This window comes from Anabrus simplex, chromosome X (assembly GCF_040414725.1).
Source record: "Anabrus simplex isolate iqAnaSimp1 chromosome X, ASM4041472v1, whole genome shotgun sequence".
NCBI lineage: Eukaryota > Metazoa > Arthropoda > Insecta > Orthoptera > Tettigoniidae > Anabrus > Anabrus simplex.
Genome location: NC_090279.1, coordinates 26,941,449 through 27,085,627, shown reverse-complemented (window position 1 = coordinate 27,085,627; position 144,179 = coordinate 26,941,449). Strand labels below are relative to the sequence as shown.

General features: G+C 40.9%; 1 protein-coding gene and 1 pseudogene across 1 annotated transcript; both read right to left on the bottom strand.

Moving 5' to 3' along the window:
• Nucleotides 1-41,011: 41,011 nt before the first annotated feature.
• On the bottom strand, nucleotides 41,012-117,843 carry LOC137503081 (uncharacterized). Its single transcript, XM_068230524.1, has 2 exons — nucleotides 117,753-117,843; nucleotides 41,012-41,380 (listed from the first exon to the last, which is right to left on the bottom strand). The coding sequence occupies exons 1-2, from the start codon at nucleotides 117,796-117,798 to the stop codon at nucleotides 41,121-41,123; spliced, it is 306 nt and encodes a 101-aa protein (XP_068086625.1). The 5' UTR covers nucleotides 117,799-117,843; the 3' UTR covers nucleotides 41,012-41,120.
• A 4,278-nt stretch (nucleotides 117,844-122,121) lies between these two features.
• On the bottom strand, nucleotides 122,122-123,189 carry LOC137503242 (zinc finger protein 33B-like; annotated as a pseudogene).
• Nucleotides 123,190-144,179: the final 20,990 nt, after the last annotated feature.

Sequence of the window (144,179 nt, the reverse complement as noted above, 5' to 3'; positions counted from 1 at the left end):
CTCTAGATATACTAAACCAATACGCAGCTGTCTATTCATTTCCTAACATTTTACATTCACCTGGTGCGTACTGAAAATTGGATCTTGACAGACCCTCCGTGCTCTGTAACCACACTGGATTTCATGCAACTTCCTCTCTGATCGCACCCTCTCTTCCGAGATGCCGGTGAATACTTTGCTTGGTATAGTAATCATACAGGGAACGGATTTATATGTACTAATATTTATTGAAATATGTACATATATATTTAGTTATTTTTATTCAAATATGGAATTATATATGGACTTAAAATTGCACATATAACATTCATTTCTATTTTTATCAAAGTTCAAAGAAGCTAAACAAAGTAGATCTACATGCAACATAATGTTGCACTTCACATTTTAATATATTTGAAGAACACACAATATTTTATTCTCTGTTACCAAAAGAATGGATTACAAAATGTTCTTTTAAGTGCTGCAAAGTGAATCTCCATCTATTATCTGTAAGGACAGTTTTATATTGACTGAAACTGCGTTCAACATCGGAAGACGTAATGGGGGCATAATTCAACTTCACAATATCTGCTGGCGTTTAATCCAGTGTTAATTTTACAGTTAAATCTCCACACAGCATTGCAGCAACCTTTGTCCGGGGTTATTTGAAAGCACAGTTTGCTTCATTTGCAGGATTTAGTTGTTCCACAGTTTTATTCACAATTTCACAACTTTCAGAAAGTGGGTGGTGCGAGTTTTGGAGCCTTTTCAGTGTTAATTTGATGCATAAAAAATTATGCTGAATGTAACATAAGTCATTTTTCACATATATGTCGCAAACAACTGTTTTCGCGTCTTCAATTGAGGCTGCATCTTCAGAGTCCATGGTATGCAGAACGTTCTTAATACAGCCTATATATATTCAACATAATATTCAATCGCTTGCAGCCACGTACCCCACCTAGTTAGAATCGGCTTAGGCGGCACTGGAATCTCTGGGTACATTTCTTTCAAAAGATGAACTCTTCTGTGGGCTTTGAGAAAAACTGTTTTTACTGAGGAAATCAATAAATTTACCTTGGGGTAACTGCCTTTTACCACTTCAGCCACACGATGAAAGGCATGTGCTACACATGTTAAATGAGTCATCCTTGGATATACAGCACATAATGCTTCTCCGGCGTTCATCATATAAGGTGCAGAATCGCTAATAAAAAGTAACACTTTATTATACTTAACGCCCTGTGGCCAGAGGTTACTCATAGCCTCACTGAACAGTTTTGCTATAGTTTTGTTATCGCACTTTTCTAGAACATCACAGTGTAAGAGAATCCGTTTACAATAATCTTCGCTTAAAGAGCCAATGATTACGTTGCCAATTAGCCTGCCTTCTTTGTCTGTTGTCTCATCCACGGAAACCGAAATTGGACCGTCTTTAATCTCTTGCCTTATCTTCCAAACAGTTTCATCGTATATGGCTGAACAGTACGTTTTTCTGAACGTTGATTCATCTGGGATGTATCGTTTGGTATATTTCTTGAGGAATTCCCTGAAGCGCTGATTATAAGAGAGGTATGTCAGCAGAGATGAGAGCACGGCAGAGATCGGTGTTGAACTCGAACGTTACACTGGAAGTTGGTTGTGTCAGAAACAACTGTCTCTGCTTGGAATCTCCTTGTTTGTTAGCCTGGTGTTTACTGGTTGAAACGTGCTGTTGCACTAGGAACATTTGAGTAGATGTCACTGCACAATGACACAAATTACAAAATAATATCTTACTGTCAGTTGATAAACCATCTTCTTTAAATTCTGATACGTAACTTTTTAATTTTAAACTGGTTGACTGAGTTACTTTAGGCATACTGTAACAATGTTAATGTCTTCAATGAATATCAATATACAACTGCACACACTGAACGTACTAGAACACTATGAGCCGTCTCACTGCTAATTCAAACTGTGAATGACTGGTAGTGAACTAGATGGAGTTATGAAGCAATCAAAGGGAATGCCCGAATTACGAACTAATCCGGAAACAACTAGCACATCGTCGATGAATGAGATTTCCCTAGTTACGATTATTTTTTGCTAGGTGCTTTACGTCGCACCGACACAGATATGTCTTATGGCGACGATGGGATAGGAAAGGCCTAGGAGTTGGAAGGAAGCGGCCGTGGCCTTAATTAAGGTACAGCCCCAGCATTTGCCTGGTGTGAAAATGGGAAACCACGGAAAACCATTTTCAGGGCTGCCGATAGTGGGATTCGAACCTACTATCTCCCGGGTGCAAGTTCACAGCCGCGCGCCTCTACGCGCACGGCCAACTCGCCCGGTCCTAGTTACGAAATGATGGCACAGACACAGTCGATGTTATGTAATGCAGCTTATCAGTGCTGTAAGTGTGATCCAGACCTCTCTCTTTCTTCGCACCGCTTATCAGCTTATTTTATCAGCCCAGACCTGGGCAGGCGTGATAATGACCTGCACACCACTTAAAATATTAATTTTTCGAATATTGATTTTTAATTTATTTCTTCATTATTGAGATGACTGTTAATTTAATATGATTTAATACTTTTTAACCGAAATATGGACTATATTGATTTTAATGACGAAGAATATAGAACATATGTACTAAACTCAAAAATATGGAAAAATATGGAAAATAAATACTCCATTTTTCAACTCCACGCGTCATGATTCGTAAAGATATCTGCCTAAAGAGATATGCAATTACATATAAATCCGTTCCCTACGTAATCAATGAGATACCTCGATAGTTGTTGGAATCCTTCCTGTTCCATTGCTTATAGATAGGTGCAATTACTGCCTTTGTCCAATCTTAAGGTACCTTACCAACACTCCATTCTAATTCTACTACTCTACAAAGCCATATCATTCCTGCCTTCCCAGTATACTTCACCATTTTGGGTCTAATTTCATTTATTCCTGCAGCTTTATGACAACGGAGTTTATTTACCATCCTTTCCACTTCATCAAGCGTAATTTCACCAACAAAACTTTCTTCCTGCCCATTAGCTAGGTTGTTCGCGACGCCACCAGGAAGATTTCCTTTTACATTGAGAAGATGTTCAAAATATTCCCCCCAACTCTCCAGTAATTCCCTGGGATCTATTATGAGTTCACCTGAATTACCCAAAACACTGCTCATTTCCTTTTTCCTTTACTTCCTAAGATTCTTTATTACTGTCCGGAAAGGTTTCGCTGCTGCTTGACATAGTCTTTCCCGGTTATTACCAAAATCTTCCCACGACTTCTTTTCGGATTCAACAACTACTTGTTTCGCTCTGTTTCATTCATTTACGTACAATTCCTTGTCTGCATCAGCCCTTGTATGGAGCCATTTCTGATAAGCCTTCTTTTTACGTTTACAAGCTACCGTCACTTCATCAATCCACCAAGGTGTTCGCTTTTCCCCGCCTTTACACATACGCGTTCCTAGGCATTCCCTTACTGTTCCTGCTACAGCATGCCTGTATGCCACCTATTCTCTTTCTATATCCTGAACCTGCTTACTGTCCACTGTTCGAAGCTTCTTACTAATCATATCCATGTACTTCTGTCTAATCTCCTCGTCCTGGAGATTTTCTACTCTTGTTCGTTTGCAGATTGATTTCATTTTCTGTATTCTAGGCTTAGAGATACTTAGTTCACTACAGATCGGATAGTGGTCTGTATCACCGAGAAATCCCCGTAAAACTCACACTTTCCTACCAGACTTCCAGAATTTAAAATCAGTTAAGATATAGTATATTTTATGGATCTGTTACCCTTAGCTCCCCACCTGAATAGCCTTATGCTTGAAGAATATATTCGTAACAGCTAAACAGAAACTAGCATAGAAGTTCAACAAACGTTTCCCGTTCCCATTAGCTTCCATGTATTCCCCACATTTACCAATTACCCTTTCGAATACTTCAGTTCTGTTTCCAACTCTCGCATTGATATCGCCCATCCTTCATCGGCTAACGTATGCGGCTGTTGGCCGCAAAATGTGAAACCAACTCGCCGTTTCGTCTCGGCGCATCACAGTGTAATCGAAGGAGCCAGTATTCCTAAGTTACACCCTTCCCCATTAGGCGGCACGGCTTCCAAGGAGGCGCCCTGTGTGTCTTCTAAGTTCATAGGTGACAGATCGGCGGCTGTCTGCTCAGCTCTTGGTCACAATGTAAGTGTATGTTATTATTATTTTGTTTTGTGGATTGCTTTGTAAATAGGTGTTTTCAACGACATTAACCATAAAATTATTACTGTCTAATACAAATAAGTACATATTATAAAACTTTTGTCATAATATAAAATATACGCATCCTTACTTAGAAACTTGACCAGCTACTACTGCTTCTGTAGCTAACCGCTCGCTGAGCATCTTCTGAAGAATAGCATTACATTCCTTGGGATTCTGCGTGAAGTCTTTGCAGTGTGATTTTCGAAAGTTCCAGAAATTACTTAGTGCCTTTACTTTCGTTTGTACGAGCGTCAATCAATCAATCAATCAATCAATCAATCAATCAATCAATCAATCAATCAATCAATCAATCAATCAATCAATCAATCAATCAATCAATCAATCATTCATTAAACCAATCAGTCAATCAATCAATACTGATCTGCATTTACAACAGTCGGCCACGTGGCAAATTCTCTATCTGTTTTTCTCCTAGCTTTTTCTCAAATGATTATTAAGAAATTGGAAATTTATTGAACGTTTTCCTTAGTAAGTTATTCCAATCCCTAACTCCACATCCTATGAACGATCATTTGCCCCAATTTTTCCTCTTGAATTCCAGCCTTATCTTCGTATTTTAATCTTTCCTACTTTTAAAGAAACCACTCAAACTTATTCGTATACTGATGTCATTCCACGCTATCTCTCCACTGACAGCTCGGAACATACCACTTAGTCGAGCAGCTCGTCTCCTTTATTCCAATTCTGCCCAGCCCAAACTTTGCAACATTTTTGTAACGCTATTCTTTTGTCACATATCACCCAGAACAAATCAAGCTGCTTTCTTTTCGATTTTCTCAGTTTCTTTCTCTCATCAAGAAAGATTATTCGTCATATTTTCAGTTTACAGGCTGGTTATGTCTTCAAGCTTATCCAGGAAACATAGAGGAGAACTAATGTGCTAAGCTATGTGAACGGAAATTAGGTCAGCTTTCAAGCTCATTTCTGAATTGAGAATAATAATGTTAATATTTCTACTAACTAAATCTATGGTTTTTATAAAGGACGAGGAGCCAGAATTTCGTCCCACAAGAATTCTTTTACGTACCGGTATGTCTGCAGACATGAGACTGGCGTATTTGAACACCGTCAAATACTGCCGGGCTCGAACCCGCCAACCCGAGCTAGTCATACGTTCCCTTCTTCATCAGCTTAAATTAAATGTAAATATTTCCTGCCTTTATTTTGATTTAGGCATTAGTATAACCCTATTGTCAACGGAAGGGGGGGGAGCGAGAGAGATCTAGATTGTATATTTTATTGCAATTTCCATACGTTCAAGGACTTACCACGTAGGACCTATACATCCTTCCTTTGGCTTGGATGTTGTTTTATTCTTCGTCTGTCTTCAATAAGCAGTAGGGGAAAGGAGGGTCATTTTAAACATGTTTTGAACTTACAATTTGGTGTATCTCAAGCTTACCACATTAGGGAAGCCCAGGAATTCTCCAGGGGCACTAATGAGTTAAACAAAATTACCAGTTTTTTTTAATATATTGGCCTAAGTCACACTGATAGAGGACAGGTTGTAAGGCAAGAATGGGATAGGAAAGAGGGCTAATACTAAAATGAAAGCAAGCGGTCTTTGCCTTAATAAGGGTACAGCCACAGAATTAGCCTAAAGTGAAAACGAGGGAACCAAGAAAAAAACAATTATAACTTCAGATCTACCGACTGAGGGGTTGGAATCCACCACCTCCTGAAAGCAAGTCACAGCAGTGTAATCGAACTGCACAGCCAATTCACTCAGTTTCTTGTGACGCGCAATACCACATGGGCTTTCTCTCTCCCAAATTACACAGTTTCGATTTATACCAGTTATAACCGTATATGGATCTTCAGATCTTTAATGATACAAATAAGTAAGAACGTTATGTACTGCAATAAAAGGCATTTCCCTAGCCTGTAGTCTAACTGGTGCGGGTATAATTAACCGAGTGATGATGATGGTGGTGCTTTTTTGCCTGAAGAGGCCTAACATCTAGATCATCAGTCCCTAATAGTATGAAATGAGACGAAATAGAATGACGATTTAAAATTCAAAATCGTCCACAGAGCAGAATAAAAACCTGACGATGAAGAATAAATGGGTGGATATGAATTTAAAATAATCGGTGGATCCGACCCAGAAACTATCATATACGATAGTATTACTGACCAAGGGACTACTTCCAAAGCATAATCCTGAATCGAGGATGCTTGTTTTGTAAAGGGGTCCAAAATGCTGGTCAATGGCCCGTCATAATGACACGTATCCCTCGTAAAGTAAAATTATAGTATTTGTCATGTTGCTGTACTAATAAAAAATAGTGTAGACTCATGGTGTTCCACACATTATGGTATGACTTAAAAGTATTTTACTTCGCACATGTAACGGAGACCAATGGTGTTTCTCACATTATGACGCTACTTATAGGCAACGCAAACCCATAGTGTCCTCACCTAGGTGTACTAATCACGGGTTCCAGTATTCCCTTGGTCTTCTTCATATAGTGGGTACTAATTACAGGCAACGCAGACCCATGGTGTCGCTGATATAGTGGTACTAATCGCAGACAACGCCCAGACCCGTGGTGTTTCGCACAATGGTACCAATCACGGGTACTGGAAAACCCATACAGACTCACCTTATGTTGCTACTAATCACAAACCTACTGCGTACCTAACATAGTGGTACCACTCTCAAGTAAAGGTGACCCATGGAATTCCCCGCATGATGCTACTAATCACAATTATTTTCATGGCTCTAACACTATCATCCCTGTGTCGCCCCTTATAGTCGCCTCCTATAACAGACAGAGTACATCGTGGGTGTATTCTTCATCTTCGTCCTTCACCCACACGGGGTGTATAACAAATCTATTTGGGAAGAAATACTTTTATACTGTGTCTACATCATAAAGAAGTCATGTTGCCATAGCGATAACAATATGCAATAAAATAAATGAATCCAAAGAGATAAGCATAATTTACTTTATTAAATATTAGTTTTTTTACATTTTAAGAGATACCGTATGTAATATTAATAATAATAATAATAATAATAATAATAATAATAATAATAATAATAATAATAATAATAATAATAATAACAAAAGTATGCAATACAAAATAAATGAACGGTAATTTACAACATCAAGAGCCATTCCATGGACACTGAATTACCTACAGAGCAGGGAGTGTGAATAAACAAACATAATAAACATGAGTATTTGTATTTAAAAAGGAAAGAACAAAATCATCTCCGTACAAGCAATGGGGGCCATTGGAATGGTGAAAGTTAAAGGATTCCACTATTCATAACTTTGGCACTTGGTGGGGTAGAGTGTTAGCTCTACATTCAGCATTAACATTGGAACTTGCTCACTGACTTGAAGCTCGCTGACCGCAAGTTCTTCACGCCAAGTGACATTGATTTGTTAATGGGTACAGAACATTTCTTTTCATTATTGAAACTTGGTCCCAGAACTCGATCACCAGATTATCCTATTCCTCAAGACACTGAACTAGGATGGATTATTGCGGGACACTACCATCAGGGGAAGAGAATAATGTCTTACATTAATCACATGTTTCTCGAAGTGAGAGGACAGGTTAGACACGCAGCTACAGCAGTCCTGGGAAATAGAAGAGATTACGTCCCCAGTCATGACAAGACAAGAGAGAGCAACAGAAAGACACTTTACAGTACCACTAGGGAAGCTACAGTTATATTTATAGTTTAGTTACCCCTCAAGCACAAACCTGAGATTCTGGGAAACTCCTTCAGTCATGCCATGTCAAGACTAGCACAACTAGAACTGCATTTCAGTAGGCAGCCTTCACTTAAGCACGAGTTCTGTAACCTTCTTCACTAGTATGAGGCCATGTGGTATATGGCTAAGGTCAGGGAATGAAGGTGGAAACTATTATCTACCCCATCATCCAGTTTTTAAGCTCAGTAGCTCAACTACAAAAACGAGGGTTGTATTCGATTTACCTGCTAAAACTTCTAACAATATTTCATTTAATGATATATTAATGGCTGGAACGACAATACAAGATGATCATTACTCCATTATTCTAAGATTTAGAATTCATATATTTGCCTTCACTGCAGATATTGCTGAAATGCATCGGCAAGTCATGGTTCATGCAGATGATAGGAACGCTCAGCTTATTATCCGGAGTGAATCTCCTAGGGACCCAGCCTGTCATTATGGACTGACAACTGTAGCATATGGTACAGCAGCAGCAGCCTTCCTAGCTACCAGATCACAGAAGCAACTTGCTGAAGATGAAGAATCAAGGTTTCCCCAGAGACGCACAAGTTGTTCACGCAGATTTTTATGCTGATGACCGAGTAAGCGGCTGTGAAAATATAGAGGATGCTCTTCAGTTGCAGTCTCAAACTATTAATTTACTAGAGAGTGGAGGATTTCACCACTAGAAATGGTGTGCAAACCACCCAGCATTACTGGAAGCATTTAGGACAGTCGCCCAGGCGGCAGATGTTACCCAGTAAACAGAATAGAAATCTAAATGAAACCTCGCTGTAATAATACACATGAGCAAGTATATTGCATACGCATATGCCGTAAGGCAATAAGAATACACAAAGGTAGGTCTGCAAACCGCATTAAAATTCGAGACAAGACATGTTTAGGTTAGGTTTGGTTAGGATAGGTTCATAACGAAGTATTTTTCCATTTCAACTTATTCTCATTGTCAGAAACTTATCACAGGAATAAAGTTAAAATTAACACTTGCCCTAATTAATTGTGAAACTCTTGCCATAAAGTCCATATCACTTAGAGTGACAACTCATCGCCTTCCTCTTTCAATACCCCGTAGCAATAACTGAAGTGACTTTTGTGAACGAGGTAACGTTGCTTTCATTTCGTAGGAGTCCTTGATGGCATTTCGTGCTCCTTAGACATCCTAACTGATTTCTGTACGTAAGTATTGGATGAAATAAAACCAAATTAATAAACCAAAATTAATAAAATGCTGCGTTCGTCATTTGTCATAAACTACGTTATCAAATGCCACCTGGTATTAGCCAAACAGATTTACAATGACACCCGCAAACGTAAGACTAGTGACTGCAGTGGCAATACGTGATTCAGGCAATTCACGAGATAAATCCTGACTGTATAGTGCCGGACGTCGTATCGGAAAGTAGGGTCCCTAAACTGTATGGTTAGCGACACTGAATAGAAACCCAACAGTTAGAAAAGTAACTATAAATCACTATCTTTACATTACAGGGGAGAAAGAGTAAGGCTGCACCCTTAGTGCACGGGCTTACGTGCTCAGGAGTACAACCATGGTCATTTGAGTGTTGCAGCCAATGGCCAGAGATGGAAGTGAAGAAGTGAATGATAACAGGGAAACGATCCAGATTCTCTGCCTGTGTAAGTTGAAAGCTCAAGGGGAGAAGATGTTAATGTTTTCCATCAGGTTTCTCGCAAGAAGAATGCTGTTCGCAGGTTGAAAACAGCGGAAAGGGAAAATCTTATACCACTTTAGAGCCAGAGTAATGGAACCACTTAGCGACTATCGATCAAAGTGTAAAGAGAGACTTCGTAAAGACGTACGAGAAACATTATTGAAAGATTATTGGTCTCTTGGCAGCAGAGGTAAGAGAACACCACATGTTGATACTGATAAGGAGACATTTAGAATTGTGTCATGTGTTCCATATCTTGAGGCAGATGTAGTATGAGTAAAAGTGCTCAGGGGAGAACACCACATGTTGATACAGAACAGGAGATCCTGATCAGGGGACATTTAGAATTGTGTCATATGTTTCATATATTAAGACAGATGTAGTATGAGTAAAAGTGCGCAGGGGAGAACACCACATGTTGATACTGAACAGGTGATCCTGACGAGGAGACATTTAGAATTGTGTCAGGTGTTTCATATCTTAAGACAGATGTAGTATGAGTAAAAGTGCGCAGAGGAGAACACCACATATTGATACAGAACAGGTGATCCTGATGAGGGGATATTTGGAATTGTGTCATATGTTTCATATCTTAAGACAGATGGGGTATGAGTAAAAGTGTGCGGAGGATGTTTTATAAACACATCGGCAGTAATGAACAAAGTTGCTTCCACATCTGGCATAACGCAAGAAGAAAAGGGAGGAAAATCCACAGTTCTAGGCCTCTGGCAAGCAACTCATTGCTGAAAATATCCTAGGGATATGAGCTAGGACTGTTAAGTAAATAAAATATAATGAACTATGAGAATATATTCTATATTGATTCCTAAAAACTGCAACCATTTGTTTAATCATCGTTACCCGGTCGATTAGTTTAGCAGTTTGCCTTTGTCTACCACTACGAGCGCTAGTGTGAGCCAATGCATTGTGTCACTTAAGCACCACTACGAGCGCTAATGTGAGTCTATGCAAAGTTTCACTTAAGCCTTCGTCCATATGGCCGCACATGGATCCCGATCTCCCGCGACACGCGACACCCGACACCCCTACGGTATACTCTACCGCGGGGTTCGGTATCGCTGGACCCGCCAGTCGATGGGACATAGCCTGGCCCCATCCGTCATGCAACGCTGGGCTGTTGCAGTCCCTTGAGTTCGGTGTTCAGATGAGCCCGTATCTCGACGACTGGCTCATCCATAGCCCCGATCTCATGGACGCTCTCATGCGCGAGATCGATGTCTATCTTACCCAGATTCTGGGCATCACCCTCAACTATTCCAAGTCGGTGCTGCACCCGACTCCCATACTGACTATCTTGGTGTCACCATCGACATCCCCAGCCAAGAGGTGAGCATGCATCATGTCACCCAGCAGCGCGCCCTCTCCCTTGTGGGCGAGCTGCACGACCTGTCCCCACATCAACTCCAACAGGCTGCCGGCTACTTTTCTTGGCTCTGCTGGGTCATGGGGTGGCCGGTATTCCCTGCTAAACACATCCTTTCAGGCGAGATCTTCTGGGTTCGAGGACTCTTCACCCCTCAGTTCCTGTCGACGCCCCGCCAGATGTCCGGTGGCTGTCTACAGCGACGCCACCCCCACAAAGCGTTGCAGCAGTCTGCCCTGCAGTGAACCAGGCCTGAGCACAGGCATTCCACCAGCCTCATCGGATCAATATGGCCGCGGTCGTGGCAGTGCATCACTTCGTACAGGACTTTGCCCACTTGTTCTTGTGTATACGGACAGTTTCGTGGCCCGATACACTTAGCAGTCGGGCCGCGGACCTGCCCTCCATTCTAATGTATTTCTTCTTGATTTGTATGTACAAGTTTTCAATAAAGCAGCACAGAGAGGCGTTTGCCTCTCGTGGAGGCCCATCGCGTCGGCCGATAATCTTGCTGACGCTCCCTCCCGGGAAGTGCTGTCCTCAGTACACGTGAGCCTCAATTCTATATAAGGAGACTATCCCCGGGAGGGACGTCAGTCGGCTGTCGGTTCGGGGCGATGGGGCGTCACCTTCCCACCACCGGGCAGCATTCGGCGCAGCCGCGCGCGTCCGGGCGACGGAGGCGAGAGGCTCCGCTGGAGACCTACAATCGGGCGTCCGACCAGAGGGTATTCCCCAAACTCGCTTAGTCGGCACGTCGATTGTGGCGTCAAGCTGGAACCTTCAAGTGCTTTATTAACATGAAAGAATACAGGAGGGCGGTCCGAAGACCTAGTACAAACAAATTATGCATGAGAATACCATTAACAAAAGAATAAGATCAAGGCTGCATAGGCTGTAATGAACAAAACAATACACAGAATCACTCCACAAGTCCATGACACAACTGCTGATGGCTGATGTACGGCGTGGTGGGCGGACGGCACTTCCCAGACGTCGTCACTAGGTTGTCCCTCCGGATGGCGCCCCACGGGCCCCGCGAGCCCCGCGAGCGCCGCGACTGACCGCGGGTAGCCTGGTGGGGTTCTGAAACTGGAAACCGGGCGGCAAGTTGACCAGGTCATCAGCGGTGGCGTTGTCCACCTGGACAGCCATGCTCCACCCCTTGGTTAGTGCGTAGTACAGGATCGATGCCCCGGTATAGAAAAACCTGCGTTGGGCGTGATCCATTTTTCAAAAAATCACAGATCCCTGAGAGTGCTGAACCAAGGAACGCATTACAGAAAGAATATTTCAGCTAGGATTTGAATAAGATAGAAAACGAGTAATGACCAAGCGATTTTAGGCTCGAAGTGATTTTCGAAATTTGCTTTTTTAGTTTGATAGAGCTCTCCAGTGCTCACAACATAACACGTTAGCCCCTCAACTCTCGGCACAATTGAGGAAATTCCCCACTTTTATGGTTTTCGCAGTATGGGGACCCTACATTGTCAGCTGAGAAATGTTTTCTATATTAAAGTCACCTGGTGATGCGATGTGTGGCTGAGGTTCGTTCGTGTCGGTCGCACTCTATATTCTAGAGAATACCTTTCAAACATGTCACAAGTGTGGAACTCTACAAATGAAATTGAAGCTAGCCAAGGATTAAGAAGAACAAGAGATCAAAAATGAAATTTCTCTTCATCAGGTGAATCCTTCAGTTCGACTGAAATCAGAACGCACACTGAATGATGACACAAACCTGTTTGTATCGAATAAACTACAGCCGAATATTTTTTCATCACTGCACTTCCGATTTCCAAGCAAAAGTGCAAGGATCTGTTAGTCCTTTACCGCTGATTGACACAGTCTTCGAAGTTGAAGTCCACTGCGGAAGCTGAAAATACACTTCCTGATATAGGGCCTAGATGAATTCACTGAATGTAAGTGTGCCCTATCAGAAGATGTAATTGTGCAAAATACACTTGCATTCTTATGAAAAGTACGACATACTTGGTGTTGTCAAAACAGTTGTCAAGTGTGATACTTAATTTTCTTATAATACTTCAATTATTTTACGTTATTCTCCATTCGTTCTCTCAGTATACGGTATACTAAGTCTACCATGACACTGTCAACAACTGTCCAATTACTGAGCAGGAAGCTCTGCATGAAGAAGAATTCTGATCCTCTTAAAGAGAAGCTACTTGCAGTTATTGTTTCCTATTCTTAACCTACGGTTAGTGACTACAATATGTTCATCACAATGGTTACAAGGTCAGTTCTCGATGGGAGAACATGAACCGTATTGAAAAATATAATGTCCTATAAGACGGAATGAATATGTTTGCTGATTTTTTTGTTAAAACTATAATATGTCCGTTGTTTAGGATCAGTTCATAATTGTCTGATTTCTAAATGTTATAGGTTGATTGAAAAGCGACATTGTAACGGAAACTCAAATTAAAATCAAAACTAAAGGACAGGGATGAAAATTTCGTTTATATTTTCTAAGAAAATTCAGTTCACTTGGAAAACTATACGCATCCAGAAAACAAAATTTGATTTTTCTTACCTTCAGGGATGGGATCTCAAATCCGTATTATAGGAATAAAGGGCCTTTTATTAGTTATATGCAAATTCGAAAATTTCGTTTGTTAATTCCATTTTGTATCTCTCCTGTTAAATTCAATATTTTGGACGTGTCCCCTTTTCCAGATGACCGACTCAGTCAGTGCCAATCGCTCAGCTTGACTTACGTCAGGAGAAAGTTTCTGTTCACCACAGGAACTGACTCCAGAGATGAGAGAACTCAGTTCTTTCTGATAACTACTAGCAGTAGAAATTTGCTACGCACCACAGAAACAGACTCCAGAGGTGAGAGAACTCAGTTCTTTCTGATAACTACTAGCAGTAGAAATTTGCTGCGCACCACAGGTACTGACTCCAGAGGTGAGAGAACTCAGTTCTTTCTGATAACTACTAGCAGTAGAAATTTGCTGCGCACCACAGAAACAGACTCCAGAGGTGAGAGAACTCAGTTCTTTCTGATAACTACTAGCCGTAGAACGAGGAACTCTCAGTAACGTTATCAAGTCTAGCCGTTACTAGGAACGCACAACTTACCGGAAGTTCCATGGAAAGGTAAACATCGTCGCGCTAAGAAATGAACAATGCCAATTACAACGCCTCAGTTCTCTTTGAATGAGAATCCAATTGCTTTTAGATGTTTCCTGTTCGTTGAGATACGAGAATAAATGTCCTCCATCACCAGTGAGAGAAATTTGGCTACAGGTGAACAAACCGCAGGGTGCATTCCCTAGTACAGCTACGAGGAAGAACGAAATCACTTTGGGCCCACGAATTAACCTGCTTCTCATTTCTGGAGCAGGCTGAGTGAACCTCTGGGTCATGTGCTGCTCCAGAAAATGAAATCTATTTTCTCGCGTTTCTCGAACTCACACCCTTCCAGGAGAATCAAGGACGTGTTGGCAACCTCGGCTATGCAGCCCTTGTTAAATAGAGGTCTTACTGTAAGGGTGAGTCTCAATTCTGTGAAGACAGGTGACTGGTGTAAATTCAGGATATTTCTCCCTCTCTCGGTCGACCAATGAGTTAGGTACATCTAAGTGTTAGGCGATTTAATACGCGAGCCTAACGTGCAACACAGGTGTTCATAGACAATAAAACTGCATTTTATTCGTCGTAATTTGACATTGAAAGAATGTTTAACTTTACCCTGCGCGTTTAGCAGTTACAAGAGCAAACAGGTGTTTTAGAAAATAACCTCAGAGTGGTCATAAGAAAGGTGATGGTAATAAACAGTTGTACACCGCGGGTGTGATTGTACTTCTTAAAGTAGCTCACATTACGTTATCTGTAATGAGAAAATGTGTAGATCTGTTTTTATCGTGAGAGGAATGAGAACTACCAAGTATATCCAGATATATTCATGTAACAAACGTTGCAGAAACTGCAACTCAGGTACATTTTACCGCACGAGCTACTTATCTCTTGAAAGTAGCAGTCATACATCACAATGAAAACAATAACAAGATATTCATAGCACAGCGGACATTGAGCAGGTACGGCAATTGCTTGTTTTAACCACTTAGAATATAATTTGTGTTTGAGTCATCAGTCCATAGACTGGTTTGATGCAGCTCTCCATGTCACCCTATCCTGTGCTAACCTTTTCATTTCTACGTAACTATTGCATCCTACATCTGCTCTAATCTGTTTGTCATATTCATACCTTGGTCTACCCCTACCGTTCTTACCACCACACTTCCTTCAAAAACAAACTGAACAAGTCCTGGGTGTCTTAAGATGTGTCCTATCATTCTATCTCTTCTTCTCGTCAAATTTAGCCAAATCGATCTCCTCTCACCAATTCGATTCAGTATCTCTTCATTCGTGATTCGATCTATCCATCTCACCTTCAGCATTCTTCTGTAACACCACATTTCAAAAGCTTCTATTCTCTTTCTTTCTGAGCTAGTTATCGTCCATGTTTCACTTCCATACAATGCCAAGCTCCACACGAAAGTTTTCAAAAACATATTTCTAATTCCGATATCAATGTTTGAAGTAAGCAAATTTCTTTTCTTAAGAAAGCTCTTCCTTGCTTGTGCTAGTCTGCATTTTATGTCCTCCTTACTTCTGCCATCGTTAGTTATTTTACTACCCAAGTAACAATATTCATCTACTTCCTTTAAGACTTTGTTTCCTAATCTAATATTTCCTGCATCACCTGCCTTCGTTCGACTGCACTCCATTACTTTTGTTTTGGACTTATATATTTTCATCTTGTACTCCTTACCAAAGACTTCATCCATACCATTCAGCAACTTCTCGAGATCTTCTGCAGTCTCGGATAAAATAACAATATCATCGGCAAATCTCAAGGTTCTGATTTCCTCTCCTTGGACTGTGATTCCCTTTCCAAATTTCTCTTTGATTGCCTTTACTGCCTGTTCTATGTAAACATTGAAAAGGAGAGGGGACAAACTGCAGCCTTGCCTCACTCCTTTCTGGATTGCTGCTTCCTTTTCAAAGCCCTCGATTCTTATCACTGCAGACTGATTTTTATACAGGTTGTAGATAATTCTTCGTTCTCGGTATCTGATCCCTATCATCTTCAGAATCATAAATAGCTTGTTCCAATCAACATTATCGAATGCCTTTTCTATATCTACGAATGCCATGTACGTGGGCTTGTCCTTCTTGATTCGATCCTCTAAGATCAGACGTAAAGTCAGGATTGCTTCACGTGTTCCTACATTTCTTCTGAAGCCAAATTGATCTCCTCCCATCTCAGCCTCAACTTGTTTTTCCACTCTTCTGTAAATAATACGTGATAAAATTTTGCAGGCATGAGATACTAAACTAACGGTGCGGTAGTTTTCACACCTGTCAGCACCGGCTTTCCTGGGAATAGGTATAACAACATTCTGCCGAAAATCGGATGGGACTTCTCCTGTCTCATGCATCCTGCACACTAAATGAAATAACCTTACCATGCTGGTTTCTCCTAACGCAGTCAGTAATTCAGAGGGAATATCATCAATTCCAAGTGCCTTGTTCCTATTTAGGTCACTAACAACTCTGTCAAACTCTGACCTCAAAATTGGGGCTCCCATTTCATCAGCATCAACCGCCTCTTCATGTTCCAGAACCAAATTATCTACATCTTTACTTTCATACAACTGTTGGATATGCTCCTGCCATCTTTCTGCTTTGTCTTCTTTCCCTAGAAGTGGCTTTACATCTGAGCTCTTAATATTCATGCACCTAGATTTCCTTTCTCCAAAGGTTTCCTTGATTTTCCTGTATGCAGCATCTACCTTTCCCTGGACCATACAGCCTTCGACATTCTTGCACTTCTCCTTCAGCCATTCTTCCTTAGCTACCTTGCCCTTTCTATCCACTTGATTCCTTAATCGCCTGTATTCTTTTCTGCCCTCTTCATTTCTAGCATTCTTGTATTTTCGTCGTTCATCAATCAGGTATAGTATCTCCTGAGTTATCCACTGATTCTTGGTTTATCTTTTCTTCCTTCCTAACATTTCTTCAGCAGCCCTACTGACTTCATTTTTCATGACTCTCCACTCTTCCTCTATTGTGTTTCCTTCAGCCTTTTCACTTAGTCCTTGTGCAACATGTTCCTTGAAACAATCCCTCACACTTTTTTCTTTCAACTTGTCTAGATCCCATCTTTTTGCATTCTTTCCTTTCTTCAATTTCTTCAACTTCAGATGGCATTTCATGACCAACAAGTTGTGGCCAGAGTCCACGTCTGCTCCTGGGAAAATTTTGCAATCCAACACCTGGTTTCTGAATCTCTGCCTAATCATAATGAAGTCTATTTGATACCTTCCAGTGTCTCCAGGTCTCGTCCACGTATACAGCCGTCGTTTGTGGTGTTTGAACCTAGTATTGGCAAGGACTAAATTAGGATCAGTGCAGAATTCAACCAGCCGACTTCCTCTTTCGTACCTTTGTCCCAATCCAAATTCTCCTACTGTACTACCTTCTCTTCCTTGGCCTACCACTGCATTCCAGTCTCCCATCACAATTAGATTCTCGTCACCTTTTACATATTGTATTAAATCTTCTATCTCCTCATATATTTCGATTTCTTCATCATCCACTGAACTAGTAGGCATATAGACCTGAACTATTGTGGTGGGCATTGGTTTGGTGTCTATCTTGACGACAATAATTATTTCACTATGCTGGTCGTAGTAGCTTACCCGCTGCCCTATTTTCTTATTCAATATTAAACCAACTCCTGCATTTCCCCTGTTTGATTTTGTGTTGATAACTCGGTAGTCGCCTGACCAAAAATTCTGTTCTTCCTGCCAACGTACTTCACTTATACCAACTACATCTAACTTTAGCCTATCCATCTCCCTTTTCAGATTCTCTAACCTACCACTACGATTCAAACTTATAACAGTCCACGCTCTGACTCGCAAAATGTCAGTATCCATCTTCCTGTTGATCGCCCCCTCTCGTGTAATCCCCACCCGGAGATCCGAATCGGGGACTAGTTTACCTCCGGAATATTTTACCCGGGAGGAAGCCATCATCAGTACATCATTCATACAGAGAGAGCTGCATGTCCTCGGGAGGTAGTTACGGCTGTAGTTTCCCGTTGCTTTCAGCCGTGTAGCAGTATCAACACAGCTAAGCCATGTTGAGTATTATTACAAGGCCGTATCAGTCAATCATCTAGACTGCCGCCCTTCCAACTACCGAAAGGCTGCTACCCCCCTTTCGTTGAACCATTCATTAGTCTGGTCTCTCAACAGATTCCCATCCGATATGGTTGCACCTGCGGCTCGGCTATCTGCATCTCTGGGACACGCTAGCCTCCCCACCGCGGCAAGGTCACATGGTTCCCGTAATGGTGCACATTGTTTATTTTCGTGTTATATTAGTTATATTACTCGATTCCAAGCACTTCTGATACGAATAATAGAAACACTCACTCGGATCATGAACTTAATAGTGGGCACTAGGAAAGTTTTGCAATACGCAGAACCAGTTGGCTGGACACCGCATTTATGGTGAGGGATGAAAAGAGGTGTGAGAACGGGTCTAGAAGACAGCAAGGCGCGACCTTCACACCATTCGTTACCAAGCAGTGGGATTGATAGCATGTTAAGATGTCAGTGTGGTCTAAGAGTGAATATCGCGCAAATATCCGCTACAATTTTCCTCGTGTATTAACTGTTGACCAGTGCCTAGAGCAAATGACTCCGGTGCTGGGGAAAGACTGTCCACATCGGACAACAATTTTCCGCTGGTATAAGGAGTTCCAGAGGGGAAATTTGGGGGTTCAAGACGATCCTCATTCTGGGCGACCCTTTGAATCAGTGACTGAGGGAAACATTGAAGCTCTGATGAAAATGTTGCAGCAAGGGGGGCGGATGACATATCGGCAGGTAGAAGAGATCTTCCACATCCCTGCAGCAGCTATTCATTCAATTCTACACGACCATCTCCATGTTAGAAAGGTTTGTTCCCTTAGGATTCCCCATACACTTTCAGAGCAAAGGGCACATCGAGTGAAATGGTACCGAAAAATGCTAAACAGTTTGAAAATGAGACTTCGCGTACCGGTAACGCCAATAGCATCGTTACAGGTGACGAAACTTGACTCTATTATTACGATGTCCCAACAAAATCCCAGAACAAGGTGTGCCTGTTTGAAGATGAGGGTACTCCTGTGACTGAGCGAAAGTCAAGGTCAGTGAAGAAAAGGATGATTGCAGTATTCTTCACTAAAGGGGCCATCCTGACTCGGGTTGTGCTAGAAACACAAAGGGCAGTTACTGCGAAGTGGTACAGTGAGACTCTTCTGCCTCAGGTCACCCAGGCACTGAAGCAGCTCCGTCCAAGGTCACGGCTGAACACTTGGCTCTTGCATCACGACAATGCTCCAGCACATACAATTTTCCGCTGGTACAAGGAGTTCCAGAGGGGAAATTTTGGGGTTGAAGACGATCCTCATTCTGGACGACCGTCTGAATCGGTGACTGGGGAAAACATTGAAGCTGTGGGGAAAATGTTGCAGCAAGAGGGACATCGTGCTAATGCAACAATGGATTTTCTTGCCAGATCAGGGTTGACTGTGCTTGATCGCCCTCCATACAGTCCTGATCTTGCCCTTGTGACTTCGCACTCTTCCCAGAAGTGAAGATGAAGCTGAAAAGGCGGCGTTTTGCATCCGACGAGGAGCTTCTGGCAGCATGGGATCAAGAGTGTGAAAATGTAATCGAAGAAAAGTGGCAGAGTTGGTTCAGTGACTGGTTTCGACGTATGTAGAAGTAAATTGAGTGGGGTGGAAATTATTTTGAAAAAGTCTAAAGCGTTCACTCACATTGCAAAACTTTCCTAGTGCCCCTTGTATTGGGCATTTGGAAAGAGATCCTCTAGCGAACACCAATCCATGAGCAAGGGAGATGGAGGGAAGATATTTCGTTGATCAGTCACAGGCAGTGTGTGGGCTGAGAGCACAAGCTTGTCAGTATCAGTCAAGTAATTGAACGATAGGAAGAGATAGTTATGCTCATGGCAGAGCACCAGGAGATCTTGAACAGATTGTTACAGAACTGATGACAACCTTCCTCTCTTAACACCATTCAGAGGACAATGAAGCTATCGATAAAAGGAAGGGAAGACACAAACCTAATAGCGTCATAGTCGGAAATGATTAGGAGTTGACTAAGGAAGATCGGACAGTGAATACGAAAGTTAGGAGGCTCACAAAAATAACTAGATAGTGTGTTAGACTCAGCTACGAGTTTCGTGGTCACCAAGCGTAGAGTCAAGGAGAGGTTACCTCTTCTTTCTCCTACTTAGGATTATGTGATTCAGAGACGGACGATCTTTTCTACAGCTGTCCCTTATCAGTTCAACAAGTCGCATCACTAATCAGATAAATTGGTGGTTACATAGAGTTAGGCACCCCTGTAAGTTCTTTCTTACGACCGCGCTCAGGGTGATTCTGTTCAGTCTGGTTGTTTGTATACTACATTTAAAATGATGAGCTTCGTATTGTAGCCAGAGAAAGGGTGTTGGGTCAGAGTGGCGACCGTGGGATCACGAGCTGGGTAAGACAATGTTTCCCCTCTCCCTGTCCGATATCTCTTGGTAAAGTCCGGGTCTCTTCTGACGCACAGTGAATCCCTCACTTTCTGTGGACATGTCTTCATTGCATTCTATTTTCTCTTTTGTTTTACCTGCGCGCTGTACCGTCCTGGTCACAATCCATACTTTGTAAGGAGCACGAACACTCGCTTCCAAAATTGGCAAGTTATTGTATTACATGTAAAAATTACTTTATTTGAAATTAAAATTGTAATCGTTACATCGTAGTAATCGAGATACATCGCAACAAGAGCTTGGTAACTTTGGAGCCCCAACACTCGAAATGCGTGGCGCCATTCGTTCATTTACTCGCAGCTTGTTGAGATTTAGGTAATCGTGTACTACATTGTTCAGACGGTGGTGGTGATTATTGTTTTAAGAGGAAGTACAACTGGACAACCATCCTCTATTAACACTAAGCAGAGGGAAAATGGAGGAGATATGACATTTAAAGGTATCGGCAAAAGAAAGAGTGGACTCCATAGGACTCGAGCACCTCAATAAACCGTGGAAGCGACTCACACAAGACTCAGCTAGCGGAACCGTGGAGGAGCCTTACACAAGAGCCAGCTAGCGGAACAGTGGAGGGGCTCACACAAGACTGAGGTAGCGGAACCGTGGAGGAGCCTCATACAAGAGCCAGCTAACTGAATCGTGGCGCAGCCTCACACAAGACTCAGCAAGCGGAACAGTGGAAGAGCCTCACACAAGACTGAGATAGCGGGACAGTGGAGGAGCCTCACACAAGAGCCAGCTAGCGGAACAGTGGAGGAGCCTCACACAAGATCCAGCTAGCTGAACCGTGGAGGAGCCACAAGAGCCAGCTAGCGGAATCGTGGAGAAGCCTCACACAGGACTCAGCTAGCAGAACAGTGGAGGAGCCTCACACAAGAGCCAGCTAGCGGAATCTGGGAGGTACCTCACACAAGACTCAACTAGCGGAACCTGTGAGGAGCCTCACACAGGAATGAGCTAGCGGAACAGTGGAGGAGCCTCACGCAAGACTCAGCTAGCGGAACCTGTGAGGAGCTTCACACAAGAGCCAGCTAGCGGAATCTGGGAGGTGCCTCACACAAGACTCAGCTAGCGGAACAGTGGAGGAGCCTCACACAAGACTCAACTAGCGGAACCTGTGAGGAGCCTCACACAAGAGCCAGCTAGCGGAATCTGGGAGGTGCCTCACACAAGACTCAACTAGCGGAACCTGCGAGGTACCTCACACAAGACTCAACTAGCGGAACCTGTGAGGAGCCTCACACAGGAATGAGCTAGCGGAACAGTGGAGGAGCCTCACGCAAGAGCCAGCTAGCGGAATCGTGGAGGAGCCTCACACAAGAGCCAGCTAGCAGAACAGTGGAGGAGCCTCACACAAGACTCAACTAGCGGAACCTGCGAGGTACCTCACACAAGACTCAACTAGCGGAACCTGTGAGGAGCCTCACACAGGAATGAGCTAGCGGAACAGTGGAGGAGCCTCACGCAAGACTCAGCTAGCGGAACCTGTGAGGAGCTTCACACAAGAGCCAGCTAGCGGAATCTGGGAGGTGCCTCACACAAGACTCAGCTAGCGGAACAGTGGAGGAGCCTCACACAAGACTCAACTAGCGGAACCTGTGAGGAGCCTCACACAAGAGCCAGCTAGCGGAATCTGGGAGGTGCCTCACACAAGACTCAACTAGCGGAACCTGCGAGGTACCTCACACAAGACTCAACTAGCGGAACCTGTGAGGAGCCTCACACAGGAATGAGCTAGCGGAACAGTGGAGGAGCCTCACGCAAGAGCCAGCTAGCGGAATCGTGGAGGAGCCTCACACAAGAGCCAGCTAGCGGAATCGTGGAGGAGCCTCACGCAAGAGCCAGCTAGCGGAATCGTGGAGGAGCCTCACGCAAGAGCCAGCTAGCGGAATCGTGGAGAAGCCTCACACAAGACTCAACTAGCGGAACCGTGGAGGAGCCTCACACAAGAGCCAGCTAGCGGAACTTGGGAGGTACCTCACACAAGACTCAACTAGCGGAACCGTGGAGGAGCCTCACGCAAGAGCCAGCTAGCGGAATCGTGGAGGAGCCTCACACAAGACTCAGCTAGCGGAACAGTGGAGGAGCCTCACACAAGAGCCAGCTAGCGGAACCGTGGAGGAGCCTCACACAAGAGCCAGTTAGCGGAACCTGGGAGGAGCCTCACACAAGGCTGAGCTAGCGGAACCGTGGAGGAGCCTCACACAAGAGCCAGCTAGTGGAACCTGGGAGGTACCTCACACAAGACTCAACTAGCGGAACAGTGCATGAGCATCACACAAGAGCCAGCTAGCGGAACCTGGGAGGAGCCTCACACAAGACTGAGCTAGCGGAATCGTGGAGGAAGCTCACACAAGACTGAGCTAGCGGAATCGTGGAGGAACCTCACACAAGACTCATATAGCGGAACAGTGGAAGAGCCTCACACAAGACTGAGCTAGCGGAACCGCGGAGGATCCTCACACAAGACTGAGCTAGCGGAAACGTGGAGGATATTCGCACAAGACCGAGCTAGCGGATTCGTGGAAGAGCCTCACACAAGACTGAGATAGCAGAACCGTGGAGGTGTCTCACACCGTTAACGAGGTAACGTTTTTAGCCTTCCCCATTTATGTTTTGGACTGGCTATCGCTGTAGAAATTAGTGTCACAACATGCTCATCTTTCAAACTGGTTTTCTACGACTACTTCTAAGTTACTGGGGGCCGTATTCCTAACTTATTATTTCTACTTGCCTAAAACACTCTGTTCTATTTTAATTCAAGAACTGTCTGTTTGTGTTTCGCGTTATTCTGTGCCAGGTATAGACCATTGATGGGCTAATTAATATAAAAATAAGATCAAATAAGTATAAAGTGTACACTATGGAACAGTTAAATGAACAAAAGTGATATGCGGGAGAAATGGTCACAACATTTTGTAAATTTCTATTGTAGTATAATTTTAGAGTTATCCTTGTAGTATTGAACCCTTGAACTTACCATTCCATCGTTGGTCGGCCACGGCTGCTACAGTAGAACAATCTAGAACTCTTAAATCATGGGTCGTTGCGGGAATAAATTCGGTCACGATCTTAACCAAACGATGGGGCTCAGAAGAGAGCCTAACTACTTGAAATGAGGAGCAAAATGTGCTTACTAACTTTTATCAAATCGAAATAGCACGATAACATTATTAATTTAATATACATTCTTGAAATAAAGAAATTGAATTATTTATTATCAAAGGTTTCAACCACAGTCACATTGCATGGCGTTGATTTGTTTCTTACAATATCGAAGAGTTGCTTCGGAGAAGTTAGTACATTAGTGGACAGCGAAACTGAAAAACTGAAAAAGGGAAGACCTGGAAACCGGGCACCTATTATTCCAAACGAGAACTGAGAGTTAATCCACACGATCCGTGGAAAATCTGACTTTCAACAAGTAGAACGCCTGATTTTCTCTCAATTAAGGTTATCCACCAGTCGAATACCCTTTACGGATACGGAACACCCGCCGAATGGACCCTTAATCGAACCAAACTGACTATCAGTTTCTTTGGATAGGTTGCGAAATATTATGGGAAAGCATGGTGTTCACTTCGAGTTAACAGCATCATTCACAATTGAAATAAAATTCCACCTTGTATTTGTCATTCATGACACCCTTAAGTGATAAGGTAATCCCGATGCTAAATGTGCATCACCCAAAACAGCTGTTCGGAAGGAACCAACAACAACATGATCCGTGAGGATCTTACGTTATGTCGTTCTAAAGGAACAAAACTGCGAAATGCAGGAAACACTTATTCATCATGCATTTAGAAGAAATGCCAAACACTGAAGTTAATTAAAAAGTGGAAAGTCACTTGAAAGGTATTATTATCGAACCCATTTTCAGGTTAGAAATGGTTTGTTACGCTTAATAAAATTACCAGTCCACATTGAAAAATATTACAACTTTAAGGAATTCTTTCCCTTGAAAAACAATGACTACCATTACAGATCTATCTATTTATTGTCTGTCCCAACACACTACTTATAAAGTGATTACTTAATTAAATTCAACTACGAATAAAATGAAAGTACGACACAGATTGAAAATAAAATATTGTTACTGGCTGACGAATCGAAACCGCAACTCAAGTCTCACACTAATACACTGAGTGTCAATATGCACACTATCAAAACGAAACGGACGTCAAAACGAGAAAACAATTAAGTCCGTAAAATAAAATAGCATATCGAAGTCATTAAAGCTCAACACGCACGGAGAATTACAGTAAAAATATTTTATCTCCATCAGGTCGATATCCAACATTTGGGCAACCCTCAATCGCCGATAGGGGCCCCGTTATCTTAAGGAACACCAACAGCTGTTGGAGCTACGCACTAGTTGGCCTCATCATAACCGATCTGACCCTCTTCATAATTTATATTTTACTGTAGGTGCTACCTTCGTCCTGGCCACTTCGCAAAAACAAAAGAAACATCTAATCTGAGACTTGAGTGTGTACATCTGACATCCCAGACCTATCGTTGGGCTCACTTAAAATCTGTACACCCTAACACTAATCTCTCTGTACATGATACCTTCCAAATTCTATCGTCGGGCGTGAACTAGGACGTCTCATCATCAGTAACTCCAAGGATAACATGTGACGTCCTAAATCTATCGTCGGGCGTCAAAAATGGGTCGCACTACGCATCCCTTAACATATTAGGCGAACTAGCAATTTCAAACAAACTCTGACATTTCAATACTACACCTGGTCAGACTAATAACACACAACGGAACAACGTCTCTCACTATTAAATGAATGCAAGTCGAAAAATACAGTAAGTCTCTACCTCGTTACAATACGTGGACTCGAAAATAAATATACGTGACGAACAATTCTCCACCTCAAACACAATCTCAGCCTGTGCACTGAAGTTTTAGGGAAGCAAATGATAATTCCCAACACACGTCTACCATAGTGGATGCCTTCAAAATAATAATCATCACTACCGCATTAGAAACTCTCAAATCGCCTATCGTCAATTCCAAATATTTATATCAATGCCATATCCAGTAAACGAAATTCAATATAACACCAACCATGTGTCCTAAAAGCTCTTTTATCCTTGAGGTCACATTATCTTAATATTCATACGGGCTTTACGTATCAAATCACTGAACGTTTACTACCAAGATTTTTAAGCTTTTACTAGAGTCGTTTTCAGTTGGGATCTTACTAGAAATCTACGGTGCTTCACACAGTAGTCGTCTCGAATTTCGGATTGGTAGCGGAAAACACTACAGCCTGTCTCAATACAGCCTGTTTCCTAAATACTTCTTCGGCAAAATATAACCTGTCTCACACTCATTCTCCTCGCCTTATTCCAGCGGTATCACTTAAAATCCAGGCTTCATTTCATCTTCAATATTCCTATCCCTCTCAGCTCCACATACATATAAATTCTTCGCTCTCAATCCCTTTTTCTCATATTTCCAAGACCCTTTTTCATCATTCAATCCTCCGGTGAAAACAACAACCACTATAAAACACATCTCTGACTTTACTGTTATTACGACTTTCGGACCTCGAGAATCCAAGAACACACCGCGATTTTTCGTATCATTGATATACACGATGTCCCAAAATTTTACTTCCCATGAATAAATGTAAATCTATCGAATTTCACTGGAATTTCCTAAATGCCTGCGATCCTTGTAAAAATATACTGGTTAAATGCACTTTTAACATAGAAAAATTTCTTTATCCCGCGGTAGACATTATTATTATTATTATTATTATTATTATTATTATTATTATTATTATTATTATTATTATTATTATTATTATTATTATTATTATTATTATTATTATTATTATTATTATTATTATTATTATTATTATTATTATTATTATATTAAACATTTCCGAATTCAACTGATATTTGAAATTAAGATATTCGCCACGACTAATTTACACTTATAACTTCCCAAAATTCCACGCTTAGGACAATATCTCAATGAACATAAACACCAAATTTTTAAACGTCGCATTTTACAGTTTCTTGACGTGAAATTTACACACTAAAATTTTCACACGCTGACCAAAAATTACAACGCCTTTCGCCTGATAATTACCAATATCAACCCGACAATCATCTTGGAAAATTTGTTGGGACAGAACAATGAAATCTAACTACAACATAATACAAATATAGACAGACCTGAACATGGCGTCATTCCCAGTATTCTGGCTACATCGTCGCCAGCTGACCTCGTGCTTTAGCCGTACATTTTCACAAATAACATTTTCATTTCCAACATCTCACTCTTACAAACACTTCCTTTTTCACACGATACAAAAATTACCACACAAATCACGCACTTTTCTCTATAATTTACACCACGAACTTCCCTCGTTCTGCAGTCAACTGCGACTGTCTGGCTCGTTCCCAGAGTTGTGTCTCTCTGTTACTCCAATAAAACAGGTGTTCAACAGATAAAGGGGGCAGAACTACTCTGAATAGCTTCCCCAACTCTCCTACCACTTTCAAACGTACATGAGGTGATATAATAAAATCTTCTGTGTATAGTTTAACAAACGCCTACACTTTCATAGTTCGTCGGCAAACGTTCAGAACTTTCAATCACCTTCTCTGGTTAACCGAGTATGTGGACCTTAACCACGGACATGTATTTAGTTATTTGTAGATCAATCTGGCGCAATTTTCCACTGACGACGGGCGGAAGCTCCCGCGGCTTCAAGATCCAGATCGACACTGAAAAATATACGGTGGGGGGTTCCTTTTATAATCTCAGGAGGGACGCTACCCACACTATTAAACTTGATTGCGTAATCTGCCAATTTTGCGTCCAATAGACCGATTTTGATGAGACTTGTCCCAGAATTCCGGACAGGCTTGTACTTAGTTTAGATGTTAATCTTATAATTTTGCCACACTCACAACAGGGGAAATAAATTATTTCTGCCCGTGCGTTTCGCGCGTTTTCTTCATCCATTGACCTTGGCACGTGGAGCTAGTTCACTGATCTGACGCTGACATGTACTTAGGCTTATCTGCATTTATGTTTTTCCCTGGGGGCTCTGTCTTCACGTAGGGTGTACGAATAATTTAAATTTATTTCTTTATTTGCTGTATTGCCTAAATCCCTCGTTATATAGAATTCCATGAATTTAAAGAATTATCGGGCACTCGAGGTCCGCCGAGGTGTCACGGTATTTCACGAGCTTGCCGTGAGTGAGATCATTCCCACGCGACATCGGGGCTCTTAGGAGCGCAACATGGCTGCCCTCAAAAATAAAAGTAGCTTGTTGATACGAAATAAACATTGAGAAAAAAAATATTTTTCTCACCGTAGAATTTTGGGTTCAGTATATCGTAATTTTTAACTTTAACTCCCTATTAGAACGTAATTAGTATTATAGTTTACTTTTGCCTGCCGTAGTGGTAGATTGGTGTTAGTAGCAGCAGACTTGGTTCAGTGCCTTATTTTTGTCGTGTTTATTTCCACTTACATTATTGACACATTGCCATTATCGTACTGATCGCTGTAAATTATTTCCTTTCCCATTATTGTCATAATCTTCTCCAACGAAACTGAGAACAACGTAAGTTACTGTCCCCCTGATGAACTTGAGACAAACGAACAGGCTCCCCTATTCCTTGCAAACATTCCTCAAAACCTTTCATTTACTCCACCCTCCCCCACTGTCGCTGGAACCAGCTGTGCAGGCAACACACATCTATTGTCATCTGAGCCTTCTTGCCATTCCCAGTCGACAAGGGACATCATTAACCACCAGCTTTCTCCGTACAGCAATGCTTTAAATATTTGCAAATAAACGCTCAAAGCTTCATTGCGGAGGCGCGAATGGATGAAATAAAAGCCCTATTTATGCCCCCAGTTTCCACGCAATATTCATCACTGAATCTTGGTTAAAACGACACCACACAATAGAAAGACTGCAGCTGGCGGGTTATACATTTCTCATATCCGACAGATTAAATAATCCCTCCGGGGGTACTGCCGCATATGTTAGGACCAGCTTACGCCCTAAAATAATCTGTAGGTCTCCAGGCCCGTACGAGCGAAAACCTGAGTTCATGTTCCTGGAAATGACTGTGAGTGAAGTAAAATGTCTTCTGGGTGTAGTATATAAACCACCGAAAGCGGGTTTTTTATGCGATCTAGAGACTCAAATACAAGATTAAGTCCCTGATTACTCAAATATAATTATAACGGGCGACTTCAACATAAACCTTCTTGAACCTCTTTTAAAGCTTGCGATTTAACGTTTTTCCCTCTCAACGCTACACATCACACAGACACATCACACACTTTAATTGATCTCATTACCACTAACCAACCTAAGTAGTTCTTCATCGCGGTCAAATTAGTGCCCCAGGCATATCGCGACATGATGCTACATTTATAGCCTATTCTATTGAAAGTCCCAAGTTAAAACCGAAAATAATTTCATATAGAAATCTACGAATAATTGATGAGAATAAACTTTTAAAAGACACAGTTGCAGTGCCATGGCATGACATATTGAAACTTAAAGACATAAATGACAAAGTGACTCTCTTCAATCAACATATGACTGAACTGTACGCTAGACATGCCCCTAAAAAAAGGCTCGAGTTACGCGAAAGCCAGCTCCCTGGCTCTCAGATGAGATAGCACTAATGGCTGAACGCGATGCTGCTTATAAACGAGTTAAGAAACATTGCACTCCTGACAATCTACTGAACTATAAGAGACTAAGAAACGCTACGACCCAACAGATTAGAAACGCGAAACTACGACACGCTCACAGTTTAATTCAAACAAATGTTTCAACAGCTGTATTGTGGAAATCCATAAAGAGCTTTGGAATTACCAAAGGACGAGACGACGACGAAAAAAATATACCCTTGGAAAAACTGAACGGTTATTTTTCATCTAACTGCACATTAAATGCAGCCCTGAAACAGGAAGTTCTAGACGGAAATTATGCAAAGACGCGAACAGATAGAGAAAACTTCTACTTCCGTCCAACAACCCAATCACAAGTCAGGTTTGCTATAAATCGGATAACATAAGCGGCAAAAGGAAATGACAGTATAGGAATAGAGATGATAAAACTTATTCTGGATGTGATATTACCTGCACTAATTAACAAATTTAACTCTTCCCTTGTAGAGAGCACATTTCCCGAAATATGGAAAGTGGGCATTATACGTCCTCTAAAAAAGTAGCATCCCCTTCTGAACCATCTGACTACAGAGCCATCTGCATACTTTCTGCTTTATCCAAAGCGCTAGAGTTCATCGCTCATAGACAAATAACAGACTACATGACGACTTACAACTTATTTGACCCACTACAATCTGGTTTTCGTCAAGCACACAGTACTACAACGGCACTACTGAAGGTCACAGAAGACATCCGAGAAGCTATGGACAACAAGGAAGTGACAGTTTTAATACTCCTAGACTTGAACAAAGCTTTTGACTCTGTTGAAATTGACATTTTACTCTCGAAATTGTATTTCCTCTATTACTCGGACAGCGCCCTCCTTTGGTTGCATTCCTACTTATAAGGCCGTCGGCAGTGTGTTACATATAGAACAAACAAATCAATTTGGCGGTCTGTGCAGTGTTGTGTACCCCAAGGGTCGGTGTTATGACCCCTTCCTTTTTCTATTTGCATTAATGACGTCTCCCAAATCCTAAAACACTGCAAATACCATATTTATGCTGATAGTGTACAAATGTACCTCCATACATCTCCAAATCTAATATTTTTGGCCGTAGACAAAATCAATCAGGATTTAACATCGTTTTCTTCTTGTACTTTGAGATGTGGTCTTAGGTTAAACCCAGCAAAAACGCAAGCCGTCATCCTTGGATACCCGAAACTACTTGCGAAGGTCAATCCACCAGAGATTCCATCTATAAGGTTGTGTAATACTAACATACCATTCATGTCATCAGTAAAAGTCCTAGGTGTTACTTTCGATGATGACATGTCATGGAAAACGCATATTACAAACATCACCCAGAAAACATTCTCTGCATTGCACATGCTGCGCGGGTATAAATACTTATTTTCCTGAAAAAATACTGGTAGAAGCTCTGGTTTTCCCTCATTTCGCCTATTGTGACGCCATTTATAGAGACACTCGGAACATGTTATTGAGCAGATTACAACGTGGTCAAAATGCATGTGTGAGATACGTCTGTAACCTACGGTACTATGACCACGTAACTCCTTCATATAACCACCTATCTTGGCCCCGACTAGAAATCCGTCGCACTGTGCATACCCTATGCCATCTCCATAAAATCCTCAATTCTTCAAAGCCATTTTACCTTACTTCATATTTCAAATACCTATCCTCTTATCATACTCTTAACACCAGATCTGCTAATAATTCCATCCTTGCTTTACCTACCCATAGAACTGCCATCTACGATAAATCATTCACAGTAATTGCCTGCCGTGAGTGGAACCTCCTTCCCGAAAGTATAAGGGGGTTAAGCGCTATTCGCTCTTTCAAGGAAGCACTTTGGAGACATTTTATGCACTAGTAAGGATCATCTGTAAACTTGATGCTGCTACTTACAACCATTCTTTTGTTATGGATGTCCTGGTAGAGTGTCTAAAATTCTTATCCGATTTCTTTTTAAAATCGAGTTTTATCTATTGCCTCTTTCTTTTACATGTAGAATATTAGTTTGAAGAATTTATCCTTTCATTATATCTGATTTATTTCATCTTAATTTAATCTTAATTTATTTCATCTTAATGTAATCTCACCATCCTTGTATTTTTATTAATTTAATTTGTATGAGATCTACTTATTGTAAGTAATACAATGTAATATATGTATATTTCACTTCCTGGTTAGATGGAAGAGGAGGCCTGAGGGCCTTATATTTCGGTTTTGTTACAATTTGTACCCCTTCTGAATGTTCATTCTTGTTTTTCATGGTTTCGCAAGGCTAAGTTCTTTACCATATTAGATCTTAACCAGGCATATAATAAAATACCTCTGGCAGAAGAATCCAAACACCTGACGGCTTTCGCCACGGATTGGAATCTGTATCAATACTACCGCGCCCTTTCGGGATCCACACGTATGCAGCTGTCCTTACTAGACAGCTGGAGAGGGTCTTCTCCGATATCAAATTCGAATATCTTAAACATTACCTCGATGATGTCGTCGTGTTTTCAGTGACCTCCGAAGAGCACTTAGATCATCTGACGGAAGTCCTCAATCACCTTCGGAAGCCTGGGTTGACTGTTAAATTATCTAAGGTAGCCTTTGCTAATCCTTCTATGTCGTTCTTAGGGCATACTGTGTCGCCCGATGGTGTATATATTGACCATTCCAGAACACAGGCTATTCGTGACTTCAAGCCTCCGAAGGACATAAAGGGAATCGCAAAAATCATAGGCATAGTGATTTTTTTAGGAAATGTATTCCTAACTTTGCTATTAGGGCGGCGCACTTGAACGTACTTCGCAAGAAAGGTGTAAAATTTGAATGGGGGCCGTCGCAGCCAGCCGCTTTTTAAGTCCTTAATTTAGCTCCTTGTAACGTCCCTGTACAAGCCATGCCTGATTTGTCGAAGAAATTCATTGTCGAAAGTGATGCCTGTTCATCTGCTGTGGCTGCTGTCCTTTTTCAGGAGACGGAACTCGGAAGGCCTTCTATGCGTCTAGGACCTTATCGGCTCGAGAAGTAAAGTATTCTAGCTATGAATTAGAGGCTTTGGCAGTCTTGTTTGCCCTGGAGAATTTCCGCCTTTATCTGGAACATGTCAAATTTGAATTGGAAATACACAAGCAGCCTTAAGGTGGCCTCGTAGGCCTCGTAGTAACGGACGTAACGCCCGTCGGGCTATCAGGATCTCAGCTTTCCTATGTGATGTACGACACATTAGGGGATCAGAAAATGTAGTTACTGATGAACTAAGCCACATGTTTTCTAGTGATATTGAGACCAGTGAACAGGAAGTTCTCTTTCTATGCCCACACCTCCTAGTATTAATGCTATTTTGACGGATGTCCCTACTCTGTTTCGTGACACTGAGAATTATCAACCAGAAGATCCCGTGCTGGCTCCGATAATGGAAACCATTTCTTCTGGGGAACCTGTTGTCCCCTATGTATTGAGGAACGGGGTTTTGTGTTGCCCTTCGAGGCATGATTAGAAAATGAAAGTTGTGGTTCCCACCTTTCTTGTGCTAATGATCTTCGAATAGTATCATGAGACCCCATTAGGGATCAAAGGGGAACGGGAATAAATTTATTATTATTGTATGTGTAGACAGCTTCATTAGAACTTCATGGTTGTTTCCCACTAAGCTGACTACCGCTCAGTCTACCATTTCTTGTCTTAATACTATCTTTGCTTTTTTTGGTCCCTGTCAAGATATAGTTTCTGATAATGCAAAGCCTTTCATATTTAACTTATTCCGGAAATTGTGTTTCAATCTGTCCATATCCCGTGTAACAACTTCCGCTTATTACCCTCAACCATCTCCGGCTGAGGGTATCAGTCGTAATCTTCGATCCATGTTGTTCGCTTTTCATCATGGAGATCATTCCAAGTGGGATACTTCTCTGCATTGGTTATGTTTTACTTTAAATTGGGCTGTTCATCAGCCCCACAAGTTCACTCCCGCCTCTCTCGTGTTTAGATTTATTCCCAACACGCCGCTGTCTAATCTTTGGTCACTCAATGACAGATTACCAGAGGCAATAGGTCCTGATAATATCAGAGACCTATGGAAGAAGGCTGAAAGTAATCTGAAGGCTTCTCATGAAAAGGTTAGGGAGAGATATGATCGTGGACGTACGCCCACCAATTTAGAGTTTGGAGATCAATTTATGGTTAAGAATTTCGTACCTGCAGGAAAACTTGCTCCCAGATTTCATGGGCCATATATTTTTTGGACTTCTTAACTCCTGTTATTCTTTCGGTCAGTTACCCAGCCACTGAGAGGATATTTAGAGCCCACTTTCGCAGATTAAACCGGCATAATATTTTGTTTTGCAGTGTAGGCCACTAAGGCATGGCAGTAAGAAATCAGTTATATTTATTCGGCGTCAGTTCTGTAATTTTTTTAAAATATCAGCTTGTAAGGTATATGGGGAGGCCTTCTGCCCCTCATATATCCACCTAACGGCAGTATCTTGTGCATATAGTTAATCCTGTACAACCTTCCCCTCTAGTTAGGTTTATTTTATCCCGTTGCCCGCCTCTAAGCCCAAGCCTGCTAGTCACACATGCAGCCCGCCTTATCTGAAACTGCAACTTAGAAAAATACACAACTCTCGCTCCCCACAAAAACAATTTCTTTCGCCAAATAAATGACAGTTTCAGTGCCCCCTCTTTCATCTGCGGCCGTGTCTCAACATCTGGCGGTGGATGCCGGCGTGTGGTAACGGCCCACTCTGTTCTGGCCCAGTCTCCTGCATAACGGCGTACTGGAACACCATCCTTTCGGCGAGGGCTGTGGTGCCTACCCATCTTGGAGCATTATCCCTCTATTTGGTCTGTGGCGACCATCACCATGGCTACCCCTCTCGAGGTAGCGGGAGAGATGTATCTGAGAGTACTTGGGGATCCGGGCGACCCCACCAGGCAACAGGCTGCGGCGGCTGTTCTTGCCGTCAAAACTTGAACTGTATATCTTGTACTGGTACGGTTGAGAGAAGACTTCAAGACTTTTTTTTAACGTAATTTCTTAAAAAGGAACATTTTCAAGAAATTTCTGTCTGTAAAATACAACTTGGTATATTTTCTTCTAACAAGCAAAATGTCAAACTTTAACTGTGAGGAGAGACTTTAAGGGAGGGAAGGTCTATACCGCGAGGTACACCCGCCCCGTTCATTTAAATGAAGCGCCTTGAAGAATGCCATCTGGTATATGAATGTCGCAACTACTAGCGCAAGAAGTTTGGACTTTTATCAACAGAAGTCTCTACCCGAAAACTTATGTTATACCCTCTAGTGTGAAGAGGAACTATTCAAATCTTAAAGTAATTTTTCATTTTGAGGTTTCCTAAACTGAGTTGATTATGCTTTGTTTTTGGTGTATTCCAGTTTTCAACACTTCTATCTCTGTCCACTAATTTCAAATATCGACCAATATATTTTTTTATATTTTCTTTTTAGCCAATAGGATCCGTCTTGTACCTTTTTGTTTATCTAATAAAATTTGGAGGTGTACTGGGCCTTACCCCAGAGCTCTTTACAACCTTCTTCTCGGGTATAAAATCTAGTACCTTTTCGAGCTACCTTGCCTTATTGATCGTCCAGTCTACTGAGTTTGTGTTGATAGAGGAGGCGGGGGCGTCTCGCCCTTCATCGAGTATTCGAGCAGATTAAGGTAATAGCAGCCCTTTAATAAGAATATGATAGCCTCTGAAAGCTCACTCGAGGGGAGGGTTTTCTATCTTTAACAATGGAACATTAAATTTCCAGTCTTTTAAATGTAAATTTCTACTTCTAATGTAAATTTTAAATGAGCCGAAAAGCACTTGGTTAAAATTCGGGAATAGAGTGTGACACCCTTTGAGTTCTCTGTCGACTTGACTTAGAGGTGAGTATGACTTTTTCTCTCTGTAGCTTTCGTAACTTAAATTTTCTCCACCTAGTCACCTCAGTAGTGTAGGCTCAGCCTCTGTAACTTCGGGCCGAAGTCCAAATAGGGTTTTGATGTTTTGAGTGCAAATTTCAAGGAGTGCAAGTGTCCGCCTCCGCATCATTTTGATTTTTGGGTCAGTAACTTTAATCTGTGATTTTTGTCTCCCAACAAGTTCCGGTAGAATGGGTATTCTATACTTCTGTAAAATTGATTATTTATGTAAAGATGTTAGACTGTTGAGTGTTTAAGACAGTGAATACGGTTTGAATTGTAAAATGTAGGTTGTACCTCGAGAGGCCTGGAAAGTGGTAATTTTATTGAGCAAAGATTCTCTCGTTGTAAATATAAAAGTTGCAGGTTGCCTTGAGAAGACAGTAACGGTATAAGGTTCGGAGCGCAGCCTCCTAGATAAGTTCATAGAGCATAGATGTTCTTTCTGTTCTTGTAGAGGTGTTAGTGTAAATATTGAATGGTGCCTTTTGGAAGGCGGTAACGTTGTAGAGCAAAAGGTGCTCTCGGCAGATTGTACGTTGTGAGTACTCTGTAAATGAAATTGGGAGACCTGTCTCCTTGACCACTGAGTGGATGGAGCACTAGTGCTCAAGTAACATTTGTAAAATTGGGAGACCTGTCTCCTTGATGGATCAACAGTGCTCAAGTAACATTTGTAAAATTGGGAGACCTGTCTCCTTGACCACTGAGTGGATGGTGCAACAGTGCTCAAGTAACATTTGTAAAATTGGGAGACCTGTCTCCTTGACCACTGAGTGGATGGAGCAACAGTGCTCAAGTAACATTTGTAAAATTGGGGGCTTTAAGCTCGTATTGTTAATTAGCAATTTTGGTTGATTTTCTGATTTCTCCCATCTTGTATCTAAGCTAACGAGCTAGTTCTGTACCTGAAATCTTGTTCTGTTGCTGAGCGACTTATTTTTTTGAAACTTAGCATAAAAACAGCCAAAAAATTTATATAACTCTAATTTTAAAGCTTTTAATTAATCTTTTGATTGTTGTGGATAGACCCATTCATGCCCGCATCTTCTTTCCCCTCTGTCCACAATAGTAACCCCGTAACAGAAATAAATGATTTAAAAATATACATTATCTATGATGCCCCTCACTTGATTAAATCAACTCAAAAAACAATTTAAAGAAGTATGATTTAAATTAAGGAGGGAAAATTTTAGCTAGTCTCATACTGAAGAATTTTATAACAAACATTCATCCATTGTTCCCAGACTAGCCCCAAAATTAATAAAAAGTATATTTCACTTCCCTCATTTTTCCCAATGGGAGTTTGTTTAGCTGTTCGGACTGTGAGTCTTTCTGTTGCTTGTGGCATAAAGGTGGATGTTCAATTTAATTCACTATCACCCTCTGCAGCTATTAGAGCTGATTTAATTGAAATATGTGGCATACTATTTGACATGTAGTATCACAGGTCCTAAGCAGTATAGACAACACCTTTGCAGTAATTCTAACCATTTAGAAAAATTGGTAGAAATTGAAAATATATAAGACAGATCATTGTGTTAAACAGAGGTGGTAATAGTAAACTCAACCCAACACGTATTCAATGTTGGGTAGATAATGTCACTGCTCTTAAGATTTTGTGGTCAGAATTCATGGAGCAACGGATTTTCAATTTCTCTTCACTAGAAGACTGACACAAGATTGTCTTGAAAATTCATTTGCCATTGTCAGAGGTAAAGAGAGCAATAATACAGCTCCAGGTGCACCTAATATTCACAGTGCATTAAGAACTGTTAGATAAATAACTTACTATCCCCATCACAAGATAGCAATTGTGAGGCTGATGCTGCAGTATTCCTAAACAAATACAATTACCGGTATTTTAAAATGAGTTACGCTGTGAACGAAAGATTAAATATTAGTGATAAGAGACCTAATAGTAATGAACAAATGAGATCATCGACAGTATTGTGCAAACTACACAGACAAATGCAGACAATCATGTTATTGGTTGGGCAATCCCATACAATGAATGTAAATATGTTTTGATGTCCCTTGAACTTAATTCCCATGACCCTGAAAACTTCCTCTTACTAGTGAAGAAATATGAATCAAGTAATATGATATTCCCCATTGAATGTTCTCACATGTTGTACTTGAAAAGCTATTCCATAATTCGTCTAAAACTTAAAATCAATACAATACAATACAATACAATTTCGAGATCTCTGGTTCAGGTATTATGTCATAGCAGCCGCAAGGGGCAGTCGACTCCGAGCCGCTAGATAGTGGTAGAGGCTGCACCTTCGAGAGTGTTTCTGCTATTATCTTTATATCCTACTTGGTATGACCATGTAATGCGTACAGAGGGCACTTCACATCACACCATCTGAAAACAGGTCACGTGGTCGGTCCTAGAAACACTGGCTTGATCGCCTTCAAGAAGACATGAGGGATGTTCATCTTGTTCCAAATGATGCTCTTATAGAACCAAGTGAAGATTGGCTTACAAGAGACAGCAGACCCTGTTCCACTGCAGGACAAGCGCTAACAGGTATTACTTGCCTATGAAGTGCTCTGTAACAATCAGGATGTAACAATACAGTAGACCGTACTCTGGTCCGACATCAGTAACTTAACAGGTAATAACACGAGCTTGTGTCATGAGCACGAATATCTTACTTATACAGTTGGCAAGTAATTGAATTGTCACGAATACCTTCTTAGTAACTTTTACTCGTGATTTACTTCTGAAAATAAAATTGTAATCGATACATTGTAGTAATCGATGGTCATCGTATCTAGAGCTTGGTAACTTTGGAGCACCAGCACCCGTTCATTTACTCACAACTTGTTGAGATTTAGGTAATCGTGAGATGGTGGTGGTGATTATTGTTCTAAGAGGAAGTACAACTGGGCAACCATCCTCTATTAACACAAATCAGAGGGAAAATGGAGAAGAAGTGAAGGTATCGGCAAGAGAGAGGGAGAACGCTCAAACCGTGGAGGGGCCTTATACCAGACTCACCTAGCGGAACCGTGGTCACCAAACGACACTCCCCAGTTGACAGTCCTTGGTCTCCCTTAAAGTCACCTCATACAGCCCCCACGTCGTGGAGAATAGAGCCGGAATAAACACGTGACAGTGAACGGGTTAAGGCACTTCCACTCCCCTATTTGAATAAGTTACCCTGAAAACTCGTAAGTGACACTCTAATTTCTCTCGGGAACTATCATTTTGAATGTCTGTTTAGTCTAACGCAGTGCCGATAGCCACTGAATGTCCTTGAAGGTACAAAACAGACAAATGAACTACCTTCTTGCATACCCATGTAAAAAACTCAGTGGTTCTCTGAAGACTCGCGTTCTACGATTATTGTAGCTTTACTGATTACATTTAGAAATTAATTTCTGCTCGGGTAACTAATTGAACCCAATCACTTTTATTTTGCACTTTTCGCATCACAGCTTAGTTACAGCATGACTAAAATGTTTCCACAGAGCGAGTGACCACATAACTGTCGGGAGAAAGTGGGATCGAACCCCACCTCAGCAAATCTGAATATTGATTTCTGTGGTTTCCTAATTCCACACCAGGCAAACTAAGGCCAGTGTAACTTCCTTCCCTGTCTCATTGTCACCGTAAGACCTGTGCACGTCGGTTTGAGAAAATGCTGGGGGAACATCTAATAGTGAACCTACCACCTGGTGACTGCCCTAAATGCAGATCAGTGGCGACTGACTGAAAGTTGCACCCTCCTATTCCAGTACCACGGTTATTCATAAACGCATCAAGGAATCAAATGCGGCATTTCTTGAGGGAAGTTTCGCAAAGGATTTGTTGGAAGTAAGAGCTAAAATGTTTAGATTGAAATGCATAATATCGCATAGTACAACTAGTGACCCACTCAAACTTCCTATGGGATCAATAGTTTCTTTGTAGCGACAGGCCTCTTATGTCATTGGGCGTTCTCCCCCTGAGCATAGCTCAGTATGACAGCCGTCAGCTCCCTCCTTTCAACCTGTGTTATGTTCAAACCCATTCTGTCATTTCAATGAAACTACGGTAGCATAACATTTAGCTTGGGTTCGATTCCAGTTAAATGGTTAAAAAGTTATATGCGGCTCAATTGGGGGGTGCACCTCAAATTAGCTGCACTAATTCAGGGTAAGGACGCGAGTTTACTGAGCCAACAGCTTTTCAAACCAAATATTCAATGCAAAATATATTTTTATCGTCATAAGTTAATTGAGATCATTCATTATTATTTTGATAAATACTATGTAATTAATATCAAAATATGGTTTCTAATTTCAAGCCTGATTTTATACCCTTGTAAAATCACATTTCAAGCACTGGGATAAGTGGATCATTAGTCTGCCTTATTCACCGCTGACACAGTCACTTGCATCGATTCTCACTTTCACCCCTGTTTAAAAAGTAATTCAGATACTTCTGCAGGGATCAATGCAGGAACTACTGAAAGCGTAAATGTAGTGGTGAAGAGGGAAAACATGAACATTTTAAGATGACTGATGTGCTTGTCATTTGTGTGATGGGAAAATTACGTACATTACTTCAAGTTTCCCATCTGTGCCATATCTGGAGGCTACCTACCTAAGTGAGATCAAGCTACATATTTCAACGGTAACGTTCCTCGAGGTCACATACCTGGTTGATCTATGGTGCTGACTACCCACACTGTCCTCAGCCTGTAGAGCGGCTTCAACAACTTAATTCGACGATACTGTTTATTACTCTACTCAACTCCCAATTAGAGAGCGGCATATGGTCTGCACCCCTCGGGAACAAACGAGGCAGAGAGCTGCTAATTTAATCACAAGGAAGATGGGGCTGGGGCCAACACTAACTCATATTTAACAGTTTTATTACCTTGAAACAATTTATTTACATTGGTACAAGCCTTAGCATAGAATAAAATTCGCTGCCAGGCAACGACACAACACAGAGTTCTTTGTTACCGGCATGATCCCTCACTGTTGTAACACTGAACCTCCTGAGAGGAGGAAGGGCTCTTCCTCACCTCCAAGGCGCAGGTAAGGATCGTACTACGGATAGAGGGAGACACACTAGATTACTGTTGTGTGTCCAAGTAACTTACTTATTCAATGAGCACTGCTCTAGGAAGCGTACCACCTCATGGTGCCTTCCCCCCTCGTATGGCAAGGGTTAGAGCTGTGCAACTATTAGTCTTTGCATTGAAACTAGTGGCGTCTTGTGTGGTGAGGTATCTCACTATATCTAGGTGACCCCACTGAGCAGCTTGTACAAGAGTAGTACCCAGCAACTCCCCAGTAACACCTCCCTCCTCCACCAGGTACATCACCACCTCCACGTGGCCCTGTACGGCTGACAAGGAAAGTGCAGGCACTCCTTGTCTGTGGGTACCAATGTTCACACCAATGGCACTCCTTCCAAAGGACAGTCCTCTCGACCTCGATTTTCTCCTTTCCTACCAGTGCCTCCACAACATGCAGCTGTCCACTTCTTCAGCATAGTTCAAATCGGTACGTTTCCAGTCCATACATGGATTTCTTGCAAGAAGGAAATTCACCACATTGATATATCCCTGATTAGCGGACCAATGTAGAATTTGCTGAAGGATTTCGTGACCTGGTTCGTACTTGACGAGCAGTTCCCGCCACCGTGGACCTTCCTCTCTTTTCCGCCAATCCTCTCTCTCTGGAGAGGAGGTTTGTCTCTCATCTCCCACGCCAGCTCTCTCTTCTCAACAACCTTCTCTCTGTCCTTACATGCTCTTTCCTTTTCCTCCTCTCTCTTCTTACATGCTCTCCCCAACTCCTCTCTCCTTACGTGCTTTCTCCACATCCTTTGCTTTCTTCTCAAATAACTCCTCCCTCTGTTCTATCACCATCTCCCTCTTTTTCAGCACATCTTCCCATGAACTCGTGCTGTTCTCTGTCTCCTTAGGGGTTCTCCCCAATTCTTCCACCACTCTGGTGTCATCTTCCAGCTGCAATTCCCTAATCTCCACATGTTCCGCCAGTGACCCATGGAGTGCCGCACACAGTCGCACCGAGTCTGGAACACACAATAACACCACAAATTAACAGATAATCCTCCTTAGAGCCGGTTTACATGGGATCATGTTAATGAAACTGGCCACCATGAGAATTACCTGAAAGGAAATTGATTAAGTTACGAAGTGCGGCAGATATGGCAAACCTATTACAATGTTCTAGAAACCTACTTCGTCAGCTGAGTGGCACTGTAGTCAGGTTGCCAACAAAGAAAGAAAGAAAGAAAGAATAAATTGCACGCTAAAAGGTTGATTTAAGCACTGAATTTATTTTCAATGTAGAACCATCACCTGTCATTTTGAATGCCACACGTTTTATATTAAACTACCTGTATTTCTCAATGTTCACGGTTGAATTTTTACTTCTAGGATTGTCACGGCCTGTAAATTATCTATGATGTGAATTTTTGGAGATTTCTTTGCTGTGAGAGAAATTTATATTCTTCACTTTCTAATTTTAGTTTTAAAGTTAATATACCGGTATATTTAATTAAAAATTATATTATTCTGTCTTAGGTTTCTTGGCAGCTCAGGTTGTCTACGGAATAGTTCATCCTTTCAAAGTAATAGCAACCCTCGATTACCTATTGAAAGAAATGTAAACAACTATAATTAATGCCAGACTCAGCTTGAGGTACTCTAGCCGCTAATACCACGGTCGGAAGCTAAGAGCTCATAACACCCCTTTTTTGTCGTTTTTTAAAGCAGTATTCCATCACCCTCCTGCCTATGTTACATCACTCCACCGAGAGTCGCAAGTTAGGAAGTGCATCCGGTTAGAAGGATAGAACCTCGAATTGGGGTAATACGTGAAAAAAGCTCTAGCACAGCCTCCGCCGGGTTAGTGTCATAAGAGTCCATGTATGCGCGTGCTTCTACTTACTTGTGTTAGGCCACTCACTTTTATCTATCCTATCCGACCTTCCTCGGTTAACTCTTGTTCTTTTCCGGCCCCCACGCTATTACGTTTACGAGGGCTAAGGAGTCTTTAATTTCCACGCCTTTCGTAGCTCTTGTCTTTCTTTGGCTGATACCTTGCGCGGTCGTTCCACTCCCCAAGACCTTATGTCGCTTTTCAGCGTTAAGCCTCAATGAATAATGCACATTGTGTATTAAGACTTACACCATCTCCCTGCTACCGTGTCAAGTCCTAGGAGGTTAACGTGTGGTCAACGCGACGTTAGGCCTGCAGGAGCATCGAATGTGTAGTGTAGGTAGGGATTTCATTCCATATTCGGGAATTCTTATAATACGCGAAATCCTGCAGAGCTAAATTCCGGCACTACATTATTTTTATTTATTATAGTGGGTATTCAGTACAAAGATAGTTTAGGTCTTCCTGCGTGATTGTACCTAAGTTGCGAACTTGCAGAAAAATGAACTTTGTATTCCATGTGTCAAAAAATACATCCAAACTAGTCAAATTTCACGAGCAGTTTTTTTTGCTGATATGTGCATCCTAGGTTCACCGTTTCTAGAATTTCCCAGATGCTTCCCAATATTACGCCGCGTATGAATAAAACATTTGTATTACACCATATCCCAAGTCCTACGTGTAGTCATCAGCTTCCACAAATCTCAGCATCAAAGTCGAATCTCAAACTTGAAACTGTAACGCCCTTGTAAAGTTAAGCCTGGCGTCAAACGCATGGGTTAACCTAGCACTTTTGACCATAATCACGTCAGCAATTAGATCTTGAGATGTTAACGCGTGGGTGAGGCGGGCTGATGTACTGGTCATCCTCCTCAGTTGTATCCCCGACCCCCAGAGTCTGTAGCCCCAGGACACTGCCCTTGAGGCGTTAGAGGTAGGATCCCTCGGTAAGTCCAATGGAAAAACCGACCCTGGAGGGTAAACAGAATAAGCAGAAGAAGAAGAAGGAATTAAGGAATTGCCTCTATAAGGCTCTGTGTATGCCTATTTACCCCTGTGTCCTAGCAGAGCTCTCCCCTGAGTTAGCCCTCCCTATTAGTCACCCTTAAGACTGGCAGTACACCATTGATGCAATTCTACCCCTCCACCTCACCTCATAAAAATGAGGATCTGTGTGGAGTGACGTCATCATAGAAGCAAGAGCTGTAGTGACGTCACCGCAAACAAGCTTTGACCTGTAGCTGAAGACTCCAAGTTCTCTCAAGTCAGGTGTCTTGGGTCATAACACACTGTCGCATTCCTTTACAACGCCAGATAGGAAAAATACAACTTAGCTCGCAAAGTCATTCTTTTTTTTTCTGCTGACATGTACACGTCTCCACATTTACTGTAGTCAGTACATCTTCATCGTACACATATTTCAATCAGGGTGAGGATATTTGAAATGCACTTAAGCTCTTTCAGTTTTTGAGTTTATGTCAACTCCACGTTCGAATCCTTAGGAGTGGCATTTACTCTGCTCACCTAGGGCTTAAGTGCCCCCTACAAGAGTTAGCCAAGGAGGTTAGATAGACGACAGCTTAGCACACAACATGCCTAGACTCAGATACAGCCCCCCGGGATTTCGCTAATGCAGACACAACAACAGCACAGTTTGCTCGGCTCCTACCTAAGGCAAGGGTGCCCCATGGAGGAGCTTTACTCTTATAGAACCCCAACATATCAGAATGAAGTGTCCTACAAGAGTTGGCCCAGGAGGTTAGATAGATAACAGCTTAGCACACAACATGTCTAGGCTCAAATAAATACTCCTAGTTCACCAATGCAGACACAACAACAGCACAGGTTGCTCGGCTCTTACTAAAGGCAAGGCTGCCCCTGGAGTAGCTTTACTCTTTTAGAACCCCACCACATCAGAATAAAGTGTCCCACAAGCGTTGGCCAAGGGGGTTTAGATAGACAACAACTTAAAATACATCATGCCTAGACTCAGCTAAAGCCCCCAGTTTGCTAACCCATGCTCTCTCAAGTCAGGCACCTCTTTTAGTAGCCTCTTTCGACAGTATTCCATAAGATATCGGCATCGTATTGTCTGAAGGTGTCAGAGGACGTAACGCGTGTCTAGTATCATAATCTCCAGAAATCCCTTCTACAGCTGTAGTATTATATCCAAGGGACGAGCTAAACCATGGTATAAAAACTCCTACTTTCAGCTGGAAATATATCGCAGGCAATGTGCTTCAATGTGGTAGCAAACTCTTGTACTGAATTGTGGATTTGTGACAATTTGGCCTATATTCTACAGAGTCCTTGCGGTTACCCCGCTGTCTTAAACTTATTACCATATTATAAGTTCAATATTAATAGTTCATGGTGTAGGTTACTGTAGTCACGTACTTCAACAGATGAGTGGTCCTGAGTTCGGGATAGAAGTTGCTACAAAATAGGTGTGGCCACCTCAAGTACATTCCGAGTTGTAGCCCTCCCTGTTAAAAGCCACTGCAGTGAGCTCAGAGTTTGATCAACGGCATTCTGTGAGAAAGAATTCCCAGACCACACTATCCTTTCATCGGTCTGTTTTCACATCGACTTTGCTGTATGGGAGTGAAAGCTGGGTGGATCTGGGGGTACATTGTTTATGAGATATAAGTAACAGACCTGAAAGGAGTGAGAATGACTGCTGGTACAATCAGGTGGAAACAATGGCAGGAGGATATTCGGAATGAGGTTAGTTCAATTCCAATTCGTACAGTACAGCTGCTGATTTCGTGTGGCTTTGGTGGTGGGGTCATGTTTGGCGAGTGGCGAAGAATAATTTACACTGCCATAGAGGGTAAGGGAAGTACAGGGAGGACCAATACGACGATGGTTAGACTCAGTTCTTAACGAGACAAAGATTAAAGCTATGAAACTAAATGAACCACAGAGGGTTGCAGACTGAACGCAGTAGACGTGACATTTGTAAATTAAGAAGTACTTATAAGACACACTTTGACAGTAATTTGTGTTTGTATCAAGCCTGTCCTTATTCCTCCTTCCAAGATGCGCAGGGATCAAATGACGCCAGACGCCGCTAGCTGCAGGAAAAGATGGCCGATACACAGCTTGGTCACGTGTCACAGCTTATCGCTTCTCTCTGAATACCTGATGTATTCAAACATGTGGGAAAAACAACTTCAGGAGAAAAGAATTAACAAGTAGATTTTGAGATAAAATAAACAACACTGAAATTTCAAACAAGTTGTAGTCTAAACTTCAAAACTTGGCCAAAATACTCTCAAGATTGCACAAATTACCTTTACTTCGCCGCCTGCATTGCTGCTAACTTCACTTCGCTTGCTACTACGCTACTGACTTTATACTGCCTCGCAGTACAGCTGCTACCTTCGCTCATTCTCCTCACTTCTCCAACCTGGGAACCTCTATGTCACTACAACATCAGCCGTCTGGAATCATCTTATGATAAATGTGTTTTTGAACTTTCTACACTCGCCCTATAACAGATCAGCCCTCAGCTTCTACAAATCAGTTCAATGCTGACAGCGGTGTGGTTCTGCTTTCGGTGTATTTAAGTTGACTTAACATCTTTGCTATCTGGACTCTTGTTCAGCACGGCATGGGTGAGAAAAGGCTTGACATTTATATTTTGTTGTGAGCATTAAGTCCTTCATTTCAGCAGCTCCGTTAGCCAATCATCTACGAGTGTTTATAATGCTATCTCGAAATTTATGAAGTTCCCAGAGAAGCACAGTGATTGCAGGTGGTTAACGATCCTTTGCATTATTTTGGTTACGTAACTGCGTGTGGACATGTGAAATATTTTTCTTTACTTATGCCATTTTCAACTACGCGGGACGGTTGCTTCGATTCATGTACCTCCCCGAGTTCCCCTTTTCCTTTTTCCAATGATGGGGTTCTCCCTTTTTAATGTTCGCCACGTCTTGTTATTGTTTACCTGAGATTTGGTGTCAGGATTATTTTCTTAAAGTAACTTCCACTGTTGTTATCTTTGCGACCATTCAAGTAATATGCGGGCGGTACACTGCGTCTTGGTCAGTGATTCGTTTTATGAATGTTATTCCGTGTTGCTCTCTTAACTTGGTCCTCTGAATTGTGTATTTAATTCTTAGCAATAATACGTGTTATACGTTGAGTTGTTTGAAATAGATTTCTACTGTCTTTTGTCAATAATGTACTTTCCTGCGAAAATCTCTGGTTTCTGAAATGCTTCCACGAACCTAGTTAATTCATATTATCATTGCTCTTTGGCGGTTGGACATTAGTTTCTGTATTGATGTTCGTGAGTATTATTATCATTATAGCCAACTCGCTTGAGTTAAAGTCAACTTACCACAGTCTATTAAATATTTGATACCTAACCTAACGCATAACAACCGGAACACATATCTATGTGTCCTGGTACAGCACATGTTCACTTCACAACGGTCTTTTGGAGATTGTTCAGTTACCCGGATCTCACACCTGTTGACGTCTACATATGGGACATGCTGAAAGCATGTGTTTTCCGCTATGTCTAGTAGTATACATGAAGACTGGGCTACATAGGAATGGGGTACAATTGGGAAGGGATGATATGGGGTTGTGTAAAAAGGCGGTCCAAAGTGTGATAGACACTGAAGGACAAACGAACGAACAAAATGTACTAAATTATCTCAAGAGAATGAGTAAAATATGGCAATAAGGACTAAAATGTTAACAAAAAGGGAGATGAGAGGGATAAAGCTGTAAGACAAGAACACCCGGAAATTTGATGCATTAAATGCTATAAAGATATGGAAGCGGGTAATCTAGTAGAAGACTGTAAGGAGAAGATCAGAGTGAAACATGGATGAAAAGGAGATGGGGAAAATCGAAAAGGAAGTTGAACTTAACGCTCTCGGTAAGGTATTAAACAGAGAATGAAGACACCAGCAAAACTATGTACTATTATTTTTAGAATATGGGAAAATAAATTAATAGAAGATTAAAGCGGAGGAGATACATGCAGCTAGTAGTAAGGTTGTGCATGCGGATGTATCTTAGACGCTATGACGTAGATAAAGTCTGGGAAGTACCTCAAATACTTAGCTTATATAATGACAAGCAAATGTACCCGTGCTCCGCTATAATATTCTACCCTGTATACGGATTTCTCCGTAAATTACTGTAAAGGCAGTTAGTAAGATTATACTAAATTGCATGTCTGTTAGCGAGTCCGAGAAAGAAAACAGGGAGGACACCATACGTTGTTTCCGATGTGAGGTAGGCATTGGGGAAATTTTCTTGATTATAGTAGGCCACCTTTCCTACCGCCAATCACAATCGAGTTCGGTAATTTGTACTATAATGACAGGCTCATTTGGCAACTGCCATTCACAGTAGAGATGGAGAGTTTTCATTATAAAGGCAGGCCCTTTTCCTTATGCCAGTCACAATCGAGTTGGAGAGATTTCATAATAATCGACAAATGTAGCGCTGCGTATCAACAATCGAGACACGACAATAAATCATAGGACAAAAGTTGTAGATCTCTCCAAATTGAACGGCGATTGTGCTATCTGTTTTTAATGCGCCTTACCGTATAGCCACCATCTACCCAGAAACGAAGGTCTGCACCGTTCAGGAAAGAAATATCAAATAAAGTCTGCGGTAAAATAAACAATACTGAAATTACAGACAAGCTACGAACATCAGGATTCGTCATTGTAACATGAAAGGTGACCACGGAGTCACATATCTATGCACCTTGGTCCTTTGGAGATTGTTCAGTTCCCCGGACGTCACACCTGTAGATGGCCACACATGAGGCATACTGAAAGAATTTGTTTCCCATTCAAGACGACTCTATCTGGAAATGTACATGAATTAAAAGATAAAACTGTCTGCTGCAACCAGTATTCACAAATTTGTTCGACGATCTACAGGAATCTTATGATCAATGCATGACGCATTAGGCCACACTTTTGACAGACTTGCACAGCAAAGTGCATACCAGTTCGTGCCAGTGCTTCAAAATTAACACATTGCGCACTGCCTACGCAAACATATGAGGAAACGGAATAAGCGAAGAAGACGTCGGCCATTTATCCAACGAATATTTACGGGCTTTTTTACAATTCTCTACATGTCTTTAGTGGGAAGCTCCCATAGCCAGGATTTCAACTCCATTTTGCTAATTATTATGCTTCTCAGTGTTGCTGTTAATCTTCATACAGCAACAGCGATTGCACTCAGACCGGCTACTCCATGCCAGGGAAAGACTGAGCATTGTAAGCTTCAGTTTGTACCAATAAAATCATGTGATTCCTACGGGAGAATATGAGGCATGTAGAGACAATTGCTTATGGATATCTGTGATCCAAAGTGCTCCCTCTGTTTTCCCGTGTAAGCTGTCTTGTATATGACAACTATTTCCAGGTATTGGGGAGACTCATTTCACTTCATAACAAGCCTAATTTCTTATTAAAATCTCTACAATTATCATTATGAAGGATGCACACTGGTACCAGTCATGTTTGCATATAAACCTGAACTTAAGGGTACATGTCTGTGAAGGACCATAATTTTAACTACAAATCACACACAAGATATCGCCAGTAATTTGCTTCATATAACCCGAAATTCACTGTACAAGTGGAATTAACCTTTTAGAACCATAAAACAACAAAGAAAAATTAGTTAGTCAAGTATTTTAACAATTAACCTACTTTGTCCTTTGTATGTAATTTACTTTTTGGGAGTGTAGACAGTTTTTAGGTACCTTTATCTCAGAAAATTATCAATAAAATCCACCATTTTAAGTGTATACAGAGAATGTGTGTGTGCATAAAGTAGACCACTACGGAGAACATACAGAAAGAAATGAATTAGCAGCATTAATTAAAACGTGGCACATAAAAGTACAGCAATTTTTTGTTGGGTGTAGCTGAAGTCAAGTCCTAACTTTTTAAGATAGGTCCATGATTGTAGTCTACTTTTCTTCAATTATCGTACTGATTCTATGCACGAAGTTTCAGCCTTCTAGCTTGAGTGCTTTTGGTCAATTAAATTAAATATGTCAGAAAACTAAACTTTCGGGAAATTGGACTTAAAGTTAAACTTTGCTTTTAATGAAAGTTGTGGCGTAACCTGATGTGTTTAATGTATTCCAGTCCCATAATCATCTTGTTTCAGAAGTTCTTCGTCCTCTTTCTTCCTCCTTATATTCCTTTTTCTGGTTCTTGCCTCCTTGGAAGTCACCCTGAACATTCTCTCTGCCTCGGCAACTATTCTGTCAATAGCAGTGAGGAGGTAGAGGAAGATCCATAATTGCACAGAAAGTTTGTGTTGCTTTATACCCTTTGCCTATACACCGCATACCACAGGCTAGTCATGTGTTCATATTATAGAGCCTCTTGTTATTTACTCCTAGGTATATACAGATTCCACATGACCACAGACACTGCACATAATGATAAGTTTTGAGACTAAACTCTTTCTGCTATTTACATCTTCAAGCAGTTCAATACTACTTTCACTTTCACAACATTTACACTTTAAACACTTGTTCAGTAAACTGCACACAACACTCAGTTCAATTATCACAGACCCAGGATTTATGTTTGGAATCTTTTCTTCACTAAAGTTACTGCTGTATGAATCGTCCAAATATTTCAGTTTATTTTTTGAAGCACTTGATTGCACCTTAACCTCACTCTCACCAGAACCATTGCTGGTATTGATTTGTGTTTCTTGCTCCTTAGACGTAAATCCATTTTCGTAGAACTTGCGCCTGCCAGCACCAAATTTCCATGTCCTCGGCATATCTATGGAAATATTTGCTACTTATATTTTAAGAAAAACTGTTGTGATCAACACTGTAGTTTATTTATTACTGCTGTGGAGAAAAATGAACATCGTGCAGAATAGCCAACTTTTGAAAGTTAAATTTACTATTTTTGCACAGAAATTACCTTTACTGCCCCAAAGTGACTTGTTCAGGAAATATTATGAAGTTTAAATACATTTGACATGTAAAGGGGCGTGGCAGAGTTCTGCAGATATTTAAGATTAGAGCTGTAAAAGGTCCTAAAACATTAAGAACCTGTACTTATTGTATAAGGTTGGATTCAGGAAAGACTGGGGGATAGTAAAAGAGCAATTTTTTATATTAAAAAAATCGCGTACATGTTCCCTTAAAATACTAACTATGATTACAAGTAAATAATACATAACAATAGTACGATATAGACAAGGAGAATATTTGAGTGATATACATACATACATACATACATTATCATTATAGACTGTTATGCCTTTCAGCGTTCAGTCTGCAAGCCTCTGAGAATTTACTAAACGTCGCCACAATCCTCGATTTGCAACTAGTGTTGTGGCCTCATTTAGTTCTATACCTCTTATCTTTAAATCGTTAGAAACAGAGTCTAACCATCGTCGTCTTGGTCTCCCTCTATTTCTCTTACCCTCCATAACAGAGTCCATTATTATCCTAGGTAACCTATCCTCCTCAATTCGCCTCACATGACCCCACCACCGAAGCCGGTTTATGCGCACAGCTTCATCCATCGAGTTCATTCCTAAATTAGCCTTTATGTCATCATTCCGAGTTCCCTCCTGCCATTGTTCCCACCTGTTTGTACCAGCAATAATTCTTGGTACTTTCATGTCTGTTACTTCTAACTTATGAATAAGATATCCTGAGTCCACCCAGCTTTCGCTCCCATAAAGCAAAGTTGGTCTGAAAACAGACCGATGTAAAGATAGTTTCATCTGGGAGCTGACTTCCTTCTTACAGAATACTGCTGATCGCAACTGCGAGCTCACTGCATTAGCTTTACTACACCTTGATTCAATCTCACTTACTATATTACCATCCTGGGAAAACACACAACCTAAATACTTGAAATTATCGACCTGTTCTAGCTTTGTATCACGAATCTGACATTCAATTCTGTTGGATTTCTTACCTACTGACATCAATTTAGTCTTCGAGAGGCTAATTTTCATACCATACTCATTGCACCTATTTTCAAGTTCCAAGATGTTAGACTGCAGGCTTTCGGCACAGTCTGCCATTAAGACCAAGTCGTCAGCATAGGCCAGGCTGCTTACTACATTTCCACCTAACTGAATCCCTCCCTGCCATTTTATACCTTTCAGCATATGATCCATGTAAACTACAAACAGCAAAGGTGAAAGATTACAGCCTTGTCTAACTCCTGTAAGTACCCTGAACCAAGAACTCATTCTACCATCAATTCTCACTGAAGCCCAATTGTCAACATAAATGCCTTTGATTGATTTTAATAATCTACCTTTAATTCCATAGTCCCCCAGTATAGCGAACATCTTTTCCCTCGGTACCCTGTCATATGCTTTCTCTAGATCTACGAAACATAAACACAACTGCCTATTCCTCTCGTAGCATTTTTCAATTACCTGGCGCATACTGAAAATCTGATCCTAACAGCCTCTCTGTGGTCTGAAACCACACTGGTTTTCATCCAACTTCCTCTCAACGACTGATCGCACCCTCCCTTCCAAGATGCCTGTGAATACTTTGCCTGGTATACTAATCAATGAGATACCTCGATAGTTGTTGCAATCCTTCCTGTTCCCTTGCTTATAGATAGGTGCAATTACTGCTTTTGTCCAATCTAAAGGTACATTACCAACACTCCACGCTAATTTGACTACTCTATGAAGCTATTTCATCCCTGCCTTTCCACTATACTTCACCATTTCGGGTCTAATTTCATCTATTCCTGCTGCCTTATGACAATGGAGTTTATTTACTATCCTTTCCACTTCCTCAAGAATAATTTCACCAACAACATTTTTCTCCTCCCCATGAGCTTGACTGTTTGCAACACCACCATGATGATTTCCTTTTACATTGAGAAGATGTTCAAAATATTCCCTCCACCTCTCCAGTGATTCCCTGGGATCTGTTATGAGTTCACCTGAATTACTCAAAACACTGTTCATTTCCTTTTTCCCTCCCTTCCTAAGATTCTTTATTACTGTCCAGAAAGGTTTCCCTGCTGCTTGACCTAACCTTTCCAGGTTATTACCAAAATCTTCCCATGACTTCTTTTTGGATTCAACAACTATTTGCTTCGCTCTGTTTCTTTCATCTACGTACAAATCCCTGTCTGCCTCGGCCCTTGTTTGGAGCCATTTCTGATAAGCCTTCTTTTTACGTTTACAGGCTGCTCTCACTTCATCATTCCACCAAGATGTTCGCCTTTTCCCATCTTAACACACAGTTGTTCCTAGGCATTTCCTTGCTGTTTCTACTACAGCATCCCTGTATGCCACCCATTCACTTTCTCTATCCTGAACCTGCTTATTGTCTACTGTTCGAAACTTCGCACTAATCATATCCATGTACTCCTGTCTAATTTCCTCGTCCTGGAGACTTTCTACCCTTATTCGTTTGCAGACAGATTTCACTTTCTCTACCCTAGGCCTAGAGATACTTTGTTCACTACAGATCAGATAATGGTCTGTATCATCGAAAAATCCCCGAAAAACTCTTACATTCCTAACAGATTGCCTGAATTCAAAGTCTGTTAAGATATAGTCTATTATGGATCTGGTACCCCTAGCCTCCCATGTGTAGCGGTGAATAGCCTTATGCTTGAAGAATGTATTCGTAACAGCTAAACCCATACTAGCACAGAAGTCCAGCAAACGCTTCCCATTCACATTAGCTTCCATATCTTCCCCACATTTACCAATCACCCTTTCGTATCCTTCAGTTCTATTCCCAACTCTGGCATTGAAATCGCCCATTAGCACTATTCTATCCTTGCTGTTGAACCTAACCACGGTGTCACTCAATGCTTCATAAAACTTGTCAACTTCATCCTCATCTGCACCCTCACATGGTGAATACACGGACACAATTCTTGTCCTAATTCCTCCCACTGACAAATCTACCCACATCATTCGCTCACTTACGTGCCTAACAGAAACTATGTTGCGTGCAATGGTATTCGTGATAAAGAGCCCTACCCCAGACTCTGCCCTTCCCTTTCTAACACCCGTCAAGTACACTTTATAATCTCCTATCTCTTCCTCCTTATCTCCCCTTACCCGAATATCTTGAGTGATATATGTAACATAAATATTACATACTTTCGTGATTTGTCTTGGTTGTGGCAGTGAGTTTACAGATGAGGAGGTGACAAGAGCAAGTTAATAAACATAATTAATTATTTTATATTTTATACGAGTTTATTGAGTTGAGTTCTAAAAACTGACCATGTATATCACAAAAATTTACTGTAAATTTATTTATACCTATTTCCTTATTTTAATTATAATCTGATACCTCAGGGAAGCTGATATTTAATAGTTACATTAAATTAAGTGAAAACTATAATCAATTCATTACATGAATTAGAACAAAAGGTAAGTCATACCTTCTGCAGTCCTGTACCTTAATTACTGTATCTTAATCTCCCTCATTGAGGCAAATGACAACAGCCCCACATTAAACCTTTGACGCCGACATACATATATCATATACGACTCCTTTTCTACACACGCTGCCGACCTCCATACGAGGTATAGATATCTGCAGGCCCAACATCATTTTGTTGTTGCTCTTAAAGTAATAAATGTTGTAGAGTAGGAAGTGGTATATCTTTGACGGTAAAGATCTCTGCCTTCCTTGTATGTATGAATCATCCCAAATCAGTGTTTCTGTCCTTCTCTCTGAAGTATTTGAAATAGTCTGATCCCTATCCGCTTGAGAGCACGAAGTCGAATCTAGCAGATGTACGTTTCATCACGTAGATTGATAGTAGAAATCGCAATCTCTTCACTGATATGAATGTTGACATCACCTGGTGAATTCATATACCGTAATTCTTTCAGTGCCTTGAAATCTGCTATGACTCCTTATTAGTTGAGAAAAAGGATATAGAGATAAACTACCCAATCAATTACAAAGTCAGTACGGCCAATATGAGCTGATTATCATAATTAATTGACCCGCTGTCAATTTGAAATGACATTGCGTGGAGCAGAAGGATGGCACGGTGCAGTTTGAATGAAAGGAAGTAATACAGGTTTAATAAATCAGACAATGACAGCACTACACCAGACTAAACTGAGCGAAGCGAGAATGGGCGTATTAACAAAAGAAATGGGAGTGCATGGTGCGCGCAGCAAAGTAACGGACGATGAAACACGCCAAAGTGAACTATTCGACCCATTAAGCTTGGATTGATGACAAATAAATCTTTGAACTATTGTTCTAAGTTCTTCCACTCAGTTACTGAGACAACGATTACCGTAGTTTTCACTCACTGTGAAACAACCCAGGCAAATACAAGAACGTCACTTTCATTCTGTACAAATGCGGAAGGTCCCTTCCCTATTACTAAACTATCAAGGTAAATACAAAATTAATGTAAACTACATTATTTTCAGTCTCTTCTGTAAACGTCTGAAAATAATCTGGACTTCATTATCTCTATTGTCAGTGCTGAACTGTGCAAAGTGTAAGTCTTTGTTTTTTCCTCCTGTTCAATACCTTGTTCAACCTCCTGAGCGGAACATTCTTTATGGACATTTGAGGTACAGCTTTTATTGTACTGAGTTTGAAATAATCTAGATATACGGTACGGTAGTATAAAAATTCACAATTATGGTACACTACATATTAACATTCACAACTTGTGGACCTAAATTTTGTTGATAAAACAAAAATTGCGTTTGGTTAACAATGGTCTGATGTTGCTAAACTAATTCTAAACTGAGTCTGATTCACATGAACAGATTACACACAAACTTAGCCACATATTAATACTTTGCTTACAGGCGGAATCATTATCATTGACAGTGCTCTATTAACTTGGATGAAACCTTCTCCATTATTCGGACGCTTTTAACCTTCAGAACGAGCATCAGTAACTATCTACAAGCACTCAAAAATTTGTTTATCAATATAATGGTTCATGTTTGTGGGTTACTGTAGTCACGTCCTAGTTGGTGAACCATGGGCAACGGCTGAGTGGCCTAGTAAGTGGTCATGAGAGTCGGGATACCAGTTGCTATGGAATGGGAGTGGGCATCTCGGACATATTCTGAGTCATGGCCCTCCTTCTGCTCAGGCGGCTAGGACTATACAATTCACCGGTGGTCCATAACCCGTTGGAGGAGAGATTCTCACTTGGACTATCTGCAAGTAGGGTAGCATCCTGCTTCATGAATTTACCGATCTCCGAACATTGTAAGCAAGCATATTCCAGCAACTCAAGGATTCCTATCTTTTTAATATGCACTGGACTTATTATAAATCTCTTTCAGAGAGTTATATTCTAACATAGTGCTGCAGAATATTTCACATGGTATGTACTTTTACGGGACCGTACGTGTCTTTACATTGTTTAATTTCTTCGGTATTTGTGTTTTAATTTTGCATTAGGCTGACGATGACCTAGTACTAGGTCGAAACTAGTCCCTAATCTTTTATGTAATTTAAACTATTTACATTTTGTATTGAAAAGGTGGACCCAAATCATACATTAATTTACTCTATTGTAATCACAGTTCAATACGGATCTTTCATTGTGAAACTTATTTCATTTAATTTATGTACGAGTTTTCCGCGTGCGGCCAGTATCCAGTATTCGGGAGATAGTAGGATCGAACCCCACTGTCGGCGACCCTGAAGATGGTTTTCCGTGGTTTCCCATTTTCATACCAGGCTGTAACTTAATTAAGGCCACGGCCGCTTACTTCCCACTCCTAGCCCTTCCCTGTCCAATCGTCGCCATAAGACCTATCTGTGTCGGTGCGACGTAAAGCAACTAGCAAAAAAAAGTTTTCCGCGGATTTTTCGATGATACAGACCACTATCTGATCTGTAGTGAACTAAGTATCTCTGGGCCTAGGGTAGAGAAAGTGAAATCTGTCTGCAAACGAATAAGGGTAGAAAATCTCCAGGACGAGGAAATTAGACAGAAGAACATGGATATGATTAGTGCGAAGTTTCGAACAGTAGACAGTAAGCAGGTTCAGGATATAGAAAGTGAATGGGTGGCATACAGAGATGCTGTAGTAGAAACAAAAGGGAATGCCCAGGAACAACTGTGTGTAAAGATGGGAAAAAGCGAACATCTTGGTCGAATGATGAAGTGAGAGCAGCTTGTAAACGTAAAAAGAAGGCTTATCAGAAATGGCTCCAAACAAGGGTCGAGGCAGACAGGGATTTGTATGTAGATAAAAGAAACAGAGCGAAACAAATAGTTGTTGAAACCAAAAAGAAGTCATGGAAAGATTTTCGTAACAACCTGGAAATGCTAGGTCAAGCAGCAGGGAAAACTTTCTGGACAGTAATAAAGAATCTTAGGAAGGGAGGGAAAAAGGAATTGAACAGTTTTGAGTAATTCAGGTGAACTCATAATAGATCCCAGGGAATCACTGGAGAGGTGGAGGGAATATTTCGAAAAGCTTCTCAATGTAAAAGGAAATCATCCTGGTGGTGTTGCGAATAGCCAAGCACATGGCGAGGAGGAAAATTATGTTGGTGAAATTATGCTTGAGGAAGTGGAAAGGATGGTAAATAAACTCCATTGTCATAAAGCAGCAGGAATATGAAATTAGACCTGAAATGGTGAAGTATAGTGGGAAGGCAGGGATGAAATGGCTTCATAGAGTAGTAAAATTAGCATTGAATGTTGGTAAGGTACCTTCAGATTGGACAGAACAGTAATTGCACCTATCTATAAGCAAGGGAACAGGAAGGATTGCAACAACTATCGAGGTAACTCATTGATTAGTATACCAGGCAAAGTATTCACTGGCATCATGGAAGGGAGGGTGGGATCAGTCGTTGAGAGGAAGTTGGATGAAACCCAGTGTGGCTTCAGACCACAGAGAGGCTGTCAGGATCAGATTTTCAGTATGCGGCAGGTAATTGAATAATGCTACGAGAGGAATAGGTTCATGGTTCATGGTTCATGGTTGTGGGTTACTGCAATCACGTCCTAGTTCGTGAACCATGGGCAAAGGATGAGTGGCCTAGTAAGTGGTCCTGAGAGTCGGGATACCAGTTGCTATTGAATGGGAGTGGGCATCTCGGACATATTCTGATTCGTGGCCCTCCTTGTGCTCAGGCGGCTAGGACTATACAATTCACCGGTGGTCCATAACCCGTTGGAGGAGAGATCCTCACTTCGACTATGTGCAAGTAGGGTAGCATCCTGCTTCATGAATTTACCGAGCTCAGAACATTTTAAGCAAGCCTCGGACCTATGGGAGTAACGTAGTCCCACTCCCATTTGAAAGGCGAGGGACTCCTTGGAAACAACTTGGCGAACGAAATGGAATTCGATGGGGAGCTATCAATATTAATGGGGCTTATGGAAGAAAGAAAGTAGAACTGTCTGAATCAGCAAAGATGATGCATCTGGATGTGCTAGGAGTAAGTGATATTCGGGTAAGGGGAGATAAAGAGGACGAAATAGGAGATTATAAAGTGTACTTGACGGGTGTTAGAAAGGGAAGGGCAGAGACTGGGGTAGGGCTGTTTATCAGGAATAACATTGCACGCAACATAGTTTCTGTTAGGCACATAAATGAGCGAATGATGTGGGTAGATTTGTCAGTTGGAGGAATGAGGACTAGAATTGTCTCAGTGTATTCACCACGTGAGGGTACAGATGCGGATGAAGTTGACAAGTTTGATGAAGCATTGAGTGACATTGCGGTCAGGGTCAACAGCAAGGACAGAATAGTGCTAATGGGCGATTTCAATGCGAGAGTTGGGAATAGAACTGAAGGATACGAAAGGGTGATTGGTAAGTGTGGGGAAGATATGGAAGCTAATGGGAATGGGAAGCGTTTGCTGGACTTCTGTGCTAGTATGGGTTTAGCAGTTACGAATACATTCTTCAAGCATAAGGCTGTTCACCGCTACACATGGGAGGCTAGGGGTACCAGATCCATAATAGACAGTAGTATAATGGGAGAGTTCTGGCGCCTCCTCCGCCGCACGCCTCCTCCTCCGCCGCCTCCTCCGCCGCCGCCGCCCGCGGGAAATTTGAATTTTGGCGGGAAATTTGAATTTTGGCGCGAGATTTGAATTTGTAAACAAAGCCACGTGCTTTTTGACAGCTGTCATCGACAACAACGCAACGCTAACCTCACTGCTGCCATCTTGACGGGCCTAAACCTCACTAGTGCCAACTTAACCTAACTAGCATGAGGTAAACAAAGCCACGTGTTTTTTGACAGCCACGTGCTTTTTGACAGACAACAACGCATCGCTAACCTCAGTACTGCCATCTTGACGGGCCTAAACCTCAGTAGTGCCAACTTAACCTCACTAGCGCGAGGTAAACAAAGCCACGTGCTTTTTGACAACCACGTGCTTTTTGACAGATTTGTAAACAAAGCCACGTGCTTTTTGACAGACAACAACGCATCGCAAACCTCAGTACTGCCATCTTGACGGGCCTAAACCTCAGTAGTGCCAACTTAACCTAACTAGCATGAGGTAAACAAAGCCACGTGTTTTTTGACAGCCACGTGCTTTTTGACAGATTTGTAAACAAAGCCACGTGCTTTTTGACAGACAACAACGCATCGCTAACCTCAGTACTGCCATCTTGACGGACCTAAACCTTAGTGGTACCAATTTAACCTCACTAGCGCGAGGTAAACAAAGCCACGTGCTTTTTGACAGCCACGTGCTGTTTTGACAGCTGTCATCCGCCATCTTTAAACCACAAAGCACTGTGCTGCCCTCTTTATCGCAGTAGCTGCAAAATTCGTCACAGCTGTCATCCGCAGTGCTGCCATCTTGACGGGTCTAAACCTTAGTGCTACCAACTTAACCTCACTAGCGCGAGATAAACAAAGCCACGTGTTTTTTGACAGCTGTCATCCGCCATCTTTAATCCAGAGAGCACAGTGCTGCCCTCCTTAGCTACTTACCTTTGAAATGTGGTGGCGGATAATTTGAAAAATGCTTTTTTGACAGCAGCCATCTTTGTGCACCGTGCTGCCCTCTTTAGCTAGATACCTGTGGTGGCAGGCAATTCCACGTGACAGCAGCCATCTTTAATCAAGAGAGCGCCGTGCTGCCCTCTATGTGGTGGCGGCAGATTGAAAAATTCCACGTGCTCTTGTTTGGAAACAAACTCACGTGCTTTTTTTGACAGCTGTCATCTGCCATCTTTAATCAACAGAGCACGGTGCTGCACTCTTTAGCTAGATACCTTTGAAATGTGGTGGCGGCAATTTGAAAATTCTATGTGCTCTTGTTGGGAAACAAAGCCACGTGCAGCTGTCATCAGCCATCTTTGAGCACCGTGCTGCCCTCATGCGGTGCAATTTCGTCAGCTGTCATCCGCCATCTTTAATCCAGAGAGAACAGTGCCGCACTCTATGTGGTGGCGGCAAATTCCACGTGCTTTACAAACCCATGTGCTTTTCTGACAGCTGTCATCCGCCATCTTTAATCCAGAGAGAACAGTGCTGCACTCTATGTGGTGGCGGCAAATTCTACGTGCTTTACAAACCTATGCGCTTTTCTGTCATCCGCCATCTTTAATCTAGAGAGAACAGTGCTGCACTCTATGTGGTGGTGGTAAATTCCACGTGCTCTTGTTTGGAAACAAATTCTACTCGCTCTTCAGCTGTCATCCACCATCTTTAATCAAGAGAGCACCGTGCTGCCCTCTTTGTGGTGGCGGATAATTTGAAAAAATTCAGCAGCCATCTTTAATCCAGAGGGAACAGTGCTGCCCTCTTTAGCTACTTACCTTTGAGGCGGTTAATTTGAAAAATTCTTTTCGACAAGCAGCCATCTTTAATCCAGAGAGAACAGTGCTGCCCTCTTTAGCTACTTACCTTTGAGGCGGTTAATTTGAAAAATTCTAGCTGCCATCTTTAATGAAAAGAGCATCGTGGTGCTATCTTGCGAGTAATATTTTACGTCACAGCTGTCATCCACCATCTTGCATTGCTAACCTTAGTGCTGCCCTCTTTAGCTACTTACCTTTGACGAGCTGTCACCTGCCATCTTGCATCGCAAACCTCAGTGCTGCACTCTATGTGGTGGCGGATAATTTGAAAAAATCTTTTTGACAAGCAGCCATCTTTAATCAACAGAGCACCGTGCTGCCATCTTTAGCTACCGCCATCTTACATCGCTTACCTCGCTGCTGCACTCTATGTGATGGCGGTTAATTCGAACAAGTTTAATCACGCATCGGGCAAGCTAGAGTAAGCACGTGCTGTAGTGATGACGTCATTGTGCATGTTTAAACTTGTCCGTTTTCTTAAGAGTAAGTCGATGTAAAGGGATGTGGTAGCGGTAAATTCGAACAAGTTTAAACATGCATCGGGGAAAGCTAGAGTAAGCACGTGCTGTTGTGATTACGTCATTGTGATTATTTAGACCTGATCGTTTTTCTTAAGAGTAAGTCGGAGTAAAGCAATGCAATAAGTACAACATTTTTGAATGCGATCAAATATTTATTTACAAATGTACTACAACAGTGTTCGTTTTTTGCTGCTGACAAGGTTGGTGAGCTTCTTAACAACGTCTGCTTCTGAAATGCCTCCTGCTACATTCAAATTAAACAAAACATTTAGAAATATATTATACTAAGTATGTTATGCTTTACAGATAAGATCATATACTTCTTACCTTGTTGTTATTCCTTTTCGGAATCATCATCATCATGAGGTACTAGAGAAAGTTCTTTCATACACTGTGTACAGTGTTCAATCCTCGGATTTGGTCCATCCTAATCATCATCACCATTTTTTCCTCGATGCTTGTAATTTCGTTCACAAGTTCTGCATAAAGCTACTTCGATTGACATCTTACTGTGTAGAGGAAGGATGTCCCAAAAATTATGTACGTAAGAGGCAGCGTACGTATATAAAAATCCTGGTGGTAAGTATTGAATAAGATGTTTCGGCATCGACGATCTACGTTTATAGAACATCTTAATAGCCTCACTCACTCGTGAAACATAAATAAGATGTTGCGTATGAGCATGCAAACAGCATGCACATTTACAGTTTTGTTCCATAGCGTACGATGTCGAAGCACACACTAATGAAAATGAAAAAGATCTATCTTATTTATAGTCTCGTAACAATATTCGTTAGCGGATGGTAAGTAACATCACTCATATGAATAATAAGACAATAGGCTGCTGTGTTAGCAGGAATGTTTTCAGATGTTTCAAATTCTAAACGAATATCAACTGGAGATTCTTTTATAGATTCTTCATGATAAGAGCAGTCTATAACTACAATCGGTGCTTTATTTTTAAATTCTTGAGGTGTAAATAGCGGACGATCTTCTTTCTGATAATACGATGATTGAAATTTACAAAACATGTCATAGAGCATCCCAAACTTATTTTTCTCAAAGTTAATGTCGATGTTTTCGTAGGGATACGTAATTCCATTGAGATATAGTCTAACGTGTCTTAATTTGCAGTGATCAAACAGTGAGCTATCTTTTTCGTGATTGAATTTACGATTAGTTTGAAATCCAAAAATAATGTACAAGGGCTTCTCAGTAAAACGTGATGTTTTAACAGCCCAGCTATGCTTGTTTGTAGGTGGTAACACAGGATATTCATGCAGCTCCCAACTTCTAAAACGTATAGGTAATGGTGTATCATTTTCTACAATCTTGAGCAATCGAAGTTTTTCACGATCAGATAAGGTTACATGTGGGATCCGCCACAGTATACGATGCAGTGTTATTTTCGATTCTACAGGTGTTTCTACTGCTTTAAGAGAATTGTAATCACTTCGATCACGGATTAGAATAAGCTCTTGTTTTGCGTTGATTATAATACGTGTAAAGTCTTCTGCGAATCCAAAAATATGTTTCAGTGATAACATACCCGTAAAAGTTCCATCCTCATTAATCATCCAGTTGTTAGTAGCTTTTGGACACCATCCAGCCATCCGCAAAAGATTACTTTCTTCATCACAGAAAGAAGGGTAGAGTTTCATTGCACTTGTAATACCAACATTCTTCGTTCGATCTATTTCAACATTATTTACTTCATATCGCGCTTCAGAAAAGAGAAAAGCTAGAGCATGGTTGTTTAGTTGTGAAGTGGTTGGTCCACTTCCATCAGACTTTTCTAATCGTCCTTCAATATAGAGGTAGCTTTCGTGTGGTAAGGTGTAAACATCTTGTTGATTAATGATAAAATGAATTTCATCATTGTTATTTAATCCAAACGTAAAAGGTTGATAGGAATGAAGCTCACTTCGTACTACACCTTCACGACTTTCTACTGTATTCGTAATGTCTAGCATTTCTTCCATTCTGTTGTAGTAGTGTATATCCTAAATCTTGGAGTATCTGCTTATGGGTATCTGTTAACTCGATGAGTCTCTGCACACATGTAGTATGTCTTCGGAATGTACACCGTGTTTTATAGATGGTTTTCATACTGGTTTAAGATGTAGTTTGTAAGCTACGTACGCGTGCTGATCTAAATGAATAAGCTGATTATGTTTATTTACAAGTCTAAGAGTAATGTTGCTAATGTGTTTTACAGACACAGGATGATAAAGAACTACTGCTGGTTTCTCACAAATAGTATATCCACGTTCCTCTGTAACAATAAAGTCGTGCAGGACGTGCGAAGGTTGTAGATTACTATTCAAGTCTGTAATAATATTACAAGTAATGTTCACATTATAATCATCGAAGAGTTTTATAGGTTGATCAGACTCGTAACGTACGTTCGGTAGGAGCTCCCTCGATGAAAATCCAAGCAGTGGTCCAATCGAATCAGGTTGTGATTTGAAGTCAATCTTAAATGATGAATCAATAACACATTTATGCGTAATGTTGCTTATAGTGATTGAGAACTTGTAATTATGATTACTAAAACTATCTTCCCCAAACTGATCAATTAACGTACTTTCAATATAGTCGTGAATATCATCTACTGTATAACTACCTGAGGGTAGTGTTAGCACATACTCATCGTAATAGAACTTGTTTAAACCATCACGCACATTATAGATTTTATTGTAGCTTTCAAACGATACTAGTCCAAGACTATGCGGCTGATAACCAAGTTCGATTGGTGGATTAAAATAGATGGTTGTTTCAGGTCCTTCTCCACGTACAGCAAACGTTCTTTCACTGTTCGTCATCACGTAGACACTAATACACTTTCTCTACTGTCTGGGTTTGATATAAGAACATAAGACATAATCGTCCGCACATGCGTGTATTAAAGTTTTGCACACGGTTTTTATTGTAAACAATGTCTGCACTGCTTCCGAAATAACGTATGAGCTCAAAAGGAGGAGGTAAATCTCCATAGCTATCAAAATACCATACTTTAGATTTACGTTTTACATAAGCAACGTAATGAGTTCCAGGTCCACGACTGTCGTCCAAGTTAATTACGGCACTTTCACGATCACGTGGACGTGCTGGTAGTTGATCGCGCATATACACTCCTCGAAAATAATGAATTCCTAGTTGTTTAGCAAACGTAAAAACTTCATCATGCGTTAGAGCTCGATATGGCAGTGCATTCAGTAGACGTTTTTTGGAGAAATGTAGATACCAAGCCCTTTCTTGTATGGCGCTAGCTTCATGTTCACACCTTTGCCTCGTAACGCAATTGCCTCCATCGTCTTGTTATGACGTTCACTCTCTTTCAACTGTTGTTTCGCTTCTTCTACAGCTTTGACAGTTCTCGCTACAGCACTAGCACCACCTAGCAATGACCCTAAAGCTGCTAAGCCAGCAAACAGCGCAGGAAGAAATCCTCCTCGTTTTGGTACAGGAATAATTCGCGCACGTTTACTAAATATTGCTCTACACTTTGGAGAAATTCTCGCTCTTGCTGCGCGTAACGCCTTAGTAATAGCTACACGAGGATTGTATTCCCCTCGAATTGCTTTTTGCGCAGCCTTTATAACATCTTTCCATCCAACAGTTTTTACTTTCTTCTTCTTCTTCTTCATGTCGTTTGGATATCGTTGTTTCACCATGCTGGACACGACTTTACTAGTCAAGAGCAAATCATAAACTAACCGTTGCCTCTTGTTTCGTTTAATATATATATTACTATTACCTACTTTATGATTCAGTTATCATGAAGATTATAAAGCAGCAAGACACGCTACCTGTTACCGACATTGTACCACATCTCTTACCTAGTTCTAGTACAACTACAAGAAAACGTCATGGAACGTTGTTTCCTTTTACTGTTCAATGTATTATATCAGGTCCGTCGGGATGCGGTAAAACAAATCTTTTACTCACACTTATTACTTCTGTAAATGGTGTACGCTTCGAGAATATTTACGTTTTCGCAAAGTCACTCTATCAGCCGCTATATACTATTCTACAAACTGTAATGCACGATCTAGTTAAAGATGGAATAAGATATTTTAAATTTAATTCACATGAGCAAGTACCATCACCAGATGATGTGCTTCCTAATTCTCTAATGATCTTTGATGATGTCGCAACAGAACAGCAAAACGTTATTCGTGCATTCTTTAGTATGGGTCGACATAAATATGTTGATTGCATCTATTTGTGCCAAACCTATTCTCGTGTGCCTAAGCAGTTGATACGCGACAACGCAAATGTTATTGTGCTTTTTCGGCAAGATGAGCGCAACATGCGACATGTGTATAACGATCATGTTAACACTGATATGACATTCGATGACTTTAAACGTATGTGTGCTAAATGTTGGTCTTTACACCGTTACAGCTTTTTAGTTATTGATAAAGAAAGTGATGTACAGCATGAACGATATCGCATGGGTTTCGATCATTTTATATGCATTAACACAGAATTACAGTAACTACTTGATTAAAAACCACCATCATGTTAACATCTAGCAAGGAGATCACAAAACATATCATCCAAGCTCGAAACAATATTCGACGGAAATTTAAAGAGCTTAAACGTATTCAAGCAGACACGGATTTATTTTTAAAAACACAACTAAGTACACCACTCAAAGAAATTTTTAATTCTACTTCATTACCGCAGTCTACTTCAAGTTTTGCTTCTATGCAAACATCATATCATAAAGAGAAGCATGAAGAAGAAAAGCATGAAGAAGATACGGAAGAGAAGAAGCAGGATGTAGATCAAGAAGAGGAAGATAAGGAAGAAGAAGAAGAAGAATAACTTAATGATACATCACCATCTAAGCGTGTTGAGTTTTTAACTACAGATGTTATTGCAGAAACACCTACTACATCGACGCAAAATCTACCATCTTTGTCTGAGGTTATGATTACACCAGAGTATCGCAATCAGTTTAGAACTTTTATTCAAGATACCTATGGATCTCTCTTTGCACCTTATATAGAAAAACTTTTTACAGGACAAACTGACACTACCTATGGTATTCGCTACGAAGATGACTGTTTCCGGATAGGAAATTCAAATGTTAAGATTAATAGCAACAAACTCATTGTAAAAGGTGTTGCCTATAAACCTACGAAAGGACTCTTAGAACTTCTTTTCTCACGAATACCTGACAAGGATATAATTTTACAAGATGATCTTAAAAAGTATAAAGCAATACTTTTTGCTACTGATGCAACACGGCGTAATTACAAGAGAACAGAAGCTGTAAATGCGAATAAGAGTTACAAGTATCGTGAGTTTATTTCTAAGCTGTTTCCGACTGCACGTAGTCTAGACGTTATCTACAAGCCTTTGTTGCCGTATGTAGATGTAAGATACTGGAATGACCCAAACTTACTCGTTGAACGATTACAACTTTTAAGAGCATCGCAAGAGGCTGGTCACACTGGTCACGGATCAGAAATTATAGAAATAGAAAGAGAACTACGTTATGCCGGTATTATTTTGTAATGGCTCGTCAAGAGAAGATCTCACCTGTAAAGGAAAACATCGCGCATGAGTTACATAAACCAGCACGTCGCACCTACTGTCGCAGACGCGTTATTACACGAGGAAAAGATGATCTCTGGCAAGCAGACTTAGTAGAAATGATTCCATATGCTTCTAGTAATAAGGGCTATAAGTATCTACTTACTGTTATCGATGTGTACTCAAAGTTTGCTTTTGCACAACCCGTGCGTTCTAAAACAGCAGCTCAAGTTAAAGAAGCATTTAAACATATTGTTGAAGAATCGAAACGCTGCCCAAGGCTTCTTCAAACTGATCAAGGTAAAGAGTTTTACAACAAGGATTTTTCTTCTTACCTCAAGTTACTTGGCATTCAACACTACTCTACGTTCAGCAATCTCAAGGCGAGTGTTGTAGAACGCTTTAATCGTACACTCAAAACAATGATGTGGCGAGAATTTACAGCGCAAGGTTCATATCGTTGGATTGATCTGCTACCTAGACTTTTATCTACCTACAACGATACACTTCATCGCACTATCGGAACAAAGCCACGTCTTGTTACAAAGAATACACCTCGTCTAGATGCTATTCATCTTGTAATCAAAACAGCTGATCCACGTCGCCATCGCTTTAAAGAAGGTGATTTCGTTCGCATCAGCAAACACAAGTCTATATTTGCAAAAGGATACACACCTAACTGGAGCACTGAAATTTTTCAAATCAGAAGTGTTAAGCTTACTAATCCAGTTACGTATTTACTTCGCGATCTCAGAGGACAGCCTATTGAAGGAGGATTCTACATCGAAGAACTGCAGAAAACAAAATATCCTGATCACTATTTAGTTGAACGTGTTATTCGACGTCGTGGCAATAAACTGTATGTTAAATGGCTTGGTTTTAATAACAGCTTTAATTCATGGATTAATAAAGAGGATGTACTTTAAATCTTATGTGTGTGTTTTCTTTTAATCCTCTACGTTTCCTTTCTTCTAGGACATGCTGTAGGATTAAACAACACCTGTAATATGTTTTGACAATTCATATTTATTTTAGACTATATACATACATTTTTATCCTTTGTTTATGTTACGGTCTTTGACACTCAGTTTTCGTTTTATTGCACCAACAACGACAAGTGCTGCTATATTCAGCTAAAGCACTAGGTAATAACACACACACACAGCATAACTTTACGAAGCAGATTTTAACAGCTACACGACATACAGGCAGCATGTAACTACGTATCAGGCGAATGTGTTCTAGGGCTGCAGGGGAGATGAAGCACGAAGAAAAGAAGATCAATCACTCTATTGATGAGTCCACGCCCAACATGCTTCCTCATCTTTCTCCCAGCACGTTTCTTCACCTTTTCCTTGTTTACTCTCTCCACAGCCATGATAAGTGTTTATAAGCGAAGACAACTCGTTAGTTTTAGGTCCGTGATACAGTTTAATTAGTTGACATGTACGGCACTGTCTCACAGAAGGTCTTCTAGCTAAACTCACGTGTTCATGATGTAAACTACACGTTTGAAGCTCTGACAAAACAGGATCTTGAGTCCACTCACGAGGCACCTTTTCCCAAATCTTCTTTACAGCATTCGCAGCTACATTAACCAAAAATGCCTTTGGTAATGCATTTAACTCTTCTTCAGTAAAAGTGTTTAGTTTCTTTTTGCATGCATAAAACTTTACGATCGCCTTTTCAACTGCGTTACACTTAGTATCTGTTAGAAATGACATGATGTCTTTACTCTACAAATGTTTCTTTTACACTAAGGTTATTTCGACACTGCACTTTACATATGTTGTTCACTTCCCGGCATGCACTGCGACACAACCAATCAAAGAGCATACCTACATGTTGTAAAGACTGTTTACTTGTTTCTCTGCTATGCTCTTTCGGAAGAGTTTTAAATGATGGGCACCCCAATTCATGCATGTCGATAACTTCACATGATGATGGTAGAAAATCACGCAACCTTTCTTTCTTTTCACAACCCTTTAAAAGAACAAGATCTGCTCTTGACAAATGTGCATTCATCATTAAAGGTAGAAAACGATAAGGTATTCCTTTTTCTTCCCACTTCAAACCTAAATTGTTTTCAATCCACTGAGTCTGCTTTTTATCTTCATCTGTTTGCAAACAGTAAGGGAACGGTGGACTAAATACTAAACTAACAAGTTTTGGAGCCCACAACACACTGCAATCTAACACAGCCACCTCTTTAAACACAAATTTGTTTCCGTTTACTTTAAAGCCTTGCACATCAACTATTAATGTTTTCGTCATGTTTGCACTCTACACTCTATCACTGTTTCTCGAAGACTAAAGCTTTTAGTCAACGAACGGGTTTAAACATGTACAATGACGTCATCACAACAGCACGTGCTTACTCTAGCTTGCCCGATGCGTGATTAAACTTGTTCGAATTAACCGCCATCACATAGAGTGCAGCAGCGAGGTAAGCGATGTAAGATGGCGGTAGCTAAAGATGGCAGCACGGTGCTCTGTTGATTAAAGATGGCTGCTTGTCAAAAAGATTTTTTCAAATTATCCGCCACCACATAGAGTGCAGCACTGAGGTTTGCGATGCAAGATGGCAGGTGACAGCTCGTCAAAGGTAAGTAGCTAAAGAGGGCAGCACTAAGGTTAGCAATGCAAGATGGTGGATGACAGCTGTGACGTAAAATATTACTCGCAAGATAGCACCACGATGCTCTTTTCATTAAAGATGGCAGCTAGAATTTTTCAAATTAACCGCCTCAAAGGTAAGTAGCTAAAGAGGGCAGCACTGTTCTCTCTGGATTAAAGATGGCTGCTTGTCGAAAAGAATTTTTCAAATTAACCGCCTCAAAGGTAAGTAGCTAAAGAGGGCAGCACTGTTCCCTCTGGATTAAAGATGGCTGCTGAATTTTTTCAAATTATCCGCCACCACAAAGAGGGCAGCACGGTGCTCTCTTGATTAAAGATGGTGGATGACAGCTGAAGAGCGAGTAGAATTTGTTTCCAAACAAGAGCACGTGGAATTTACCACCACCACATAGAGTGCAGCACTGTTCTCTCTAGATTAAAGATGGCGGATGACAGAAAAGCGCATAGGTTTGTAAAGCACGTAGAATTTGCCGCCACCACATAGAGTGCAGCACTGTTCTCTCTGGATTAAAGATGGCGGATGACAGCTGTCAGAAAAGCACATGGGTTTGTAAAGCACGTGGAATTTGCCGCCACCACATAGAGTGCGGCACTGTTCTCTCTGGATTAAAGATGGCGGATGACAGCTGACGAAATTGCCCCGCATGAGGGCAGCACGGTGCTCAAAGATGGCTGATGACAGCTGCACGTGGCTTTGTTTCCCAACAAGAGCACATAGAATTTTTCAAATTGCCGCCACCACATTTCAAAGGTATCTAGCTAAAGAGTGCAGCACTGTGCTCTGTTGATTAAGGATGGCAGATGACAGCTGTCAAAAAAAGCACGTGAGTTTGTTTCCAAACAAGAGCACGTGGAATTTTTCAATTTGCCGCCGCCACATAGAGGGCAGCACGGCGCTCTCTTGATTAAAGATGGCTGCTGTCACGTGGAATTGCCTGCCACCACAGGTATCTAGCTAAAGAGGGCAGCACGGTGCACAAAGATGGCTGCTGTCAAAAAAGCATTTTTCAAATTATCCGCCACCACATTTCAAAGGTAAGTAGCTAAAGAGGGCAGCACTGTGCTCTCTGGATTAAAGATGGCGGATGACAGCTGTCAAAAAACACGTGGCTTTGTTTATCTCGCGCTAGTGAGGTTAAGTTGGTAGCACTAAGGTTTAGACCCGTCAAGATGGCAGCACTGCGGATGACAGCTGTGACGAATTTTGCAGCTACTGCGATAAAGAGGGCAGCACAGTGCTTTATGGTTTAAAGATGGCGGATGACAGCTGTCAAAACAGCACGTGGCTGTCAAAAAGCACGTGGCTTTGTTTACCTCGCGCTAGTGAGGTTAAGTTGGTACCACTAAGGTTTAGGTCCGTCAAGATGGCAGTACTGAGGTTAGCGATGCGTTGTTGTCTGTCAAAAAGCACGTGGCTTTGTTTACAAATCTGTCAAAAAGCACGTGGCTGTCAAAAAACACGTGGCTTTGTTTACCTCATGCTAGTTAGGTTAAGTTGGCACTACTGAGGTTTAGGCCCGTCAAGATGGCAGTACTGAGGTTTGCGATGCGTTGTTGTCTGTCAAAAAGCACGTGGCTTTGTTTACAAATCTGTCAAAAAGCACGTGGTTGTCAAAAAGCACGTGGCTTTGTTTACCTCGCGCTAGTGAGGTTAAGTTGGCACTACTGAGGTTTAGGCCCGTCAAGATGGCAGTACTGAGGTTAGCGATGCGTTGTTGTCTGTCAAAAAGCACGTGGCTGTCAAAAAACACGTGGCTTTGTTTACCTCATGCTAGTTAGGTTAAGTTGGCACTAGTGAGGTTTAGGCCCGTCAAGATGGCAGCAGTGAGGTTAGCGTTGCGTTGTTGTCGATGAAAGCTGTCAAAAAGCACGTGGCTTTGTTTACAAATTCAAATCTCGCGCCAAAATTCAAATTTCCCGCCAAAATTCAAATTTCCCGCGGGCGGCGGCGGCGGAGGAGGAGGCGGCGGAGGAGGTGGCGTGCGGCGGAGGAGGCGCCAGAACTCTCCCATTATACTACTATAGACTATATCTTAACAGACTTCGAATTCAGGAAATCTGTTAGGAATGTACGAGTTCTCCGGGGATTTTTCGATGATACAGACCACTATCAGGTCTGTAGTGAAGTAAGTATCTCTAGGCCTAGGGTAGAGAAAGTGAAATCTGTCTGCAAACGAATAAGGGTAGAAAATCTCCAAGACGAGAAAATTAGACAGGAGTACATGGATATGATTAGTGAGAAGTTTCGAACAGTAGACAGTAAGCAGGTTCAGGATATAGAAAGCGAATGGGTGGCATACAGAGATGCTGTAGTAAAAACAGCAAGGGGATGCCTAGGAACAACTGTGTGTAAAGATGAGAAAAGGCGAACATCTTGGTGGAATGATGAAGTGAGAGCAGCTTGTAAACGTAAAAAGAAGGCTTATCAGAAATGGCTCCAAACAAGGACCGAGGTAGACAGGGATTTGTACGTAGATGAAAGAAACAGGGCGGAAGAAATAGTTGTTGAATCCAAAAAGAAGTTGTGGGAAGATTTTGGTAATAACCTGGAAATACTAGGTCAAGCAGCAGGGAAGCCTTTCTGGACAGTAATAAAGAATCTTAGGAAGGGAGGAAAAAAGGAAATGAACAGTGTTTTGAGTAATTCAGGTGAACTCATAATAGATCCCAGGGAATCCTTGGAGAGGTGGAGGGAATATTCTGACCATCTTCTCAATGTATATGGAAACCATCCTGGTGGTGTTGCGAACAGCCAAGCTCATGGGGAGGAGGAAAATGTTGTTGGTGAAATTACGCTTGAGGAAGTGGAAAGGATGGTAAATAAACTCCATTGTCATAAAGCAGCAGGAATAGATGAAATTAGATGTGAAATGGTGAAGTATAGTGGGATGGCAGGGATGAAGTGGCTTCATAGAATAGTAAAATTAGCACGGAGTGTTGGTAAGGTACCTTCAGATTGGACAAAAGTAGTAATTGCACCTATCTATAAGCAAGGGAACAGGAAGGATTGCAACAACTACCGAGGTATCTCAATGATTAGTATACCAGGCAAAGTATTCACTGGCATCTTGGACGGGAGGGTGCGGTCAATCGATGAGAGGAAGTTGGATGAAAACCAGTGTGGTTTCAGACCACAGAGAGGCTGTCAGGATCAGATTTTTAGTATGCGTCAGGTAATTGAAAAATGCTACGAGAAAAATAGGCAGTTGTATTTATGTTTCGTATATCTAGAGAAATCCTATGACAGGGTACCGAGGGAAAAGTTGTTCGCCATACTGGGGGACTATGGAATTAAAGGTAGATTATTAAAATCAATCAAAGGCATTTTTTTTTTGCTAGTTGCTTTACGTCGCACCGACACAGATAGGTCTTATGGCGACGATGGGACAGGGAATGGCTAGGAGTGGGAAGGAAGCGGCCGTGGCCTTAATTAAGGTACAGCCCCAGCATTTGCCTGGTGTGAAAATGGGAAACCATGGAATACCATTTTCAGGGCTGCCGATAGTGGGGTTCGAACCTACTATCTCCCGAATACTGGATACTGGCCGCACTTAAGCGACTGCAGCTATCGAGCTCGGTCAAAGGCATTTATGTTGACAATTGGGCTTCAGTGAGAATTGATGGGAGAATGAGTTCTTGGTTCAGGGTACTTACAGGGGTTAGACAAGGCTGTAATCTTTCACCTTTGTTGTTCGTAGTTTACATGGATCATCTGCTGAAAGGTATAAAATGGCAGGGTGGGATTCAATTAGTAGGAAATGTAGTAAGCAGTCTGGCCTGCGCTGACGACTTGGTCTTAATGGCAGATTGTGCCGAAAGCCTGCAGTCTAATATCTTGGAACTTGAAAATAGGTGCATTGAGTAATTAGCCTGTCAATGACTAAATTGATGTCAGTAGGTGAGAAATTCAACAGAATTGAATGTCTGATTGGTGATACAAAGCTAGAAAAGGTTGATAATTTCAAGTATTTAGGTTGTGTGTTCTCACAGGATGGTAATATAGTGAGATTGAATCAAGGTGTCGTAAAGCAAATGCAGTGAGCTCGCAGTTGCGATCGACAGTATTCTGTAAGAAGGAAGTCAGCTCCCGGACGAAACTATCTTTACATCGGTCAGTTTTCAGACCAACTTTGCTTTACTGGAGCGAAAGTTGCGTGGACTCAGGATATCTTATTCATAAGTTAGAAGTAACAGACATGAAAGTAGCAAGAATTATTGCTGGTACAAACAGGTGGGAACAACGGCAGAAGGGTACTCGGAATGAGGAGATAAAGGCTAATTTAGGAATGAACGCGATGGATGAAGCTGTACGCATAAACCGGCTTCGGTGATAGGGTCATGTGAGGCGAATGGAGGAGAATAGGTTACCTAGGAGAATAATGGACTCTGTTATGGAGGGTAAGAGAAGTAGAGGTAGACCAAGACGACGATGGTTAGACTCGGTTTCTAACGATTTAGAGATAAGAGGTATAGAATTAAATGAGGCCTCAACACTAGTTGCAAATCGAGGATTGTGGCGACGTTTAGCAAATTCACAGGGGCTTGCAGACTGAGCGCTGAAAGGCATAACAGTCTATAATGATAATGTATGTATGTATGTATGTATGTATATATGTATGTATGTATGTATGTATGTATGTATGTATGTATGTATGTATGTATGTATGAGGAATAGGCAGTTGTGTTTATGTTTCGTAGATCTAGAGAAAGCATATGACGGGGTACCGAGAGAAAAGATGTTCGCCATACTGGGGGGACTGTGCAATTAAAGGTAGATTATTAAAATCAATCAAAGCTATTTATGTTGACAATTGGGCTTCAGTGAGAATTGGTGGTAGAATGAGTTCTTGGTTCAGGGTACTTACAGGGGTTAGTCAAGGCTGTAATATTTCACCTTTGCTGTTTGAAGTTTACATGGGTCATCTGCTGAAAGGTATAAAATGGCAGGGAGGGATTCAGTTAGGTGGAAATGTAATAAGCAGTTTGGCCTATGCTGACAACTTGGTCTTAATGGCAGATTGTGCCGAAAGCCTGCAGTCTAATATCTTGGAAGTTGAAAATAGGTACAATGAGTATAGTATGAAAATTAGCATCTGGAAGGCTAAATTGACGTAAGTAGGGAAGAAATTCAACAGAATTGAATGTCAGATTGGTGATACAAAGCTAGAACAGGTCGATAATTTCAAGTATTTAGGTTGTGTGTTCTCCCAGGATGGTAATATAGTAAGTGAGACTGAATCAAGGTGTTGTAAAGCTAATGCAGTGAGCTCGCAGTTGCGATCAACAGTATTCTGTACGAAGGAAGTCGTCTCCCAGACGAAACAATCTTTACATCGGTCTGTTTTCAGACCAACTTTGCTTTACGGGAGTGACAGCTGGGTGGACTCAGGATATCTTATCCATAAGTTAGAAGTAACAGACATGAAAGTAGCAAGAATGAGTGCTGGTACAAACACGTGGGAACAATGGCAGGATGGTACTCGGAATGAGGAGATAAAGGCTAATTTAGGAATGAACTCGATGGATGAAGCTGTACGCATAAACCGGCTTTGATGGTGGGGTCATATGAGGTGAATGGAGGAGGATAGATTACCTAGCAGAATAATGAACTCTGCTATAGAGGGTAAGAGAAGTAGAGGTGAACCAAGACGACGATGGTTAGACTCGGTTTCTAACGATTTAAAGATGAGGTATAGAACTAAATGAGGCCACAACTCTAGTAGCAAATCGAGGATTTTGGCGACGTTTAGTAAATTCACAGAGGCTTGCAGACTGAACGCTCAAAGGCATAACAGTCGATAATGATAATGTATGTATGTCTATATATATATAAAAGCAAGTCGGACTGGAGCGATGTATATATAGATATTTAAAAAGGAAATAAGTCGTGAATTAATGAGGCACTTCCAGTAATCTCAGAAATTTGAAACTTGGTTCGGGAGAAGCTGATGACCCGACGATCCATAGAAAAATCGAAAATTCTAAAAATTTCGTGAAGGGGGCACGTGGGGGACTCAAATTTTTGGCTCAGCATAAGAACGCAGTCGTATAATCTATCCAAAGCGACAATCTATTGGTTTCGTGAGCTTAAAAATTTTCAGGATTTTCCTAATTTTTACCCCCGTCCCCAAAATCAAGATGGCGGCACAACCTGTCAGACGAGGTAGAAAATTGAAATTTGGTGAAATTATAGGTCTTGGTCCCCAACCGACGGAAAAATTCCAAGATGTTCAAATTTTTTACCTTTTACCCTTAAAGATATCGAAATATGAAGGCAATTTAATGACTGTGCAGAGCTATTTTTTTGGCTAAACGGTAAGTCGTTTCATAGCACGGATGGCACAATCTCCCTTCAATTCGGAGTGATCCACAACTTTCGTCCTATGACATTTTGTCGTATCTCTCTCCCTATACGTTAGATTTGGCCGTATTTCTGAATTGTTCGTAAATTTGGTGATTTTTACAAGTATATTTCATTGTTTGACAGACTTATAGGAAAGATTGGATTATCAAATTCTTCACGTATATTGGCCCACCCAGTAGCCGTATTTGTGCCAAATTGTATGTTTTGAGCTGTCACATATCTGAAAGGTAATTCTATATGTGAAAAGCTTACACCAATTTCACCCTATTCTTCTTTTCTAACACAATCTTACCTCCAAATAGATGAGATACTTGAACGTATCGTAAGACCACCCATTTAGATCGCTAAATGTGGCCAGAAAATGCGCCTTATCGTACAATCCGTTTTTCGATTTGACGTACCGTTTATCAACTAATTCTGTAACGGAAGTTAAACATCCATATACTTCCGTAAGACGACTATATTCTTTCATTGACGTCGATTTGTAGCGATGTAGAAAGTGTTTGTCTGCCATTGTTATTAAATACTTTGCAAATCCATAGTGACTGTCAGAAGGAGGGCGTCTGCAATTGTTGACAGGCAGTAAGAATGGGGTCATCCTCCATCTCCTGTGCACTATTTTAATGCATTATTCCCTTTTTAATTCGACTGGCAGAAGAGACGGGAGCGCGCAATTTTTTTCAAATATCTTTTACCCGATCCTGTTTGTCAGTAGGCAAGGGTGTCTTCCATTATAAACAAATTTACCCTTCTAAAATGTGACTGACGTTAGGCAGAGTGGCCTGCTATTATAATGGAAACTCACCAACTCGGTGAGACTGGCATTGGAAAATGCGTCTGGCATGATAATGATAAGAACGCAACTCACCTTTTGACTGGCAGTAGGGAAGGTCCTTGCAAATATAATAAAAGTTCCTCAACTGTAATCTATCTGAAAGTAGGAAATGGGGTCTGCCATTGTAATGAAACCTCCCCAAATCTATTTTGGCCGCGCACTAGGCAATGGGGCCTGCCGTTCAATGAAAATTACCAAATTCTTTGTAAATTGCAGTGGACAAGTCGACTTGCCGTTATCATCGCAATTCCGCTAATCACACTTGCATTGGAAACAACGTCTGTTGATTTCACAATGCTTTTTCTCGGATAAAGCTGAGACACGTCCTATTTAAAAATCTTATTCACTTCATGTGCAGTAATTTACTTCGATATCCGTATACAATGTATAGTACCGTAGCGAAGCACGGGTACATTTGCTAGTATGTATGCAATAAAATCAAGTATACACGCAAGAGAAGAGAATACTTCTCAAACAACTGTTCTGAACAAACTGAATTTACTCTGAGAATACACAACAATCTTACTATACATAAAAATGGATGTATGTATGTAAATGACACTTCCCCTCCTAAACCACCGGAGCAATTTCAATCAAATTTTAAAAACTTATTACTTGCTATCCGGAGACGAGCACTGTGGGGTTAAGCCACCTCTAGCCCCCTTAGGAGTGGGGGTTAGGGGGATTAGGTAAAAAAATAATCGAAAATAGTGTCGAATCCATAGTTGTCGGGGTCGCTGGGATGAATAGTGAGACTCCGGTTATTTTATAAGACGAAGTTCATCCCCCTTTGGGATCGGGGGCGAGGGGGGAGTGATATATAAAATTAATCGAAAATAGTGTCGAAAGCATAGTTTTCGATTTCACCGAGGTGAATTGTACACTTCGAAATTTTAGTATCAGGAGACAAACCACGTGTGGGTAGGACACCCCAGGAACCCTTAGGGGCGGGAGGGCGAGGGGGCTGAGATACAAAAATCATCGAAAGTAGTGTCGAATCCATACTTTTCGGGGTCGCTGAGATGAATAGTAACACTCCCGATTTTTTTAAAACTCAAAGTTTAACCCCCTTTAGGGGGAGGGGAGTGAGATATAATAATAATTGAATAGACTGCCTAATCCATAGTTTTCCGGGTCGCTGAGATGAGTAGTAACATTCCGGATTTTTAAAGTCCAGCCACAGCCCCATTTGGCATAGAGGCTGAGAAAGGGTGAAAAAATGAATTGTCAAGAATGCCCAAGGTAATAAACGTGTGTATGTTCCAGTATGACTTTCAAGTATGACTTACTGCCTGGAAAACATACTGTGGGAGTAAGACGCCCCTAGAACCACTTCGGAAGCGGGTGAAATATATAATCCAAATAAATAAATAAATAAATAAATAGAAGTCATTTTGGCGCGATCTATATATACTGTACCATACATATATAAATTAAGGCATAAAAATGAAAAGAGACGTGAATTAATGAGACCATTCTAGGCATCCTAGAAACTTAAAACTTGGTACCAGACAACCTGATGACTTCAGGATCCCTAGAAAAATCTAAAATTCTCAAAATTCTCTAAGAGGGACACGTTGGGAGTTTCAAATATGCATAAGAACACACTCGGTGATATATATCCAGAACGATAACCTATAGGTTTCATGGGCTTAAAAGTTTCCTGAAAGTCCTAATTTTTTACCCCTCCCCCATATCAAGATGGCAGCACAATCTCCCAGACGAGTTAGAAAATAGAAATTGGCAAAATTATAGCTTTTTGCTTGTAACCGATGGAAAATTTACGAGATGTTAAAAAATATATTTTTAACCCCCCAAAAATTATCGAAATATGGAGGCAATTTTAATGGCGGTGGGGACCTTCCTTTCGAGGTATTTGGTGGCTAAACGGTAAGTCGTATCACAAAACGGATGGCACAATCTCCGTTCAATTTGGAGTGATATACAACTTCGGTCCTATGACTTTTTGTCGTATTTCTATTCCTTATGATACATTTGGCTCTATTTCTGGATTTACCTAAATTTTGCACTTTGTACACGTATAATTGATGGTTTGAGTCACTTATAGGAAAGATGGGATCATCAAATTCTACACGAATATTAGCCCACCCAGCCAAATTCTATGTTTGAAGCTGTTGCATAAGTATCTGAAATGTAATTCACTGTGTGAATACCTTACACAAATTTCACCCTATTCAAAGTTTCTAAAATAATCTTGCCTTTAAATAGATGAGATACGAGGAAATATCATAGGGCCAGCCATTTAGATAGCTAAATGAGGCCAGAGTCGTCTTATTATACAATCCGTTTTTCAATATGAATGCACCGTTTAGCAGCAGTTATTCTGTAAATGAAGGTGAACATGCATTTATTTCCGTATGCCGATCTACATTTATTAATTTAAGTCGATTTGTAGCGATCTAGCGATGTGTCTTACATTGTAATTAATACTTTACAAATCAATAGTGACTCTCAGCAGGAGGGCGTCTGCTGTTGTAATCAGTACTCCCCACATCGACTTATATAGCAATAGGAATGGGGTAGTTCTCCAACGCCTGTGTACCATTGTAATGCATAATTCCCTTCTTGATTTGACTAGCAGAAGGCAAGGGAGCGTGCATTTTTGAACACTCTTTTACCTGATTCGCTTTATCATTAGATATAGGTGCCCCCAGTTATAAACAAATTTTCCCATCAAAATGTGACTAACGTTACGCATAGTGAATTGCGGCAGACAAGTGGACCTGTCGTTATCATCACAACTCTGCAACTCGCACTTCACATTGGAAACAACGTTTGCGAACCTCCCTATGCTTTTCTCGGATAACGCCAAGAGACATGCAATTACATTTTTTTATTCCCTTCATGTACAGCAATTTACTTCGTTATCCGTATACATTCTAAAATACCGTAGCGAAGCACGGGTACATTTGCTAGTTTAGTATAAATTTTGGCATGATGATCATATGATTTTAATACTTTTAATGGGAACGGATACTCAGTATGTTAACAACCACTTTTACTGAATTGTGGGCTTGTGAAAATTAGGCCTATTTTCTACAGAGTCCTTGCAGTTATCCTACTAAGTCTTAAACCTGTTACCATGGTATAAAATTGTATATTAATAATAGTTCGTGGTGTAGGTTAGTGTAGTCAGTTTGTGAATCAGGAACAACAGCTGAATGACCTGGTAAATGGAACTGAGACTCTGGATACCAGTTGCTACAGAATAGGAGTGGACATCTCGAGAAAACTGTGAGTTACGGCCCTGCTTGTGAAAAGTTACTGCAAGTAGCTCGCAGTTGTGAGACAATATCTCTACGTCGGTCAGTTTTCAGAGGAACATTGCTGCAAAGGAGTGAAATTTGTGGAAGTGGGATATCTTATTCATGAGTTTTAAGTAACAGACATGAACAGAGTGAGAACGATTGCTGGTACAAACAGGTGGGGACAATGGCAGGAGATTATTCAGAATGAAGGGAGATAAAGGCCAAGTTATGAATTAACTCATTCGATAAATGTATAAACCTGAGTATTTTTGGGATCATGTAAGGCGAATGGAGGATGATGTGTTACCGAGGGGAATAATGGACTCAGCCAAAGAGGGTAAGTGAAGTAGCAGACTAAGACGACGATGGTTAGACTCAGTTTCTAATGAGGTAAACATTAAAGGTATGAAATTTTATGAGGCCACGAAGCCTTACAGACTTACCTTATCACTCCTTCCAAGTTATACGGAGAAGAGAGAGTGTGACAAGCTGCAGGAAGTGATGGCCGATACACAGCTAGGTCACGTGTTACAGAGCTAATTGCTTCTCTCGCAATAACTGTTACATTCACAAGTACGTAGACTTGTGATGAACGTGTGGATCAGTCTCAATCACTTGGTAGACAACTTCAGACGTAAAAGAACTAACAAATACATTTTGAGGTAAAAGAAACAAACAATGCTGAAATTACAAACAAGCTATGAAGATCAGGTTTGTCATTGTAACACGAAAGGTGTCCACTGGGTCACATGTCTATGTGCCTTGGTAACGCACGTGTTACCTCACAATGGTCCTTTGTTCGGCACTCCAGATCTCACACCTGTAGACAGCTACATATAGGACGTGCTGAAAGAATTTGTTTACCAGTCAGACGACTCTGTCTAGGAATGCATATGAATTACGAGAGAAGACTGTCTGCAGCAACCAGTGTTCATACACATGTTCCACAATCCACAGCAATCTTAGAAACAAGGCGTGTTGCATTGCGCCGCACATTTTGACGGAGTTGCACAGCGAAGTGTGTATCAGTCCGTGCCAGTGTTCCAAAATGAAGTAACAGCAGTTCAGTGCCTATCCAAACATATGAGGAGGTGGAATAAGCGAAGGAGACTTTTTTGGATACATCAGCGAGTTGTCCAACGAAGAGTTAAGGGTGCTTTTACACTTCTCTACATGCCTTTGTTGGAAAGCTGCCATAACCAGGGTCTCATCTCTACTTTGCAAATTAACATGTCTCTCAGCATTGCTGTCCATTTTGATACAGCAACAGCAACTGCGCTCAGACCAGCTACACCATGCCATGGAAACTCCGAGCTTTGTATGTTTCAATTTGTACCAATGAAATCATGTGATCGCTATCAGACGAGCAGAGACACAGAGAGACAAAAGCCCGTGGATAGCTCTGATCCACCATGATCCTTCTGTTTATCAGTGTAAGCTGTCATGTATAGGGGAACTATTGCCAGCGGAGATCGGTTTCATTAAATAACGAGCTTCACCTCTCCTCAAAATCTCTATGAAGCATATACACTGGCACGAGTTTGCCGAAGGGAGAGTTTTTACTCATAAAAATTGTACCGGGCGGTACACCTCCACGCCGCTTATTTAAAATGTGCGCCAATTGAAACTCCTCTGCTGGAGGAAGTCTGAACTTTATGGACGGTATTAATTTTCTACTTTCTCAGAAGATGTCACCACGTGGAAAACTTTGAGTTTTTGAACTGTGTCATTTTTGATGTGTTTTTGTTTCGCTTGAAGTAAGAAGTGTGAACTTTCTCTTCTAGAGGACACTACTGAAGATCAACAATAGTGCAACCTAGGGTGGAGTCAAAGAACTATTTGGTTGGAGAAATTTTTATTTCAAATGTTTGTTCCTTGCTAAATTTCTTTCAGTCATTGGTTAAGTTGGCAATATTATCCCCTTCTTTCCCCTTGTTTTAAATCTAGCCTATCCCGAATTTCTTAAATTAATTTTCCACCAATTATGTGTTTCTTCTTAGTATTGTGTAGGGGGTTTATTGATCAACCAATAAAATCCTCGTGGGAGGGTGTTTTCATTCCCCTAACGCCTAGAACCTTCTGCGAGAGTATTTAAACTGCTGATTTTAGGGTCTCCGGGCCACTTCTGTTCCATCTTTCAGTGTGTAAAGTACATAGCAGGGGGCGGGAAGCGCCTCTTTCTTCGGCAGCGGGCTACAACAAGGTAATGGCCAATTAATAACTTCTTCCTTGCTAGCTCAGCAGTTTAACTCTCGGGGCGGGTTCTAAGCCTTCCACCATGTAACTTTCCTCTAAAATGTAAAAACAACTGGTATCTATTCTATCTTTCAAACTACATATTGGGATAGAGAGTGCTTAACCCTCTCGAACTCCCACTCATATTGTTTTGAGGTGAACTTATTTTCTCAACCTATTCTTCCGTAACATTATGTAAATTTGTTTCTTTTCTATGTCACCTCTGTAGTATGGGATTAGCCCTTGCATCAGTGGCCTAGAGCCAACTTAGGTTTGGAAACAAAGTGTATTAGGAGTGCAAGTTCGCCTCCTCTCAAATTGATATTTTAGAGGCCCGGTAATTATTCTTTTCTCTCTTAATAGGCCTCAGTAGGTTGGGTATTTTACCCCTGTGTATATGTCTTTGGAGGACAGCTTGAAGGTTGAGTTAGGAGTGGCCTGTGACAGGCTTTTATTTTAGGGCAGGTAACCCCTTTGAAAATTGTGTTGTCTGCGCGCCTCAAGGAGGCTTTTTGGTGTAATTGGAAGCAAATGTTTCTGGCATGATTGGGGGTTTTCGGCCCCTTTGTTGAATGGTGTATATTGTAAAGTTGGGCTCATTGCTCAAGACTTATGTATCTGACTCTAGAAGCCCCGAAGGGGGTAACGGTGTAAATTGTACTTTTCAAATTGTGGTTCGGCTACTAAGTACCTGTTCTATTTGTTAATCTTGAAAAGAAAATATAACCTTATTAAATTTTAAAATTAATTTCACTTTAGTAGCTTGAGACCTATTCACCACCCCGCACCTTCTTTCATGCATAACTACCACAAAAACACGGTAACAAGTGGTAGCAGAGCGTGGTTGAATGGGTCTCAATTTTGGCCCTTTTGACGGTTAAACATTGCTTTAATCCAAACTCTAACAATTTTCTCAGTTGCTGGCATTTGTGAGTTTTTCAAAATTGTTCTGTCATCATGCCCGGCCCTCGCGATATTCTCCTCCTTAACTATTTACGCAAAGAGGAGTTGATATACGAGTTAACTATCAGAAACGTGCAATCTGGAGGCACGGTTGCAATAGACACTAACAAGCTTAGAGAGTCCCTTGATTTGCCCATTTCCATCCCCAATTTGGGAGAGAAAGAAATTGATGACTCTCTTTCCACGATCGTCGAGAATATTACTGGGCTAGCATCTGTAGTTAGTTTTTTTGATGAAAATGATCCGTCTCCTAATCAAATTAAGCGTGTGCAAGGCAGACTATATCACTTTTCAAATAGAGTTAATGATCTGTTGTCTCTAAATGTGAATGACATTCAGAGGAAGGAAGCTAATACGCTCCTTGAAACTATTTCTGAATTGTCTAGTAAAGTCACTCAATTGTTAACTGGGGAAATTCCTCCCAAATCTGATCAACCCACCATAGTGAATGTAGGTAGCGAGGAAGAGCCTCCTAAGGGAGAAGTAAATAGGAAAACCATCGCTGCTCAAACTATCTCTGCCCCATTGGACAACGAGTCTGAACACCGTGCATCGTTGAGTAACATCCGTCCTGAATTAACTTCCTTGCCATTGAAACCCTTACCTACTATGTCACCCGGGTTTAGCAGCTTGCCTCATCCATTGGCAATGTTGCTAAGAGGTATCTCTAAGTTTTCCGTCAACACCACCAGTGAAGTTATTTCATTTTTAAGATTTTTAGTTGAATTTCAGGATCACGCCCTTGTGTTTTCTCTTTCCCCTTGTCAGATTTTGCAAATTATCTATCCGTATGCTATAGGCATTCTCTCAGACAAAATAGTTAGAGCCATTGCCGAGCAATCATCAATTGAGGATTTCCATGCCCATTTGCTAGCTAACTTCATCCCGGCTAGGGCCAGGTCCTCCCTTATTCAGAAGTACTATTATCGGGTACAGCGCTTGGATGAAAACTTGGCAGATTTCATCCAAGATATCAAATTCTATACTAGGGTGTTTGCTCTGCACTTCCCTGAGGATCAGATTGTACAAGCTATTGTCGAAGGGATCTCACCACCCTACAGGTCATATTTGTGTTTCGCGGCGTGTCCGCAAACCTTCTCTGAACTTGAAGCCTTGGCCCTTTCTGCGGAAGGAGTTAGATACGCCGATTCCTTGCGTGTCGCGAAAGATCCCCCGCCTTCTTTTAGTAATACTCGGCCTCCACCTCGCCGACCAGTCAATCCCCGTAAATGTTATGCTTGCGGGTCGCCTGACCATCTCCGCAATAAGTGTCCACTGATCAAGTCTAGTGGAACAAGGAATGGAGCCGGTTCAACACAAGGCTGTTTTAAATGTGGGGCTTTCTCACATATCGCCAAGAATTGCCCAAACTCAAATAGCACCCCCTCCTGCTCAACTTCTGGTGCAAATTCCACCAATGCCAATAATAAAAAGTGACTAGTGGCTTCGGCTGAGTCAACTAATCCATCTTCCCGAGGCTCAGCCCCTGGTAAGCAGATCGAAAATTCAGGGAACGTTCAATCTGCCAATCTGTCCTTTGAATGCCCCAAAGAGTGTCTTAGGATTGCGGCGGATACCCCCGCACCTGTTCCTTTTCTTAAGATTGAGGTAAATAACGAACCTCTTCTCCTGTTAAATATGTTTCGGCTAATACATCCCCATTAGAAATTCTAGGTTCCTTACTGGTCAAAATTCGTATTTTAAGTTTACATGGAAAATCAAACTGTTTGTGGCTAAGCACTTGTCTTGCCCCATCATACTGGGAGCGGACTTCATTTCTCACACTGGTCTTGTGCTCGATCTTCAGAGTAAGTCGTTCACATTCAAATTTGCGTCCAATTGTAAAATTCCCTTGTTAAAGTGTAATTCTGCATCATGTTCTTCTATTTCGCCTACCCAGGATGAGATGTTGTTAGACCTTAGACATCTACCTGAGGAGCAGGCTGATAGTATTCGTAAATTGTGTCAGTCGTTTCCAGAGGTGTTCTCTGATACTCTTGGTGTTACTGACCTTATTGAATACAAAATTGAGGTCACGGATTCGATTCCTGTCCGTTTTCCACCATATAGGCTATCTCCACCTAAAATGAAGGCTCTGAAAGAAATCATCGATCAGATGTTGAAGGATGGTATTATTAGGCCCTCTAAGTCAGCGTATTCTTCGCCTATTTTTCTAGTCCCGAAACCCCAAGGAGGCTTCAGGCCTGTCATTGATTACAGGGCTCTCAATCGGAAGGTGGTGTTGCAATCTGTGCCCCTTCCTGACCTTCATTCTTGTTTTTCGTGGTTTCGTAAGGCCAAGTTCTTTACTATCTTGGACTTGAATCAGGCCTATAATCAAATTCCCCTTGCCGAAGAGTCTAAACATCTTACAGCGTTTGCCACGGACTGGAATTTATACGAATACAACCGCGTGCCTTTCGGGCTCCCCACGGGAGCAGCTGTACTCACTAGGATACTAGATGGGGTCTTCTCCGACATCAAATTAGAGTACTTATATCACTACTTGGATGATGTCGTCGTGTTTTCGGAGACCTTTGAAGAACATCTAGATCATCTGCGAGAAGTTCTGAATCGCCTTCGTAAGGCTGGGTTAACTGTCAAGTTGTCCAAGGTCGCTTTTGCTAAGCCCTCTATGTCATTCCTAGGGCATATTGTGTCACCTGATGGTGTAGCCGTCGATCATTCTAGAACACAGGCCATCCGTGATTTTAAACCTCCTAAGGACATCAAAGGTATCGCCAGGTTCATTGGTATGGTGAATTTCTTCAGGAAGTTCATTCCTAACTTTGCTAATAGAGCGGCGCCCTTAAACCTTCTCCGTAGGAAAGGTATCAAATTCGAGTGGGGACCTTCTCAACAAGCCGCTTTCGAAGATCTTAAATTAGCTCTCTGTAATGCCCCTGTACTTGCTATGCCGGATTTCTCGAAGAAATTCATCGTCCAAACCGACGCGTCGTCGTCGGCGGTAGCGGCAGTCCTTCTTCAAGAGACTGAACTAGGGAGGCGACCCATCGCCTATGCGTCTAGGACATTGTCGGCTCAAGAAGCCAAGTATTCCATCTATGAGCTCGAAGGTTTGGCAGTTTTATTTGCCTTAGAAAAGTTCCGTCTCTATCTGGAACATGTCAGATTCGACTTGGAGACAGATAATCAAGCCTTAAGCTGGGTCTTAGGTAGGCCGCGTCGTACTGGTCGTATAGCCCGCTGGGCTATCCGTATCTCTGCCTTCCAATTCGATGTCCGGCATATCCGAGGTACCGAAAATGTTGTTGCTGATGGACTCAGCCGTATGTTTTCAAACGAGGTCGAGACCCATGAACCGGTCGACAGTTCATCACCTCCCGAGTCCATGCTATCTGATGTTAATGCCATCTTAACAGATGCTCCCATGCTCTTTAGGGATATCGAGAAATACCAACGTGAAGATCCTACGCTGGCTCCGATAATGGAAACCCTTTCTTCTGGGGAACATGTCGTCCCTTATGCTCTGAGGAATGGTGTTTTATGTTGCCCTTCGAGGCATGACAAGATGATGAAGGTTGTTGTTCCAGCTGTTCTTGTGCCTATGATCTTCAAATACTATCATGAGACCCCATTGGGGGGGGGGGCATCTTGGAATCTTTAAAACCCGTGAAAAGATTCGTGAAATGTTCATCTGGAAAGGTATGGACGGTGACATTCGTGAACTTGTAAAAGCTTGTAAATCTTGTTTGCTCAGTAAACCCACCATGTCCACTAAGGTAGGCCTTTTGTCTTCTCATCAAGCGTCGCGCCCCATGGAACGCCTGTATATTGATTATGTAGGACCCTTCCCCCAGTCAAAGGGGAATGCCAACAAGTTCATCTTTGTATGCGTAGATGGTTTTACAAGATTTTCTTGGTTATTTCCGACTAAGCTGGCTACCGCTCAGTCAACCATTACTTGCCTAAATTCTATTTTTGCTTCGTTTGGTCCGTGCCAATTTATTGTATCTGATAATGCTAAGGCGTTCACATCAAATCTTTTTCGTAAATTCTGTTTTGACTTGTCCATCTCTCATGTAACTACTTCTGCTTATTACCCTCAACCATCTCTGGCTGAACGGGTTAACCGTAATCTCAGGTCCGCTCTCATTGCTTATCATCATGAAGATCATTCCAGGTGGGACACGTCCCTGCATTGGTTAGCTTTTGCTTTGAATTCGGCGGTTCACGAATCACACAAATTTACTCCAGCTTCTTTGATGTTCAAGTGTGTTCCCAACACGCCGCTCTCGAACCTCTGGTCTCTGAGTGACATTCTGCCAGAGACAATAGATCCGGATAATATTAAAGATCTTTGGAAGAAGGCTAAAGCCAATCTTAAAGTATCTCATGAAAAGGTTAGGGAAAGGTATGATCGTGGACGGAGACCCACCCCTTTGAAGGTAGGTGACCAAGTAATGGTCAAGAATTTTGTTCCCGCGGGCAAGCTTGCCCCCAGATTCCATGGGCCGTGTGTCATTCTCGATTTCCTTACCCCGGTTACGTTGTTATTAAGCAATCCAGCCACCGAGAGGATATTTAGGGTTCACCTGTCCCAGGTGAAACCGGTGTAATTTCTGTGTTAACTTGCTTCATATTATTTTGAAAGGATATGAAGGTTATATTTTTTTTGAGTTTCACTTTTAAGGCATTCTGCCCCTTCTATAATATTTTGGTTTTAGATGTAAGCCTTTTGTAAAACCTGCCCCGATCCGTTAAACTGCCATCCTGTCCTTGCCACGGCCATTACCACGCTCCCGTCTCCTGCTCCACCTTACACAGTGGCTTAACTTATGCCATGGATATTTGCACGCCGCTGGCCCCTCAACCTCTCCACAAGCCTGTACCCTCAAAGAAGATGATAGTCGAAAACAATTCTGCCGCCTAGCTTAAATGTTTCAGTGCCCCCGCAGCCGCGCGGCGCTGTGCCGCGGCTGGGTTCGAGGACGGGCCCCCTCGGCCCCAGCGAGGACGACATGTGCACGGCGAGCCGGAGCTCTCCTCCCGGCCTAGGCTGATGTGCGGCGCACGACCTGCTACATGCCCGCAGCCTGTATCTGTTCACCGCGGGCGCGGCGTACTTCAACACCTCTGCTCCCCTCATAGTGCGGGCGACCGGTATCTCAGGGTACTTAAGGGGTCCGAGCGGCCTCCTTTTGGACGCAAGCTGCAACGGCCGGTCTGGCCATCCAACTTAATCTACATCAACTACATGGACAGTCACTATAAGCAATGACTACACTTAGGAATTCAGCAGCAATATTTGGTGGACATTGCAAAATTTTCTCTTCACTTTTAAGTATTAAAAGTTTATCTTCAGAAATTCGACTTCTACAAACATAAATTCTTTACGTTACCAATTACATCAAAAATTTTGGAACTGAATCAAACCCAATTAAGAAATTTCTTAAATACTTCTGCAATTTATCTTAATATCAACATCAATACTTGGACCTTATTTTCAAACAAAAGTTTATGTTCTTCTGTGTTTCCCCTTGGAGGAACTTTTGGGGGGGGGGGAGGTCTGTACCGGGCGGTACACCTCCACGCCGCTTATTTAAAATGTGCGCCAATTGAAACTCCTCTGCTGGAGGAAGTCTGAACTTTATGGACGGTATTAATTTTCTACTTTCTCAGAAGATGTCACCACGTGGAAAACTTTGAGTTTTTGAACTGTGTCATTTTTGATGTGTTTTTGTTTCGCTTGAAGTAAGAAGTGTGAACTTTCTCTTCTAGAGGACACTACTGAAGATCAACAATAGTGCAACCTAGGGCGGAGTCAAAGAACTATTTGGTTGGAGAAATTTTTATTTCAAATGTTTGTTCCTTGCTAAATTTCTTTCAGTCATTGGTTAAGTTGGCAATATTATCCCCTTCTTTCCCTTTGTTTTAAATCTAGCCTATCCCGAATTTCTTAAATTAATTTTCCACCAATTATGTGTTTCTTCTTAGTATTGTGTAGGGGGTTTATTGATCAACCAATAAAATCCTCGTGGGAGCGTGTTTTCATTCCCCTAACGCCTAGAACCTTCTGCGAGAGTATTTAAACTGCTGATTTTAGGGTCTCCGGGCCACTTCTGTTCCATCTTTCAGTGTGTAAAGTACATAGCAGGGGGCGGGAAGCGCCTCTTTCTTCGGCAGCGGGATACAACAAGGTAATGGCCAATTAATAACTTCTTCCTTGCTAGCTCAGCAGTTTAACTCTCGGGGCGGGTTCTAAGCCTTCCACCATGTAACTTTCCTCTAAAATGTAAAAACAACTGGTATCTATTCTATCTTTCAAACTACATATTGGGATAGAGAGTGCTTAACCCTCTCGAACTCCCACTCATATTGTTTTGAGGTGAACTTATTTTCTCAACCTATTCTTCTGTAACATTATGTAAATTTGTTTCTTTTCTAAGTCACCTCTGTAGTATGGGATTAGCCCTTGCATCAGTGGCCTAGAGCCAACTTAGGTTTGGAAACAAAGTGTATTAGGAGTGCAAGTTCGCCTCCTCTCAAATTGATATTTTAGAGGCCCGGTAATTATTCTTTTCTCTCTTAATAGGCCTCAGTAGGTTGGGTATTTTACCCCTGTGTATATGTCTTTGGAGGACAGCTTAAAGGTTGAGTTAGGAGTGGCCTGTGACAGGCTTTTATTTTAGGGCAGGTAACCCCTTTGAAAATTGTGTTGTCTGCGCGCCTCAAGGAGGCTTTTTGGTGTAATTGGAAGCAAATGTTTCTGGCATGATTGGGGGGTTTTCGGCCCCTTTGTTGAATGGTGTATATTGTAAAGTTGGGCTCATTGCTCAAGACTTATGTATCTGACTCTAGAAGCCCCGAAGGGGGTAACGGTGTAAATTGTACTTTTCAAATTGTGGTTCGGCTACTAAGTACCTGTTCTATTTGTTAATCTTGAAAAGAAAATATAACCTTATTAAATTTTAAAATTAATTTCACTTTAGTAGCTTGAGACCTATTCACCACCCCGCACCTTCTTTCATGCATAACTACCACAAAAACACGGTAACAAAAATGTTAAGTATTGTTATGATATGGAAAAGGAAGATATATGAGTGATACATGTTACATATATATTACATACCTTCATGATTTGTCTTGTTTGTGGCACTGAATCCGTAGACGAGGGTATGGAAATGTAAGTTAAGACAATAAACTTCATGATTGATTGTATTCTACCATACGAGATTATTGAGTAGAATTCTAAAATCTCACAATGCATGTCATATTAATTTAAGTTAATTTGTTTATACAGATTTCTTTATTCCAAACACATTTATGATACTGCGGGAAAGGTTAATTCATTAATTAAACTAAGTTAACGTAGAAATTATAATCAATTCATTATGAAAATTACAACAAAAGTTGAATCACACCTAAAGTACCCACTTCCTGCCGTCTTGTTTTCTAAAACCGGATAATTCACAGTTAACTTTCAGGATTCCAAGAGAATAATATGGAGGAAATACAATGAGTAAGGAGCCAAGCCCAGACAGCCTATGGACAAATGAGCCCTTAAAGCAGCGTTATTCAGTATAACAAAAGTAAGTTATAAGCTGTGGTTCAGCTTCTTACTGTGTTGCAAACTTACTAAAGGACAACACTCATTCCGCGCCAACTACATATCATTCATACAAGAACTGAGATGATACGCCATCTGGAGAAACACAATTAATGAAGCAACTTGTGCAAAAATTCAATACAGCCAATATTTACTGGTAGGCTGAATGGCATCCTCGATCAATGTTGTGTGAAGAACACTTAAGGAGATCCCGATCATCTTCCTTCCGACGAAAGGCACAGGATAATTTACAACAACAAGATGAATGGGTTCATTTTATACAGCCCAATGAATATATTAAGATGGTTATGTGTTAACACATCTCCATCTCCACCATTCACGAACACGTCCAATCTGGCGTGGCTTGAACAGTGGCAAAACAAGGCTGACAACTTAGGAATCTTTACAAGACCATTTGGCTGGATGGGTTAGGTCCGGCTGGTGAGAAAAGCTTAGGGATGACTGCTCACCAAGGCGATCTGGGGAGGGGGTGGGGGACATAGCACTAGTTTAAAGCCGGGAAGCTGCCCCCAGGATTCTAATACCCTACGTTACATCACCACTGGTCTGGATAGTGACAAGACCACTGGTCTGCCTAGTGACAAGACCACTGTCGTATCCCGGCCAACAGGTGAGACGCCGAGCGGTGAGTGGAATCACCTGATGGCTAACAACAGTACTAAAAACGAAAGGGATATAAGATGGTAATTTATAGGCGTTAGGTAAGTTGGTTGTTAAGAGTTGAAACTCATATGATTTCCTATATATGTGCGTATATTGACAGATGATGTACAAAGAATATACACGTACAATTGAAGTCGGTCACGTATTGTGACGTACTGGAACTAGCCTTCCTCAGAACGGCTACTCCAAGTAAATGCAAGTGGACTCTAAAGCATTAGAGTACCACTGAAATGCTAAAGCGATGTTAAAAACAGAGTATCGTGGAGTCTCACAGAGATTCCTCAAGCTTTAAGTTGCCAACTACGATAAAACCCAGAAGAACTAGGGCTTAAGTCGAGAATCAAAGTATGAATGGTGAATACCAAGTGTTAGCACCACCGTTCAACCTGATCTACTAAGAAATATTCTAAGTAGCGAGACCGCTTGGAGAATTGATCGCAATTCTCTAACGTGAGCGGAAGGCAAGGCTCCCAAAGCGAAGACTAATGCAATAAGACGCTTGTTCCTTCAATTACATACGTATTTAAAGGGACTAGCAATATGATATGAGGGTCTCCCCTCCTCTCAGATAAAGCCTTACTGGCTTACTATTGGTGCTACCACCTCCCCCATGTATCTCAAATCCCACACTATACACGTGGGAATATTTATTAACATGAACTTGACTTCTCGCCCTTAAACCTATGCTCATAAAATAACTTCCCCATTTCTAATACTTGTCATCATAAACATGACACTGCGTCCCGTTTCACTTAATTGGGTCGCCCATTAATTTTAAGTATGGTATCCTTCAAACTACCCCCTTTTCTTGCCATCTCCAGACGACAGGACGTGACTTTTTAGATTTGTCCGTATCGACTTCCTCGTGAGACCTCTTGACCTCACACAACTCTGTTTTTAACTGTCATTCTATATCACCCCCAACACATGGCTGCTTCGACAGCAAGGCCAATGGATTGAGTTACCAAAATAATCACTATGTATTACTTATGTGCTGCTACTTGATGAAGGTTCGTGTCCCTGGAAATGACACCTCCCCCCTTAGGAAAGAAACTAGTTGCCACACATGCAACTGGTTTCCACCTGAGTACACGTACATACAGGTTTAATTACCGCATGTACCTTACATGGCACATTACATTTTAGCAATATTACATTATATTTCATAGATACACTTCAACTTATTACATTTTGACATTAATACAATTCTCTTTACCCTTCATACAATTAATGTCCATAATACATTTCACATTACAATTAACATATTCTTTCACAGTAAACCATATTGCATTAATACATTTCAATTCATATATTCCACAGTACATGTAGTACTTAATATAACACAGTTTAGATTTAACATCTAATACATATCAATTTATATGTTTCACAGTATATATAACATTTCATTTTTTTATTTCACAGTACTGATATAACTCATTTACATTTTACATTTCACATTTTTCACTTCACATTATACAGTGATTAATACATATCAATTTATATATGTCACAGTACATATAACACTTCATTTTTTTCATTTTACAGTACTTAATATCACTCATTTACATTTCACATTTTTTTTCATTTCACATTTCACAGTAATTAACACATATCAATTTATATGCTTCACAGTACATACAACTTTAGCTACCAGCCTTCTCTGGTCGGTTTTTACTTCCGTACCAAACTCTTGGAATGGCCGGCTTCGAGATTGCAATAGCAACTCGGTTCCCCTGACTATACTTCTTGAGTAAGTCTTACAAACTTGTGCAGTCACTGCTGACACATTATCCGTACCAAACTCATAGGAATGGACGCTTGGACCGTGCCTCCCTCGACACGTCCGAACTGTGCCTCCTTAGGCCAGTCTCACAAATTTTTGTGCAGTCATTACTGACACATAACCCGTACCAAACTCATAGGAATGGACGCTTGGGTCTTGCCTCCCTCGACAAGCCCGAACTGTGCCTCCTTAGGCCAGTCTCACAAATTCTTGTGCAGCTATTACTGACATTATCCGTACCAAACTCATAGGAATGAACGCTTGGGTCTTGCCTCCCTCGACAAGCCCGAACTGTGCCTCCTTAGGCCAGTCTCATTAAATTTTACCTTAACATAAGGTTGCCTGTTCGACTCTGCCCCTTGGCAAGTCTTTTTTTTTTTCGTACTTTAACAATTTTAAAGTTACATTTGTTACATTACAGCCTTAACACTGTCTTACTAGTGATTCATTACTTATACAATGGTCATTGAAATTTTTACCTTACTAATGTGGTTACGCTCCCTCTTTATTGCCTCCTTGGCTCTCTGATGTGAGACCTTTCATTAGGCTCTATACTGGAAGTAGTAAGATCTGTCATACTTCTACCCCTGCGCTCATTTACGCGCTTACCTCTTACATACTCCTGTCTATCAAAGTGCACTGTAACGTCCTCGTCTGAACAATGTGAGTTAGGACCATTAATTATAGTTTGGCGGATACATACCTTTCCGCAACACTCATCTCCTAGCTCTGACAGTTTATGAGCAAGTCTAAATCTTTTGCAACATCTTTTGCAACAACAGCAGGAACATAATAATAACAAAATAACAGCAATTGTTCCTCCACCTATATAAGACAGAAAATTCAACTTATCCAATTTATGATTTTTCTTTAATTCATCCTCCTGTTCAAGTATTAATTTTTCAACTGGCTCTACTTTATGACTTGCTAATTTTAATTCCTCTGCATGGTGAAGCACATTTACCAACGGTATCTTTCCTTCATCCTGCAATTGACTCAATTTAGTGTTAATTCCTAAATGATCGCAACAGTCATACTGTAACAATAGATCAGGTACAAACCCTTGATCTTTGGTACTATTTGTTTTAATTACATTTGAAGATTGAATTTTTGATTTTGGCCCAAAGGCCGTACATCTATTAAACATTGTTATTATTCCTGTACCTGTTAACTTAGCATCACTTGTGTGCAACTCTTGACATACTACTGTTATTTTTACCTCCTGTGGAGCGATATAAATCCATTTATTTTCTCTTAAGGGAAACCACATTACTTCTTGTACTCTAATTACATTTTTTTGACAATCTTGTGGCATAACCTGTGCCCCTGTCAACAATTTTACTACACATTCCTCATGTGAATGAGCTAGTTTGATAGCAAACTCTTGTTTGCATACCTTGAGTTTATCATTCAACCTCTTACAATTATTAATTTGATTTTCAGTTAACATTACATAATTTTGCCTGTTCTGGTCCAAAAGAATAAATTCATTTTCACTATTAATAAAAACAAAGTTTTCTACCTCACCATTCACTCTTGTTGGGAATGGTATAACCTTAATAAGATCATATTTTACTTTATCTACCAAAGGTACCTTTACAATGTAACCAAGTATCTCTTTAGTAATGAACACTTCAATCTCTGCTATTCTAGTTATTAAATAGCCATAAGCCAGTCTCAACTCAACAGGTAATGTCATTCCTGGTGGGAAATTATTCTGTGCCTTTGAAAACGACTTTATTATATCACTAGGACTTATAATCTGAGGTTGTAAGACTCCCTTTTGAGCCAACATTATTCCATTTAACAGAATCTCATAATGATCTTTTAATTGCGCTAAGAATCCTTGTGTGTCAATTAAATGCCTATTGACCGCGATTTCAATCTCCGTTCTCCTAAATGCGCTTTCTATTTGCTCAGTCTCATCCTTCAGATATACCCGTATTATTGCTATATTATCGCTTAATTCTTTTTCGTTCTTAGCGACGTCATACAATGAGCTATTCATTGATTGTAACGTACTTTTTACTACAATCATCTGTTCTTTCGCGACTTTTAACATCGACAAATTCTCTGATTTAAGATCCTTAATGTGACTTTGATAATAGGCTGCATCTCGCGAGTCTAAGGTTCCAAATAAAATTTTAGCAATACTTCCTACAAAATTAAGAACTCCTCGCATCATTCTATTCTGATCTGAATTTTCTTTCTCCTCAGTCTTAGTTGTTTGTCTTATTAATTCACGCAAATTTTGAGTTTTATTTAATTGCATAATTAAAAGCTTTACCTCATTCTCACACGTATATGTTAAATTTACTTCCAGTTCTGAACACAATCTCATGGTTCTCTGAATGTATTTGTTACCAACATTATACGCATCATTTAACGCTTCTAAATTTACATAAGTTACTACCTTCCATTCAGTGTTATAGAGTTGAACTTCACCTAGCTTGTCGAAATAAACCCCTGGGGTGGACTCATATGGTTGGAGCTGGAAATCAATTGCCCTTCCTCCTTTCGTAAATATCGCCATCACTGCGATCGCCGCTGCTATCAGCGCCATTGACCTGCAAGTAACAGATTTGTGTTAACTTGCGTTGCCTATAATTTATTACTGGTTGTTCACAATGTGTTTACATACAATTTTCCTTCTCATTTAAATATATAACTTTAATCGGTTACTGTGTACTGTAACGCGCTTCCCTCGCTTATTCATATTCAAAACGCAGTTCACTCCTGAAACTTCCTGTACTGTGTACGGGCCAACAAAGTTTGGACTTAATTTTTTGCTACGACCTCGCCTTACTGAATCATTTCTTAAAAGAACTTGGTCTCCTATTTTAAACGTTACTTCGTTTACTCTTGTATCATACTGGACTTTATTTTTCAACTTGGTTTCTATTAGAGTTTTACGTGCTACCTCGTGACTTTCTCTAAGCCTTCGAGCTAATTCCTCCACATAGCTTTCGTGTTCATTATAATTCTTCTCGTTTGGTTTTCTCTGCAATGTCCCTGGTATATTCGCTTTTCTTCCAAATACTAATTCAAATAGTGTGAAATTAGTTGACGTACTTTTCGTTGTATTGTATACAAAAGTCTTGGGTTCCACATACATAGTGTCTCAAAAATTCAGCTAATACTGCATGAGACCTCTCTAAACTTCCGTTTGACTGTGGCCTAAATGCGGCAGTATGAATCTTCCTAATATTTAATAATCTACATAATTTCTTCATTACTTCGCTCAAAAAGTTGCTACGTTGGTCAGTTAATATTACACTTGGTATTCCAAATGTTCGTACTACATTGTCCATCAATGCCCTTGCAATTGTCTCTGTTTCTTGATTTTTCATTGGCACTGCTACTAAGTACTTCGATAACTGATCTTGACACGTTAAAATAAATTTGTTTCCGTCGAGTGTAAGTGGAAGTGATCCGACTACATCTAACGCGATATTCTCAAATACAGTCTGTGGTGTGTCATTACCATAAGCGCCTTCGTATCTGGCTTCGTAAACTTATTAGTTTGACATGAATGACATGATCGAATGTATTGCTCTACATCTTTCTTCATTCCTGGCCACTCAATATAATCTTTTAACCTAGCATACGTGCGTGAAATGCCTTGGTGTCCTCCAACTAAAGATGCATGAAATTCTTTCATAATCTATTTCTTTTCATCCTCTGTTAATTTCTCTGTGAATTTCTCATCTGTTTCCGTTTCTGAAACTTCTTCTTGTTCAACCTCATCTAATTTGTGTATTCTGCTCAGTGAGTCTGCATTTGTATTTAACTTTCCTCGTTTATAAACAACATCGAAATCGTATTCTGCTAACTTCAATCTAAATTTTAGCAATCTTGAGGTTGGATCTTGCACATTAAATACCCATTTAAGTGGTTTATGATCCGTCACTACAGTGAACTTTCGTCCTAAGACATACGGTCTAAAATACTTTACTGCAAATACAATTCCTAACATTTCCTTTTCTGTTGTGGAATAATTTCTTTCTGCCTTATTCAATACTCTAGATATGTATGCTACTGGCAAATCGCTTCCTACCTTCCGTTGCGACAATACTGCGCCTAACGCTTCATTGCTTGCATCGGTTGTTACAATAAACGGCTTCTCGAAATCTGGATATTGTAAAATCGGATACGTTATCAACTTATTCTTTAAAGTCTGAAATGCTTCCTCTTGTTTAATTTCCCATTTATAGTCTACTTCTTTCTTTAAAAGTTCATACAGTGGTTTAGCAATTTTGCTATAATCTGGTATAAAACGTCTGTAATATCCCAATAATCCCAAAAATCCCTTAAGTTGTTTCGTGGTCGTGGGTTGAGAAAAATCTCTCTTAACTTCTCAAAAACGTCGATCATTTATTATTATTATTATTATTATTATTATTATTATTATTATTATTATTATTATTATCATTATTATTATTTTACTGAATCTCAAAATAATCATATAATTTAATTTCATTTAATAAACATTTAATTCACTTACTTCCGCTAATACATTTGTCATTAATCACATGAACGTCACTGACATACGTTTATATAAAAAATTCCGATCTAATGCTGAAAATACTGTGTTTCTTGTAATATAATTAGCATAAACACTTAGTTCCATTTACTCCGCTAATTAATCTCATGAACGTCATTTGCATAAATTTATATCAAATGCCTATCTAATACCGAAAATGTGATCTTTTCAATATCTTTTTCTCTGCTTCAGCTTGATAATAGCTACTGGCTAAATCAATTGTCGAGAAATAATTCGCTTTCCTTATTGAGTTACTTAACTCGTAGTACCTGGTATAGGGTACATGCTACCGATCGTAATCTCGTTTAATTTTCTATCTAAATAAAACCTATCATTAAATTCTGGACATAATTCAAATATCCTTTCTCTATCACTCTTTAACATATGATCTGCCCTAATTAGTTCGATTACTCTTCGAGTTCTCGATTGTGAACATTTCTGTGCGTCACTTTTTTCTACTTTCATTACGTGCGCAATTTCGTCTTGTCCTATGTCATACATAGTTTCCGTTTTAGGACTTACTGTTATTACTTTAGCTTCTCTAATTTCTATTTTATGTTTATCACCATTTACTTCTATGAATTCCTCCGTGAAATTAATTACAGAATCTTTCAATAAATCTCTACCTATCAATCCGTCTTGTGACAGCTGAAATTCATCAACTACTACATGCAATTTGCATTGAGATGTTCCCAAAGTTACCTTCGCGGTTCCACACGTGAATAGTGTTCCCTTGCTAACTCCTAGCAATTTTAATCTATCACTTGTATCTATATTTCCTTCGGTACGCATTGTTTCTTTATTACACTTATTTCTGAGCCTGTATCGATTAAAAATCGAAAAGGTCCGTGTACATCATTTATAGATAGTAAAACTGTCCCTTCATTGTTATTACACTTATTGTGTACTTGGCCTATGTGAACACCTTTAGGACCTATAACCGGCCTTGCGTCATGATCCTGTTCTAGTTTTCCGCCTGCTTGTTCTCGTAACCGTTACCCTTGTAATTAGTGAATTGCTGCGGTTTACTACTTTTACAATTTTTCTCTACATGCCCTGTTTTCTTACAACGTTTACAAACTATTACTCTGCACTCTTGTGAATAGTGCCCTTCCTTATTACAATTGTAACACGTTATTGCCTTAACTTCTTTTGGTCGCATTTTAAGAAAACATGAGGATGCCGAATGTCCTTTCTTATTGCAATTACTACAATATTTATCTCTCCTAACTGATTCACCGTGCTTTTCTTTACTTGAGAGTACGGCCGACTCTTCTTGGGCCGCTACCTCAACTGCTAAACCGAAATCATCCGTAATGTTCCTACTACGGACAATCGTTTGAATGCTTTTATCAATTAATCCTTGTACAAAACATGATATCCCTAACTCTCCTATTAAATTCACTCTATGAACTTTTGCCTCCGGTTCGACTCTCGCCGTGACAACTTCTTTAAGTTCGCTTACCATTGCATCCATTCTCGAACCCCAAGCTATTACAGATTCATCTTTATTTTGCTGTGCTTTAAACATTTTACATGCGTAATTATCAATAGTCCTCCGCTCTCCATAATTTTCAAACAAAGCTGCCTTCGCTTTTGGCCAGCTCGTTACATCCTGTCTTACTAATAACTTGCTTCTAGCTTCACCCGTTATTCTGGTAAGAACATATTTAAAAAAACAGCGGATGTTCATCTGGTTGAACAAATTCTATTGCTGAATCTACATTTGCACAGAACTCCTTCAACCTACTCCGATTTCTCCCGTCAAAAGGATCTCCGATTAACTTGAACGCTTGATTGATATTAATATAATTGTTATCTGAATTATCACTGGCACTTCCCACTTCAGAATTAGACATACTGATTTTGAGTTTGGCTTACCTTACAATATTTGGTCTTCTACTGCTTGCTGATGGTGAGCTGACGACGTGCAGGTACGCCGGGTCGATTGCGTCTTCCTTCCTTGGACTCCTATGAATCCCTCTGCTACTCCGTGGGCCAGCCCTTGCGCCTTCTTGGTTCTGCTCTCTGTCTGCTTACGGACTTCTTCTTCCTCCTGCCGACCGCCCCTCAGTCTACTAGGATAGACAGCCGCTGGACTTCTTCTTTCTCCTTCGGACCGCCCCTCAGTCTACTAGGATAGACAGCCTCCGGACTTCTTCTTCTTTCTTCCGACCGCCCCTCAGTCTACTAGGATAGACAGCCGCTTAGGAAACCACCAACTCCTGGTTAAGAGTTAAACAACCCTGGATGGACGTCGAACTCAGGACCAACCCCACAAAACTGACACCAGTTTTTCTTTTCCTGTCGTATCCCGGCCAACAGGTGAGACGCCGAGCGGTGAGTGGAATCACCTGATGGCTAACAAGAGAACTAAAAACGAAAGGGATATAAGATGGTAATTTATAGGCGTTAGGTAAGTTGGTTGTTAAGAGTTGAAACTCATATGATTTCCTATATATGTGCGTATATTGATAGATGATGTACAAAGAATATACACGTACAATTGAAGTCGGTCACGTATTGTGACGTACTGGAACTAGCCTTCCTCAGAACGGCTACTCCAAGTAAATGCAAGTGGACTCTAAAGCATTAGAGTACCACTGAAATGCTAAAGCGATGTTAAAAACAGAGTATCGTGGAGTCTCACAGAGATTCCTCAAGCTTTAAGTTGCCAACTACGATAAAACCCAGAAGAACTAGGGCTTAAGTCGAGAATCAAAGTATGAATGGTGAATACCAAGTGTTAGCACCACCGTTCAACCTGATCTACTAAGAAATATTCTAAGTAGCGAGACCGCTTGGAGAATTGATCGCAATTCTCTAACGTGAGCGGAAGGCAAGGCTCCCAAAGCGAAGACTAATGCAATAAGACGCTTGTTCCTTCAATTACATACGTATTTAAAGGGACTAGCAATATGATATGAGGGTCTCCCCTCCTCTCAGATAAAGCCTTACTGGCTTACTATTGGTGCTACCACCTCCCCCATGTATCTCAAATCCCACACTATGCACGTGGTAATATTTATTAACATGAACTTGACTTCTCGCCCTTAAACCTATGCTCATAAAATAACTTCCCCATTTCTAATACTTGTCATCATAAACATGACACTGTGTCCCGTTTCACTTAATTGGGTCGCCCATTAATTTTAAGTATGGTATCCTTCAAACTACCCCCTTTTCTTGCCATCTCCAGACGACAGGACGTGACTTTTTAGATTTGTCCGTATCGACTTCCTCGTGAGACCTCTTGACCTCACACAACTCTGTTTTTAACTGTCATTCTATATCACCCCCAACACATGGCTGCTTCGACAGCAAGGCCAATGGATTGAGTTACCAAAATAATCACTATGTATTACTTATGTGCTGCTACTTGATGAAGGTTCGTGTCCCTGGACATGACACCACTGGTCTGGATGGGTAGGGTCCGGGCAGTCACCAAACCATTGCGATGGAGTCCTCCATAATTTCTGAACATTGTCACCTCTACTTTTCAACAAATGTGCCGAAAAGCCCGCTATGTCGTTCTACATTTGTTGTTGTTTTTGTTTGAGTCATCAGCCCATAGAATGGTTTGATGCCATCTTATTCTGTACCAACCTTTTAATTGTACATAACTGCTTCACCCTACTTCTGCTCTAATCTGCCTGTCATATTCACACCTTGGCCTACTTGCTACACATGCTGAACAAGTGCTGGGTGTATATCATTTTATCTCTCCCTCTCATCAAATTTAGCCAAATCGATCTCCTCTCACCAATTCGATTTAGGGTGATGATGTTAGTCTCTTACGTATCTTATTGCTTTTGGTGAAGGGAGTGATAACCTTGAGACCTAGAGATTTATGTCGGTTTCAAACAACAGGTACACGATTTTTCATTTCATAATTCTTACCATGCTCCACAGAGATTCATAGCTCGGAAGTTTTGGTTAAGAACCCAGTGACTATATCAACCTTAAAAACCCATCCCGCTGACCTAGAAAGTGTGCATCGTCGAATTCCCTTCAAAAGTGAAGGAAAAAGGTACACTGCGAATCAAGATTGAGGCGGTCTATTAGTCTACATTACATTTGGAGTAACAAATTGTGAAGCAAGTTCTCAACGAGTTATCAAAAAGGAATCATTCAGTAAAATGCATTTCTCTTTGTGGAATGACGAAGCTGAAATCCTTTCTTAATCTGTCAAAGCCCAATGTCACCTACAGGTGAGACCTAATATTAATCAAATTTCCTGTTTGAACTTCTCTGCCTGTTGGAAGTACTCAAATAAAAGTCTTGGGATTTGAAATCTGATATTCAGTTCATGTTTTCTCTCCCTTTTCAGTCTGACATTGAATGAGGTACTAGAAATGTTGGAAGATCTATAGATCTATAGATTATATTACTATGTTTCTACAAAATGACAGGTATATTACAGATGAGAGAAGTGACGATGAGGCAACTAATTCTGTCGATCTCAATCCCCTTCCCGGTAGAATGTTGAGATTGACAATGGAAATAAATATATCAGCAGATGATGGTACGCCGGTATCTTCTAATGAAATGAAGCAGGCGCCTGGTTTGTCTGGGAAGAATAAACGAGCACCTTCTAAGGAAAAATACAACAAGTTGTGGGCAGCTACGGAGGAGAATTTTATTTTCCGATTGGGTGAGGGACGGGCATGAGGAACCTTCAGAATATGACGGACCGCAACTGTCTCCAGTTCAGTGTTTTGAGTTACTGTTCATTGCAGAAGAAGAATCTCATTGTGAAAATGTCAAAACTATACGTTGTGCACAGGAACCATATGTTAGACATAAATTCAGATGGCATAAGGTTTTATATCACTGTACTATTTTTGACTGGCAAAACGCATCTGGAAAACATACGAACTTAGGAAGGTACAAAGATACTTCAAATTTCTTAATCAAAACTTTAGGCAGCAATTTGAGGGAATCGGTTCAAGTGATCTTGCAGTGGATGAAGCTATGGTTTCCTATTCCAGCAGTCACAGCACAAAGCAAGGGGTAACCTCTAAGGTTCGGACTTAAACTGTGATCAATTCCTACGCGATTTGCTTACCTCGTAGCCTTTGAACCTTACCAAGGATCTAAACCAGCCCAGCAGCCGCGACAGTCCAATATGCGTTAGGAGCAGCAGCTGTGTTCGCAATTGAAAGTAGGCTACTAGCAGGCTACAAATTGTAACTATACTGACCAATGTAATCTACAGGTGGCATCCCTGTATTTTTTTTGGAAAACTTTTCCTCTGGATTTTTAGTTTTGCTTTGTTTTTCGTAATGTAGCTAACATAATCTAAAATGAAATACATAGATCAATTTCGTACACTGTGTGGGCATTGGCAGTTTAAACTGGTGTGTGTGTGTGCTAATGCCGCTAGTGCCGCTAATGTACGCATTCAGGTGTTATAATATTGTAATTGGTCTTGGTTCACGCTCGGTGACTGGGTGTTTGTGTTTGTCGCAGAATTTTCCTCTTCATATTTACCAAAACGCAATAGGGATTACCGGTACATTCCATCACGTAGCCTTGGCCTCGGGAAGAGCATCAGATCGCAAACAAGAGTCAAATCCACATGTACGACACATCTCGCACCCACTGGTGTGGTAGAACATAACAGATCCATGCCATGGTTACTGTACCAGAGGTATGCCCGACTCGTGCATTTAAAACTAGTGACTTGTAGAAGTCCATGAAGATCATGAATTCTGAAACCCATTTCGGAAATAGTGTGAACGTTTCTCGACATATGTCACTACTATCGACTTATGTTGTGCCCTCTGGGGGGAAGATGAACTATTAAAATTCAGGATAAATTTTGTGCGTTAAGGTTTCCTAAACTGGAATATTTAGTGTTTGTTTTAGATGTTCAAAGGTTATCAACACTGCTATCTCTTCCCACACGCTTAAAGCGTTGGCCGCTGAAAAATGTTGTATATTTATTTATCGACCAATCAAGAATTTTCGGATATTTATCAAATTAACCAATAAGAATTTGGGGTGTTTCAGGGTCTTGGCCTAGAATTTTCTGGATTTTCCTCTCCGCTATAAAAGCCGAGGGCTGATGAGCCATGATGTCCTTTGTGACCGCTCCAGTCTAGAGCGTGTACGTAACGGAGGCTCCCTCGTCCATCTTCTGGAGGTCCACGAGCTCGAGATAATGGCAGTTTCGTCTTAGCTATGTGATAGTTTTGAGAGCTAGCTTGAGAGGAATGTTTCAAACGACTAGTAATGTAACTTTTATTTTGTCAAATGTATATTTCAAACTTTAATTGTAAAATTCAAACAAGTCAAAAGAACTGAACCATAATCAGAGAATAGAGAGTGAGTAACTCTCATGTATTCCCTCTGAAGTTGACATTGAGGTGACCATGATTTTGTAACCGTTAAAATCCACCTAGCATTTCTGTAACTTAAATACTTTCTCCATGTAGTCACCTCTCTAACGTCGGGTCATAAGCCCAAATAGGGTTTTAAGAATTTCATGTAAATATCAAGTAGTGAATGTGTTCGCCTCCTTACCGTTTCGATCTTCGGCCAGTAACTTTACCTTTTGTTTTTATCAAAGGTCAGGTAGGATGGGTACTTGTTACCCCTGTTAGAGTTAACATCATTCACTTCATTTTTAGGCAGTTAGACTGTTGAGCAGTTAGGACAGTGAGTACTGTTTCATTTTGTTAAATGTACGTTGTGCCTGGATAGGCCAGGAACTTGTAAATTTCGAGAATAGTCTACAAAAATGTGAATTTGTAGAACAAAAAGCTCTTCCCCTGATGTAGAAATTGGAAGATCCGTCTCCTTGACAGTTGATTGAATGGATCAGTAGCGCTGATTTAAAAATTGTAATTAGGGAGCTTCATGCTCATATTGTTAATTTATTGTTATCTAATTTTGCCAACATTGTACCCAAGCTAACAAGCCAGATCTGTACCTGAATTGTTATTTGTTTGGCAAAGTGTAAAATTTAATATTTGAAAAGAAACAGTAGAAGAGAAAGAAATATAGCTCCAATGTTAAAGCAGCTGCCATCGTGTTGTGAGGTGATTGCCGTAATATTTCTGTACTTATCTACGACGAAACGCTTGGAGGTACTGTCATGCGCCCCGTGTTAACGAGGTGGATATCTGCCAACACTCCTGCGTGACGGTACAACTCTGAATGTTCATAAGCGAAACATTTGCATTTATATTTCAGAGAAGGTGCCTCTAGATTACCTTACATTTATACCGTAGGCCCAGTAGGCTTCGAAACACTGTGCCGGCGCAATCAACACATCAAGGCTTCACTGTTTCGAAGCATTGAGATCACTTCGTGTGTCGTGTCGAGTGAACAGGAACCCACACACGTCAGCTACATCGATGCTTCGGAACACCAGAGCTTTGAAACAGTGACGGTGCTTTGTTCACCTCCTCGCCACAATAGAAACACTCCGCGTGGCATTGTCCTGAAGATAAGCCGAGACTCTTTATATTCCGAATCGCGAGTCAAGTGATTAAAATAACAATGCACTCCACAATGTAAGGTCTTTCACACGGAAACATTACATTATTGTCCTCAAAGCAGGGTCATATTATAAGAGAAAGTCGCTTCCAAGTGCAAATGTTCCTAAAATTATTTTTTAAAATTTCAATTTGAAGTACAATTTTAAACTGGAATAGACCAAGTCTGTTACTATACACATAATACCGATCTTGGGCTCTTCTGAGATTTAATTACTCATTTTCTAGTTATTCAAGTTGGTCCACTTACTTAGACTACTTTTGCAACATGATTACGTGTACATAAAATAACTATTTTGAACTGTTTTTAAATTTCTTTAATCATTTTATAATTATTCACATTAGTTACTGTTTTAATGTGCATTTAACGGAAAAATTGATTGCTTTTAGTACCATTGTAAGCGCGTAATGAGGAAGGAAACGCTGTATATTACCGGTACTATATACTGGTACTACAATACTGTGCATCATATATTTATCATACTGTACGTTGTACATTTGCTCATTAAATACTTTATGATCCTCATATTTTATCTGTATTAGAACGTCGAACATTTTAGTCCGTGAATTAGACTTAGCTATGAAGCGTGGTTCATGTTCCACCACGCAATCGCGAAGCACTGTTTCTCTTGGATTCCGAGACGGAAGTGCGCCGTGTGTCGCTGTGCCGTATGAAACATTCAGCAGTGACAGTTAGGCCATTTCTATTATTAAAACAGTATTCAAGCCACACGAGGCGGAATAATTCAGGCTTATTCCATTCTACGTTGTATAGATATATTTACCATATAAATATAGCAATGATTCATCTTCTTGTTCTTCTTCTACAATATCCTTATCATATGTCGGCTGTCATCGGGGCGATCTGATCCTTGTCCTCAGCAAGTTGGGGTACCGAGTCCATACCATTCTCGTACAGTACGTAGCCAAGATTTTCTCCTCCTCCTCCTACACCTCTTTCCTTAAAGTATATCTTTGAGATAAACTGAAGGAGGCCATTTATTTATTTGTGTCAGTCGCATAATACAGTAAAAATTACAAGAGAGATTATACATATTACAGTGGTGCTGCCTAGTGCCAGATATGAGCACTAGTATCAGGTGGATGTTATTCTTTACGTTGTCGCAATTCGCACTCTCTTTGAAGACTTCCACGTCGTCCAGGGCTCTCCGTAGTTACGGAGCAACTTCTATTCACGTTTCGCAAGTTTCAGGCGAGCTGGATGAGCAGCCCTGCCTGATCATGTCAAAGCATCGTGAGAGAGGAGTTTTGCCTCGGAGTTGGCGCAGTGATACCTGCAAAGTGTGGCCACAGGTACATAGGTGTATCACTGTGTTCCAGTAACTCTCCCATCTACTTGACCTGCAAGTTTCAAGATGCTTCTTCATTCCTCACGTGAAAAGCATGGATCTGGGTTTTTGATGGATTTTGTTTTAACTTATAATTCTCTAAACGTATAAACCACTGCACTACCTCATAATTTCGAATGATATTGATTCTGATATTGTACGTGACATCCAGCTCGGAGTACTGTAGCCTCACATCTCAAAGGATGGTGTTCAGGCCTCAACAAAATTAAGTAAGACAGGAGATACACAACACCGAAGTAAACATGGACGGAGAAAATGAAGTCCCTGTTACAGAGGATTTAAATAAATCTCTTGAAGGCAGTCTTTGGGACCCAGTTTCAACAGGACTGCTCAAGCTGTGATCAAGTGTGCAGGTGAGAGACCTAAAGTACTGGACTTGCTTTAGTGATGTGCCAACTACTCTCAAGTTTATAGGTTGAATGACATGTTTTCTTACGATCATTAAGTTAGTATTTTTCGTGTTTAAACGCACAACTCTGTTTGACCACGCAATTCGCTACTATCTGTGGACCTTCAGCACTTATTGCAAACCGAAGGGTATCATCCGCATATGGCAGATTATTTGTCACGATTCCTTTAACAATACTGATATCAGAAAAGCATCCTTTCATGGAAGTTATTGAAGAGGAGTGGAGTTATAACAGAGCCTTGCCTCATCCCTTGCTTTATTTCAATAGCACAGGCGTTGGTGTTATCAACCTTAAGAGATGCGAACTGATGTTAATACAGGTTGGCAACGTTTCGTATATCTTTTCCATCCAGACCAATATCATATAGTATAGTCAATTTACCATGTAACCAAAGAAGTCTCTGGACAACTGGGAATAAAGCAACACCAAGATGAATTAGTCTCTTCTGCAAGGAAACTTCCTGTCTTTCATGAACATATATACATTGATCATGACCAAGGGTTTCTAGTGTAATGTGGAATCCGAACCAGAGGATGTCTTCATTTTACGAGGCACGCCCAGAAAGTAAGTTCCGTTTCAATTTATCTCCGCTGCAGCCCTGCGATCGCAGGTCCGCAAATGCACGGTAGACGCTCTGTATCAAGGAGAAGAAGCGTATGCCATTTTGAGATCGCTGTCAGCCACGTACGCTTTGTTGTGCTTGTTTACAATGTCGGTGTTGATTGAACATCCCGCCGCTTGTGAAATCAGATCTGTGATTGGTTTTCTGAATGCTAGGAAAGTGAAACCAATTGAAATTTATCGGCAAATTTGCGACGTTTACGGACAAAATGCGATGAGTGATTCAATGGTGAGAAGGTGGGTCCGACAGTTCAATGAAGGACGTAGTGACGTGCACGATGAAGAACGAAGTGGGCGTCCATCTTTGGTTACAGAAGAACTGGTTCACGCGATTGATGACAAGATCCGGGAAAGCCGCAGGTTTACAATTAGTGCTGAAAGAAAATGTTTCCAACTGGTTGAAGACACAGGCGGCAAACTTCTATGAAGAAGGTATACAAAAACGTGTGCCCCGCTATGACAAATGCCTGCAAAATTTCGGCAGTTATGGGGAAAAGTAGTTTAAGAGTTGTAGAATTTTGTGCAATAAATAATTTTTCTGTATCTGTACTCAATTTAGTTTTATTACCAAACGGAACTTACTTTCTGTACATACTTCGTATAACTCCCGAATTCCGTGGCCAGAACTCCAACCGCAGCCAGCTCAGCGACAATGATAATAGGCTATCAAGCCCCCTAATCCTTATCGTCAAATTAAGTCACCAATACCCTTATGATAGGAACATCGGTCCTGGTTGAAATGGGCCTCTACTTTGTGTCAAAATTGGAAGTCTTCATTTAGGGCACCATTTCGATGGATTCCGTTCCCGGACCACGCCTGGCTGAGGGTCGGTTGCTGAAACTGAACGCGACAATGCGTTAGAAGGGTGGATGCGTCGCGGTTCGTGCGGCCACGGCCGCCGCCGCGTCTCCTGAAAAGAGCTTCACCCTGGGGGAGCTGGACCGGTCGACACCACCACTGAGAGTGTGTGAGACGGGGGGGTTGGTCCGCGCAGCGTCTTTGTGTCTACTGGCGCCGGTTCGCCGCCCTTGCTCCGCGACCAAGCTCGAAAGTGTGTGCTGTGTGTGCAGCGACCGAACATTTTGTGCGACACGCAAAAACCGAACACGACCTCAGAGCAGGCGAGACTACCCGCTGAATTTAAGCATATTATTAAGCGGAGGAAAAGAAACTAACAAGGATTCCCTTTGTAGCGGAGAGCGAACAGGGAAGAGCCCAGCACCGAATCTCTCAGGTTCACCCTGCCGGGAAATGTGGTGTTTGGGAGGGTCCACTTAACCGGGAACCTGCGGCGAGTTCAAGTCCTCCTTGAATGGGGCCACGCTCCGCAGAGGGTGCCAGGCCCGTAGAGACCGCTGCGGCTTCCGGGAGGATCTCTCCTCAGAGTGGGGTTGCTTGAGAAGGCAGCCCTAAGTGGGTGGTAAACTCCATCTAAGGCTAAATATGACCATGAGACCGATAGCGAACAAGTACCGTGAGGGAAAGCTGAAAAGAACATTGAAGAGAGAGTTCAAGAGTACGTGAAACGGTTCGGGGGTAAACGTGAGAAACCCGAAAATACCTCAACCGGGGAGATTCAAGCCTTACCCGCGCCTCTTCCCCTGCTTTGGCCAGATGGGTCTGTCCCCCTGCACGGAGCAATCCGGCGTCAGGGTGGTAACAGGTTTCTACTCGGCCGGGTAGTGGTGGGGAGGTCGGTGGGCCGCACTTCTCCCCTCGTTGGACGTCGCGACCCGTTGGGTGTCGGTCTAAGGCCTGTTCGTCCGCGTCGCAAGGCGTGTTCGTCGGACAGACCCCCGGTGTTCCGGCCGACGGCTCGACGGTATGTGTGCGCGGAGTTGATTCGCCGCCCTTCGGGGCAGGCGTCCTGCCCCTGACAAGCGAGGGCGCGTGGCATGGACGACGGACCTCCGACCCCGCTCAGCTGTTGGTTTGGGGATGCCTCGGACAGAAAAATCTTGTAGACTCCCGGCAGCGAAGCAAAAGCTTCGGGTAATTTCACGACCCGTCTTGAAACACGGACCAAGCAGTCTAACATGTGCGCGAGTCATTGGGTTGACACTAAACCTAAAGGCGCAATGAAAGTGAAGGTCCCGCCTAGTGCGGACCGAGGGAAGATGGGCCGCGCTGCTGTGCGGCTCCGCATTCCCGGGGCGTCTCGTTCTCATTGCGAGTTGAGGCGCACCCAGAGCGTACACGTTGGGACCCGAAAGATGGTGAACTATGCCTGGCCAGGACACTAGCAAGGGAGATGTGGAGCTACAGGCAAGAAACCAAGAGAATTTAGAGTTATGTGTAAATATGTTGGAAGGAAGATATTTTAAGATGTCCTTGGTGAAGCGGGCAGTCACTTCACCACTGCCTGCTCCTTAGGCTCGAGAGCTTGCTGAACTCTCTGAGACTCTCGGTTTAGTTTTTCACGGCCGGTGTCTTCGCTGTATGCCGTGGTCGAATTGCATTAGCAGTTGCCAATGTCCCACCGGAAACTGAGCGGGGCATTCCCAGGAATCCGGTCCGTATGAAGGTCAGTAGAGTACTGAAGGTGTGGCATCCAGTAAATGGAAGAGCAATCCGAAGCGGCGAGAAATTTGTCTGAAAGGAAACATAAAACGCTTTGTCGGTGTAGCTCTGAAGATGTAGCAAAATGAAACTGCCGTGAAAGTGAGAATCTGGCAACGCTTGTGGCCGTCGAGTGGAATGACGTGTTCCTACAAGCTGTGGCTCAGCTTACCTCGCCTTTCCGTTATGTATAATAGAGGAAGGACTGTTTACTACTCGGCCGTGTGTACATATTTCAATCTGTACTCAACATACAACGGCCACACCCAGAAATCTCCTGAGCTGTATAGTGATTACCTTCCTCATGACGGAACTGCAACGTGAGTAACAATTAGCCAAGTATACTCCATATCTTCGTGATGTGATGATGATTATTGTTTAAAGAGGCCTAGCATCTAGCTCCTTGGCCCCCAATGATACGAAATGTAAAAACAATTTAAATGTCCAAATATTCAACCTCTGACCGGAATTCATATCTTGATTGTGAATAATGAATGGACTAATACGAAAGCAAGATAATCAGCGGATCCAACTCGAATATTAAACATTAAGAAGAATTCCAATAAACAATCCTACGAATACAAATATAAACACGACGATGAACAATTATTATGAACTTAAAACAATCAGCGGATCCGCTCCGAAATGGCGCACCTATCCAGAAGCTAACTTATAACAATGTTATATACTGACCAAGGAGCTGCTTCCAAAGCACATCCTTGAATCGATTATGCTTTGTGTCTAAAGAGGTCGAAAATCTAGGTGAATGGCCCCTCATAAAGGTACCTATCGCTAGTAAAGAAGAACCACGGTGTAATGGATTTAAAATTAATCTTCGCGATGATACGAAGCATATTGATTATGTGTCCATTTTCTTGTCTGGCCCACCGTGTATTCAAACTTCAGGATTCCATGGACTTTCTCTAATTGGTGATGGTGTGCTATCTAGCGGTCGACTTGGAATTTAAGCAGCGAGGTAGCTAAGTTGTGCTGCTATCTGGGCGCTAGAAGTGAAACTTTCTCAGTCGTAGTCAGTCGACAATGCAGATAGCAGTTGTTCTGATTTTTGCTTCTTAACCTGAAGACGCTGGAACCTATTCTCTGCTGATTGTCCCTTAAGAAGAGTAGAAAATCATGATGCAAGAAGAGGAGATGGTCGCGAAATTAGACCCTGGATGATGGATTGTCCATCTAGGCGATAGGCCTGAACATTTGGTTATCCTTTTAGAATATTTAATATATCTTGTTTCCTTCGACCTCGTAAGTAAGTTGCATCCATCTTCTGTACTGAACTAAGCTACCAAGGAATGGATTAGTTAATAGTGTTAATACGCGGAGATATTTAACCTCAAAATTGAAATTCTGCATGTGGTTTTAAAAGAAATTGACTTCCTAAAACAGGTCCTCATAATAATCTTGTAATATGGTAATATTTTCGGGCTTCAAGTTGTAATGGTCATTATGGCATTTGTTTATCTTCTTGACTTTAGTTAATTAAGGTTTTGTGCACAAAACAAGTTATGTTTATTATTATAATATTTTCAATCAAATGTGGGCCTACTAATAGAGAAACATTGTTCCTTTAATGTAGGGCTTCTAATGACTTCCTCGGTACTTCAAGTGTTTGTTTTGATTTCGGTGCTCGTCATCTGTTACACTCTGTGTAACAGAATGAAAACATACCGTGGCCATGCTGTGTTGAATTTGACATTTGAGTATCGAATTATTGTTGGTAACTTGATTTTCAGCTGATTTTTGGTGTGGATCTTCGTGCATATGGAATGTTTTTCTGATGAGTTTGATTAACTCATTTGGTTTAAGCTACCGTACCTTGGAGAATATTAGGGTTATTTATCCTATTTATGGATTTATGTCCATGTTTCGAATGATTTCATGGTGTTAACTGAAGTTATGCTTTTTGGTGGATTTAATTTAATTTTAATGCAGCCCTGGAGTAACCGAGAAATTCATTAGGGAAATTTCAGCTTTCTTTCAGTAATAGTTGTCTTAAGATTTTAATCTTCTATTGATCTACGTTTGTTTATTGTTCAAAAAGATTTTCTGCCTCCTAGCAATTTGAGTTAGTGTTAAAATAATTTATGTTCAATTGATATCCTTGATTAATTATTCTGAAAGGTGTTCACGTTCATTTTGCAGTGGTAATTGATTTAAAAAAAATAGTTTTGATGTCGAAAATTCTTAAATTATTTACCTAATTAAATTTTTTGATCAATTTAATTTGAGTTATTATTTCAGCCAATTTGTTAATTAAGCTTAATTTAGTTGATTCGCTAGGCCTCTTGTGTCCAGAGCTTCCTCAATCAGCGACGGCCTTCTGTTGGGATAATTCGTAAGTCGTCCTTTTGCTTATTTTATCCTTGGTCGTGCTAACACTCTTGACATTTACCTTATGTTGTGAGAACGGTATTTCTAGAAAATAACGTAAACATTCGGTGTTCCACACAAAAGGGCGCAACCCATAGGCAACTCAAACCCATAGTGTTCCCCACATAGTGGGTACTATTCACAGGGACCCGTTCTACCCCGCGGTATTCCTTGACATATTGAATAGTAATCACAGTGACCCGTACTATACCGTGGTGTTACCCACATAGTTGGTACTAATCACCGGGACCCGTATTATCCCGCGGTGTTCCTCACACTCTGGTACTAATGAGAGGTAAAACCCACACACGTGGTGTTCCTCACACAATGGGCATTAATGAGAAGTAAAACCCAGACCCGTAGTGTTCCTCGGAGGCAAACCCAAAATGTACCTCACACAGTTGTACAAATCTCAGGGAACAGTACTATCCGTCGTGTTGTTCACATAGTTGTACGAATGACAGGTAAACCCCAGACCCGTGGTGTTCCTCGAAACACAAACCCATTGTGTTCATCACATAGTGGTACTAATCACAGGACCCCGTACAATCCCGTGTTGTTCCTCATATAGTGGGTACTAATGACAGGTGACCCCCAGACCCATGGTGTTCCTGGGAACGCGAACCCACGGTGATCGTCACATAGTTGTACAAATCTCAGGGACTCGTACTATCGCGTAGTGTTCGTCACATAGTGGGTACTAATGCCAGGTAAATCCCAGACCCGTGATTCTCCATGGTGTTCCTCACATTGTGGTACTAATGACAGGTGAACACGAGACCCGTGGTTTCCCTAGGAACGCAAACCCATGGTATTCATCACATAGTTGTACAAATCTCAGTGACACGAACTATACAGGGGTGTTCCTCACAAAGTGGGTACTAATCACAGGGACCCGTTCTATCCCGGGGTTTTCCTCGGAATGAAAACCCATGGTGTTCCTCACATAGTTGTACAAATCCCAGTGACACGAACTATACAGGGGTGTTCCTCACAAAGTGGGTACTAATCACAGGTAAATCCTAGACCAGTGGTGTTACATGCAACGCGGACCCATGATGTTCCTCACAAAACGTAACTAGTCACAGGGACCCGTACTATCCCGTCGTGCTCCTCGGAACGAAGCACATGGTGTCCCTCACATAGTGGGTACTAATTTCAGGTAAATCCTAGACCAGTGGTGTTCCATGCAACGCGGACCCATGATGTTCCTCACAAAACGTAACTAATCACAGGAACCCGTACTATACCGTGGTGCTCCTCGGAACGAAGCACATGGTCTTCCTCACATAGTTGTTCAAATCTCAGGCACCCGTACTACCCCGTGGTGTTCCTCTCATAGTGGTACTAATCACAGGGACCCTTACTATACCCTGGTGTTCCTCATATAGCGGTACTAATAATAGGGAGCCGTATTATACCGTGGTGCTCCTCACACATTTGTACTATTCACAGGGATCCGTAATATCCCGTAATGTTCATCACAGAGTGCGAACTAATTATGGGGACCCGTACCATCCTATGGTATTCCTCACATTGTGTTACTAATCAGAGGAACCCGTACTATCCCATGGTGTTCATCACGTATTGGTACTAATCACAGGGACCTGTACTGGTGTTCCTCATATAGTGCGTACTAATGACAAGTAAAACACAGACCAGTGGTGATCCTGAGAACGCGAGCCCATGGTGTTCGTCACATAGTTGTACAAGTGTCAGGGACCCGTACTATCCTGTGGTGTTCCTCACAGAGTGGGAACTAATCACAGGGACCCGTCCTATCCCATGGTGTTCCTCACAGAGTGAGAACTAATCACAGGGACCCGTACTATACTGTGGTGTTCCTGAGAGTGCGTACTTATCACAGGTACATCCCAGACCCATGCTGTTCGTCACATAGTTTCAGAAGTCTCAGGGACCCGTTCTATCCCGTGGTGTTCCCCGCATAGTGGGTAAGAATGTCAGGAAAATTCCAAACCCGTGCTGTTCCTCGGAACGCAATCCCATGGTGTTCGTCACATAGTTGTGCAAATCTGAGGGACCCGTACATTCCCGTTGTTTTCCTCACATAGTGGGTACTAATGACAGATAAAACCTAGACTTCAGATGTTCCTTGGAACGCAACCCATGGTGTTCGTCATATAGTTGTACAAATCTCTGGGACTCGTACTATCCGGTGGAGTTCCTCGGAACGCACACCCATGTTTCCACAACCAGATGCTGAAACACCCGAGCGACGTTAGCTTCTTTTATCTCCCTGGGATCCTCTAACCGAATCTAGGCAAAGGGTTAGCCTCCGTCATAGTGATGGGTACTATAAATACACAGTGATCCTCTAACAGACCCATGGTATTCCTCAGTTTGTGGTACTAATCACAAGGATAGTGGAACTAAGCACAAGTAATTTGGTTCAAAATTCAGCATCCCTTGGTCTCGTCTTCCACGCACAGAGATCTGTGTGTTTGGTCCGCGAGAGCTATATTATTTCGCTCACGCCGACTGGAAAGCCAGGTAAGAACCCCCTACACGCCACCTGGGACGCAGCACGTGGGAGTAACACCTCTCCCCATGCTACGACAGCGTAGTAGGTTCGTGGATAATCTGCTGTTACTTGATGTCGTGTGTCCCCACTCCCTTACCGCTCTTACGACTGCCAATGGCTGCCATACAGAAAAGCCGCATAAGATGACTAGACTAATTCTTCTGACCGTAACATTTTGAAGTATGTTGGTGAGGTTTACCATTTTCCACGAGCTGGTGGGCAATCTGTTTAGCTGTAACATTCGCATGACCCTCTGTAACTGGTTGGTTACAACTCAGACGTTTAAGAAACCTCCAGCCTTTCTGGCTATCTTTCCTTAGATCAGTGTCCCCATCGCTCCTGTTATTAGATATCGCTTTTAAGAAATCTTCCCCAGCTTGGACGGTATCGGATCTCAAATGATCGTTGTCAAAGAGATCACGATAGTTTCTCAATATTTCAATAGTTTTTGTATATAGTGTTCACCGTCAGCGAATTGAGATACGAGAAAAATTTCACGATATTTACATAATCATCACATTAAGGAAAATGCTCCATATTCAGAATGTTCTCGTGCAGTGAAATAATACATTTCCCCCAATCAGCCTTCTTAAAATGACATCATCTTCGAAAAGGCACTCAGATTCTAACGATTTAAAGGTAAGATGTATTGAACTAAGACGAGGCCACAGAACTAGTTGCAAACAGAATTTTGTGGTGGCGTTTTGTAAATTCACAGAGAGTCGCAGACTGAACGATGAAAGGCATAAAAGTCTGTAATGAAGATGTATGTATGAAAAGGAACTGTCTGCGGTCAGATTGCAGCATATATCTGGCATATAACAGGACGATGAGGGATTGTTTGCCCCACTGATTTCGCTGAAAACCGAGATATGTGTTTGCTTACGCAGATACTGTAATTTAATATCTGGATAATATCCATCCTCCATCTCGCACTGTTGAATGATACTGGAAGTTTGTTATCATGCTGTAGAAATAGATTGCACGAATCTGTCCATTCTACGCCAGCTTCTCCTCCTTCTTCGGTACCTGGGTAGCCCCATGTTGTATTATGACTCTTGATGTCACCAACCAAAAAATTCACATGTTGATGCTGGAAGGCTCCACAAATCTAAATACAGTACCTGGTGGCTTATTGATTGAACTCTACTGTGAGAGTCTCAGTGTCATCACGGGAGATGATCTGGATGTTGGATAGCACTGAGGGTGTTCAACCACTAAACACATGACCTTGATTTTTGGACGGCGAAGATTCTAGTCTCGGCGACTTTCCTGAATGCATATTATTAGAGTGTCCAGTAAATTGCAAGGCTATATATTTTGTTTTGTCTTTCAGATTCCTAAAATTAAGTGAATAATAGAAATAAAATAATCAAATTGCAAAATATTATTATGAAAACTTGCGTAACATAAACCAGTAAACCTGTACATACAGAGGACGAAGTTGAGCAGAAAATGGGAGCTGATAAGTGTTAAATATAGTCAGTGTATTTCAGTAAATTCTACAGTCCGACTCGTTGGCTGAATGGTCAGCGTACTGGCCTTCGGTTCAGAGGGCCCCGGGTTCGATTCCCGGCCGGGTCGGGGATTTTAACCTTCATTAGTTAATTCCAATGGCCCGGGGGCTGGGTGTCTGTGCTGTCCCCAATATCCCTGCATCTCACACACCACACATAACACAATAACACGCAGTTCCCTACACGTGGCAGATGCCGCCCACCCTCATCGGAGGGTCTGCCTTACAAGGGCTGCACTCGGCTAGAAATAGCCACACGAAATTATTTTTATAGTAACTTCTACAACGTAGCATGGTGTATTTTGCTATGTGTAGGTCTGATTTGACCTTGTAATATTTTAGTGGATGTTTATCACAGTTTCAGCAATTAATTTTTGTGCTGAAAAGACACAAGTAGAAATTTACGATGCTTGCGTATGGTAGAAGTGTCACTGTGTTATAACCGACATTTATTCATATTTTTTTAAGGATGGGACGTTAGATTGAGTGCATTTCTCATAAAATTTGTTCAGACATAATGAGGAACATGTTTGCAGTATAGCAGTGAAATTTAGAGGATCAGTTGAGTATGCAAATTGGAAAGGTCTGGTCAAATTCTAATTTGTACATGTCAGTAATTCCAATATTTATTTCTTTATTTATTTATTTATTTATTTATTTATTTATTTGGCGTGTGGCTACATCACTAAAACAAATAATATTTACAAATATTATCTCATACTAATAACAATAATTGATTTCATAACGCTAATAAGTTGAAGACAGGGGAGAGTTCGATTTTAATCTATCTCAGCAGTATAACTAAGATATTTAGCATCTGAGGCTGCTTCAAGACACTTTCTGTGAAGCTAGTTAATCATAAAATTCATATCAAATGTTCGGCCTTCACAAAAGGTCTCATTATTTTATCCAACAATAGGCAGGAACGAATTCAGTCCCTGGAAAACTTCGTGCAATTGCATCTAAAACGAATCTAAAACTCATATAAGAAAACCCAATACATGGGAGGATCTACTCGATAATTACACAAACAAAACCTGCTAACTCATTTTCGCAAAATTACTCAGGTAAATAATTTCAAATACTTGGGAAAATCATCCAACAATCTGCATTAAATCATGAGAAAAACAGAGAGAGATTTCTATATTACAAGTAGGCCATAGAACCACATGGAAAAGTACGACAAAATATCAGTATCAAGCAACGCTAAATTAAAGCATTATAACACCGTAATTAAGCCTCAAACATTACACACGTCAGAAACCTTGATCAGTCGAGAAAGATCATTATCTAAAATGATCGAAAAACAAGATAGGGAAGTCCTCAGGGAAACCATGGCCCAGTATGCATAGGAGTGTGGATGAATAGGAGGTCTCCGGAATTATATCAACATATTGAGGAAATATTAGATACAATCTTTGGAAAAGGTGATTGAAGTTTGATTGCCATATTCAAAGAATAGATGATGAAAGACTCACTAAAAAATTTAATAATGCCTCCTCGCTTAAAGTCAGAATAACTGGATAATCGAAATTGAAAAGGACCTTCAAGAAATCAACATACCAGATGAAATTATACGGGACACGCCTAGCTTTAGAACGTTGGTGAACAAACATCATTTTGCTGAGAACCCAAGATGAGTACACAGTTACACAGAAGGAAGAACAGATGATAAACACAAAGAGGGAAGAAACTCTGGCAGGAGAAGAAAGCACAACCATCTGCAAAATAAGTACAATCGCGCTCCTTAGTGGGGCAAAACATTTTGAAATAATAATAATAATAATAAGTAATGGAATGAGTAATAGTTACCATCCATGTGGTATGCTTTTTTGTGAAGTGTCAGTCTGCGATACATTTGTCAGGAGGTGATAGCTCGGGGTTCGGTGTATTGAGGTTTGGGGTCTATGTTGAAGTCAGTGTCATATGCGTCTGGACTATTGAATTTCCAAGTGAAGTGAGAAACTTCGTAACTGTCCATAACTGTCGGTGGTAGATAAGTTCTATTTGTCCATGTAGTTATGAAACCATGCGACTCAGTTTGTGAGACATGCTCCTAGTAGATACTCCAGAGGTAATGGTGTAGATAATGCTGAAGTTTCTTTGTAAAAATGCTCGAGGGAAAAATCAGGACAGAGTGTTTTGAAATATGGTAAGGTCCATGGTTTGAACAAAGAACAGGTTCGTATATCCAGAGGGATTCTTTGTTCATCCAATTACTCCATTAGTACCAGTGAAATGCATATCAAATTCTACAGATCCCATTAGACTTGAAATAATTCGTGATGGCAATAATGTTGACCGATATATTGTGATAATACAAGGATTTGGACGAAGATTTGTGCTGTAGTAAAAGGCCATCCGTGGCGAGATCGGTTTGCTCACTTGTGTAAGCCAGTGGAGAGCGGCAGGTATAAACCTGTTTGACGCGATAACAGGTGTTCACATTTATATGCGGCGGAACCTCTTAGGAAATAAGAGGCCCGTGTTACAACATTATTGATGTTACAATAAATGGGGAGTAATTTGAATTTCAATTCTACTGCATAGGCAAATGACAAGAGTGGATTCTCAGTAACATTCCCGAACACTTGACTATTTATTCTAGTTTCGATGTTTCCATAACACAGTCACAGTTCGTATTGCCACTGAGCGTTTAAATAATTACTTTGGTGTCAGAAGGTTGTCTTTAGATATTAAGATTTCCATTTCTTGATATATTCATAGTGCAGCTAGGTGTTAAGGACTGCCGATCGCGTCTCCTTCAGTGGAAAGCAGGATGGTGGTGAAGTGCATGGAAGGGATTCTTGGGATTGCTCGCCCATGCTAGGATCGTGAAATTACGTAGCTAGCCAACTGCTCCTAGATGACAGGTGAGTATTCTTGTTTGACACAATAAGTCAGTACCACATAGTATTCCTTAGGGTGTAGTAGCACCCTGCCATTAGTCCATGGGATACCCATGATTTTTGCCATGTTGTTCATAAAGGAGTTGTAATATTTTGTGTGTTTATATTTTAGCAGGACTATAAGTGGATGCAGTTGAACTCCGTGACCTAAAATATGTAAGGGTTACACATGAGTCGAGTTTATTTTGGGGTTTGACTGAAGGTTATAACTAAATGTTAACAGAATTTCTTTTCACAGGTTTTCATGAATTTATTCCAATCACTGACTTCAACCTGATATTTCGGTTCATGAATCATCATTCAGTCAATACAAATAACACTATTTTATGTTGTATAATTTTACGCTATTATTCACTGGCACTTGAAGTCCACTTGTTTAGGAGGGTCACTGTGGTCATCACGCACATTCAATTAACTTCAACGATATGTCACTTTGGTCCTCAACCTTAAACATTAATATAGTGGGTGACCATGATAGCTCAGTGATGTACATTTCGACGTTTCTCAGATTCCATTGAGGGTCCAGGTATCTCGTCCTATGCTGATGGACAGTCAGTGGATGGCCTAAATTAAAAAGGTATCGAAAACACTTCCTCATATTTAGACGATCGAGAAATCGGATGCATAACGCACAGTTGTTTATGGAGCTGAGCAGATTGAATCTCATGTTGTTTTCTAGTTAACCATAAACTGGTTTTCTGTGAAAAGCCCTTCAGACTTTTTTGTGGTGGATATTAATTTCAACTCGAAATCGTCCAGCCGCAGCGTTATATTAATATCACTGACCGCAGAACACTGTTTATGGCCATATTTGTTAACAAACCCGGCATCATTTTTCATTTGTATTTTATTGAATAAAATAGTTAGATTATGTAGGCTTTTAATTTATGTAGGCCTTCCTTGATACCCCAATAATCATGTCTGGAAGTGACGAAGAGCCATTAACACCCCCTGAGATACAAGAGTTAACAATTCAAGCTGAAGACCTGGAACAGGCAAACACCAGTTTGACATGACGAAAAGGGTTCATTACTCACTATGTCTCTTCAACACTTGCAACGTTGAGATATGAGATATTTAGTAACTTCCTTGTGGCCCCGTTAGAGAAAAGAGAGAGGCCAATTAACTGCCCCCAGGTAAACTAAAATGGAGAAAAGTATACTGCAGCTGTCAACATACGAGTCCCTAATTAAAGACGCCCCTCGAGAATTACGTGACATTCATGAATAGCTATGGGCACTGAAGTAGAACTTTCAATTTGCATTCAGAACCGGCTAACATACACAATATTATCGTACAAGTGCCGAGGGAGCATGTACAGTTTTGAGCTACTGGTCTACTCATAATTAAAAGAAAACACGACGTGTAGGAAACGGGAGCACAGATATGCTCAGGTTTCAGCAACAATTTCTTAAATTGCGTCGTATTATGACTTGATTCGGCACTTGCTAATTCCCTTGAATTGTTTATTCATAAGTCTGAATACTTCTTTCATGCGCTTCTAGTCTTTTACCAGTTTTCTTTGTCATAGGGTCCTTCTGTGTTCATTCGAATTAATTCTTATCCTCGTCCTGGACGGCTCCCAAACGATTGTTGATGAGCACACTTCTACTTTGGTCCGAAAACATAAAAAGGGTCGTCCATGGTTGAGAACAAGCGGTTGTATATATCTGTGGTTGATGAGGAGATAATTCATGAAATGACCTTTGCTCTTTTCGTACACGGACCTAGTATTATGTTACCTGAAGATTTTCTCTCAGAGAAAATGGTACAAAAGGTTGGACCGCTCCCCGATGTATGTTATGAGGTCGCAGAAAAGGTGCTGTTCTACCTGAAGAGCTTAGTACTTCTCTGCTGTGTGCGATCGCATGCGCCTTGCTACATCTCCGGAATTGGAGGTCTTGTGGAACTCCGGACACTTGTGTAGTAGTTAGTGGGACGTTAAGCAAAATAACATTGTTATTAAATCACGTGCGGCTTAATCACGACGTGACGTGACGCTCGTGCGCCGTATCGCCCGTGTGAACCGACAGCGTGATGCTGCGTGCGAACGATTTGCCAAGAAACACGGTGGAGTGCGGCATCTCACCAGTGTGGTTTACATGTACGTGGTTAACTTAAATGATTCTATTAACATTTTATCGCAAAACAGAGCACTCGTGTGTGTTCTGATCTGAAATGTTAAAGGGACGTTCTTGGCTGTATATTTGTCACAGACATAACACCAGTATAGCTTCTGGCCTGTGTGAGTACGCATGTGAACTGTTAGGTCGGTTTTCTGAATGAGGGATTTGCAACAGATATTGCGGCAGTGCGCCTTACACCCGTGTGAGTCCGCATACGACGTGCTAGGCGGGATCTCCTGCTGAATACCCTGATTCAAACATTGCATGAGATTGGCTTCTTGCCTGTGCCAGTCAGCATATGAACTACTAGGCTGACTTTGATGCTGAAGAATATGCCACAGATATAGCAGCAATATGGCTTCTCGCCTAAGTGTGTCCGCATGTCATCTCCTAACTCGCGTTTCTGGATGAATGATTTGCCGAACAATTTGCAGCAGTGTGGTATATCGCCTGTGAGGGTACGAATCTTACCTGCCTAGATGGACTTTCTGGCTGAAGGAATTCCCACAGACGTTGCAGGAGTATGGCCTCTCAACTGTGTGTGTCCGTCTGTGACTTGCTTGGACGGATTTACTGCTGAATTACATGCCACAGACATTGCAGCATTATTGCTTCTCATCTATGTGTGTCCGCACGTGAATAGCATGGACGGATTTACTGCCGAATAACTTGCCACAGACATTGCAAGAGTAAAACTTTTCGTCCGTGTGAGAACGCATGTGAAAGCAAGGTTGTATTCCCTGCTATAGGATTCGCCACAGAAAGTCTCGTCTGTATGGGTCCACACATGATGAGATAGAGTGTCTTTCCGGCTGAATGATTTGCCACAGACTTTGCAACAGTATGACTTCCTTTCTGTGTGTGTCCGCATATGAACAGTGAGTGTGCTGCTTAGGATGGATGATTTGTCTCAAACATTGCAGCTGTTTGGCTTCACGCCTCTATGGGTCCGCATATGGTCGGTCAGACTGCCTTTCTATATGTTTGATTTGCCAGAGATATTGCAGCTCTAAGGCTTTTCGCCTGTATGGGTACGCATATGATCGGCCAGACCGCCTTTGTTCATGAATGATTTGCCACAGACATTGCAACTGTATGGCTTAACACCTCTATGAGTCCGCATATGATCGGTTAGTTTGCCTCTCATTATGAATGAATGGCACAGACATTGCAGCTGTATAGCTTCTCGCCTGTATGGGTCCGCATATGATCGGTCAGACTGCCTTTCTTTCTGAATGATTTGCCACAGACATTGCAACTGGATGGCTTCTCGCCTGTATGAGTTCGTATATGACACGTTAGAACGCCTTTCAGTATGAATGATTTGCTACAGATATTGCAAGTGTAAGGCTTCTCGCCTGTATGAGTCCGCATATGATCGGTTAGTTTGCCTCTCTTTATGAATGATTTGCCACAGACACTGCAGCTGTATGGCTTCTCGCCTGTATGGGTCCGCATATGTTCGCTTAGACTGCTTTTCTTCCTGAATGATTTGCCACAGACATTGCACCTGTATGGCTTGTCACCTGTATGGATCCGCATATGACTGGTTAGACTGCCTTTCAGAATGAATGATCTGCTACAGACATTGCAGCTGTAAGGCTTCTCGCCTGTATGAGTCCGCATATGATCGGTTAGTTAGCTTCTCTTTATTAATGATTTGCCACAGACACAGCAGCTGTATGGCTTCTCACCTGTATGGGTCCGCATATGTTCGGTCACACTGCATTTCTTCCTGAATGATTTGCCACAGACATTGCAACTGTACGGCTTCTCACCTGTATGGATCCGCATATGACCGGCTAGAATGCCTTTCAGAATGAATGATCTGCTACAGACATTGCAGTTGTAAGGCTTATCGCCTGTATGGGTCCGCATATGATCGGTTAGTTTGCCTTTCTGTATGAATGATTTGTTACAGACGTTGCAACTGTATGGCTTCTCGCCTGTATGGGTCCGCATATGATCGTTTAGTTTGCCTTTCTGTATGAAGGATTTGAAACAGACACCGCACCTGTATGGCTTCACACCAGTATGTGTCCGCACATGTTCGGTTAGATTGCCTTTATTTATGAATGATTTGCCACAGACACCACAGCTGTATGGCTTGTCACCTGTATGGGTCCGCATATGTTTGGTTTGATTGTGTTTCTGTATGAATGATTTGCTACAGACATTGCAGCGGTATGGCTTCTCGCCTGTGTGAGACCGCATAACGTCCGGCCTTTTCCTGAAATTTTTATGAGATACTGAGGAGTCGTTTATAATCGCACCTGTATGCAATCGACTGTCCTCTCTCATCATTTTCCTCTTTGTAAAGCATTTATCAGAAAATACGCAGACTTGGAGCGGGTGGATCTTGAGGTGTTCCGACAAGCTGCTTCAGCTACATAACAACTTTTCGCAGTGATCGCACTTGAAAGGTCGATCTTCCTTGTGTCTCTTCAGATGTCGAAAGAGGTCCAACTTCCCAGCCAGGATGTCACTGCACACTCTACACCTAAAACTAGCTGATCCGCCGTCCGGAGATTGATGATCTCTATAGCTCACCTCGGGTCTCGATCTACAGTGACAAATTAAAACCATGTGACCAATAGTTCAACAGCCAACTCCACTACAACTCTCACACAGGGGATTTGCTACTGGACATTCCAATCACTGATATCCAGTGCACAGAGCTCGTTACTGATAAACATTACATTCCTGAGAGTAAACATTATCTGTGGTTAAAATTCAAAACCTCTCACTTGTAACGAGAATGTGTTGCGTCCTTTCTTAATCACGATATCACGCGCAAGAAACTTGTCACGGTTTAGAAATGTATGAGTTAATAGACCTCATTTGAAGAAAGCATGAGAAGTGGTCCAGCCTAAAAGGGTAAATACTCATACAAGCTCTTTAATCCAGCACATATTATTTTACCGAAATCCGTGGTCTGCTCTCCTACTTAAAGAACGGCATATGCTTTGGAGTTTTGATCTTGTTGAACCACTCGGCGCTTTGTCGCAAGCAAGTAATAATTTTCGTAAAGGACCTTGTTCTTGAGGTTGTTTGAGAGAATGTCTGTGTTGTAGATATTAATAAAGTTGAGAACGTTTGCCGACATTGAGCAACATCTGTTGAATCTTTTATGAATGTTATTTTGTCACACAAATATACATATTGTATTTGTACATTGTTATCATATCAGTATAGCATTTTATTATGTCACTCTGTCGCTTTTCCGAAATATGTATCTTTGATGTGCAATCAAACATAGCCAACCTATATATAGTACGGTAGGTTTATACAAGGACGTTCATAATTACTACCATGTACTACATCACTCTACGTCTTAATTGCTGTATTTAACACGGAAATCACTAATACTGATGAAATCCTGGAAAAGCTGAAATATAACAAGTATACGACGGCTCTCTCCCTAGCATTGATACTGTCTTTTCTCCTCAAGACACTGCTGTTATAGACATTATGAAGGCAAAACAGAATATGGCTTTGGTGGTAGCGTTTTGTTAGAATGTTCTAATATCCTGATTTTGAAACCAAACGCAACCTATCATGCCCTTGAATATCCTTACAAGTATTACTTTAACAATACGGATAGAAGGAGCATGAAAATCAAGGCTTGAGCCAAAATTCGAGATGACAAGACGTTGAATTGCACTATAGTGGATATTGCTGCTATGTAAAGGAAGGAATGTTATTCTATTTATTTCAAAAGATCACGGCCAACGTGATTATTTTTAGTGGATTGATAACATAGTTGGATAGCATACAATTTTGTGCCTGACTCCCCACCACAGAGTAGTTCTACATATTCTACGGAAGAAGGGTTAAAGGGGAGATCCGCTTACAACTGTCACATGGGAAAATCGATCACGCAGGCTAAAATATATCGTAACATGAACAGGTACTTTCCAATTCATGCTGTATGAAATGAATTCACATGGCCCAGTCGAATGCATGACTGGCTCACAAGCAAAGTAATGGGACGCTCGACCATGTATTGTTACTGCACCCTTCGGAGAAAATAAGTGGACAAATGAAAGGGGGACATTGATTCCAGATATGACAGACTAAACCTCTTGATCATCAAACAAGATATTGATGTTGACACCACTAGACAACAGGGGGCAGAAGAGACGACACTGGATTGTATGTCATGCGTTCTGTGGCATATCACGCCAAGCAAAGGTGCAAACGTCTGTAACCCTTCTTCTTTACCTGAATACGTGATTCTTGTGACAAGTAATTTATCAGGTTCACAATTAGTTTTCAGTAAAATAATGTTTCATTTTGCATTGATAAATATTCTATACGAACCAGCTATATTGCTGTAACTCGTGGCGCGTCCCAGGTGACGGATACGGGTTCCCCGCTGGCCTGCCGATGAACTTGAGCAAAATATAAAAGCTCTCGCGTACCAAACATGTACAAAGTCTTTAATGGCAACTTTGGCGGAGATGGAGACGTTCACTAGGGACCAGGTGGCGGAAGAGGTACACTAAATTTCTGGAAGTTAATGCAGAAAAGAGGGTAGCGTTTCTTCTCTAGAGGAGTGGCTGCAAAAGGCATATGTTCTCCATGTCCGGAGCTGCGTTACTCCCTTCTGTCATGAGCTCTAAAATGCTCAAGACAAGCCGGCCGTAAAATAATACCGTTATATCATTACAGAAATATTTCTCATGGTATCGGAGCCAAGGTTAGTGCAGCCCCTGGAAGGGACGCGCATTGGCACGGCCCAGTCAGCATGAAAAGTATGCTAGGGTTAGCGTCGCACGGGCTGTGACGGCTAACCATGCTAGTACCCCCATTTTGTATCCCATCATTGAATTATGCCTGGGTGAAGTAGCGAATACGCCACTGCACTTGAGAGAAGGCTTGTAGGCATCTGAGAGGTGCGGAAAAAATGGAATGGAGAAAAGTCACGTGAAAAGAGGTGTGGTTACTAACTGGTGTACAACAGAAACCGAAGGAGAGTCCATGGTGTTGACATTGTCATATCAGCTAAATTTGACGGTTCAGTCTCCGAGGTGCAAAAGTTTGACAATCGCTTGATGTAACTCGTCCGCACTGGGGAAAGAAGGAAATTCCAATTATTCAGCGCAACGCTCTACAAACTGACGTGCTCATGGAAACCAAACATGCGTTCTGGGCACCGCCTGACAAGAAGACCGCTGACTATCTTATCGCTGCCGCTGTTCTGAATGGATGTGTCGGACCGAGGAAAGAAGAACAAACAGTCCATGGCGTTCATGGACTAGTGAAAAGAACGACGATGCCCAACAAATTCGCGATTATGCAGAAACTGATTATCGCAAACACACGGTTCAAAAAGAGTGATATTCATCTACTCAGTACTACAGTGGCTCCCATCAAATTCGCATTTACTACATCCTTGTGAGAGAGTGAAATCTCGAAGATTTTCTAGAGATAACAGTTGTCCCTTACTAAATCCTTGCGATGCAACAAAGACCAGTCATCAAAGCTGCGGATAAAGTCACCAAGAGCCTAATACTTCGCAGGAAATAGACAAATTGGGATCAAATGGTTGCCCCTGTAGAAGGAGACTAACGTCGTTGCAAAAGTTACAGAGTCACAAATCACCATAGTGTAAGTGAGCCGGAATAAACTGAAAGACGCCTTTCGCTCTATTCCTGGAACAATTAAGTCAGGGCGACGACAGCGAAGGATTAAACATGACATATGGCTAAGGAATGAAGATGTTAAATATGCAGTACGGTTGAAGAAGCAGCTGTACCACAAGTTTCTTGCTCGTTGGAATGCCAACGAGGCTGCCACTCGTAAAATGAAGGAGGTATTTGCCGTAACATAATCAAACCAGTAGGCAGGACTATATGTGAAACATGACATGCGCGAATTTGAGCGGAATTTTTAACGGCTAGTCCAATCGAGCCAACGCAAAACGTCAGAAGTCCAACGTTTTTACGGCATCAATGAGCAAACAGACGATTTGCTACTGGACAGGCGGGAAGCGCGAGTACACTGGCTGAACTATTTTGACAACATTTCAATCATGGAATTTCCGTATCTACCAATCCTAATCACCTCCGCTGTTGAAGGTCCAACGTAGGAAAATGACGTCACTAAAGTCCAGACTATGCTGAAGGAAATGAAACCAGGGAAAGCCATCTGCCCCGATTATCCTCCAGCAGAGTTTTGTTTCTCTCAATGGGGGGATGCAGCAGTGTGGCTAAAGCAAGCTTTTCAACCATATCATCAAAGAAGGTCAAAAACAAACAGACTAGCGACGGAGTATCAATTCAGAAATAAGGGAAGCCCTGGCGATTTTTGTGTAAAATTGTGGCGCAATAGGAGAAACCCATGCTGCCGGACTATTACTTGAGAAACACTGTGAAAAAATAAGAGGCTTCATCACAAATTTCTGGACCCTTAGAAGCCCTTTCATCGGGTAATTCATGACCTAATCAGTCAGCCCTACAAGTACATGGCATTCCAGAGCACCTTGCTGAGAGGGTATAATTGTTCTACAAAGAACAAATGAGTTGTGTTCAAGCTACCGCAGGAGCGTCTGATGACTTCCGCATAACTGTAGGAGTCCATCAAGGCTCCGGCTTATCACCACTGCAGCTCATTCATGTGATGGACACAATTACCACAAACCTGTGCAGTTCAATACCATGGACACTTATCTAAGCAAATGATATCATTTGGCTGAAGAGAATAAGCTAGACCTGCAGCGTCAAACAGAAGACTGGAACAATCGACTAGCGCAATAAGCCCCGCGCCTCAACAAGAACAAGACAGAATGCATTGCATTAAATCGTCGAGAAGTTGAAACCATGCATGTTGACGTTGAAGATATAGCACGAGTAGAGATATTTAAGTATATTGGCTCCACAATCTATGATTATGGCCAACTTACTGATGAAGTCAACTTAAGGATATACAAAGCCTGACTGAAGTGGAGAATGACAACAGGCGCCCTTCCGAACTTTGGACGAAGGGCCATCTCTAAACTAAGTTCTACCGAACTGATATCTGTCCTGTCGATATCCATCCTGTCGTTTTCTACGGCAACGAATGCTGCCCAGCTCTAGAGGTAGAACGCCAAATAAGCATCATGGATACGAAGTTGCTTAGGTGGAAGGCTGGCATAACTAGACTAGATCACATTTCAAATGATGTTATTAGAAAACGTTTTGGCATTGCAGCGATCCAGAAGAAAATTGGGGAAAGGCGTGTGCGCTGGTTTGGGCAAGTGTTGCGTGTAGAGGACGATACATTGGGAAAGTCAGAGTATTACACAGAAAGTCGGTGAAAAGAGGCGCTAGGGACGAACCAAACAGCATAGACTGATAAAGTGCACAACGGCCTGAAAGTTGGAAGACTACATGCAGACATGGCCCGAGACCGAACTAACTGGAGTCAATGAACCACAACACCGGATCCTGCAACCAGATGCAGACTGATGAATATTCTGTTACAAAAATGGAGTGCAAAGGATATTTTACACATCCTAACATTCAAATTAGTTTATTGTATGTTCAAATTTTCTCCCCTAAAGCCTATGTCCGATATCTATAAGAACTTATTTTCACAAAATAGTGTTTGAATGGCTGAAAGCTTCTCGATTGCGTATTTAAGTGACTCCTATAAATGCATTGTGAAGAAAAGTTTATAACTCAACAAAATAAAAAATGGGTATATCTGTGTTAAATGGGAAGGAAAGTTTGAATATCCGGTGAAATTCTATGAGTACTGTGCCGTTACATTGCCAAACACCACAACAACAACCATAACGGCCAGCCCAAGGTATGAACTAGCAGTTACACAACTGCACCAGTTCGTAAGAAATAACTGGAAGCTTAATCAGACACTATACACTCCTTCCAACAACAAGAGAACAAGAAAAACTTACCTTAACAAGTTGAGAAGTGTCACAACAAACCGTGGATAATTTAAATTAACCCCTGTACTGGACATCAGAACACCAGAAAGTGAAAGAAAGAACAACAACATACCTTTAAGAAGGTAAAATAATTTAATCTTGATACACAAAGTAGAACAACCTTTTTTTTAAATATAAAAATAAAATTAAATAAAACCGTCCATAGAAGAGAAAAACAAACAATAATATAAGGTAATTAACAACTGAGGAAAACTCCTGAAAAACTGAGGTCGGCCAACCAGAAATAAGTGTAAAAGGTACATGACTACATGATAATTACTTTAAGTGAGTAGTGCCTTTGGGGTGCTTTACAAAGGGTGACCTTCAAAGTACAAGTTTTCTCTTCATTTACTCTTACTTTCATTTAACTTATTATATTCGTCCGGACAGTGTGATCATGGAGCTTTCGCAAGGGGATCAGGGTAATTACGTCTCGAGTGACATAAACACAAGTAGAATAAACAGACGTTAAGACAGCCGAACAAACACAAACCGGGAAAATATCAAGTCAAGAAAGTTTGGATAAAGTGTTAAAGTCACACAGACACCAAAGTAAAATATTTACAAAAGCGACAGAATCCCAAAAACAACCACTACCATCATTACAGAGTAGCCATAGTAACCAACATTCGCCATCAAGAGTTGGCAATGACCAATCACAAAGCATAAGCATAACAATGGTCGAAACATAAGGAACCCGGAAATTCCAAAACTCATTCATTTACATTTTACAAGAAAAAAAATAAAAGGAAAAGCAGGAATAAAATTAAAAGAGACCCAAACTAAATTTCTGATACCCTGGAGAAAACTCACATGGTCCTAAAACCTTTCCAAGAGGTAGAGTTCCTTTGAAGAAAATATAGAGGAGATACACCTTATCTCCCAAAACTCCACATTAATAATAATCATAACTTTTCATAATTTCCCAAACTAGATGAAACGTAATACACCTTCATACCACACATATCCAGAGCATTAGGATATGTATACTATATATATATATATATATAAATTTTTACAGAGGAAACCCGAAAAACTTGAACAGTTACTGCGTTTTAAATTTTTGAACCAACAACTAGCATTATGGCTTTTTCAAAGGTCTTAAACACACGAAAGTTCTAGAAGAGGGCATGTTTTCCAAAACATCATTCCGGTCTCCGGCGACTACGCTCAATTTAAATTAAGAAGAAACTTACAGTTGCAGAATCAGGCTTGTAGTAACATCAAAGCGTCAGTTGCTCCATACTCACGTAATGATATCACAAAATATTGCATTTACTGCAGAAAGGAGGACGGTCTTCAAAATTTAAAAATTAAACCTTTAGAATGGCTGAAAGCCATCGCACTAATATATTATGTCGGATCCATAATGTGCGCTAAGGCCAAAAGCCGGAGCGAGTGAGTAGCATGTCCTTCCTCCATCATGGTCAAGCTTCTTCTCATTTCATAATGGCCGATTACTCCCGCTGGAAGAGAGCAGTTCAACAAGATGGCGAGGAGCTCCCTGATTGGTCGGAGGCGAGGTCACGTTTCGACCACACCATAACAGATGGCAGCACACAGCAGAATGAGAGTTAACTATCGAGAGCAAGTCCCAGAGAATAAATTAATTACTTAAGAAATATGATGGTTTACAAGTAGGAGAAATCCAAGTTGAGAATATAAAGGTGACACTGTTTTCTACGGCTAATTGGCCAAATCAAAACCGTTCCTTGGGAAAGCAGTTTTAAATCCGTAATACTGTCTCAGTACCTACAAGAGGGGAGTCCGTCAGTGTATTCTAGCCTGAATAGAATTTTGCAATTCATATTTCTGCTTACATACGTCATAGACAGCAGACGATCATATTAATCAGTTTGTTATTTTCACTCCGATCACGCCTATAAATATGAAGACCATGGAGGAGTGGCACAAAGTGGTCAGCTCAGGGCCATGTGACACTCAACGCTCTAAAGCTGGAAGGAAGCCACATAACTAAGTGGTTAGTTCAGGACCATGTGTCTCTACACAAACGGAAGTAAGCCTCATCACTAGTTAGCTCAGGACGATGTGTCTCTCCACAAATGGAAGGTAATCTCAACACTAATTGGTAACCTCAGAAATACGTGTATTTCCACAAGTAAGCAATTAGGAAATTTTATGAATCTTAAAATCTTTTCTTATGTAATTCAATACCCAACTTGCATGGCAAATATTTTAGACATTTTAAAGGAAGTCATTTAAGTTGCGGCATGATATTTGTAGACTGCTGAAATGAGAGTGAGGAAACAATAGCGCCTGAGGTGAGGTATAAAACAAAGTGGGAAGTAGCAGATAAGATCCGGTCGACTGAATCCTTCAGAAGCATCTAAAATCTATGATGTAAAATGGACTAAGCTACGTAGACAATGGACTGTCCTCTGACATATATGCCAAGAAAAAAGAAGACACATAAAATGCATGTCGCTTTGCTGGTCTCTGCACAAAATATGTTTAGAAAGTAGAAAGTTAATTTAGACTCCATCAAAAATAGAAATATGATTTTGTGTGTGAAGAGGGTTCATAAGCAACATTTTTACTGGTGGTCATAATACAAGATTGTTCTCTAACGTAGCCTATTGTGTCCTGTTACATATGAATGACAAAGAAACAGAGAGTGTGAGCTGGTACTGGGTAGTTCTGAGGACCGACATGAATATTTCTTGCCACTAGTTGTGAAAGTACAGTAGGAACAAGTCAGTGCATCACATAAGAGCCGAAAAGACACTAAACACTCACAAAATCAAATAAACCATACAGAATTCGTAGTTTCCATCACAAATCTTGTTTGAAGTCAAACCTTAGGCTACGACTAGCCATCGTATGACCTGCTGATACAAGGGCTTGGTTAAGAGCACCAATCCGAGACTATAGAATCATTTCCCAGGGATTATCAAAGATCATTTCACACAGTAACCAACAATGGTGTGACAGCAAAAAGTTAATTAGCAATGTCACAACTACAGTTCAAAAACACTACTGCATTAAATGTTTTAAAACAGGACATACACTTGTGGTACTTTGTAAGGTCAGTGACAATAATTACAATTTTGAAAGAATATTATATCACTACGTTATTTACCTGTTACTATAATAATAATTATTAATATTATTAGCATAGGGCAACAAGTTAGATACATATATACAAATATATAGTATTTACAAAAATACACAGACAAGAAACATGTTTTATAGCAGAATGTCCAGTTGAGTGATCCACTGTATGGCTTCCTCTGTTGGTTCCATAAAGTCACTCGGGCTACCTGTGTAGGAACGTCGTGTACATTCACTTACAATATGGGGATCATCTGCCGAGATGCACCAAAGTCGCACTCTGGTGATGAGATATATTTCCACTTATAAAGGGCATCCCTGCATCGTCCATGATTTGTTCTCACCCGATTCAGAGTGGTCCAAATCTTACGCGGTAGATGATGTTCACCAGAAAAGATGTTGTGTAAGGAACTGTCTGTGGCAACTTTCCAGCGACTTCTCCATTCTTCTAAAGGGTGAAAATTCCCATCAGCCAATGCGACAGCATCATGCAAAGATGGATGTCGTGACTCGAGCCTCGTTACCTTGAGAACGGGAATATCATCCAAAACAGGCAGTTGAGGGTTCATTTCTATCTTCTTGAACTCTCGGATGGTAGCATTTCATCTTTCTAAAACAGGTGGCATTTTACCTGACAGAATTGGGAGCCAATAAAGGGATGTGGACTGGATAGTACCAGATATTAACCGCAAGCTAGCATTCAGTTGAGTATCAATTAGTCTTGTATATGGGCTATCCAGCCAAACTGGTGAACAGTACTCAGCACACGAGAAAACAAGTCCCAAAGCAGAAGATCATGAAGTCTTTGCTGATGAACCCCAACTTGAGCCATACAATTCCTGAAGGATAATATTATGTGTTTTGAGCTTTGTGGACAGATTCATAAGATGTTGTTTGTAAGATAGTGTGCGATCAAGTGTAATCCCCAAATATTTGGGATAGCTGCTATGCCGAAGTTCTTGGTGACAAAAACGTATGTGAAGTTTAATGCCAGCTTGGCGATTATTCAGGTGAAAACATGACACTTCTGTTTTGTTAGGGTTAGGACACAGTTGCCATTTCTTGAAGTATGTTTCAAGTGAAATCAGGTCTCTTTGTAGCACTTCTTCTGTCACACTAAAGTCTCGAATTTGAGTAGCTAGTGTTATGATATCAGCATAACAAAATGTTTGTGATGATATTTCTGGGAGATCAGAGATATACAAATTGAACAGTAGGGGAGACAGTACCGATCCTTCAGGTAATCCATTTTTGAGCTTCCTTTCTCTACTCATACTATTTCCCATACACACTCGAAATCTTCTGTGATCGAGCATATTGCTTATAACCTGCACGATGGACCTACAGGGTACAATTCTGAGAAGCTTGTAAATTAATCCTTCCCTCCAGACTGCGTCAAATGCTGCTGTAAGATCAAGGAATACAGCTGAGGTCTTGAGTTGTTTCTGGAAACCTGCTTCCATGTAGAATGTCAGTGAAAGCACTTGATCGCAGCAGCTGCGATTTGGCCTGAATCCAGCTTGATCAACTGTAATACGCTGAAAAATAGTTGCGCTGATTCTGTTGTGGAATAGCCTCTCAAAAAGAAGGGCAACTGGTCTATAGCTGCTTGGGTCATTGGCAGGCTTACCTGGTTTCAAGATGGAAATCACTTTCGTTCGTTTCAATTCTGCCGGGAGTTGTCTGTTCTGTAGAAGGTCGGTAAAAAACCTTAACAGACAACTTCTTGCATTTTTCCCTAAATGAATGCGAAATTCTGGATGAATGTCGTCAAAATCTGGAGCTGTACTTGGTTTAACGTCTTTGAGAGCAGCATTGATGTCTTGCACCGTAAGCGGTTGTGAATACCTTGATGTGCGTAGTGTTCTTGATTCCAGAGTTTGGAGCTGGCGCCGTACGTATTTGGTATGTTTCTTATCTGATGGAGTTTGGGAAGTTGTAACGATGTGAGATGCTACTTCATCCGGAGTAACTCCAGGCTGTTCCTTCACCAAATGTGTCCTTCCTCCAAGTTTTCTGCGGTGCCCCCAAGATCTTCTACTGGAATGAGTAAGTCGATATTCTCCACTGTTTCAATCCACCGTTCTCTCCGGGTAGTATCCATGCTGGAAAGAAGTTCATCAGCTATGTCTTCATCACCAGTATGCAGATATTCGTTATAGAGTACATCAGTCTCTGCATTCCAACAGGGATGTATTCTTTTCTATGGCATACTCTTCTTAGCCTCCATCATAACTGCATCTACGAAACGCTTGTAATTGTGCTTGGGAGCAATCCACCGAACACATTTATCCAGTTCAGTGGTGAATGTTGACGAATTTGCTTTTCTGAAGTTCCTCCGAGCATGTGGTATTGACCGTACAACAGGAATTTTGATGCCAATGTCCACTACAATGGGGCCATGTTGACTGTGGGGAAAATGTCTTAACACTTTACGACTGGTATGTAAGGGCTGTCCTGCCTCATTGCAGCTAACAAATCACAAGTCAGGATTGAAATCCCTATTTCATGCAGCTCATTGGAAAGTACCAAGATCTTCTGGGTAAAAAATCAGATGGAGATTGTTCATTTCTGTCCATTCTACGAGTTTCTTTCCACATTCATTGTTATTCGAGTACTTCCATAGTTCGTGATGGCTGTTGAAGTCGCCTATATAAACTGCAGGGTGTTGAGCAGTCGGGAGTACAGTACCTGACCACTGTGCGTTTGGGGTTTTATAAATGTTAAAAATAGTAACATGTGCCACTCGCACAGCAACACAATGGATGTCTTCGTCTTTGTCTTCGTTTTGAAAGAGCAATGAGGCATCTTGGATATTATTACGAACATAAGTAGCTATACCATGTGCACTGTGATATGTTGCACCAAGAGCTGTGAAACCATTAATGAGGCCCCTTTTCCGAAACTCTTCTTCATTGGCTGTATGGATTTCATGTATACCCACAACATCTATATTATTATTCAGGAAAACTTTGGATAGGTAGTCACATTTTGCTCTGCTGATGCTTTCTACGTTAAGCTCAAAAACATAGATGAAAGGTACGATGTTTCTTGTCTGGTAGCTCTGAGAAGAGCCATTTAAATGAAATACTTCTGCCATTGCTGGAGGATCTTCAAAAATATAGGTCCAGCAGCCACAGTTATTGCTTTCTTAGCACCACCCGGGGGTCACGTGTAGGGCACTTTGAGGGTAAACCTACGGACGTGAAGCAATAATGTACCCCCTATTTATCTACTTTTATGAGATAATAAATTCACTTACTTGAAGAATTCTGAATTTTTTTAGGCAACCTGAACAAATTTAAAATTCCACTTGTACCTGTCCATTTTATTAGTTAATACTAATTGTGTAAGTATGTTTGCAATCAACACACTAGAAGCACCTGACTGACAATGAACACTAAAATGAATCAGAAAGTGTGACCACATCACTGGAATGAACATAAATTCAATAGCACAATTTTTTATGTTTAGAACAATGCACAAGTTTTATTTGAAAACTATGATACCGAAGATGTAGCATAACTGACCTCAAAGTTTCATTTCTACAACACATTATCTGCTTTGGCGTCCACAAATGGAGGAATCTGACTTAACACACAAGAGAACATAAATGATCAGAAAAAAGGAATCTAACCAAATAATTTCAAAATGACATTCATTGAGTTATCACATTATTGAACTCAGCCATCATTATATTGATTAATGAAACTGATTATGTTAGTTTGAAATATTTATTGTTTACAATGTACATAAAACTTAACAATTTCGAATTAGTAGATTTAATTTTTAATCTACAAATATCGCTTTTTCTGTGTGTCACTGTTGGCATGAACGTATAAAAATATTACTCAGAATATCTGGAAGCAATAGTTTCAGATAGCATTTCAGATGATAAGAATGTGATGAACAAATGATGCAGAGAAAGTGAAAGAAAGAACACTTTTTCATGGTTGCTTGAAGGTACTGTAAACAAATACACTTCAAAAATATCTAGCTTTACCAGAGATTCTTTTTGTAGATATATATTGAATAAAACTACGAGTACATGATGAAACATTAAATATGACCTTAAAGTTCCTGAATATTTTAGATAAATTTAATCAATATAATTTTCAGATATTAGTGTTTAAATGTAACCTTGTAGAGACAGGATTGAACTGATGAAAATGGCCACTTTTGGAGATAAACCAACCACTACTGAACACAACTGTGAATAGGTACAACATATTCCATATTGTATGGGACTTGTAGTGTACGTACTTTGTTTCTTCTTTGATGTATGGCAACAGCTGATCATCAGTTTGTTCCTCTATGCACATTTCCTCCTTAGTATCTTCGGAAGGCTGTCAGTAAGAAATAAGAAACGTAGAATAAAGAAGTAAGGAATAAAAATATATAGGCCTAAAATAGAAACAGCTGAGAAAATAAATTCCATAGTGGCACAAGAAGAGTATAATTAATTTATCTCCCATTTAAACAATATATAATGGAAAGGAACAATCAAATGAAAATCCCATTAAATGCAAGAGAGGTGTCTACCTTGGTGGCAAATGGTACACAAAAATACATTATTATCAAACACTAAATTTTAAAAGAACAGAGAAGAAGACAATTTCCTAAAAAACAGTATTCTACAATTTTTGCTATTTTTTTCTATTAAGCACACAGCTCATCCTTAATAAATGTATAGAATTTACAAACTCTTACTGTTTTCCGTTTTACAAACATAATCAACACACATACCACTTGTGCAACTACTTCAAATAATACTATACAAATTCTATTAGGTTAAAATTTACATTGCATTTACTTATTAAATTTTTTACCCTTTTTGGAACCTAACTTGCACAATGACCTGCTGTGTTTTAACCTGAGTCCCTTTTGCCACTGCTTTTCAAACAATTGATGAGATATAAGAACATGAAAAGGAACCCACTGTTGGACAGCAGTAGACACAGTAGCATAGATAGGGAGGAACATTGCAAATTTGTAAATTTAAAAACACCTACATATTTGTGAATATTCAGCAGAGTATATGTATACATACATGTATGGGTGGAGGTACTTCCATGTATGTAAACATGTGCAATTTTAGGAAAATAAATAAATAAATAATAGTAAGCAGTATCTCCAAATCATTACCGAATACCATTCTGTGCTTCTGTTTCTCTTTCTGTTGATCCCTAATTCCACAATGACTAGCCATTTTCTTCATCCTGTTATATTCATATTCCCCTGTTCCCATCTTCCTACATATGACTTGACTTGTCACCTCTTTGTTCATTTCCATGTTCCTATATACTTTCTTTCCAAAAACACTTCACTGTAATATCAAATAATCCCACAGTACTCCCACCACTTTCCCAACAAGTGGACAATGCTTAAATCATAAGCATAGAAATATCCATCATCCCCCCTCTGTACATCACATTAAGACCAAAAGCATAAATCAGTTAATGTCCCAATCAATGAATGAATCAATCAATGAATCAATCAAACCACAGCAATTAGGGCTGTTGGTTGTTTATATAGAAAAAAATATTGTGGTAATATGTGAAACATATTATTTCAATTACTAAATCATTTTCCTATAAGTGAACATTTGCCAAAATTTGTCCCCTTGAATTCAAACTTGTCTTCATGTTGTGACCTTTCCTACATTTAAAGAACATGACTTAAATGTATTCATCAACTAATGTCATTCCAAGCCATCTCTCCAATGACATCTCAGACTATACTGCTTAATCAAACAACTTGTCTCCTTTCTCCAAGTCTCCCCAGCTGAAACTTTGCAACATCACTGTAACACAACTCTTTTGTTAGAAATCACCCGCAAGAAATGGAGCTATTTGTGTGGATCATTTCCTGTTCTCTACTCAAATAATACTGGTGATGGCCTCATACTCTCATTGTGGCTTTGCTGGAGACTTATATGTCCTCTCCTTTACAACCCCTAAATATCCTCATAATCATATTAAGAGAACTGTAAATTTTATTTTCAATATGTTTAAATGATTACCATAATGAAGCTATATCCTTATTATGAATATCTAGGTACTTACAGAGATCCCCATGAAGAAATTTCACCCATCAATACAATAATAAAACCGGAGAGGACTCTTTCTATTTGTGAAACAAACTGTTTTTTCACAACGCTTACAAATATAGCATTGCCCGATGTCCATCTTACAATATTGTCAAGGTCTTTTTCAGTTACACATAATCCTGAAACTTATTTATTACAAAGGGCCTCATCACTTATTTCAGTTCATTATTCATATTGTTTATATATATCAGAGAATAAAGGTCTCATAATACTGCCCTGTGGGACCCAATCCCATAATTGTTACAGGATCAAATAAAGCTTCACCTATTCTTATGCTCGGAGTCCTATTTTGTAGAAATACACTAGACGTGGCCAAATTCTAATGGTAAAAAGTATATTTATACCTTTATGTAAACTATCGACCTTTATAGCCTAATCTTTGAACTTGTTTGGAGGCAAAGTTTCCACTTGGGATATCCTGGTCCACACTATTGTATTTTTTTCATACAGTGGCTACAGTGAGAACCACAATGTAATTTCATTATTCACATGGTTTTGTGTCATTTTTGTTAGTGAGCATGTTCTGTTGTTTATCTTTATTACCTGCATATTGTTGCTGTTTGGAAGTAAATAATTTGACCTATTGTTAAGACTGTGCATTCTGGAAATTACATGTATTATTGATACTATTCAGGAGTTCAGTTGTATTTCTTAAGAGTGGTTCTAGAGAACTGTCAAATATTGAGGTTATGGGGAGACAAAGAGACCTTTCGCCAAGAAAGGCACTGTCAGAGAGCTACTTCTTGAGAAACGTCATTCACAACAAGAAATAGATTCCAGATTGCAAATACCACAGCAATCTGTAAGTAGAATTTTAAAATGTGAAGATAACGGGAAGACGAAATGTGATGATGATGATGCTTGTTGTTTTAAGGGGCCTAACATCGAAGGTCATCGGCCCAAGACAAAATGTCAACAACGTGTTGGAAACGGTGGGAAGAAGAAGAAACCAACCCCAAGGAGGAAGCAAAACTGATTAATTTGTCAGTAAACAACCACAAGGTTACTAGTTTGGATTTACGTAAGAAATTAGAAGAGTATGGGTCATTTGTATTAGCCAGGACTCTGAGACGAGAGCTGTTTAATGCTGGAATGAAAGCAAGATGACCTCAAGGCAAAGCGAAGTTTACTCCTGCTATGGCTGTAAAGAGGTTCCAGTGTGCCACGACTCTCCAGAATTGGTCATCTGATGAATGGAAACAGGCAAGTCCATGACAATTACTGTAATTCCTAAATTATCATTCATTATTCCATTATAACCCAATCTAAGTGATGTAACCGTACAGCACAGTAAATGTATGAAATTCTTCTTTTAAACCATACAGCTTATTGCATTTAATGCTAGGCTTATTTGTTTTATTTATTTCAGGTTTGCTTTAGTGACGAATCGGTATTTCCTGTCGAAGCAGAGACAAGTCAATATGTCAGAAGATAAGGAGAAGCATTCCATCCAGATTGAGTGAAGCATCCAACTTCAGTGATGGTCTGGAGTGTGTTTTCTTGGTATGGCTGTGGACGATTATATATTGTAGAAGGAACTATGAGACGTGAACAGTATAGTATTAAGAACCCGTTTGGTAGCTCAGGTGCAAGAGTAGTTTGGCCAAAGTGAATTTATTTTTATGCAAGATAAGATTTTTATGCAAGAACAAAGCCTAGAAACAGTCCAGACATGAACTCCATAGAATATCCTTAGAAAATAGCAAAGAAAAGTCCAAAAAATTATAACGACAAAAATTGGCTTGATGGAGAAGCTCGGTCAGATCTGGTGTCATGATGACGATTTAAAGAGTCAGTGTAAAATACTGTTTGAGGGTATGCCCAGTCTAATCAAGTCGCTCATGAAAGCTAAGGGGGTGCATACCAAGTACTAATGTCATAAACTTAAAAATTGGTAACATCTTATCTGTTCAATTCTCGAATTTTTAATGTTTAATAATTTGGCCATATCTTTATAGTCACCCATTTAGCCACTGTTTTATCTATCCCGAACGCACTAATTTTTTGTCAGTAGTTTCCCGAGATCTACCCTAAGAAAATCCTTGGATATGTCAATCGTGATATATTTGACTTCCTGAATCTAATATATCTGCTATATCCTGCAGGAATCCATAAGATGAGCTTCAGTGGAATAATATTTCCTAAATCTGAACTACCTTCTATCGAGCCAGTTGGTAATTTCTTAAATGTGTATAACATAATCAGAAAGAATGCATTCCAAGAGCTTGCATGCAACACAAGTCAAGACGACTATTGTGTAATTACTAGCCCTAAGTTTAGCACATTTTCTCTATACACAGAGTGCTACTACACTAAGTATTCATTCATCTGGTATGGCTGTTTCATACATACTCTAATCAATATCTCAAAGAACTGACTTTCGTATATGCCCAGAAACTTTACCTATCCCAGAAGCATTTCTAGTTTAAAATTTTTGTATATTACATTCAATGTTCCTTATAGTGGATATTGTAAAGTAATTTCAAAGGATTAGGTGAAATTGTCAACTGCGTCAGGTACTGCAAAAGGACATGACCAAACCATTGGTGACATATCCTATGCGTCACGAGTGACGGCTGCGATGCCCATCGACTAATGAAGTATACACATTCACATGTTGTGTAATTGCTACTTCATACCTTTCTAAATGTCTCAACATTCAACACCGTGCACAGCAACAAGCCGTAGTAACACGGCTGAAAGTAATTCCAGTATCAAGGAAGACAATGTACACTGCCGGCTGGTGCTCTCAGTGCTTTTCAATTAGCATTCTGGCAGTGAAAATTGCATGAGTTGTTCGAACACCCTTAATGAAGATGCATTGTATAGCAATAATGTCGGCGATTTCACCCAGTCAATAATGAAGGCTACTCTAAAAGATCTTCTCATGTACAATTGGGTGCAATTTGGATGGTAATTTGCACATTCTGCTGAATCGTCATTTTGCTCAAAAATAGGCACAAGGATGTTTACAGCCCAATGACTGGGAACAGAGCCAGAGTCAACTCTGGCACTGAATAAGCTTGTCAGCCAATTGATAATGAGTTCTTTAAACTGCCTCATCCTCCAGAAGTTTGCTGGATGGTCATCCGGTCCTGTCGCTTTTTGGTCCTTCATACTCCTAATGGCACTCTCCACTTCCTTTGATGTGATGCATAAGATGGGACTTACCATCAGGAATAGGGTGATGTGGTAATTCAATGCAGGAAATATCTACAAATGTTGTTGCCAGTGATTGAGGATTTCTTGTTTGTCCTCTAATCACTGGTCATCTTTGTCTCTAATGCAGACAGTGTGCTCAATACTTGTGTCAATTTTCGTCAGATGGAAAACAGTTCTCTTCTTCTTCCCTTGAGCTCAGTGGTGTACAGTGTTTATCAGAATTACACCGACAAAAATTCAAGAATGCTCTTCGTATTATGTTAAGAATAATGGTTCAATCAGACTGGCGGAAAAAAATTATATTTTTGAGAAAATGAGGTTAAATTGTTACTTCCTGGTGCATGATTGAAATTGAAGAGCTGCTGCCGCCTTTCAGGGAAGATAAGGGTAGGGGAGGCGTTGTGGAGTGTATGCGCAAACAGAGATAATGCTTCCTCATACGACTTCAATATTATTGTCTCTAACAGGCAACATCCACAGTCCATTTATCTAATAGCCGTAACTGCACACACAGTTAAAGAACACACTGTATTTAAGACACGCATGTTAGTCAAGGAAAGCACCAGATTGTTTCTCCTCTCGTCTGTTTGTCGCAGTAATATTCTATATTAATTAACATGCTCGAAGATTGTGTATTCCTTCCCTCATAATACTGTAAACTCAATGAAATACTGAACGAAGGAATCAACACGCCCAATGGTTTGATTACAGTGTATGTTCAATAAGGCCCCCTCCTACTTTGGTGTATAGTTCACTATGGCGTAGTAGTGAGTGACTATGGACTATGTCCAGGATGTGTAGTGTGTGGCGAACGGTTTGGAAAGCTGCCTGTATTCTTGTTACAAGATGTCTTCTCTTTCTATAGGATTCAGATAGTAGTCAATTCGTGTATAACAAACTGTACAGTGCCTACAGGAGTTTGGAAGCGACTATGCGAAAAGAACGAGAAACTTGTGCATTCGCATCGAGAATTACCTATTTCTATAAATTTCACTTTCCCTCCCTTCTCTTTTCTGACGCACAGCGGCTGACTCTCTGACATAGCAAATAGAGCAAGTTCATCAATCTGAACTGCATGACCGGAAGTAACAAGGTCACTTTAATTTCCTCAAAAGAAAACATTTCCCCGAGAATCTGACTGCACCATCATTCTCAACATTACACGAAGAGCATCCCTGATTTCTCTGTCAGTATAGTTCTCAGACACCTTGTACACAGGTCATTACAGTGAGTGCGTCTCGATTCAGCGACAGATTTCTTAGCCACAGGTTCCTCAAAGACAATTCTTTCCCTGTGTTCTGGAGTCTTTTGTGAAAGCCAATTTATATACAGTATGCCTTCGTCTTATCCTACAACTCTTCTTGGACTGCAATCATCCATAGGAACGTTAGATATTGAATACAAGAGGAACTAGGTTATATCGTACCCAAGCTTACTGTGACGGTTGCAGTGAAAGATCTGTAGAATGTGTCTACATGTTGTCAAATACATTAAGATCAACAAGAGGAAAATTTATGTTGTTGCTAGGGTCTCCTTCTAGTCTTTAAGCTTCCACCACTTGATGTTCTCTGGGGCATAGAGGTCCTTAAATCCGCTATGCCTACCTTATGCAGAGGTGGAATACAGTCAGATGATATGACATTCACATCCTTTCTTCGTCGTAGATCACGGTGCTGAACAACGATAACGTCAATTTACTTGCTGCAGTCACCACAAGTGAAACCTCAAATATGAGCTCCATCATCATATCAGGTACTGAAAGTATTACCACCACGGCAGATATAAAAATTCTTAGTGACCATCATGCGCATTAAGGTCATCACAGAGAAGTGGAAACTCATCTTCAGGATACGCTGCAACATGACCTCGTAGTTCCTGCCAATGCTCTTCCTTATCCAGGTCATGACAGCCAGATTGTGACATAGAAAACACAAGTTCGAGAGGATGCAACGTCGACTGTAATTCACATAAGGCCGTCGGAATAGCGCTGACCCTCAGCAACTCAATCTTGCATGCTTGCGCACACAATGAAATCAACACCATTCCTGCTGGATGTAACCTGGCAGATATGTTCACAGACATCTTTGATGTCATGAGATTTCTGGCCTTTCCAAAGCGAGCAACTTAAAATCTAATTACTTAGCTACACTTCAATTCTAAACCGGACTTACATTATCCAAATTGCAACAGGTTAACAGGAACAATAGAATGAAAAGATTAAGTAATAATAAAGCAAGAATGATATTTACTAATAAAATAACTATTCTACAATAATTCTAAGCCATATTTAGATGTATCCTAACTACAATAGTTTAACGGAAGCAACAAATATTCCTAAAGTATGAATCTATGGAACGTATGAGAATGTAAATATTCATTGACTATGTACATAAATTTAGTTTCCTTGATTTATCAAAGAGACAAAAAGGTGAATAGTTTGAATGTAATTATCAGTCAAAGAACAGTGGCCAGTTATAATCATAAATTTAAGCCATATTAATGAAAGTTAATTGAACATAACCTACGGCATATTGTTTATTTGATGGTTTCTACCATTTCTCTTTCACACCGACACAGATAGGTCATATGGCGATGATGAGCTAAAAATGGCTAGGAATGAGAAGGAAACAATTGTGGCCTTAATTAAGGTACATTCGCACCATTTGTTTGCTGTGAAAATGTGAAACATGCACTTAAGGCTGTCGACAGCGGGTTCGAGCCCAGTATCTTATAAATGCAGACCTAGAGCTACATGGCCAGTTATTCAGTACAACAAGGAAGCAATTGCTTGAATTCCTTCTCTTCCAATACTTATTGTGAGAGTATCTTAATATGTAATTTCAAACAATACGTAAAAAACTAAGTTTTTATTTTAAAAAAACAGCTTTCACAGTTCCCCAGATGTACATCCACATTTGGACATAAGTT

Coding starts and splice junctions, on each gene's coding strand:
- LOC137503081 (XM_068230524.1), bottom strand. CDS start 117,798: ATGTATCGCAGACTGACACTTCACAAAAAAGCATACCACATGGATG. Junction 41,381..117,752: donor AAAAGCATACCACATGGATG/GTAACTATTACT, acceptor TGTGTGTTCCAG/ACTCGGTGCGACTGTGTGCG.